This window comes from Malus sylvestris, chromosome 10, assembly GCF_916048215.2.
Source record: "Malus sylvestris chromosome 10, drMalSylv7.2, whole genome shotgun sequence".
In the NCBI taxonomy this organism is placed as follows: Eukaryota; Viridiplantae; Streptophyta; class Magnoliopsida; order Rosales; family Rosaceae; genus Malus; species Malus sylvestris.
The window spans coordinates 16,527,172-16,671,350 of NC_062269.1; the positions used below are offsets into that span (position 1 = coordinate 16,527,172).

General features: G+C 37.1%; 1 protein-coding gene and 5 long non-coding RNA genes across 8 annotated transcripts; 4 read left to right on the top strand and 2 right to left on the bottom strand.

Moving 5' to 3' along the window:
* Nucleotides 1–4,004: 4,004 nt before the first annotated feature.
* Nucleotides 4,005–89,146, bottom strand: LOC126585530 (uncharacterized). Of its 2 annotated transcripts, none has more exons than XR_007610571.1 (2): nucleotides 88,826–89,146; nucleotides 4,005–4,047 (listed from the first exon to the last, which is right to left on the bottom strand). It is a non-coding gene; the product is annotated as an uncharacterized LOC126585530 (long non-coding RNA). The 2 variants fall into 2 exon arrangements; XR_007610570.1 differs by lacking the exon at nucleotides 4,005–4,047 and adding an exon at nucleotides 11,605–11,647.
* On the top strand, nucleotides 8,010–87,704 carry LOC126585521 (uncharacterized). The gene is made up of 2 exons (XM_050249974.1): nucleotides 8,010–8,212; nucleotides 86,887–87,704. Exons 1-2 carry the CDS (start codon nucleotides 8,087–8,089, stop codon nucleotides 87,385–87,387), a joined length of 627 nt encoding a protein of 208 aa, XP_050105931.1. The 5' UTR covers nucleotides 8,010–8,086; the 3' UTR covers nucleotides 87,388–87,704.
* On the top strand, nucleotides 58,834–62,793 carry LOC126585525 (uncharacterized). 2 transcript variants are annotated; one of them, XR_007610565.1, is made up of 3 exons: nucleotides 58,834–59,224; nucleotides 60,703–60,768; nucleotides 62,500–62,793. It is a non-coding gene; the product is annotated as an uncharacterized LOC126585525 (long non-coding RNA). The 2 variants fall into 2 exon arrangements; XR_007610563.1 differs by lacking the exon at nucleotides 62,500–62,793 and adding an exon at nucleotides 60,927–60,947 and having other exon boundaries at nucleotides 58,835–59,224.
* A 23,752-nt stretch (nucleotides 89,147–112,898) lies between the features above and the next one.
* Nucleotides 112,899–113,483, bottom strand: LOC126585534 (uncharacterized). The gene is made up of 2 exons (XR_007610574.1): nucleotides 113,252–113,483; nucleotides 112,899–113,167 (listed from the first exon to the last, which is right to left on the bottom strand). It is a non-coding gene; the product is annotated as an uncharacterized LOC126585534 (long non-coding RNA).
* Nucleotides 113,484–133,997: 20,514 nt separating this feature from the next.
* LOC126585529 (uncharacterized) lies at nucleotides 133,998–143,209 on the top strand. The gene is made up of 3 exons (XR_007610569.1): nucleotides 133,998–134,370; nucleotides 135,210–138,962; nucleotides 141,858–143,209. It is a non-coding gene; the product is annotated as an uncharacterized LOC126585529 (long non-coding RNA).
* Nucleotides 138,972–140,346, top strand: LOC126585533 (uncharacterized). Its single transcript, XR_007610573.1, has 2 exons — nucleotides 138,972–139,719; nucleotides 139,784–140,346. It is a non-coding gene; the product is annotated as an uncharacterized LOC126585533 (long non-coding RNA).
* Nucleotides 143,210–144,179: the final 970 nt, after the last annotated feature.

The window sequence follows — 144,179 nt, forward strand, 5'->3', positions numbered from 1 at the left end:
AGACAAATCAAATTTATAGAAGGGGATTTTCAAGGTTGATCAGTTGACGCCTCAGTACTCGGCGGAACCCCAGGAGGAGAAGGCACCGAAGGTTGATCATTTGAGGCTTCATTACGCGGTACAGCCCCAGAAGACGAAGGCAAATGCTGCTGGAACAAACCCACAAACCTCTAATGATCAAGTAAAATCTGACCATCAGATTCCTGCATCTGGTTAATCTTCCTCTTCATGTTTGTCGCATAGCTATGTGAGAGCTTATACAACTGTTTATTCTCCTGCTTGAGCCCTCTAATCTCCTGTTTGAGACTCCTCACTTCAGCCGCCAATGATTCAACTTGACGGGTTCGAGCAAATAGGCGTTGGGCCATATTAGACACAGAACCTGCACACTGCACACTAAGAGCCAGAGAATCCTTAACAGCCAACTCATCAGACCGTTTGGAAAGTAGTCTGTTATCTCTGGGAGTGACAAGGTTCCAGGCCACCACCGCAGCTGTCATATCATTCTTCACCACTGAATCCCCAACGGTAAGAGGACCAGTAGGGGATATGAAGGATGGGCGCCATATGTTGTCTGGAGAAGAAGGGATTGCCTCTTCACCAAGGTTCAAGTCAAAACGACGATCGGAGGGGCCAGACATTTTCAAAGTGTTGAAGAAAGAAGATATCGGACAAATCAAGATCTTAGAAGTGCAAGAATGGAGTTTTCACAAGCGAAAATTCAAGTATGCTTTGAAACGAACAGCGTGCCTCTATAAAAATCAACACTCGACGGGATTTCAGAGATCGAAGAGGCGAGCTCAGAATTCGAAGAGGCCAATTCAAAAATCGAAGAGGCAAGACTCAGAAATCGGAGAAGCATCTTGCTTTTCTAGACGCGTCAGCACCCGTCACGCGTAAATTCAGCTTTGTGGAAATCACGGGCAAGTTGTCGAAGCGCCGATCCCAGATATCGAAGAGGCGCCAGTCTTTTTCAGCCTCGTTAGCACCCGTCACGCGCAAACTCAGCTTTGCGGAAATCACGGGCAATTTGTCGAAGCGCCGATCCCAGATATCGAAGAGGCGCCAGTCTTTTTCAGCCTCGTCAACACCTGTCACATGCACACTCAGCTTGACGAAAATTACGGACAATTTGTCGAAGATTTCTGATAAAGAAGAAAGCACGTGAAGCCATACTGATCAATCACGCATTGGTTGCCGACACGAGTAAAAGAATAGTACCTCTACAGGTACTAAAGAATTTCCTATAACTGTCCACCTTCACCCTCCATAGCAAGGTAGACATACATAACCTTTCTTCATCTCCGAGAACCTTTCTTCATCTCCGAGAATGCCTTCCCAACAAAGCCTCTCGAGTCACTCAGTGTTTCTTATTCCTTGGGGTACCTCTGCAAGCCAATGACTCCAAAGCAAAAGTATCTCATATCACCAGGGTACAAAGCAAGAGTATCTCATATCATGCTTTTTCCCTGTCCTTTCATTTGTCCTTGTTCTTACCTACAAAGACAAGGATAAAGAAAACAATATGCCGGAACCTCCACTCAAACTCGGGTAAGGAACCGACTGCTTGGAGCCCTTCCCTGATTGCTTATCTAGCACTACTCTCGAGTACTCGTCCCCATTGCTATTGTACTTCCAAAGAAGCTGCCACATCTGCCTGAAGAACAGATAAGGCAAGTGAAAATGATACCTTGCAGCATGTGGAGACAACGTGCAGAAGAAACAAGCAGAGAAGAATGCAGCCTGCACAGTCAACTCAGCAGAATGAGTCTGAGATGAGGAACTCGAGAAGATGCCACATCTGCCTGAGGAACAGATAAAGGAAATGAAAATGATACCTTGAAGCATGTGGAGACAAGTGCAACAAAGCACGTGCTGATTCATCCACTACTTCTTCAAAATCAAAAGTATCTCATATCATCAGGGTTGCAATCACTCTAGACAGTGAACTCGTTTTGACCCTCAAATTCTTGGGTCGACTTACTAGGCGTTGTGGACTGCATGTGCCGTTTCACTACCCTTGAATCAAATCCTTAAAGATCAAGTCACCAACTGGAAGAAGAGCCCATCAATCTTGAAGAAAGCAACAAGCTGTCACCTTCACCTCATGCCTGCTTTCCATGTGTTCGAGTCAACCTTCAAGAATCAAGCCTCAACGGCCTTTGAAGAAGTTTCCGGCCAAATTCAAGATCAAGCCTCGACGGCCCTTGAGGAAATCACAAGTCCAATTCAAGATGAAGCGTCCACCATATTTGAATCAAATCCAGTTCAAGAATAAGCTGTGAAAAATCAACATTTGGAGGAATCCAGAAAATCCTCCAACCTAGTTCAAGATCAAAGCTGTGGAAAGTCAACAAGCGCAACAAAATACGTGCCGATTCATCCACTACCAAAGCCAAAGATCATCTACCACATGAAGCTCCTTGTGGTCCAATTTCAACCTTCAAGATCAAGCCTCGACGGCCCTTGAAGAAATCTCCAACCCAATTCAAGATCAAGCCTCGACGGCCCTTGGATCGACATCTACAGTAAGGGACTTCAAAACCCATCTCCTACACGTGACAAGCACATGTATACGACAAGCCTTGAAGTGGGGGCATTTGTAGACATCGAAATTTTGGTAAATAAATGTTGACCGATAAATCAAAGTATCGACGCTCATGTATTACATAAATTTTACACGTAGCGAATGTCTAAACAAAAAATCGAAATAAGTTAGAAAAGTCATCAAATAGGACATGTGTCACCACCTGGCAGAAATGACTTATTTCATCTGGCATATTATATTCAAAATTAGGCCTTGGAAATTTCTATATATAGAAGGCTAATTCATTCATTTAGGAGAACCAAAATCATTAGGCAAAATTCTTGAAGCTCTGAAGCTCTGAAACTCCGAACCTCTCAAGCATCCAGGTTCCCGAAGAATCAAGAAAGCTCTATTCGTTCTTCGTTCATCGTTCATCCTAAGATCAAGCCCAAACGGCCCTTTGGATCAACAATCATCCACCAATTCAAGATCAAGCCCCGACGGCCCTTGAAGAAAGTGTTCTTCGTTCTTCGTTCATCGTTCTTTCATGATCAAGCCCCGTGATGCGTGAAATAAGTTAACACACAAATTAAACCCTCTTTTTGACAATTGTAGTATAAATGTAAGTAGGGTATCGTTCTAGGCCGGGGATTAGGAGGGATTGCTAATCTATTCTAAATTAATTTAAAAATATTAAACAAGACTCAAGGACACAAAACTAGACTAAAAACTCTAATAACTCGAAACACACTTAGAATGACTCAAAATAATGAAAACAATCAAATTGGACACTAGGAACTGAAATGGACGGAAATTGAATTAAAAGACTAACAACAATGAAAACTAACTAAATAATATAATTTAATAATGGGGGGGGGGGGGTTTGGTTTTGACGAGAAGTAAATTAAACTTAAATAAATTACAGAATTGACAAAAGCATGAAATTAAGGTGAAAGGATAGATGACGGACTAGCTAGAGGGTTTTTCTCCACACATGACACATATGCAACCTAAATTGATTTTCAGTTGTTCTTTCAATAAATTGTGAATGACAATGTTCCAAGTTAATTAGGTCCGCTTAAATTAACTCTTAGATTTCCCTAGATTCATTGGATTGAATGGAATACGCATTACAACCAAATTATTCCTCATCAAAATCCCTAACTATGGAATACGCATGATAGAGACATTCAACAAAGATCATTAAGTTCAACGGAAATCATAAACATTGACTAGGCATTCATAACTATGGAATACGCATGTTAATCCAGCCTAGAATTCACTTAACACGATTGTGGATAACAACCTTCACTACTTGTGAATATAAGTTCATAACGATTAGGTGAAACTCCCTTATATTCTAGCATCAAATTCATGCATGAAAATTAAGCGTGCACTCTCAACCAACATACACAAATTAGTTATCAATCAAGCAGTTAAGCAAATTAAATCACAACTCAGAAATCACAACTGAAGGTAATCAATTCATATTACAAATATATTCATGGCTTTGAATTAACCTCTAGCCAAAATAAATTTAGTTACACATTATTAAAACAGAAATAAAATATAAGTTTGGAAAGATTTAACCGGAAGATAAGGGAGTTTTGCTCTGTCCGAGGCCTTTCTCGCTGCAAAGGCAGCAAAGCCTTTGGTTCCTTCTGCTCTGTCCCCGTGCTCTCTCAGATTTGCTGCAAAAGCAGCGTTGTTTTCTTCTACAGCTGCCACTGGGCAGCTCTCTGACCTCTTCCTTGTTTCACGCTGCCAAGAGCAGCAAGAGCTCTCGGTTTCCTCTTCGGTTTCACCCCCAGCTGCCAAGGACAACTGTCCTTTTTCTCCTCCTGGTTCCAGCTGCAAGGTTTTGCTCCAAGTCCCCGCAAGCAGCTTTTGTTTTCTGCCCAAGGCGCTGCCAAGAGCAGCTGTCCTTCCCAACGCTGCCAAAGGCAACTTTCCTGCTTGTTTTCTTCCCTAGCTCTCGGTTCTCTCCCTTCCCCCCTATATACTGCTTTCTGATTTCCTTTTATTTTCTGCCTTCCGTGTGGACTGTGCTCTGTCACTCTCTTTTCCGCTGTGCTTCTTCTCTCCCCCTCGTGCTGTCCCCTGTCCTCCACTATTTTATTTTCTTTTTCTGCTGTCCAGTCCTCCCCCTTAAACAACTCATGCTCCCATATTGCTCTCCTGGCTGTCCCGTACTCACCCCACCTCTGGATCAAAGAAAAGAGTCGTGGGCTCCTCCTCGCAAGTGGCGAGAGCTGTCCTCCTCTTATTCTTCTTTCCTCTATTTTTTATTCCACTGCCTTTCCCCTTTGTTTTTCACTCAACCCGTCTCCTGTCTCCCACTTCTCTCTCTCTGTCAGCTTCTTTCGTTTCTCTTCTTATTCCCATCATTTTTCTTATTTTTCTTTTCTTCTTTGCCGTTCCTCACATCTTCTACAAAACATAACATCATCATGATTTATCATTATTATTATTATTCTTTTTTTAATTTTATTTAAAAGCTGATCTACACAGACAATTTTGACGAATTTATTACATAAAATTTCACTTGTTCTATTTTTATTTTCTTTGCATAACAAATCCTATAAACACAAAAATAACGTAAATAGCTCAAAAATATAAGGAACTAACTAAGAAAAGACGAGTGAATTCGAAGTAAAAATATATCTAAATATGATCCGATCAAATACCCCCACACTTAACTTTTGCTAGTCCTCGAGCAAAACAAAGAAAACAAGAACAAGAAGTAACAAGAAAAACATTAGCTTCCCCCTATGTGACCCTCATAGAATTTCATTTGAGAACACAAATCAACAAGAACCATAGCTAGCACCAAACAAACTAATCCAAGTTCATCTTCCTTACTCAAATATTAGCAGTAATCTTTGAATCATCCTTGAAGTGTAGTGTGTGAGATAGCCATGCTAATGCAATTTCAAAATTTTTATATTTTTAAAATCATCATATGCAAACTAGCAACCTTCTCACGGGATATACACTCAATCACACATGTGTTTAGTTTAAATGTGTTTCGCTCAAAGAATCAAATGTGAAAGTTCTACTATAAGCTTGCATAAAGATCACTTCTCCACAGTCATAATTGCAAAACTTAAATCAAGAGGACTTTTATTGGATGTAATGAGGTTTAGGGAGAGGGTTATTGAAATGAAAGAATAGGTAAACACAAGTTCCAAGCTACATTGCAAGCAATTCTTTTGTTTAGATTTATAAGAACTCAATCTTTCCAGCGATTCTTCTAGCACCTCCAACCACACCCTTAAACTGAAACTTTAAAAACTTTTTATTTCATTTGTATACAATCTTTCTTTTTCTTCTCTTTTCTCTCTTTTTTTTTTTTTTTTTTTTTTTTAATACAAACATGAAATACCCCCACACTTATTCTTTTGCCAAACACCTTCAAAGTACTTCATAAACGTTTCTCATAAGACAATCTCGCATTGCTCGCTTGGAAAGGGTAAGGAAAAATGTTTCAGCTATAAGGGTAGACATATCTGGTGATAAGAAATAAAAGGCTCAACATACACGGCTCAAATTGGCAATCTAATGATATCATTTTTCTTTGGGAAACATGGTTATTTGGGCCATAGTGGTAAACCTAATGCCTCTATCATTTCCAAATTCATGCAATCAATGACAAACATTTCGAAAGATCGTTACGCAAGTTCTAGAGATGTATCTCACATAAGTTCATCACACATGAAAGAATAGGAGTGTATGAAAAATGCACACACTTTCAATCGGCTCAAAAACTCACATACGATGTATATGGTCACTAAATTCACATATGAAGCTTTAAGTCATACTTTAGTTTCACATTAACAAGGCTATGTGCATTTGGTTTTTCAAAGATGATCAAACATGTACAAAACTAACAAGAGAATTAGGAATTTCACAAAACACATGTTAACTAAGTTCTTGATGATCATGGTTCAAATTTGATCCAATTATATCATTGGGTCGGGAAACTAACAAAAATCTAATTCAAAACAATACAGGAAACAAGACCATATTTTTGGATTTTTAAATTTTCCGATTTTTTTTTTATTTTTTTTTATTTATTTAATTTTTTAAGAAAACAAAAAACAACAACACAGAAACAAATGAAATTCTAGAGATAACTACCCCCACACTTAAACTGGACATTGTCCCCAATGTCAGAAAACACTATAATGCAAATAAAAATGAAATAAATAAATAATAAGAAACAAAATAAAGCAATTGGACTGAAAACTTCCCTAGTTTGCAGTAAAATCAAGCGATGACCCCCCCAAGCTAAAATTCTGCAATCAACTTCAAGGGTGGAAATAACCAAAAATTCCTGCAAAGAAAAGAAATAATTCAGTTAAGTAACGCAAGAAAATGTAAAAAAAATTGCAAACGAAAAATTGAAAATCACGATAAAAGACAATGAATAGAACTAATAAGTGATCATTGGTCGTGCTTGTTGACTTTCCACAGCTTTCCTCTTGAACGGGGTGACACTTAGCTTTTTACTTGCAAGTGATGATTTGATGATATTGTACGGCGAAGCTTTGCTCTTTGGTGATGTTGCAGTTCCTTATTTGTTCTCCAAGCAGATGTGGCAGCTTCTCTAGTTCTTCATCTCAGACTCCTTCTGCTGGGATGATTGTGCAAGCTGCATTCTTCTCTGCTTGTTGCTTCTGCACGACGGGCAGGCACGAGGGAGAGGTGTTGGTCTGTTTCTTTCTTCAATCTTTCCAAGTGCCCACCTCTTGCTCTCTTTCTCCTTGTCCTTAGTTGAGGATGAATCAGCACGTTGTCTCCACATGCTTCGAGGTATCATCTTCACTTCCCTTATAAGTGAGAAACAAAGAGAAAGCATAAGATGATGAGTACTCGAGAGCAAGAGCTGGCTGGAGAAAGGACAGGGAGAAAGCATGATATGAGATACTCTTGCTTTCAACCTTCATGATATGAAATACTTTTGCTTTGGATGGGTTGTTTGTAGAGGTACCCCAAGGGATGAAAAATACAGAGTGACTTGAAAGGTTTCTTTGGGAATACATTCTCGGAGATGAAGAAGTGTTGAAAGGGTGTGCCTTTGCTGTGGGAAGGCGAAGGTAGATACTTATGGGACTTTTCTTCACAACCGGAACTATTCTCTCACTCATTGTCGGCAGCCGGTGGATGGATGAATAGTACATATTACGCGCTTTCTGACAAAGCTGCCCGTAATTTCCGCAAAGCTGCCAGTTGCATGTGACGAGTGACAACACGTCTGGACAAATTGATCTTTTGAAATCCGGGGTTCGGCTCGTGGTTTTTGAGCAAGCCCAGCCTTTAAGAAATGAAACGCCTCTTTTGAGAAAAGAATCCGACTTTTGAGAAAGGAGCCCCGACTCTTCGATTTGCGAGAGGACGCTTCTTCGATTTATGAGGAGCGCCTCTTTGATTTCTTCTTTTTATAGAGGCGTTAATTTTGTTCCACAACACACTTGAGCTCTCTCCTGTAAACACTCCCTTCTTGCACTTCCAAAATCTTAATCTGTCCAATCTCTTCTTTCTTTACCATTCTGAAAAATGTCTGGCCCTTCCGATCGTCGTTTTGACTTGAACATTGGTGAAGAGGCAGCTCCGCCTTCACCAGACAACATATGGCGCCCATCCTTCATATCCCCTACCGGTCCCCTTACCGTGGGGGATTCGGTGATGAAAAATGAAATGACAGCTGCGGTGGTGGCCCGGAACCTTGTCACCCCCAGAGACAACAGACTGCTCGCTAGACGGTCTGATGAATTGGCGGTTAAGGAGTCTCTGGCTCTTAGCGTGCAGTGTGCGGGTTCTGTGTCCAACATGGCCCAACGCCTATTTGCTCGAACCCGTCACGTTGAATCGTTGGTGGCTGAAATACAGAGTCTCAAAGAGGAGATTAGAGGACTCAAGCATGAAAATAAACAATTGCATAAGCTTGCACACAGTTATGCCACAAACATGAAGAGGAAAATTGACCAGCTGCAGGAAAATGATGGTCAGATTTTACTTGATCACAGAAGGTTTGTGGGTTTGTTCCAACCGCATCTGCCTTCGTCTTCTGGGGCGGCACCGCGTAGTGAAGCTCCAACTGATCAACCTCCGATACCTCCTCCTTCCGTGGCCCCGCCGACTGCTGAAGCTCCGCCGACTACTGAAGCACCACCTGACCAATGAATGCTATTAGTTTACACATCATTGTAAAATATTTTTACTTTTATGTTTTTATTTATTTATTTTTTTTTTATTTTTTATTTGTTTTATTTTTTTTTATTTTTTATTTTTTATTTTTAGGTGTGTTTTGTTTTTTTTTTTTTTTTGTTTTTTTAAATCAATGTAAAATATGTAAATCAATGTAAAAAGACTTTGTTTAACCTTCCCCCACACTTAAACTAAATAACACAAACTCACATAAATCAACCAAATAACACAACTAACTGAACAAAACAAAATGAAAGCAGTAAAGATAAGGGTGTAAGAATGCAAATCTGATTTGGTTAGCGATTCCAAAGTCTCCCTTCGTTGAATGCTTGGGTTGCCTCCCAAGAAGCGCTTGATTTAACGTCTTTAGCCGAACGAATCTTTCCTTTAAACTCCACTCGACTCCAAAGCATGGAATTTATCTTTTAATGGGAGGTGATACTTGAAATGATTCGGCAATGGTTTAAATTCAAGAGTGGGTGCCTGAATCATCAAAATTAGAAACATGTTAGTATAAATTAAAATTAAAATTGGAGAAGATGGCTTACTTTCTTTTTCTGACACAAACTCAATGACAAACACCACATCTTTGAACATTTCCGGGACTTTGAACTGGGCCAGGTTTACTATGATGGTTGTGGCTTGTCCCGTGTCATCAAACTCAACTGCTTTGGGCTTGATTGTCTCATGCACAGCCTCTTGGATGTATTCTTGATATGCTTCAACCACTTCATTTTCTTGAATCCCTTTTCTTGGTGTGCAAGGTTCTTTGAACGTTTCAATACCATCGGGAACTTGTTTTGGTGCACCAAGAATTGGGATATCACTTTGCACCTTTGGAAGAGCTTCCACAATGTCTTTTTCACTCTCTTTGATATTTGGAATCAAAAACCTGCAAGGACAAAGGACGTTCGGTGGAATAATGTTAGAATGAAGTGAATTTAGAACTTCCTCACCTGAGTTGGATGACATAGGGATTTGAGGAGCTTGCAGCAAGAATTCTTCTAAACTGCCCAGGTCGTCCTCCTCCTCTTCTGCTTGCAGCAGCAATTCATCCATGTTCGGGCTGTGTTTGGATAGTTCTAGGACAGCTTCATCCTTCATGTCACCTTCCAAAGTGATAGCATCGTGGATTTCAAAATCTTCCTTCGAATTTTCAACAGTTGAGCTGGAGAGTTCACTTTGCTATTGAATTTGTACCATGAATTCCATAATCTCTCCCATTTGACTCATCAATTTATCCAACTTCTTGTCTTGATTTTGTTGGTCCTGCGTCAAAGAGGTTAGTACTTGAAGAATTTGATCACTATCCATGGACATACTTGAATTTGATTGGAATTGTTGTGGGGTATGCGGTGGTGGCTGCATAGGCGTTAAATAAAACTCCTCAGATTGCTGCCAATATCCATCTTGTTGAGCCTCCTTGGCTTGATTTTGTGAGCCATGCACCAAAGAATTTAATTCATCAAAAATTTGATTGTAATCTATTGACGAATCTGAGTTTAATTGGGCATATTGTATATGAGGTTGTGGTGGCTGCATAGGTCCTGAATAGAACTCCTCATATGGCTGCCAATATCCTTCATGTTGAACTTGTTGAGCTTCCCACCATATAGAGTTTGAATGATCACTCCAATCTTTTTGTGAACATTGATTGGCTTGATATCCTTGCCTATAAGATGCACCAAATATAGGGACATTTTGCATTGTGGTCCTTTCGGCATACTGCGACATTTGAGAAGTAAGATTTGCCAATTGAGCTTGAATGCTAGTAAAATCCATGTCTTACTTCTCTAATACCTAAAATCAAAGAAAGAAAACTAAATCAAATATCAAAAGTAAAATAAACAAAACAAAACAAAAACAGAAACTAAAAACAAAAGACAAGAAAAGAAACAAAGAAACAATGGGGGATTAGCAAAGTTGCTAATCCCCGGCAACGGCGCCAAAATTTGATGCGTGAAATAAGTTAACACACAAATTAAACCCTCTTTTTGACAATTGTAGTATAAATGTAAGTAGGGTATCGTTCTAGGCCGGGGATTAGGAGGGATTGCTAATCTATTCTAAATTAATTTAAAAATATTAAACAAGACTCAAGGACACAAAACTAGACTAAAAACTCTAATAACTCGAAACACACTTAGAATGACTCAAAATAATGAAAACAATCAAATTGGACACTAGGAACTGAAATGGACGGAAATTGAATTAAAAGACTAACAACAATGAAAACTAACTAAATAATATAATTTAATAATGGGGGGGGGGGTTTGGTTTTGACGAGAAGTAAATTAAACTTAAATAAATTACAGAATTGACAAAAGCATGAAATTAAGGTGAAAGGATAGATGACGGACTAGCTAGAGGGTTTTTCTCCACACATGACACATATGCAACCTAAATTGATTTTCAGTTGTTCTTTCAATAAATTGTGAATGACAATGTTCCAAGTTAATTAGGTCCGCTTAAATTAACTCTTAGATTTCCCTAGATTCATTGGATTGAATGGAATACGCATTACAACCAAATTATTCCTCATCAAAATCCCTAACTATGGAATACGCATGATAGAGACATTCAACAAAGATCATTAAGTTCAACGGAAATCATAAACATTGACTAGGCATTCATAACTATGGAATACGCATGTTAATCCAGCCTAGAATTCACTTAACACGATTGTGGATAACAACCTTCACTACTTGTGAATATAAGTTCATAACGATTAGGTGAAACTCCCTTATATTCTAGCATCAAATTCATGCATGAAAATTAAGCGTGCACTCTCAACCAACATACACAAATTAGTTATCAATCAAGCAGTTAAGCAAATTAAATCACAACTCAGAAATCACAACTGAAGGTAATCAATTCATATTACAAATATATTCATGGCTTTGAATTAACCTCTAGCCAAAATAAATTTAGTTACACATTATTAAAACAAAAATAAAATATAAGTTTGGAAAGATTTAACCGGAAGATAAGGGAGTTTTGCTCTGTCCGAGGCCTTTCTCGCTGCAAAAGCAGCAAAGCCTTTGGTTCCTTCTGCTCTGTCCCCGTGCTCTCTCAGATTTGCTGCAAAAGCAGCGTTGTTTTCTTCTTCAGCTGCCACTGGGCAGCTCTCTGACCTCTTCCTTGTTTCACGCTGCCAAGAGCAGCAAGAGCTCTCGGTTTCCTCTTCGGTTTCACCCCCAGCTGCCAAGGACAGCTGTTCTTTTTCTCCTCCTGGTTCCAGCTGCAAGGTTTTGCTCCAAGTCCCCGCAAGAAGCTTTTGTTTTCTGCCCAAGGCGCTGCCAAGAGCAGCTGTCCTTCCCAACGCTGCCAAAGGCAGCTTTCCTGCTTGTTTTCTTCCCTAGCTCTCGGTTCTCTCCCTTCCCCCCTATATGCTGCCTTCTGATTTCCTTTTATTTTCTGCCTTCCGTGTGGACTGTGCTCTGTCACTCTCTTTTCCGCTGTGCTTCTTCTCTCCCCCTCGTGCTGTCCCTTGTCCTCCACTATTTTATTTTCTTTTTCTGCTGTCCAGTCCTCCCCCTTAAACAACTCATGCTCCCATATTGCTCTCCAGGCTGTCCCGTACTCACCCCACCTCTGGATCAAAGAAAAGAGTCGTGGGCTCCTCCTCGCAAGTGGCGAGAGCTGTCCTCCTCTTATTCTTCTTTCCTCTATTTTTTATTGCACTGCCTTTCCCCTTTGTTTTTCACTCAACCCGTCTCCTGTCTCCCACTTCTCTCTCTCTGTCAGCTTCTTTCGTTTCTCTTCTTATTCCCATCATTTTTCTTATTTTTCTTTTCTTCTTTGCCGTTCCTCACATCTTCTACAAAACATAACATCATCATGATTTATCATTATTATTATTATTCTTTTTTTAATTTTATTTAAAAGCTGATCTACATAGACAATTTTGACGAATTTATTACATAAAATTTCACTTGTTCTATTTTTATTTTCTTTGCATAACAAATCCTATAAACACAAAAATAACGTAAATAACTCAAAAATATAAGGAACTAACTAAGAAAAGACGAGTGAATTCGAAGTAAAAATATATCTAAATATGATCCGATCACCCCGACGGCCCTTGAAGAAAGTGTTCTTCGTTCCTTGTTCATCGTTCTTCCAAGATCAAGCCCCGACGGCCCTTTGGATCAACAATCATCCACCAATTCAAGATCAAGCCCCAAAGGCCCCTTGAAGAACTTCCACCAATTCACGATCAAGCCCCGACGGCCCTTGAAGAAAGCACCATCGTTCATCATCCGTTCATCCAAGATCAAGCCCCAACGGCCCTTTGGATCAACAACGTCGACAGGAACACGGGATGATACATCACGTGTCACTGTATAAATGGTGGGATATATATGTAAAAAAGTTTATAACTTAAAAAAGTACAATTTTCAAACACTTATATAAAAACACGTGGTGTACCAACTGTGTTCCGGTCACAATGAAAATTTTCTCTAGACTGAGAAAGAGAAAGAGAATAAAGAGATATCTATCAAATATGTGTAGGAAATCACAAATCAGCGATGGAAACGGTTCGATGTGGGAACTCGTTTCCTTAAAATTTTCGACCCATATCTCGCCCCACTAATTATGTGGATCGCCCGCCCCGTACTTGACCCACGGGTACAGGACCCGTTTGTTCATCCCTAAGTTTATGTGTTGACAGTGAAGGATTATTTTGTGAAAACATGTTCATTTAAGCAACATCTATAAGCATGCAATTAACAATTAAAGGCGGAATCATGCTTGCATGCACTTAAAAACAAAACATTACCCATGAAATTCAAAGCCTAGTAGATTGGTGAACCAAAACTCAACTCAAAACAAAGTGAGTTGAAATTTATACCTTTGTAGATTCCTCTTTGCATAAGCAAAGGCTAATCACCCAAAGAGAGGGCCTTCATTCCTTGCATCTAAAATCTATGGATTTGGATGGATGAATAGGTTTCTCCAAGTTCCCAAAATTGAGAACCTCTAAGTCTCTTCACCAAGGAGAGATTGAAGAAGATATGAGTGACCCTGGAGTAGTGGGATTGCAAGATGCACCCCCCAAGGTGGCCGGCCTCTTTAGAGAGAAATGGAGAGACATGTTCTCTCCAATTTTCTCCAAAACAAACCCATAATGAATTTTGGCTATAAAGTCATATTTATACCTTTATTCATTTGAGTGGCAAACTTGTAAATAAGTCCAAGTTCACTACCCTAAACAATATGGCCCGCCATTAGGATATTTTGGACTAATTGGGCCTTTGTGAATCATTATTCATTAAGTTGTCATACAACTTAAGTTAATGGGCTTGACGTTCGAAGCCCATTGGGCCTTAAGGTCCAAAACTATCCCGAGGTCTTTAACGAACTTATTCGTTTGATTAATTAACATATTAATTAATCCTTGCCATAAATAAATGATTAAACCATTTAATCATTCTTACTCATCTCCATTGTTTCTTCAATCTCCACCTTACACGGTGTGCGATCCATTAGGTTCCTTCTAGCGAGGCAGTGGGCGATTAAAACCATTTTACATCGATTGTGAATTGAAACTTACTTTCAATTCTCCCTTTAGTGATTACACACGTTTAGGGCTCCACAAACCATGAGTGACACCTTGCAGCATATCATGGTTACCCAAGCTAATCAGAAGAGGTAGAGAAAACCTATTCAGTTTGGGATTACAAATGCAATACGGTGTTTCTCTAATCTAATACTCCTGACCACATTGTTTGGTTTGATAGTTTATTTATTCATGTCTACTATCCAATGTGATTCGTGTGCTTATATGATTTCCTTGAATGTGATTCGGAACGCATTCCCAAATCTCATTCATACTCTGGCCAGAGATTCTAAATCATATCATAGAGTATTCTCCCTCAAACAGTTTGAAGGTTAGAGATCCCTTGTTGCGCATTCACTTGCCTCCATGGCTAAGTGGCTTAACCCCAACGATGCCGTGGACACTCCAATGGAATGACGTTTGACATAATCAAAGATCAAAGACTCAACCACAAGACAACTATGATGCCTCAGGTCAAAGGATTACTTTGCATTATCCCAACCATGAGTTCTCATGTGACATGAATATGAGAACTCTTCGTTGATCGCGTTCAGTGAACTCATTCTCTATTGAGCACCTATGTACTTATCTTGATGTCACACACACCAATGACTCGAGACTAGTCACTCTCCCTGAGAGAAGACACAGTACGTACCAATCTTAACGGACTGTCAATGCCCAATTGACAATCCTATGATCAGGAACATTTAGGATGTGTCTACGAAAGAATGGTCTCATGAATCTAACTTCATTAGATTGCATTCTCCCAATCACATATTCCTTGGACTTTATCGTTTAAGCATATAACATTTATATGAGACGGCTCAAACAATAATCTTTGCCCTTTATAGTTAAACTAGATTAGTTTAACATGTGAAATGTCCGTAAAGTATCATCATATGATTGGTTTTAGGGCACATTTCCAACAATCTCCCACTTGCACTAGAGCCAATCAGCTTGGTCATCAGTGATGATACCTCTTCTGTAGTCATTTCATAAATGGCTGAGTAGTAGGCCTAGACAATGGATATCTATATGTTATCCATAGAAGCAACCTTGAGAATAACGACGTCACCATTATACATGATTCTCAATCATGTGGTTCAGTCTCTCATATGAGTTCGGATCTTGATGAGACCTTGATTCCCTGGCTTGAGCTATCGCCCCATTAGTGTCATAGTGTCAGTACACTAGATACACTTTCTGGTTAGAACCGAATAGAGAGTTCATAAATGAACTTTCTCATCCAAACAACATTGTTGTAAACTTCTATATGGCAATATATTTTGCATTCATAATGGAACACACTAAAGTCATTACTTTAATGTTTCCATCCAAATATCTCTTTAGTCATAATAAAGAGATATCCGTGTATCTCTTCATTCACAATGAAGAAACATCCAATGATGGATTAGATTCATAATCTAATACATTTACGCTTCCATTACGTTACTCTAATTCTTCCTCGATCTTTGAGGAATCTATCCTTTCGTATTTTTTAAATACTTAAGGACTCACTTGACAGTTGCCATGGTTCTGATCCTGGGCTTACACTGATATCGTCTTGTACCGTTCTAGGTACAAGTCATATCAATGTTTTTCATACAATATGAAATACATAAATCACCTTTATGCGTATGCATAAACGATTCTATTTACGCATTATTTCTTTGGGAGTCAAAAGGGCACGTTCCCTTTGAGAAGGGCAACTTCTTAGTCTTACTAAAGTTGTCCATTTGATTGAAGTTTATCGTCATATGAGAAACTTCCTAGCATCTCTTGTCTATTATTTAGGGCTTGATATAATCCAATTATATCCTAAAATCTATCATTATAGATTTCCATCCCATGTTCATAGACTATGTCTCCTATATACATTCTATCGTTATAGAATGCTTAAAGTCATAACTTTAACAAAGAAATATTCTTTTCTTTTCCAAAATTAATATATCATATATATATATTCATATATATCATATATATATTTATATATATATATACAAATTTAGGAATATGATTAACTCCCACTAATCTTTTGTAAACCTAGTAAACAAAAGATTCATTTACATCTTTATGAGAAATCAAACGATTTGACCTTTCTCTCATAAGACGCTTATAGCTCCCACTAGCTTGCTAAGATCCATGATGGATGGATCTATACAACTTACATGTCTTGTGATTCAAAGTTTTAGACATATATTATCAAGACTATCTTAATAATGGTTTCGTAAAACCCATATTATGTCCAAACATTGAATCACCATTTAGTTGTAGCTAGCAATCTTCGAATTAATTGAAACCAAGACTATCTCAAAGATGGTTTCTTCAAAGTCAACCATTCTCTTTGATTGTAGTGACCTTAAGCTACCAATTAGCTTATAAAGGTTTCATTATTTCGGGTCAAATGGTACTTTACCATTTCCTTGAGTATATATCATATATATACACTCAATGTAGTCATAAGGATTTTCATTCTTATTTCTTTCGAATTAAGAGGTGCAACTCTATGACATAGTCATAAAGTTCAAACCATTCAACTGAGACGGTTTATAAATCCTTCTCGACTACCTTGGAGCTTGTGGTATAGGAACTAGGTTGTTATATTTGTTGATTACTATCTTGTCTCTCAAAGAACCTATTCTTTGAGTTCTATCTCTCGTTCATTTGCTCTTAGGCAAATCACATTGTAGGATTACAATGAACTACCCAACAAAACAACATTTGTTAGTTGGTTTATAGAAGCGATATCCAAAAGTTAATTTAAGGATATCCTACAAGATTGTTATCAAACAAATATTGCTTATTAGCACACAACCCCAAATCTTAACATGCTTGAGATTTGTCTTTCTTTCCAACTACATCTTATGGAGTCATGAAAATATTGGAAGATCTTCTAATTTACAATCATATTGTTTTAGAAGTATATATCCTATATATGGGTAACAGATAACATCTAACGAACTAAATCTTATTCGAGTTCGTTCTTCTCCTAATGGAGAAATACATTATCTTATGATGCTTATTTCCTTGATATCTTTCAAGGAAACTGTTCTAAAGTGTTACCTTATCTTGGATCAAATCTAAGGAGGTAAATACTTTAGACGTCTTACTCATCAACTTACATTACTTGAATTCTTTGAAACCTTTTGCAAAGTATTCGGACTTGTGTTTATTTAAAATAAACTATAGTCCAACCGAGGGTGATCTTCGGTGAATGTCATCCAACATGAGTAGTATTATGTTTGTGGACAAGTGCCACTAACATCTAAGTGAATTAACCTCAACAACTTTGTGATTCTTTCTTCTTTCCAAAAGAATAAAGATTCAAACATTTCGCCTCTATACAATTTTAACAAGAAGGTATTGGATCCGGATTTAACAATCCAAAGCATCCATTTATTACCAACTCGTAATTTATGTTTTTAGAGGAATCACAACTTAGTTGGGATTAGTCACTACCTTGCAACCTTTTGGGTTTTAAGCATCATTATATTCTAAACAGTTAACACTACCATATCATCTCTACTATAGAGATAATTAATTAGATTACAATAATCTAATCATTCATTAATAAAGAACAATGTTTTGTCAAACAAAACATTTATCCATTTCACATAGTGACGGAATTTAGTTCCTTAAAATTGGAATATAAAGACAATCTATGTTTTTCCAATTTCTTTGGTAGTTCATATGAGGAAGTAAGTACCATCTGCTTTCGCAGAGATCTACATTTGATTCACGTTCCGAATGTGAAGCACCTTTTCTTCTCTCATATTTCTTCTACTTCTTATTAGTCACACTTTTACAACGATTGTAAAACATAGTTACTAATATGGAATCAAGCATTCAAGTAGAAGAACAAACTGTTTTGAACTATTCAAGAACAATTTTCAACACCTTCGAAAGGTGTGTTCTTGACACTTGCAAGACATTTCTTGCAAATACCCCTTCCAATGTCCATCCTTTCATAAAGAAAGTTTGTTCCCTTGGAGTTAATTTTATCTTCTTCATTTGACTTCTCCTTTGACTACGTTAGTCATGGTCCCTAAACTCCCACTATCTCTCTTGAAACTTATTTCAATTGTGTTATACACATCAAACATTTTGGAGAGCATGTGGTTATTGTTCACTATATAGTTTACAATAAACTTATTGAACCATAAGGATAGGGACACAAAGGTGAAGTCCTTTGCCTAGTTTCCGTCTCATATAGTGGTTTATCACTTCAACACTCAATGATTCAAAATCATTATAAGTCCATGTTAATGGACTATTTTTGTCAACCAACCATTATGTTCTAAACATAATTACAAACCTTCAAGAGTTGTACAAGGCAACTCTCATTTCTTCATACAACAATTTGTAAGTGAAGAATCATGGCACATAAAGTGTCCATGCCTTTGTGCTTTCTTCTTAAGTTCTTTGTTCATTTAACAAAGAAACAAGCACTAATGTTTGCATTGACTAAGGGTTGTTCAAAGCAACTATTATTTCGTCATACAACGATTTGTAAGTGAAGAATTATGACATTAAAAGTGTCCTTGTCATTATGCTAATCTTCGTAAGTTCCTTTGTTCATTTAACAAAGGATTAAGCATTGGTTGTTTGTGTTGTCCTCTTCATGATAGACCTTTCTAACATGTTCTTCCAATGATACATTATCATTAGGAAGATTGTGAGGATGAGACTACTTAGGTACATATACAATCCATTTAAGACAATCTTTGGGATTGTGTTACCAAGTCCGGAAACTAAAGCATTCGGCTTTTCTTTGTCAAGTGTTGGATAGCGTTTGCAAATATATTGGTAAACAAATACATAACGAATATAAGTTGATTGATTTTAAGCCATTTGATCCGGGTCTTTAAATCAAATAGCACCACCCACTATTTTTGGCAAATTCCATATCCCTCATTGGAATTCGAGAGTTTTGGAGGAAACTCTTAGTAGGTTATGGGAGGCTCACTATTACCAAGCCCACCTCACAATGATATGATATTGGCTAGCATTAATAATAATGAGAGAGTACGCTTACTCATTTGCAACTAATGCAAGTACCCATCTTATTTGGCCTCTAGAGAATGTCACCTCACAATGATATGATATTGGCTCCATTGCACTTAGTTAAGTCATTCCCACCATGCTTAGTTCATGAAGGGGTTCAAGAATAGCCTCACAATGATATGATATTGGCCATCCTCGTTGCCTACATCAACCTCATCATATGTTTATGGATTCCTCCTGAGTATAAGCATGCACTTTGTACTCCCCCATGATAGGGTGAAGCCGGTGTACAAGTCATAAACGATTGGATCCCACCACGGTGGAAGGCCTACGAAAGAGTGTTCTAAGCACTCTCACGCTTATCAACTTAATAATGGTTTGGTTGAGGGTTTTAGGTCTGATCACATATAAACATACATTTTAATCTCTATTAAAACAATTTTGGTCCTATTACAACTATTGGTCCATATGATTGTTTTTAGTTGTATATAATACTCCCACTATGCTTATAAAACGGTTTTTAAAGCAAGAGTATATGATACTACTAATATAACCTTTGCATTCATTTGATGGACTATATAGTTGCCTTAGGGCCTTAGGATGATTATGAACCTTTGTTTAGATTCAACACGAGCCTTGTCTTGAATCTCGGTCTAGGAATGGTGATTGATTTTAGTTACGCGTTTAATCACATTAAGGCGTGTTGTCTTAGGGGCATTGGACCCAACTACTTCATTTTCATGCATATCAAATAAAGCAAGAAAGAAGTACTTCAAAGTAAAGGAGAGCTTATGCTCATTACAACATTTGCATATAACAAATTACTTTAAAGTAAAGAAGAGCTTAAGCCCTTTTACAACATTTGATCAAATCAAATTACAACCAAAGTCTAATCTACACATTCCCATGGTTCAAACAAATTTGAAACGGCCTTTCACATAGCTCAATTATATTAGGCTTAGGTTCATAATCACCCTTTAATTAATTAACACATTAACTAATTAAATTGAATGCAACATTTTCATTTGGTTTTTGTATCCATAAAATTGATTTAAATGGAGCTAAACAAAATGAAAATCCAATTCTCATTTAAAGAGACAAAACAATTTTGTTCTCTACCTAATTTGGGCCAATATGCAATAACCACAACTTTTGGGCCATAAAGCAATTAACCTCAACTTTTGGGCTATATTGCAAAACTTTTGGGGTCACTTTGTAAAGACACATAAGTCCACTACTTCATGTAATTACAATAGAACCCAAAATTTAATCAATGTAAAAACTTCATTAAAGGAGCAAAACAATTTGTCCTTTAGCGTTTTTGGACCTAAACGTAAAAACGTAAACTTTTGGGCCAAAGTGCAAACACACAAAAGTATCAAAGCTTTATGTAATTGCATAAAAGGCCCCAAAAGTACCCCCACTAGGAGGTGGCCGGTTTTGGAAGAGGATATGAGTGATGTGTGTGTTGATTTGTGAGTTTTGACATAAAGCATGCAAGTGCACAAGTGGTGTGTGTGAAAGAGAATTAATCCTTTCACACCCACCATTATTTCTATTGCCATTTAAACAAATATCTAAAACATTTAAACATTTGAAAATGCATAAAACATAAACTTTATGAAATAAATCAAAACTTTGAATCAAAACACAAACCTTTTTGTTCTTGGCAAAAATGTCAAGAACAATGAAGAACATTCATGAAAAACCCAAAATTTTTCCATGAACTTTTTCCACACAAAAACATTCCAAAACCATTCAAACTTTAGGGAAATAACATCTAACCAAACTAGGGTACATAGGGGTTCCAAAAGTCACTTTAAAACACTTTTAACAAGTCAAACAAGAACCCAAAAATCCACCCTTTGGATTTGGCCGAAATCCCCAAAGTCATGGCACCAAATTTTAGCTCCAATATTCATGCTCATATGAACTACATCTACAACATTTGAGATGGCAAATTTTCCAACAAACTATGAACTACAAAACCCAAAAGGATTCACCAACTACTAAACCTAGGCTCTGATACCACTTGAAGGATTATTTTGTGAAAACATGTTCATTTAAGCAACATCTATAAGCATGCAATTAACAATTAAAGGCGGAATCATGCTTGCATGCACTTAAAAACAAAACATTACCCATGAAATTCAAAGCCTAGTAGATTGGTGAACCAAAACTCAACTCAAAACAAAGTGAGTTGAAATTTATACCTTTGTAGATTCCCCTTTGCATAAGCAAAGGCTAATCACCCAAAGAGAGGGCCTTCATTCCTTGCATCTAAAATCTATGGATTTGGATGGATGAATAGGTTTCTCCAAGTTCCCAAAATTGAGAACCTCTAAGTCTCTTCACCAAGGAGAGATTGGAGAAGAAATGAGTGACCTTGGAGTAGTGGGATTGCAAGATGCACCCCCCAAGGTGGCCGGCCTCTTTAGAGAGAAATGGAGAGACATGTTCTCTCCAATTTTCTCCAAAACAAACCCATAATGAATTTTGGCTATAAAGTCATATTTATACCTTTATTCATTTGAGTGGCAAACTTGTAAATAAGTCCAAGTTCACTACCCTAAACAATATGGCCCGCCATTAGGATATTTTGGACTAATTGGGCCTTTGTGAATCATTATTCATTAAGTTGTCATACAACTAAAGTTAATGGGCTTGACGTTCAAAGCCCATTGGGCCTTAAGGTCCAAAACTATCCCGAGGTCTTTACCGAACTTATTCGTTTGATTAATTAACATATTAATTAATCCTTGCCATAAATAAATGATTAAACCATTTAATCATTCTTACTCATCTCCATTGTTTCTTCAATCTCCACCTTACACGGTGTGCGATCCATTAGGTTCCTTTTAGCGAGGCAGTGGCCGATTAAAACCATTTTACATCGATTGTGAATTGAAACTTACTTTCAATTCTCCCTTTAGTGATTACACACGTTTAGGGCTCCACAAACCATGAGTGACACCTTGCAGCATATCATGGTTACCCAAGCTAATCAGAAGAGGTAGAGAAAACCTATTCAGTTTGGGATTACAAATGCAATACGGTCTTTCTCTAATCTAATACTCCTGACCACATTGTTTGGTTTGATAGTTTATTTATTCATGTCTACTATCCAATGTGATTCGTGTGCTTATATGATTTTCTTGAATGTGATTCGGAACGCATTCCCAAATCTCATTCATACTCTGGCCAGAGATTCTAAATCATATCATAGAGTATTCTCCCTCAAACAGTTTGAAGGTTAGAGATCCCTTGTTGCGCATTCACTTGCCTCCATGGCTAAGTGGCTTAACCCCAACGATGCCGTGGACACTCCAATGGAATGACGTTTGACATAATCAAAGATCAAGGACTTAACCACAAGACAACTATGATGCCTCAGGTCAAAGGACTACTTTGCATTATCCCAACCATGAGTTTCATGTGACATGAATATGAGAACTCTTCGTTGATCGCATTCAGTGAACTCATTCTCTATTGAGCACCTACGTACTTGTCTTGATGTCACACACACCAATGACTCGAGACTAGTCACTCTCCCTGAGAGAAGACACAGTACGTACCGATCTTAACGGACTGTCAATGCCCAATTGACAATCCTATGATCAGGAACATTTAGGATGTGTCTACGAAAGAATGGTCTCATGAATCTAACTTCATTAGATTGCATTCTCCCAATCACATATTCCTTGGACTTTATCGTTTAAGCATATAACATTTATATGAGACGGCTCAAACAATAATCTTTGCCCTTTATAGTTAAACTAGATTAGTTTAACATGTGAAATGTCCGTAAAGTATCATCATATGATTGGTTTTAGGGCACATTTCCAACAGACAGAAGAGCACATTATGCTAACTAATTTAACTAAGGAAAAATTAGTATCCGGTCCTTAATTTCTAATGTTCATTGACTAAGACCTTATTAGTTTTTAGATTTTGATCAAAGTCTCTAGCATTAATATATTAATGAATTATATGTAAGTTACATAATTTTTATAATAAAAATTAGTAATTGATTTATAGTTTTAATACTCACACCCTTATTAAACTCCTATTAATTTCAATTCAAACATTTCCAAAATATAAAAAATAAAATCAGAATAAGTTTGTACCCATTAAATTTTTATAAAAGAATGATATGTACCCATTCTTAAATATACCAATTTGTTATATGAAAAATGTACCTTTTTTTTTAATATAAAATGTATCCATTTTTCATATAAAATTCATTCAATCTTTTCTCTAATCCATTTTTTAAATTTATATGGGTACATTCTATTTCGTTGATTTAAGAATGTATCCATATCAAGTTTAATAGAAGAAATGCTTAATAATTATTAAGCCTAATATCTTTTTATTTTTTTTGTGTTTTTGAAAAATGTACCAATGTTTTGGTACAATAATGTTTTGGTTAGTTTTCTATGAACGTACCCATGTATACACATAATATATTGGAGAGTATAATTTATCTTTAATATTTTTAATCCCATAAATTATGAGTTTTTATTTAGAATCTCATTAATATAAATAACTATAAATTTTATTTTTTGTTTACAAATAAAATAACCTACATAGAAATACGTTATTATATTAATGTCAGGGACTTTAATAAAAAACTAAAAAACACAAAGGTTTTAGTCAAATAACATTAATGTTAGGGACCGCATCCAAAGTGCATAAATTTGCATGTCCGGAATAGTTTACTTCCTTTAACAGTAATGCTAAAGAAATAAATTTGTAGACTAAATTTGCAAATTAAATTATTGTCACCAATAAGAAATAAACACTTGAATCAACACTCTATGTAATTTAGTTTATAAAATTTAATCTACAAATTCTGTCTAGAATTAGCCTTTGCAAAAACTACATTTTTGAAATGATTTAAAATAAAATTAAGACTCAAATAATTTAGATTTATTTTCCAGAAAAAAAAGATAATATCATCCTCTTCTCCTGCACATCTTTGTCATACTTCGACGTTTCAAACGTAGCACCAACTCCCGCCGGCCACCTCTTCTTCCATATTCGAGCCTCCGTCGCCATCTCTCCGTCGAGCCATCCTTCCTCATTAATCCGCAAACTCCTCAATTCCTACCTATCCGTAAGCCCACCTTCACGTCGAATCATCGACCCAACCCTTCACTCTATTCAAATCATCGACGGGAGCGTCCAATCGATCGGACTCGCCATTCCTGGTCGACTCGTTGATATGATCCAAATTTGAGGGCCTTATTCAACCTTACAAAGGAGAAAGAGCTATTGCTCCCCTGAAAGCCACTGGCCCAAAGGTTCTGCCAGGTGGAAAAGTCTAACAAACTAATTAACTAAAGGACAAAAGAAAGGATTACCACTAAAAATTCATAATAATCACTTATCCCATTATTATTCCCCGTTAAAACAACCTTGCCCTCAAGGGTCAAGCTGAAAATTTGGGAGCTACATTCAATTTTTACCATTTTCTTCCAATTTGATACCAAGGATATCCTACATTTTGTTCCACTCTAATAAGCTGCATTTCACCACCTCTAACTTAGCAGGAGGCTGAGTGTGCTCGATGAAAGCCTGCAAGAGTCATCCCATCAAATTGGACAAGAGTCATGTTTGTACCATTCTTGACCAATCCCGAAACTACTGAGCACCGGTCAACGTTATACCATCAAAGACCCATAAGAGTTTTCCTCCAACCAGGAGACCAATCACAGCGCGACACGTGTCGACATCAAAAGCCAATCATAGCGCAACACGTGTCAACATCAGAAGCCAATCACAACACGACACGTGTCAATGTCAGAATGAGACTAGAAACTCTCTTTTATAAATAGAGATCATTCTCTCACAATATTTCCTAATGTCATTTGTACTAAATCATTCACTTGTACTCACTAAAGGAGAGCTTGAACCTATGTACTTGTGTAAACCCTTCATAATTAATGAGAACTCCTCTACTCCGTGGACGTAGCCAATCTGGGTGAACCACGTACATCTTGTGTTTGCTTCCTTGTCTCAATCCATTTACATACTTATCCACACTAGTGACCGGAGCAATCTAGCGAAGGTCACAAACTTAACATTTTCTGTTGTACCAAAGTCCTCACTGATTTTGTGCATCAACATTTGGCGCTGTCTGTGGGAACGACACTTATTCCCACTCTCTTCAGCTTTGTTAAGCTGGTTTCCACCATTCATACACTCTCTTTTGACTAGGCATCCCTTTCTAACATGGGGAGCGAAGGAAGCCACAGCACACAGAATGACAACCCTCTTGCACCTGGTGCGAAGCAACGAAAGAAAGAACAAAAGAAGTTTGCTCTTCAGGCTAAAGTCGATGAGCTGGAGGCTCAGAACAACAAGATAGCGATGAAGAATGAGATCCTCCAAGAGTAGTATGAAAAGGTCTTCGAGATGCTCCACGAGGCCAGGTATACTAAAACACACGAGCTCATCGCCCTTGTGGTAGTCAACCATCAACTGGGTGCCCCCCAACACGGAGGGTCATTTGCCTTCGACATAGGTATTCCTGTTGAGGAGCGAGCTACTCATCAAAATGGCGACCAACATGAGACTTCCCTCAACCCAGCTGTTTTGACCCGAAGCAGGAGGAGTGGAGGAAGGCACCTCCTTACAGAAGGAGTGGAAGGATCGAAAGTCGTCTTTCACGACTGTTGAGACTTTCTAAAGTAACTTCGAGACAATCACATCCATGTAAGCTTGAAGATCAATGACCCAAGGGTCTCTAAAAGACTCGGTCCCCTCCTATGTCCCAAGCTGGCTACCAATTTGGGGAAGGGGCAGCAAGTCCTAGAGAAACACGAAGGTATAGGAGACTCAGAGATGTTCCGACAGACATACCTTGGAAGTCAGTATGGCGAGTCCAGGGAAAAATCACATGCTCTTGATCAAACCTTCATACTTCCAAGAGGAGACGGAGATTTACGAAATAAAACTCCAGTGGTACATGACTCCACTCAGGACCCTCTTGTCCTACAACTTCTTAAGGAAGTAAACAAGTTGAAGGCGGAACGACAAGCTGAGATACCTGATTGGAACCAACCTAGGCCTGGCCCTCTTATAAGGAGGATCCTCGACACCCCCTTAAAGCAAAAACAAAGCAGAAGCTTAGCTTGCAACTCTATACTGGAAAGAAGGACCCGATTGAACACTTTAACCTTTTTTAGTCCACCATGGCATACCAGATGCACACTGACGAAGAGCGAGGTCTTCTCTTCCCCTCTACCCTCTCTGGTGGAGCTCTAAACTGGTATTGCCATCTTCCACTTGAAACGGTAGACTCATTTGAGGAATTGAGGAAACTGTTTGTTTCTCAACATATTTTCCAAACCGATCGCTTACACTCTGGGGATGACTTGTACACTATTCGCCAGAAGCCAGACGAGTCATTACGTATGTATGCTGGCCGCTTCAACCATGAGTATTCCCATTGTGTCAAGGCAAACGACAAGACTGCCCTCAAAGTCTTCACGGCAGGGCTACGTGATTGTTTCTTTCAGTACATGATCAATGCCAACACTTGGAAGACTTACTCTGAGGTGATGGCCCAGGCTTATAACCATGCCTTCGCCGAGGCAATGACATACCAAAGGAAACCCCCCACAGCCACCCCTTATCAGCAAGTAGGGAGTGGAAGCCAAATCCAACCAAATGAGAAGACCTCGACCTTCCAAAAGGCAGCAGTGCCTCCCTCTGCCTTACTTAATACTTCACCAAGTCAACAGACATATCAATCTCAGGGCAAAAGGAAAGATTTTCATCCTCACCAGTCCCATTTTAGTAAAAGAAGTAAGGGACACTATCGCGATAACCGAGGGTATCTCCATGATAATGCCCGCCCCCAGGCAGTCAACACAATAGGCCAAGCACGTGTCAGGATAGGCTCTACCCCTAGGTATGAGACATACACACCTTTGAACGCCACATGTGGGGCCATTTACCCTAGCATAGCATACCTAATACCGAAGCTAATGTCTAGGCAGTCGGGTTACAAGCCCACGAAGAACACGGGCACGTTTTGCTGCTACCACGAGCATAACGGCTATGACAGCGAGAAGTGTATCACCCTTCATGATCATATTGAAGCTTTGGCACGTGAAGGAAAAATTGATCAATTCCTCCTTCAATATAATGTTTGATGAAGCTTTCAAGGCACTTAATGTAGTTGAACACTTGCTTGATTGCTCGATTTCTCATCTGATAAGCTTCTCCGGTGATATCATGCAACCTTTAGGGAGCATACACTTACCTTTCACCATTGGTACAAGCCCTTACACAACTACCATTACCACTAACTTCCTGGTGATTGATTGCCCAATGGCATACAATGTCATCTTGGGACGCACAGGCATCAATGATCTCAAGGCCATGGTATCCACACATATGTTGTTGATGAATTTTCCAACCCCCTATGGCAATGTTTACATCAGAAGAGATCAACTTAGTGAACGATCATGTTACAACACTTCAGTCAAGCAACAGCACCTGCCTGTGCCTCAGGAAACCCTTTCTATACATGACCAAATCATAAAGACCAACCTAGACGAAGCCAACTTGGATCTTCACGATGGCAACAGTCAACCCGACGATCCTCGAGATGACTCTTTCACCTAGCAAGCACAACCCGCTAAAGAATTGGAGAAGGTCTCTATCTCAAAAGATTATCCGGATCGCATGCTGAGATTTGGCACCACCTTGTCACCACCTATTCGGTTGGCATTGATCTCTTTTTTGCAAGAGAACACTAAAGTCTTCGCCTGGTCATACGAGGACATGCCAGGCATCTCTCCCGATATCATCTGTCATCGCTTAAGTATTGACCCCAAGACCAAGCCAGTGAGACAGAAGCGAAGATCTTATGACGCTGAATAGTATGAGGCAATAAAGGCAGAAGTTGAAAAACTCAAAGGCATAGGCTTCGTCCGCAAAGTCAATTATCCAACGTGGGTAGCAAATGTTGTCATTGTTAAGTAGAATCCGACCAAGGAAAGTCTCCTGCTCCAAAAGGTCTTGTGGAGAATGTGTGTCGATTACACCGACCTAAACAAAGGATGCCCGAATGATAGCTTTCCTCTTCCTCTCATAGACAGACTTATAGACTCTTGATCCCTAGCACACAAGGCTTTTCGCCAAGGATATTACTGACAACACTCCACCAAGATGCCATCAGAATATCCCGCTCATGTGATAAGTGTCAACGCTACGCAACTATTCCTCACTCCCTTCCCGAGCCGCTCACTCCTATGATCAGCCCTTGGCCCTTCGCCTAATGGGGATTTGATTTGATCGGCCCAATGCTTGCAGGGAAGGGCAAGGTTCGTTATGCAATCGTTACAGTTGACTACTTCACAAAGTGGGTCGAAGTAGAACCTTTGGCAACCATTACTAAGGCAAAAATAAAAGACTTCGTACGGAAGAACATCCTTTGCAGATTCGGCATTCCCAATCCGTTAGTCACGGATAACAGGCGACGGTTCCACAACAATAAGTTTAGGATGTTCTGCTCTAAGTTCAACATCAACTTATGTTTTGCCTCCCCAGCTCATCCCCAGTCTAATGGACAAGTTGAAGCCATCAACAAAATAATCAAGCGAACTTTGAAAACCAGCTTGGACAAGGCTAAAGGTTGTTGGCCAAAATTTGTACCCCAAGTTCTTTGGTCATACCGCACTTCGTATCGGATATCAACAGGAGAAACCCCATTCTCACTTGCCTTTGGTACAGAGGCAGTTGTCCCAGTTGAGCTTGAACAAGCAACGTTCCGAGTCCAGAACTACATGCAAAGAGAAAATGACAAACAACTTACCCTCAACTTAGATCTAGTCGAGGAACACAGAAACCAGGCTCACTTGAGGAATGTCCCCTACAAGCAGCGCATCTCCAACTACTATGACTCAAGGGTCAAACCTCGTTCTTTCAAAGTGGGGGACTGGGTATTGAAGAAAATATTACTTTGCGACAAAGTCCCAAGTAAAGGAACACGTAGTCCAAACTGGGATTGACCGTTTGAAGTTGTTGGTATCAGTCGCCCTAGCTTCTACAAGCTTAGAAGCTCCGATGGTAAGACCCTTAGCCATCCATGGAACGCTGATCACTTGAAGTACTATTACAAGTAAACTCACATTGTACAAGTGTTAAGCTTCAGCCGTTCGGCATCCTATGTAACGAAGACTATTTGGCATGAATTCAATAAAGAGGTGATTTAGACAAGTCGGTCCTAATCCTCTTACATTCCTAGCAATGAAACACTCGGATTCAAAGCTTCAACATGAATGCTTCCAACATGAAACAAAGTCTAAGTATATGTCAACAAGACTATACAAATAAACGAACAGCTTCACAGTATATTCGTTCAATCATACATTCCAACACATTCATACATAAGCCAACTGTGCTTTGAAAGGGTTCAACATAATTTGTGTCATTCGACACTTGCTACAATGTGCCTAGACACCTTGCCTTTATTCTTACCAACCAGATGATGAAATGTGAAGAAGGAACTCATCTTCATGGCACCAACCAGGTGATGAAATGTACAACCCGTACTCTCCTTCATCCCACCAACCAGGTGATGAAATGTACAACCCGTACTCTAATATCATTTGGCAACTTGCCACTCATGCCACCAACCAGGTGAAAAAGGAACTCATCTTCATGCCACCAACTAGGTGATGAAATGTACAACCCGTACTCTAATATCATTTGGCAACTTGCCATTCATGCCACCAACCAGGTGATGAAATGTACAACCCGTACTCTAATATCATTTGGCAACTTGCCATTCATGCCACCAACCAAGGGAAGAAGGAAATCATCCTCGTGCCACCAACCAGGTGATGAAATGTGATGAAAGGTGATGAAGGAACTCACCTTCGTACCACCAACCAAGTGATAACAGCAACTCACCATTCATTCCACCTACCAGAAGACGAGTGGTACAACTTGTACATGTGAACTCCTAGCATTCACAAATAATCAAAAACCCTCAAGCTTGACAACTAAACTAGGGGAGCACTTATGCCCAACAAGAGTTATGGTCACCAACAAAGTCTTATTGCAAGCCAACAACAACTTCAGTGCATGGCATACGAAGATCAAGCCATTCGGCCCTCTTGCATCTGTTTCAAACATTTCCCCTCTATAACAATGCAAACACTACAACTCGTAGAAAGCCTCACACACTCTTGATCAAGACAGTGTGAAGCAAAACCAATTTATGGTGCCAACAAGAGCTTCATCAAAGGAGTTCAACCTCAATTCTCAAAAGCTTCACAAACTTTTGATCAAGACAGTGTGAAGCAAAACCAATTTATGGTACCAACAAGAGCTTCATCAATGGAGGGCAACCACAATTGTCAAAAGCTTCACACACTCTTGATCAAGACAATGTGAAGCAAAACCAATTTATGGTGCCAACAAAAGCTTCAGCAAAGGAGTTCAACCACAGTTCTCAAAAGCTTCACACACTCTTGATCAAGACAATGTGAAGCAAAACCAACTTATGGTGCCAACAAGAGCTTCATCAATGGAGGGCAACCACAATTCTCAAAAGTTTCACACACTCTTGATCAAGACAGTGTGATGCAAAACCAATTTATGGTGCCAACAAAAGCTTCATCAAAGAAGTTCAACCACAATTCTCAAAAGCTTCACACACTATTAATCAAGACAGTGTGAAGCAAAACCAATTTTTGGTCCCAACAAGAGCTTCATCAATGGAAGGCAACCACAATTATCAAAAGGTTCACACTCTTGATCAAGACAGTGTGAAGCAAAACCAATTTATGGTGCCAACAAAAGCTTCATCAAAGGAGTTCAACCACAATTCTAAAAAGCTTCACACTCTTGATCAAGACAGTGTGAAGCAAAACCAATTTATAGTGCCAACAAAAGCTTCATCAATGGAGGGCAACTACAATTCTCAAACCTTCGAAGCAAATTCAAGATTGTTCAAAGCAAATTCAATATATATGGTTCATCCAAACCTTCGAGTACTACAAGGTGTGGCTTGCATCACAATCTCTTGCTCAACAGTGTGGAAGCAAAATTTGTATATGTTGTCTCTCCCACATTTTCAAATTTCTAGTTTCCCAAAAAAAAAAAAAAAAAAGAGATTGGGAAATTCAACAAAGCTTCATCAATGGAGGACAACTACAAATTCTCAAAAGTTTCACCAACAAAAGCTTCATCAATGGAGGATAGCTACAAATTCTCAAAAGCTTCACATTATCTTGATCAAGATAGTGTGAAGCAAAATCAATTCATGGTACCCAACAAAAGCTTCACCAACAAAAGCTTCAACACCAAAGCTTCACCAACAAAAGCTTCATCAATGGAGGACAACTACAAATTCTCAAAAGCTTGATCAAGATAGTGTGAAGCAAAATCAATTCATGGTACCCAACAAAAGCTTCAACTCCAAAGCTTCACCTGCAAAGCTTCAACTCCAAAGCTTCACCTACAAAAGCTTCACCCACAATAGCTTCACCTACAAAAGCTTCACCCATAAAAGCTTCACAAACAAAGTGTGAAGCAAAATCAATTCATGGTACCCAACAAAAGCTTCAACTCCAAAGCTTCACCTGCAAAGCTTCAACTCCAAAGGTTCACCTACAAAAGCTTCACCCACAATAGCTTCACCTACAAAAGCTTCACCCACCACAAAAGCTTCACACACAAAAGCTTCACCCACCACAAAAGCTTCACCCACCATAAAAGTTTCACCCATAAAAGCTTCACCAACAAAAGCTTCACCCACAAAAGCTTCACCCACCACAAAAGCTTCACCTACAAAAGCTTCACCCATAAAAGCTTCACCAACAAAAGCTTCACCCACAAAAGTTTCTCCCACCACAAAAGTTTCACTCATAAAAGCTTCCCCCACCACAAAAGCTTCACCCACCACAAAAGCTTCACCTACAAAAGCTTCACCCACAAAAGTTTCACCCATAAAAGCTTCACCCACTACAAAAGCTTCACCCACAAAAGCTTCACCTACAAAGCTTCAACACAAAGCTTCACCTACAAAAGCTTCACACTATCTTGATCAACAAAGCTTCAACCTCAAAGCTTCACCTACAAAGTTTCAACACCAAAGCTTCACCTACAAAGCTTTAAAATATATATATTTTTTTTTTCGAAAATTAAAAAATTCGAAAATACGAAGAAAAAAAATTCGAAAAAAAAATTTGCCTAGGCCTCCTTTTCTTTGGGCCTAACAACTTTCATAACAAATATATATGAAGAAGGAGTTTTGGGCTACCACTTAGAACGGAAATGCCTTATTCGTCAACTCCCTCGACCGGAGACTTGGGGAACTCCTACCATATGCTACTGCACCTTGATACTCGAAAGTCTCACGACCACTCAGTGACTTGGATTTTTCAAGTCTCCAAACGAGAAGTTTTCCTCACTCGGGAAATTAAGGGAGAACTACCTCAACCTACATGCTTCACTCACAAAGCTTCAACATACAAACTTCAACAAAAGGAAAAATTCAAAGAACTTAGTGAAGAAGGCCTTGGTGTAATTAACACAATACGTTGAAATGAAGCAAAGCTTGTTTATTGATATCTCTTATAAGTTACAAATATGTACATATACATGAATCAAAATAAACAAACAAGATGGAGCCTTCACAAAGGTTGCTCAGGAGAAGTCTCAGCAATCGGCAGAGCCCCAGAAAGAGGAGGCACCAGAGGGTGATTATTCGGAGCCTCAATACTAAGCAGAACCCCAGAAGGAGGAGGGAACGAAGGTTGATCATTTGGAGCTTCATTACGCGGTACAGCCCCAGAAGACGAAGGTAATAAATGCCTTTGGAACAAACCCACAAACCTCTGATGATCACGTAAAATCTGACCATCAGATTCCTACAACGGGTCGAGCTTCCTCTTCATGTTTGTAGCATAGTCATGTGCAAGCCTGTGCAATTGTTTATTCTCATGATTGAGCCCTCTGATCTCCTGTTTGAGACTTATCACTTTAGCCGCCAATGATTCAATTTGGCGGGTTCGAGCAAATAGGCGTTGGGTCATATTAGACACAGAACCTGCACACTGAACACTGAGAGCCAGAGAATCCTTAACAACTAACACATCAAACCGTTTGGAAAGTAGTTTGTTATCTTTAGGAGTGAGAAGGTTCTTGGCCACCATCGCAGCGGTCATATCATTCTTCATCACAGAGTCCCCAACGGTAAGAGGACCAGTAGGGGATAAGAAGGATGGGCGCCATATGTTGTCTTGAGAAGGCATGGCTACCTCTTCACCAAAGTTCAAGTCAAAATGACGGTCGGATAAGCCAGACATTCTCAGAAATGATGAAGGAGAAATGAGGTGCAATAAATCTTTGAAGTAAAGGGAAAATTCCTACAAGCAATAACTCTCTGAATGTACATCTTGCACACAATTGGTGCCCTTATAAAAGAAAGGGAAACATGGTTGTTGGTTCAAAAATCGAAGAGGCACCACTCTCCGGATTCCGAATAGGCACCACTTTCCACACGCAACATCTGAAGGAAGATTTTGTGAAAACATGTTCATTTAAGCAACATCAATAAGCATGCAATTAACAATTAAAGGCGGAATCATCCTTGCATGCACTTAAAAACAAAACATTAACCATGAAATTCAAAGCCTAGTAGATTGGTGAACCAAGACTCAACTCAAATCAAAGTGAGTTGAGAAATATACCTTTGTAGATTCCTCTTTGCATAAGTAAAGGCTAATCACCCAAAGAGAGGGCCTTCATTCTTTGCATATTAAAATCTATGGATTTGGATGGAAGAATAGGTTTCTCCAAGTTCCCAAAATTGAGAACCTCTAAGTCTCTTCACCAAGGAGAGATTGGAGAAGAAATGAGTGACCTTGGAGTAGTGGGATTGCTAGATGCACCCTCCAAGGGGCCGGCCTCTTTAGAGAGAATTGGAGAGACATGTTCTCTCCAATTTTCTCCAAAACAAACCCTTAATGAATTTTGGCTATAAAGTCATATTTATACCTTTATTCAGTTGAGTGGCAAACTTGTAAATAAGTCCAAGTTCACTACCCTTAACCATATGGCCGGCCTTAGGGTGTTGTTTGGGCTTTTGGCCTTTTGTGAATTAAGTTGTCATACAACTTAAGTCAATGGGCTTGATGTTCGAAGCCCATTGGGCCTTAAGGTCCAAAACTATCCCGAGGTCTTTAACGAACTTATTCGCTTGATTAATTAACATATTAATTAATCCTTGCCATAAATAATTAAACCATTTAATTATTCTTACTCATCTCCATTGTTTCTTCAATCTCCACCTTACACGATGTACGATCCATTAGGTTCCTTTTAGCGAGGCAGTGGGCGATTAAAACCATTTTACATCGATTGTGAATTGAAACTTACTTTCAATTCTCCCTTTAGTGATTACACACGTTTAGGGCTTCCACAAACCATGAGTGACACCTAGCAGCATATCATGGTTACCCAAGCTAATCAGAAGAGGTGGAGAACCTATTCAGTTTAGGATTACAAATGCAATACGGTCTTTCTCTAATACAATACTCTTGACCACATTGTTTGGTTGGATAGTTTATTTATTCATGTCTACTATCCAATGTGATTCGTGTGCTTATATGATTACCTTGAATGTGATTTGGAACGCATTCCTAAATCTCATTCATACTCTGGCCAGAGATTCTAATCATATCATAGAGTATTCTCCCTCAAACGGTTTGAAGGTTAGAGATCCCTTGTTGCGCATTCACTTGCCTCCATGGCTAAGTGGCTTAACCCTAACGATGCCGTGGACACTCCAATGGAATGACGTTTGACATAATTAAAGATCAAGGACTTAACCACAAGACAACGATGATGCCTCAGGTCAAAGGACTACTTTGCATTATCCCAACCATGAGTTCTCATGTGACATGAATATGAGAACTCTTCGTTGATCGTGTTCAGTGAACTCATGCTCTATTGAGCACCTACGTACTTGACTTGATGTCACACACACCAATGACTCGAGACTAGTCACTCTCCCTGAAAGAAGACACAGTACGTACCGATCTTAACAGACTGTCAATGCCCAATTGACAATCCTATGATCAGGAACATTTAGGATGTGTCTACGAAAGAATGGTCTCATGAATCTAACTTCATTAGATTGCATTCTCCCAATCACATATTCCTTGGACTTTATCGTTTAAGCATATAACATTTATATGAGACGGCTCAAACAATAATCTTTGCCCTTTATATTCAACTAGATTAGTTTAACATGTGAAATGTCCGTAAAGTATCATCATATGATTGGCTTTAGGGCACATTTCCAACAATCTCCCACTTGCACTAGAGCCAATCAGCTTGTTCATCAGTGATGATACCTCTTCTGTAGTCATTTCATAAATGGCTGAGTAGTAGGCCTAGACAATGGATATCTATATGTTATCCATAGAAGCAACCTTGAGAATAACGACGTCACCATTATACATGATTCTCAATCATGTGGTTCAGTCTCTCATTTGAGTTCGGACCTTGATGAGACCTTGATTCCCTGGCTTGAGCTATCGCCCCATTAGTGTCAAAGTGTCAGTACACTAGGTACACTTTCTGGTTGGAACCGAATAGAGAGTTCATAAATGAACTTTCCCATCCAAACAACATTGTTGTAAGCTTCTATATGGCAATATATTTTGCATTCATAATGGAACACACTAAAGTCATTACTTTAATGTTTCCATCCAAATATCTCTTTAGTCATAATAAAGAGATATTCGTTTATCTCTTCATTCAAAGTGAAGAAACATCCAATGATGGATTAGATTCATAATCTAATACATTTACGCTTCCATTACGTTACTCTAATTCTTCCTCAATTTTTGAGGAATCTATCCTTTAGTATTTCTTAAATACTTAAGGACTCACTTGATAGTTGCCATAGTTTTGATCCTGGGTTTGCACTGATATCGTCTTGTACCGTTCTAGGTACAACTCATATCAATGTTTTTCATACAATATGAAATACATAAATCACCTTTATGCGTATGCATAAAGGATTCTATTTACGCATTATTTCTTTGGGAGTCAAAGGGTACGTTCCCTTTGAGAATAGCAACTTCTTAGTCTCACTAGAGCTGTCCTTCTAATTGAAGTTTATCATCATATGAGAAACCTCCTAGCATCCATTGTCTATTATTAGGGATTGATATAATCCAATTATATCATGAAATATATCATTATAAATTTCCATCCCATGTATATAGACTATGTCTCCCATATACACATTCTATCGTTATAGAATGCTTAAAGTCATAACTTTAACGAAGAAATATTCTTTTCCTTTCCAAAATTAATATATCATATATATATTCATATATATCACATATATATTTATATATATATATACAAATTTAGGAATATGATTAACTCCCACTAATCTTTTGTAAACCTAGTAAACAAAAGATTCATTTACATCTTTATGAGAAATCAAACGATTTGATCTTTCTCTCATAAGACGCTTATAGCTCCCACTAGCTTGCTAAGATCCATGATGGATGGATCTACACAACTTACATGTCTTGTGATTCATAGTTTTAGACATATATTATCAAGACTATCTTAATAATGGTTTCGGAAACCCATATTATGTCCAAACATTGAATCACCATTTAGTTGTAGCTAGCTATCTTCGAATTTAATTGAAACCAAGACTACGTCAAAAATGGTTTCTTCAAAGTCAACCATCCTTTTGATTGTAGTTACCTTAAGCTACCAATTAGCTTATGAAGGTTTCATTATTTCGGGTCAAATCTGAAGGAAAAATTTTGTCCTAGCTAAGAACAAGTATGACCATTTGAATACATATGCAAGCTATAAACACTTTAAAGTAGGCATGCATCCAAAAACAATTCATAAAACCCATGACTTTCAAAGCCTAGTATATGGTGAACCAAAATAAACTCTTTAACAACATTAAAGAGAAAGAAGAATTTAGTGATTCTTTACCCTTGAAGCTCATCCTTGATTACACAAGGGATTCACCCAAGTGGAGGGCCTTCAAGTCACCCCCAAGCTCCTTGAATCCTCCTTGTGTTTTCCTCCCTTTAGTGCTCCTTTGGAGATTTGAGGAAATAAGGATTTGTTCTCCAAAACACCAAAAGCTTGATGTCTCTAAGTCTCTTCACCAAGGTTGTATCTTGTGAAGATGAAATGGATGACTAAGGGAAGAAGAGATTGCTAGATGTCCCTTCCCTTAGTGGCCGGCCTCTTAGAAGAAAATGGAGAAAATGTTTCACCCAATTTCAACAAGAAGAACCCCAATGAGAAAATTGCTATAAAGTTGCTTTTATAACATTTTCTTTGGTGAGTGGCAAACTTGTAATTAAGCAAACTTGCCCATTCACCCTAATGGCCGGCCTCTCCTTGTTATTGGGCTAATTTGCCCATTTTGTTTTTGTTGTCATACAACTTAAACATAATGGGCCTTTTGGACCAAAACGCTTTTGGGCCCCGAAAACCAAAACCAACATATAAGCCCCATACGAACCTTTCGTAAAATTAATTAACTAATTAATTAATCTTGACCATTCTTCAATTAAACCATTTAATTGCTTATCCATTTCATATAATTTCTTCACATACATCCTTACTCGGTGTACGATCCATTAGGTTCCAATTAGCGAGGCAGTGGGCGATGTTACTCTTAACTATCGATTGTGAATTGAAACCACATTTCAATTCTCCCTTTAATGATTAGTGTTACCTAATCATTTGGGCTTCCACAAACCATGAGTGACACCTAGCAGTATGTCATGGTTACCCAAGCTAAGTAGAATTGGTTGGAGAACCTATCCAGTTACAACTACAATGCAATACGGTCCTTCTCTAATACAATACTCTTAATCACATTGTTTAAGTGATAGTTGGTTTCATGTCTACTATCCAATGTGATACTTTCCTATATGATTCCCTTGAATATGATTTGGAACAAACTTCCTAAGTCATATTCATTTGCTTTGGCCAAAGACTTTAGAATCATATCTTAGAGTATTCTCCCTCCACCATGGAAGATTAGAGATCCCTTGTTGTGCATTCATATGCCTACATGACTAGATAGCTTGACCCCAACAATGCCGTGGACACTCCAAAGGAATGCCGTTGACATGATCAAAGATCAAGGACCTAACCATTAGACATCTATGATGCCTCAGGTCCAAGGACTACTTTGCATGTTGCAACCTTAGAGTTCATACATGACATGTATGTTCGAACTCTCTTTTGATCGTAGTTCAGTGTACTCGAGTACTCTTTCGAGCACCTATGTGTTTGTCTTAGTGTCCAACACCAAATGACTTGAGACTAGTTATACTCACGATTGAGTCAACATAACACATACTAGCCTTAGCGGATTGTCAATGCCCAATTAGCAATCCTATGGCTAGGAACGTTTTAGGAATGAATCTAAGAGAAAGGTCTCGATAATCTAACTCATTAGATCACTTATCTCTTAGAACAAATACATTCTTTGGATTCCCTTATTGCTTAAACACATGATACAATAAATAGTGATTAACAATAAGATTTGCGCTCCATTAAACATATAAAAGTTTAACACAACAAGTATTCCAAAAAGCTATTACATCAAATGAGTGGCTTTGTGGGCATACTTCCAACAATCTCCCACTTGCACTCAAAGCCACCTTCCCATGTATCTAATACCCATCTTTTCCATATGACGGTCAAGCTGGATCTGAGACATTGGCTTTGTCAGTGGATCTGCTACGTTATCGGCTGAAGCAACTTTGAGGATGTTGATTTTCCCCTCGGTAGCATATCTTCTAATGATATTAAAGCGTCTGTCAATATGCTTGTTCTTTTGATATGCCCTAGGTTCCTTGGCTTGAGCTATCGCCCCACTATTATCACAGTACATTGTTACTGGTGATGTAATGGTTGGAACCACCCCAAGTTCGGTGATGAACTTCTTCATCCAGAACGCTTCTTTGCCGGCTTCAGCTGCAGTGACATATTCAGCCTCTGTCGTGGAATCAGCAATTACACTTTGCTTCTTGCTTTTCCAACTGACAGCCCCACCATTCAGAGTGAATACATATCCGGAGTTGGAACTTCTATCATCGACGTCAGATTGGAAATCTGCGTCTGTATAGCCTTCCACTCGTAACTCTAATGCTCCTCCATACACGAGGAACATGTCCTTAGTTCTTCTTAAGTACTTAAGGACCGTCTTGACAGCTCCCCAGTGTTCTGATCCTGGGTTAGATTGATATCGACTAGTAATGCTCACAGCATATTCAATATCTGGCCTTGTGTATATCATGGCATACATGAGACTTCCTATGGCTGAAGCATAAGGAATACAACTCATTTACCGTATCTCTTCAGGAGTTTTAGGTTCCATGGATTTAGAAAGGTGAATTCCATGTCCAACAGGAAGAAAACCTTTCTTAGATTGTTCCATCTGGAACCTACTTAGCACCTTATCAATGTACATAGATTGGGATAATCCAATTAATTTTCTGGATCTATCACGATAGAGCTTTATCCCAAGTACATAAGATGCATCTCCCAAATCTTTCATGTGGAAGGTTTTGGACAACCACACTTTTACAGAAGAAAGTACTGCAGTGTCATTCCCGAATAGTAATATGTCATCTACATATAACACCAGGAATACAACTGCATCCCCAACGACCTTTTGATAAACACAATTGTGGTCTTCGTTTTGAGTCAAACCAAACGTTTTGATCTCAGTGTCGAAACGAATGTTCCAGCTCCTAGAGGCTTGTTTAAGTCCATAAATGGACCTTTGAAGCTTGCATACCTTAGTCTTTTCAGACTTGGACACGAAACCCTCGGGTTGAGTCATATAGAGCTCTTCCTCTAGGTAGCCGTTCAGAAAGGCCGTCTTCACGTCCATTTGCCATATCTCATAATCATGGTACGCAGCTATCGCAAGCAAAATCCGAATGGACTTAATCATGGCTACAGGAGAGAAAGTTTCTTCATAGTCAATCCCTTCTCTTTGCCTGTAACCCTTGGCTACTAGTCTAGCCTTATAAGTCTCCACTTCCCATCAACGCCTATCTTCCTCTTGAAGACCCATTTGTTTCCAACAGGTACAATACCTTCTAGAGGGTCTACAAGAGTCCAGACCTGATTTTGATACATGGAATCCATCTCGGATTTCATGGCCTCTTGCCATCTCTTTGAATTAATGTCGGACGTTGCTTCATTGTAGTCTCTAGGGTCCTCCTTTGTTTCATTGTCACCTAGAAGGTACAATTCATCAAAGTCATTGTCTAAGCCATACCTCTTAGGTGGCTTACTAACCCGTTCAGATCTACGTGGAGCTAGGGGTTCAGGAACAGGATTGTCAATATGTCGAGTGCTCGTTTGTGGTTCATTATTAATCTCATTAATTTCCATCTGTTTGCTTATAGTTCATTTGAGAACAAATTCGTCCTCTAGAAACTTAGCAGTTCTGGCGACAAAGACTTTCTGGTCGTCAGGATGGTAGAACTCATATCCCATAGTTTCTTTAGGATATCCCAGAAAATAACATCTTACTGATCTCGCTTCAAGCTTAGTAGCTTCAAGCTTCTTGACATATGCTTCACAACCCCAAATCTTAACATGTTTAAGACTTGGCTTTCTTCCATGCCATATCTCATAGGGCGTTTGTGGAACTGACTTGGAAGGTACTCTATTAAGCAAGTAAGCTGCTATATATAGAGCATATCCCCAGAATGTTACTGGTAGATCAGCAGAACTCATCATAGAACGAACCATGTTCATCAAGGTTCGATTTCTCCTTTCAGAAACTCCATTAAGTTATGGAGTTCCTGGAGGAGTCCACTGTGATATTATTCCACACTCTTTGAGATAATCTAGGAACTCATTACTCAGATATTCACCCCCTCGATCTGATCTTAGGGTCTTTATCTGTTTCCTAGTTTGCTTCTCAACTTCATTCTTGAATTCTTTGAACCTTTCAAAGGATTCTGACTTGTACTTCATAAGATACACATAGCCAAACCGAGAGTGATCGTCGGTGAATGTGATATAGTAGGAGAAGCCTCCTCTTGACGTAGTAGACATAGGTCCACATACGTCAGTGTGGATTAACCCTAGAATTTCAGTGGCACGCTCTCCTTTTCCAGTAAATGGAGATTTGGTCATTTTCCCTTTCAAGCAACATTCACAAGTACCCATCTGGTCATTACCTAATGGGTGGATATATCCGTCTTTTGACATCTTGCGAATCTTATCAAGGTTCACATGTCCAAGTTTAAGATGCCACATCTTTTCTTGGTTAACATCTTCTCTTGCCCTTTTGGGTTTTAAGGTATTCCTGCTTGCAATACAGTGCATCCCACTATTCGTCTCTAGGTGAAAAAGTCCATCTATCATATTACCATGAGAGATAATACGACCGTTCAAGTATAAAGTGCAACTCATTTTGTCAAACAATACTGAGTGCCCATCTCGTAAAAGCTTAGAGATGGAAATCAAATTCTTTATACATGAAGGAAAATATAAACAATTTTTAAGTTCCAGGACTTCCCCAGAGGGCAGGTTAAGCATGTAGGTGCCTATTGCTTTTGCCGAGATTTTAGTGCCGTTCCCAACTCGCACTATCATCTCCCCATTGCTTAGTGATTTGCTCCCCACTAGTCCCTGCATCGTATTACAGATATGTTGACTAGCGCCTGAATCAAATATCCAGGAATTGGAGCTCACTGTAAAAGAACTCTCTATGACAGAAATAGTCTCTTCAAAAGTTCTTGTCATAAGGCTCGCAATGCGCACCCTGTATTTCTTCTTCCAACGTTCATCCTTTCCACAATGAAAGCATGTTCCTTTGGATTTCTTTGCCTTCTTCTTATGCAACCTTTTCCTTATGTTTGCATTCTCACTCCCACTGTCCATTTTGAAACCTTTTTCAAATCTACAGCACATGTCAATCATCTCTTTCAAAGAATGATCGAATCTATTCACTTTATAGTTTACAATAAACTTAGTGAAATCATCCGAGAGAGATGCAAGGAAAAAGTCTTGGGCCATTTTCCCATCGATGGAAGTTCCTAAACTTTTAAGATCTCTAAATATCTTTTCCACCTTTTGTCCATGTTTATGAACCGATGCCCCCTTTGCCATCTTGGCATTCATTAGACTACAAACATTTGAGAATCGTACATTACTAGTCTCATTGTCATGCATCTTATGCAAACTTTCAACCATGGCACAAGAAGTGTCCATGTGCTTATGTAGCTTCATAAGCTCCTCACTAAGTGAAGTAAGGATTAAGCATTTGGCTTGTAAGTCATCCTCATAGTGTCTAACATAATTTTGACACTCCTCCTTTGAAGCTAGTTTCGTATGAGGTACATGAGGAGGGGATTGCTTAAGCACATACAATATGTCTTTCACCTTTGAGACATTCTCAATATGGCGATACCAAGCAAGGAAACGTTGGCCCTTAAGGCCACTTTTGTCAAGTATAATGGTGGGTATAATTTTAGGCATGTCGTTCACTACATAACATAACAGAAATCGTATTAGATTGTTTGTTTAAAACTATTTGATTGGGTCTTTTAATCAAATAGTACCACCCACTATTTTTGGCAAATTCCACATCCCTCAATAGAATTTGAGAGTTATATTGAACTCTTAGCGGGTTATGGGAGACTCACGATTACCAAGCCCACCTCACGATGATACGATGTTTGGCTAGCAAAAATAATGATGAGAGAATAACGCATTATTCATTTACAACTTTTGTAATTACCCATCCGTTTGGCCTCTAGAGAATGTTGCCTCACGATGATACGATGTTGGCACCATTGCACTTAGTTTAAGTTATTCCCACCATGCTTAGTGTGTGAAGGGGTTCAAGAATAGCCTCACGATGATACGATGTCGGCTACCCTCGTTGCCTACACTCACCTCATCATATGTTTATGGACTCCTCCTGGATGTAAGCACATACTTTGTACTCCCCCATGCTAGGGTGAAGCCGGTGTATGAGTCACAAACGCTTGGAGCCCACCACGGTGGAAGGCCTACGAAGAGATATTCTAAACATCTCTCGCTTATCAACTTAAATCTTCATTTTAAGGGAGTTGTTTTGGGCTACATCAAAACATTTTAATCACATTAAAAGAACTTGGGCCTATCACAACTATTGGTCCAAGTTAATATGAATTAGTAGCATATAATACTCCCACTGTTTCGTTGAAACAAGCGAGACTATATGGAACTACTAACGAATGCATTGCATCTTCATATGGACTATATAGTCATATTAGGTTTTAGGATGATTATGAACCGATTGATTTGATCCAACACGAGCCTTGTGTTGGACCTTGGGTTTAAGGTAGATAGTTGTTGATTTTAGTTACGCGTTTAATCTAATTAAACCGTTATTTCCTATTGGGCGTTGGACCCAACTATTCGATTTTGCATACATATAAACAAAAGGAATACATGAAATAATAAGAAGGGCTTATGCCTTTTTACAACACAAATCAAATGATGGACTTATGTCCATTTACAACAACGTGAATTAATCAAATTACATTCAAATCTACACTACTAAAACCCAAACATTCATAATGTAAAGCGGCCAATCACATAGCTCAATTATCGTGGCCTTTGGTTCATAATCACCCTTTTCTTAATCAATCACATTAACTAAGAAAACAACTTTAAACAATTGGTTTTTGGATCCATAGAATTGATTTAAATGGAACTAAATGAAATGAAAATCCAATTCTCATTAAAGAGACAAAACAATTTTGTTCTCATCCTTTTGGGCCAATAGGAAACTATGACCACAACAATTGGGCCATAATGCAAATACAAAAACTTTTGGGGTCACTTTGTAAAAACACAATAGTCCACAACTTCATGTAATTACAACTAGATCCCAAAATTTTAATAATGTAAAAACATCATTAAAGGATCAAAACAATTTGTCCTTTAGAGTTTTAGGACCTTAACGTAAAAACGTAAACTTTTGGGCCAAAATGCAAATACACAAAAATATCTAAAACTTTATGTAATTGCACAAAAGGCCACAAAAGTACCCCCACTAGGGGTGGCCGGCCATTTAATGAAAAATTGAAAAAATTCTAAAAAGTTTTTGCAAGTTGATTTTGGTGGTTGAGGTAAAGTTGATTTGGATAGGTTTGTAAGAGATTTTTGTCAAACAATAAAACCAACAATAATATTTCACCAATAAACATCACCCATCAATAATAAATCAATAATATACCAAAACTTTATGAAAAACATAAAACTTTTGAATCAAAACTTCAAAACTTTATGTTCTTGGCAAGAACACCAAGAACAATGAAGAACACCATGAAAATTCATAATAGCTCTATGAATGTTTCATTCATCAAAACTCAATTTTTCACCTCTCAAAAGAGGGCTAATATCCTAGGGTACTTAGGGGTTCCAAAAGTCACTTTAAAACCATTTTAACAAGACAAACATGAACCCAAAAAGTCACCCTAAGGATTTGACCGAATTTCCCAAAACTCATGGCACCAAATTTTAGTTCCAATATTCATGCTTAAATGAAATACATCTACAACATTTGAGATGCTAAATTTTCTAGCAAAATTTATATATTCAAAAGCAAGAACAAAGCTTGTAACATTTACAACATTTAAATCACAAAATATGAACATCACAAAACCCAAAAGGATTCACCATACACTAGGCTTAGGCTCTGATACCACTTGAAGGAAAAAAATTGTCCTAGCTAACAACAAGTATGAACATTTGAATACATATGCAAGCTATAAACACTTTAAAGTAGGCATGCATCCAAAAACAATTCATAAAACCCATGACTTTCAAAGCCTAGTATATGGTGAACCAAAATAAACTCTTTAACAACATTAAAGAGAAAGAAGAATTTAGTGATTCTTTACCCTTGAAGCTCATCCTTGATTACACAAGGGATTCACCCAAGTGGAGGGCCTTCAAGTCACCACCAAGCTCCTTGAATCCTCCTTGTGTTTTCTTCCCTTTAGTGCTCCTTTGGAGATTTGAGGAAATAAGGATTTGTTCTCCAAAACACCAAAAGCTTGATGTCTCTAAGTCTCTTCACCAAGGTTGTATCTTGTGAAGATGAAATGGATGACTAAGGGAAGAAGAGATTGCTAGATGTCCCTTCCCTTAGTGGCCGGCCTCCTTAGAAGAAAATGGAGAAAATGTTTCACCCAATTTCAACAAGAAGAACCCCATTGAGAAAATTGCTATAAAGTTGCTTTTATAACATTTTCTTTGGTGAGTGGCAAACTTGTAATTAAGCAAACTTGCCCATTCACCCTAATGGCCGGCCTCTCCTTGTTATTGGGCTAATTTGCCCATTTTGTTTTTGTTGTCATACAACTTAAACATAATGGGCCTTTTGGACCAAAACGCTTTTGGGCCCCGAAACCCAAAACCAACATATAAGCCCAATACGAACCTTTCGTAAAATTAATTAACTAATTAATTAATCTTGACCATTCTTCAATTAAACCATTTAATTGCTTATCCATTTCATATAATTTCTTCACATACATCCTTACTCGGTGTACGATCCATTAGGTTCCAATTAGCGAGGCAGTGGGCGATGTTACTCTTAACTATCGATTGTGAATTGAAACCACATTTCAATTCTCCCTTTAATGATTAGTGTTACCTAATCATTTGGGCTTCCACAAACCATGAGTGACACCTAGCAGTATGTCATGGTTACCCAAGCTAAGTAGAATTGGTTGGAGAACCTATCCAGTTACAACTACAATGCAATACGGTCATTCTCTAATACAATACTCTTAATCACATTGTTTAAGTGATAGTTGGTTTCATGTCTACTATCCAATGTGATACTTTCCTATATGATTCCCTTGAATATGATTTGGAACAAACTTCCTAAGTCATATTCATTTGCTTTGGCCAAAGACTTTAGAATCATATCTTAGAGTATTCTCCCTCCACCATGGAAGGTTAGAGATCCCTTGTTGTGCATTCATATGCCTACATGACTAGATAGCTTGACCCCAACAATGCCGTGGACACTCCAAAGGAATGTCGTTGACATGATCAAAGATCAAGGACCTAACCATTAGACATCTATGATGCCTCAGGTCCAAGGACTACTTTGCATGTTGCAACCTTAGAGTTCATACATGACATGTATGTTCGAACTCTCTTTTGATCGTAGTTCAGTGTACTCGAGTACTCTTTCGAGCACCTATGTGTTTGTCTTAGTGTCCAACACCAAATGACTTGAGACTAGTTATACTCACGATTGAGTCAACATAACACATACTAGCCTTAGCGGATTGTCAATGCCCAATTAGCAATCCTATGGCTAGGAACGTTTTAGGAATGAATCTAAGAGAAAGGTCTCGATAATCTAACTCATTAGATCACTTATCTCTTAGAACAAATACATTCCTTGGATTCCCTTATTGCTTAAACACATGATACAATAAATAGTGATTAACAATAAGATTTGCCCTACATTAAACATATAAAAGTTTAACACAACAAGTATTCCAAAAAGCTATTACATCAAATGAGTGGCTTTGTGGGCATACTTCCAACAAAATGGTACTTTACCATTTCCTTGAGTATATATCATATATATACACTTAATGTAGTCATAAGGATTTTCATTCTTATTTCTTTCGAATTAAGAGGTGCAACTCTATGACATAGTCATAAAGTTCAAACCATTCAACTTTGACGGTTTATAAATCCTTCTCGACTACCTTGGAGCTTTTGGTATAGGAACTAGGTTGTTTATATTTGTTGATTACTTTCTTGTCTCTCAAAGAACTCATTCTTTGAGTTCTATCTCATGTTCATTTGCTTTTACGCAAATCACATTGTAGGATTACAATGAACTACCCAACAAAACAACATTTGTTAGTTGGTTTATAGAAGTGATATCCAAAAGTTAATTTAAGGATATCCCACAAGATTGTTTTCAAACAAATATTGCTTATTAGCACACAACCCCAAATCTTAACATGTTTTAAGATTTGTCTTTCTTTCCAACTACATCTTATGGAGTCATGAAAAATTTGGAAGATCTTCTAATTGACAATCATATTGGTTTTAGAAGTATATATCCTATATATGGGTAATAGATAACATCTAACGAACTAAATCTTATTTAAGTTCGTTCTTCTCCTTAATGGAGAAATTTATTATCTTATGATGCTTCTTTCCTTGATATCTTTCAAGGAGACTCATCTAAAGTGTTTCTTTTCCTTGGATCAAATCTAAGGAGGTAAATACTTTAGACGTCTTACTCATCAACTTACATTTCTTGAATTCTTTGAAACCTTTTGCAAAGTATTCGGACTTGTGTTTATTCAAAATAAACTATAGTCCAACCGAGAGTGATCTTCGGTGAATGTCATCCAACATGAGTAGTATTATGTTGTGGACAAGTGCCACTAACATCTAAGTGAATTAATCTCAACAACTTTGTGATTCTTTCTTCTTTCCAAAAGAATAAAGATTCGAACATTTCGCCTCCATACAATTTTAATAAGAAGGTATTGGATCCGGATCTAACGATCCAAAGCATCCATCTATGACCAACTCGTAATTTATGTTTTTATAGGTATCACAACTTAGTTGGGATTAGTCACTACCTTGCAACCTTTTGGGTTTTAAGCATCATTATATTCTAAACAGTTAACACCACCATATTATCTCTACTATAGAGACAATCAATTAGATTACCATAATCCAATCATTGATTAATAAAGAACAATGTTTTGTCAAACAAAACATTTATCCATTTCACATAGTGACGGAATTTAGTTCCTTAAAATTGGAATATAAAGACAATCTATGTTTTTCCAATTTCTTTGGTAGTTCATATGAGGAAGTAAGTACCATCTGCTTTCGCAGAGATCTACATTTGATTCACGTTTCGAATGTGAAGTACTTTCTCTTCTCTCATTAATCTTCTACTTCTTATTAGCCACACTTTTACAACGATTGTAAAACATAGTTACTAATACGGAATCAAGCATTCAAGTAGAAGAACCAACTGTTTTGAACTTTTCAAGAACAATTTACAACACCTTTGAAAGGTGTGTTCTTGACACTTGCAAGACATTTCTTGCAAATACCCTTTCCAATGTCCATCCTTTCATAAAGAAAGTTTGTTCCCTTGGAGTTAATTTTATCTTCTTCATTTGACTTCTCCTTTGACTACAATAGTCATGGTCCCTAAACTCCCACTATCTCTCTTGAAACTTATTTCAATTGTGTTATACACATCAAACATTTTGGAGAGCATGTGGTTATTGTTCACTACATAGTTTACAATAAACTTAGTGAACCATTAGGATAGGGACACATAGGTGAAGTCATTGCCTAGTTTCCGTCTCGTTAAGTGGTTTATCACTTCAACACTCAATGATTCAAAATCATCATAAGTCCATGTTGATGGACTATTTTTGTCAACCAACCATTATGTTCTAAACATAATTACAAACTTTCAAGAGTTGTTTAAGGCAACTCTCATTTCTTCATACAACAATTTGTAAGTGAAGAATCATGGCACATAAAGTGTCCATGCTTTTGTGCTTTCTTCTAAAGTTCCTTGTTCATGTAACAAAGAAACAAGCATTAATGTTTGGATTGATTAAGGGTTGTTCAAAACAACTCCTATTTCTTCATACAACAAATTGTAATTGAAGAATTATGACATTAAAAGTGTTGTCCTCTTTATGATAGACCTTTTCTAACATATTCTTCTAATGATACATTATCAATAGGAAGATTGTGAGGATGAGACTACTTAGGTACATTTACAAGCCATTAAAGACAATCTATGGTTTTGTAGTACCAAGTCCGGAAACTAAAGCTTTCGGCTTTTATTTGTCAAGTGTGGGATAGCGTTTGCAAATATATTGGTAAACAAATACATAACGAATATAAATTGATTGATTTTAAGCCACTTGATTCGGGTCTTTAAATCAAATAGCACCACCCACTATTTTTGGCAAATTCCATATCCCTCATTGGAATTCGAGAGTTTTGGATGAAACTCCTAGTAGGGTATGGGAGGCTCACTATTACCAAGCCCACCTCACAATGATATGATGTTGGCTAGCATTAATAATAATGAGAGAGTACGCTTACTCATTTGCAACTAATGCAAGTACCCATCTTATTTGGCCTCTAGAGAATGTCACCTCACAATGATATGATGTTGGCTCCATTGCACTTAGTTAAGTCATTCCCACCATGCTTAGTTTGTGAAGGGGTTCAAGAATAGCCTCACGATGATACGATGTCGGCCATCCTCGTTGCCTACACTCACCTCATCATATGTTTATGGATTCCTCCTGAGTATAAGCATGCACTTTGTATTCCCCCATGATAGGGTGAAGCCGGTATACAAGTCGTAAATGATTGGATCCCACCACGGTGGAAGGCCTACGAAAGAGTGTTCTGAGCACTCTCACGCTTATCAACTTAATAATAGTTTGGTTGAGGGTTTTAGGTCTCATCACATATAAATATACATTTTAATCTCTATTAAAACAATTTTGGTCCTATTACAACTATTGGTCCATATGATTGTTTTTAGTTCTATATAATACTCCCACTATGCTTATAAAACGGTTTTTAAAGCAAGAGTATATGATACTACTAACATAACCTTTGCATTCATTTGATGGACTATATAGTTGCCTTAGGGCCTTAGGATGACTATGAACCTTTGTTTAGATTCAACACGAGCCTTGTGTTGAATCTCGGTCTAGGAATGGTGATTGATTTTAGTTACGCGTTTAATCACATTAAGGCGTGTTGTCTTAGGGGCGTTGGACCCAACTACTTCATTTTCATGCATATCAAATAAAGCAAGAAAGAAGTACTTCAAAGTAAAGGTGAGCTTATGCTCATTACAACATTTGCATAAAACAAATTACCTTAAAGTAAAGAAGGGCTTATGCCCTTTTACAACATTTGATCAAATCAAATTACAACCAAAATCTAATCTACACATTCCCATGGTTCAAACAAATTTGAAACGGCCTTTCACATAGCTCAATTATATTAGGCTTAGGTTCATAATCATCCTTTAATTAATTAACGCTTTAACTAATTAAATTGAATGCAACATTTTCATTTGGTTTTTGTATCCATAGAATTGATTTAAATGGAGCTAAATAAAATGAAAATCCAATTCTCATTTAAAGAGACAAAACAATTTTGTTCTCAACCTAATTTGGGCCATCATGCAATAACCACAACTTTTTGGGCAATATTGCGAAAACATAAACTTTTGGGGTCAGTTTGTAAGAACACAAAAGTCCACTACTTCATGTAATTACACTAGAACCCAAAATTTAAACAATGTAAAAACTTCATTAAAAGTGCAAAACAATTTGTCCTTTAGTGTTTTTGGACCTAAACGTAAAAACGTAAATTTTTGGGCCAAAGTGCAAATACACAAAAGTATCAAAACTTTATGTAATTGCATAAAAGACCGAAAAGTACCCCCACTAGGGGGTGGCCGGTTTTGGAAGAGGATAGAGTGATGTGTGTGTTGATTTGTGAGTTTTAGACATAAAGCAACAAGTGGTGCAAGTGGTGTGTGTGAAAGGAAATTAATCCTTACACACCCATCACCATTTCCATCACCATTCAAATAAATATCTAATGCAATAAATCATTTGAAAAACATAACACATAAACTTTATGAAATAAATCAAAACTTTGAATCAAAACACAAACCTTTTTGTTCTTGGCTAAAATGTCAAGAACAATGAAGAACATTCATGAAAAACCCAAAAATTTTTCCATGAACTTTTTCCACCCAAAAACATTCCAAAACCATTCAAACTTAAGGGAAATAACATCTAACCAAACTAGGGTACATAGGGGTTCCAAAAGTCACTTTAAAACACTTTTAACAAGTCAAACAAGAACCCAAAAATCCACCCTTTGGATTTGGCCGAATTTTCCCAAAAGCATGGCACCAAATTTTAGCTCCAATATTCATGCTCATATGAACTACATCTACAACATTTGAGATGGCAAATTTTCTAACAAAATTTATATTCATAGAAGCAAGAATAAAGCTTGTAACAATTACAACTTTTAAATCACAAACTATGAACTACAAAACCCAAAAGGATTCACCAACTACTAGACCTAGGCTCTGATACCACTTGAAGGAAGATTTTGTGAAAACATGTTCATTTAAGCAACATCAATAAGCATGCAATTAACAATTAAAGGCGGAATCATGCTTGCATGCACTTAAAAATAAAACATTAACCATGAAATTCAAAGCCTAGTAGATTGGTGAACCAAGACTCAACTCAAATCAAAGTGAGTTGAGAAATATACCTTTGTAGATTCCTCTTTGCATAAGCAAAGGCTAATCACCCAAAGAGAGGGCCTTCATTCCTTGCATATTAAAATCTATGGATTTGGATGGAAGAATAGGTTTCTCCAAGTTCCCAAAATTGAGAACCTCTAAGTCTCTTCACCAAGGAGAGATTGGAGAAGAAATGAGTGACCTTGGAGTAGTGGGATTGCTAGATGCACCCTCCAAGGGGCCGGCCTCTTTAGAGAGAAATGGAGAGACATGTTCTCTCCAATTTTCTCTAAAACAAACCCTTAATGAATTTTGGCTATAAAGTCATATTTATACCTTTATTCATTTGAGTGGCAAACTTGTAAATAAGTCCAAGTTCACTACCCTTAACCATATGGCCGGCCTTAGGGTGTTGTTTGGGCTTTTGGGCTTTTGTGAATTAAGTTGTCATACAACTTAAGTCAATGGGCTTGACGTTCGAAGCCCATTGGGCCTTAAGGTCCAAAACTATCCCGAGGTCTTTAACGAACTTATTCGCTTGATTAATTAACATATTAATTAATCCTTGCCATAAATAATTAAACCATTTAATTATTCTTACTCATCTCCATTGTTTCTTCAATCTCCACCTTACACGGTGTACGATCCATTAGGTTCCTTTTAGTGAGGCAGTGGGCGATTAAAACCATTTTACATCGATTGTGAATTGAAACTTACTTTCAATTCTCCCTTTAGTGATTACACACGTTTAGGGCTTCCACAAACCAAGAGTGACACCTAGCAGCATATCATGGTTACCCAAGCTAATCAGAAGAGGTGGAGAACCTATTCAGTTTAGGATTACAAATGCAATACGGTCTTTCTCTAATACAATACTCTTGACCACATTGTTTGGTTGGATAGTTTATTTATTCATGTCTACTATCCAATGTGATTCGTGTGCTTATATGATTACCTTGAATGTGATTTGGAACGCATTCCTAAATCTCATTCATACTCTGGCCAGAGATTCTAATCATATCATAGAGTATTCTCCCTCAAACGGTTTGAAGGTTAGAGATCCCTTGTTGCGCATTCACTTGCCTCCATGGCTAAGTAGCTTAACCCCAACGATGCCGTGGACACTCCAATGGAATGACGTTTGACATAATCAAAGATCAAGGACTTAACCACAAGACAACGATGATGCCTCAGGTCAAAGGACTACTTTGCATTATCCCAACCATGAGTTCTCATGTGACATGAATATGAGAACTCTTCGTTGATCGTGTTCAGTGAACTCATTCTCTATTGAGCACCTACGTACTTGACTTGATGTCACACAGACCAATGACTCGAGACTAGTCACTCTCCCTGAGAGAAGACACAGTACGTACCGATCTTAACGGACTGTCAATGCCCAATTGACAATCCTATGATCTGGAACATTTAGGATGTGTCTACGAAAGAATGGTCTCATGAATCTAACTTCATTAGATTGCATTCTCCCAATCACATATTCCTTGGACTTTATCGTTTAAGCATATAACATTTATATGAGACGGCTCAAACAATAATATTTGCCCTTTATATTAAACTAGATTAGTTTAACATGTGAAATGTCCGTAAAGTATCATCATATGATTGGCTTTAGGGCACATTTCCAACAACATCAGCTCCTCGGGTACCACAGATAACTTTACCAAAGATCTCTGACAAAGTTTAGACACATAAATTTTGAAGGTCCAGCTACCCTACTATTACCCACAAGGGTAAAGGAACAGCACCACTGCTTGATAACAAGAAAGTCCCAATGTGTGCCAACCTCCGTGCTCCGTGGCAAGGCAGACTGGAAAAATGCCCAACCTTTACTCACATTCGAGAAAACACTCCCAACAAGATTGCTTGCTCCGAATCTCGAGAGCCAGACTTTCAATAGGATTATGTGCTCAAAAATCGAAGAGGCACCGCCCTTCGAATCTCGAGAGCCAGACTCCCAACAGGATTATTTTCTAAAAAATCGGAGAGACACTGCTCTCCGAATCTCAAGAGTCAGACTTCCAACAGGATTGCTTTCTCAAAAATCGAAGAGGCACCGCTCTCTGAATCTCAAGAGCCAGACTCCCAACAAGATTACGTGCTCAAAAATTGAAGAGGCACCGCCCTTCGAATCTCGAAAGCCAGACTCCCAACAGGATTACTTTCTCAAAAAATCGAAGAGACACTGCTCTCCGAATCTCAAGAGTCAGACTCCCAACATGATTGCTTTCTTAAAAATTGAAGAGGCACTATTCTCTGAATCTCGAGAGCCAGATCCCCGACAGGATTGCTTGTTCGAAAACCGAAGAGGCACCGCTATCCGAACTTCGAGACCCAGATTTCCTTGGATAAAGCTTGTCTGCAATCTTCACACGCAACGTCAGCTTTCCAAGAAGGGTAAAGGAAAACACGCGAAGCTTGCAGCTCCCACTACATTGCTATAACCAAGAAGGGTAAGGGAATAGCACTACTACTTGTTGTTAGGGAGACTCCTATATATGTCGACCTTCATCCTCCATAGCAAGGCAAACCTGCAAATAAAAAAAAATGCTCAACTTTTCTTCACATCCGAGAGGGGACTCTCAGTACAGTCTCTCGAAATACTCAGCTTCTTTTCCTCTCGATAATACCTCTGCAAACAAGCCACACCAAAGCAAGAGTATCTCATATCATCAGGGTTAAAAGCAAGAGTATCCCATATCATGCTTTTTCCCTATCTTTTCATTTGTCCTTGTTCTTACCTGCAAGACAAAAAGAAAGAGAGCAATCAATCAGCACTTGAAATCAAGCTTCCAGTAAAAAACTGATTACCTGGAACCCCTTGCCTGATTACTTACCTGGCATTGCTCTCGAGTACTCATCTTCAACATCTTATGCTTCTAGAGAAGATACCACATCTGTCTGAGGAACAAATAGGGCAAGTGAGAAGGATACAAGGAAGCATGTGGAGGCAAGCGTAACAAAACACGTGCCGATACATCCACTACTTTGTCAACAGCAAAAGTATCCCATATCATCAGGGTCGAACGTATTCTAGATTTGATGGACTTGTTTTGACCCTCAAATTCTTGAGTCGGCCTTATACTTTGGAGGAAACCAGAAAACCCTCCAGCCTGATAGAAGCATATTTATGCGACTTAGTTAGCTTGTTTCTTGGCATTTATGTTGTTATTTCGTAGTTATTTTAGTATTTTAAGCTATTTTCGTGTGTTTGTAGGTCCAAAGGGTTAATGTGGCAAATAAGTGCATTTTGGAGCATTTTTGGGCATGGAATGGATAGCATATGCTTGGAGCAAAAGGAATGGACTAAATTTGAAGTTTGTGCATCATCTTCTCCCTATAAATAACAATTTTAGCACACTCATTTCACCCAACACATCCATTCACCTACCACTACATCCACTCATTTCACCGAACACATTCACCTACCACTACATCCACTCATTTCACCGAACACATTCACCTACCACTACATCCACTCATTTCACCCAACATATCCATTCTCCAAACATCCATCCACTACACCCATTACATCCACTCATTACCAAACACTCATCCACTACACCCATTACATCCACTCATTACCAAACACTACTCATTACCAAACCCTCATCCACTACACCCATTACATCCACTCATTACCACAACCCACTACACCCATTACATCCACTCATTACCAAACACTCACCCACTACACCCATTACATCCACTCATTACCAAACACTCATCCACTACACCCATTACATCCACTCATTACCAAACATCCACCCACTACACCCATTACATCCACTCATTACAACTCCATACATTCATCTCCCTAGCCTATAAATACATCCACCCTTCACCATAATTTGGGGGCAATCATCCAAAGACACTACATTTCACATCTCACAACTCCATACACTTACACTTTCATCCCTTGCCGTGACCTCCATTTAGCCACTCCCCTTTCTTGTGCCGCAACAAGGTGGTGAAAAAGAAGGTCCTTGGTGTTTCAAGCTTGAAGATTGGAGCGTTTTAGGTGTACTTCGTTCTTGCTTTCAATGTCTACTTTGTTATTTTCTGATTTTGTTGCAACTATGAGTAGCTAAACCCCTATTTAGTTTGGGGGAAGTTTGAAGCCATGAACATGCTTGAGATATGAATTGATTTCTTCCAATTGTGATTTGATAAGTTGTGATTACAATTCAATTATCTATTTTATTCATAACTGATTCTTGTATGTTTATTAAGGATGCATACTTAGTTTTCATGCATGAATTAGATGCTAGAATATAAATGAGTTTCACCTAATCGTTACAAGTTTATATTCATGAGTAGTGAAGGTTGTTTATCACAATCTTGTTAATTGAATTCTTGGCAAATGTATCATGCATTCATAGTTATAATTGCCTCGTCAACGCTTATGATTTTCATTGCACGTAATGATCTCTGATTGTATCAATATTATGCATTCATACAGGGGACTTTTAGAGAATGATTTGGGTTGTTGCATGCATTCATCCAACTCAATGAGCAAAGGAAAATCTGAGGGTTAATTTGTGCATCACGGTTAATCTGGGGTGTTGAGTATCATAGTTTATTGAAAAGCAATTGGAAATCGATTCATGTACAAGTGTTTCATGTGTGAAGAATGGACCTCTAACTAATCCATCCATCAATGTATTCCTCAAATTTGTCTTACAATCTGCCTAGTTTTATAACTTGTTTGTTTGTTTCAAATTCATCAAAACCAAAATCCCCATTTTACTTTCTTGTTTCAAAGTGTTAAATTTTGGTTTTGTTTGTGTTTTTGAGTGTTTTGATTCAAACCAAAACACTAATTTCGTCCAAAATTGTGTTAGAGTCAAATCTGCCCAGTTTGTGTTTTTAGGCAATTTTGAGTCTTTAGAATCTGTTTTGAGTCCCTTGAGTCTATTGAAACGTTTTTAACTTTATTTTTATGTTTTTGAGTAAGTTTAGAGGTTTTAGCAAGCCCTCCTAATCCCCGGTTTAGAACGATCCCTACTTGCATTTATATTACAATTTGACAAAAAGAGGGTTTAATTTGAGTGCTTAACTTTCATCGCATCACAGCCCAATTCAAGAATAAGCCTATGGAAAGTTATTTCTTCAAAAGCAAAGGTATCTCATATCATCTCTTCTCCATTTGCTTCTCCTTATCCTTGTTGCTGTTTACGACATAAGAAGAAGGAGAACAATCAACCAAAAGCCGAAGTCGAACCTCCGATCCAGGTTGCTTGCTTGGAAGTCTGATTGCTTACCTTGTCGGTTACCTCATTCGGCAAATCTCATAGCTCGGTGACTTGGGGGACTTCTACAATAGGGTTTGTATCACACTTGACCAAGCCTGAAACTACAAGTAAGCTTCAAGTGAAATTGATAAATTACCTTGTGCATCTTATCGGTTAAAGATACCACCCCTGGATGGAGGAAAAGTACTTCCAGAGAATATGCCACATCTACATATGAGACAGATAAGGCAAGTGAAAATGATACCACACTTTGATACTTAGAAGTTTCGTGATTACTCAATGGCTTGGATCTTGCAAGTCCTCAATCGAGGAGCTTCCCTCACTCGGGAACTTAGGGGAGCACTATTTGTACCATACTTGACAAATCCCGAAACTACTGAGCACTGGTCAACGTTATACCATCAAGGATCCATAAGAGTTTCCCTCCAACCAGGAGGCCAATCACAACGTGACACGTGTCGACATCAGAAGCCAATCATAGTACGACACGTGTTAACATCAGAAGCCAATCACAACACGACACGTGTCAATGTCGGAATGAAACAAGAAACTCTCTTCTATAAATAGAGATCATTCTCTCACAATATTTCCTAATGTCATTTGTACTAAATCATTCACTTTTACTCACTAAAGGAGAGCTTGAACCTATGTACTTGTGTAAACCCTTCATAATTAATGAGAACTCCTCTACTCCGTGGACGTAGCCAATCTGGGTGAACCACGTACATCTTGTGTTTGGTTCCCTGTCTCTATCCATTTACATACTTATCCACACTAGTGACCGAAGCAATCTAGCGAAGGTCACAAACTTAACATTTTCTGTTGTACCAAAGTCCTCACTGATTTTGTGCATCAACAAGTTATATGATCACTAATGTCAAAATTTACACTATTACTCCTTGCATCATCTATTTTCCTTCTTTTCTTTGGAAAACTTTTCTCATCCACATGACCCGGAAGAAGGGGCAACAAGTCTTTTATGTTTTCCCCTAAACATGATTTGTGACATCAAACTCCCTCCATCACTTTCTTGACATTCATAGGTGCATGAGGTATACTATTGTTGTGCTTGTAAGTTTACCTCCTCACCTTGAATTCCATTGTAAGGTGCTGGAAATCCCACAACACAGGGCTTACAAAAGATAGCCATTATACTCCAAGCACTATATGGCAAGGAATATATGCCTACTGGACAATCATAATTTCCCACGGAGAGAGGGAACTGCACACAACCACCATTGCTAAATTTTAGTATTTGTCACAATCCATCCCATCTTCTTAGCCAATCGTGAGTCCACAAAATTGTGTGCATTGCCAGAATGGAACAAGATTAGCACAGGGCAGGTTTCGATGAACCCATACACTTTCAAAGTTTGAACCTTTCCCTCACCACTGGTGCATTAAAAAGAACATTCAATAAGCTCTATTTGCTACAATTCAGCTGCAACCTCTTCACCAACTGCAGTGGTGTCTAGTCCACCTCCAACATTGATAACTGATGTTGGTTGCATTTGTGACCCTTACCCCATTTTTCTTCACAAAACCAACAATCCCCTTTGTCCCTCTTGTGTTGCACCTCCTCAAGGGTTAATCTCTTAATAGACATAGCATTAGATTTGGAGAAATGAATTGAAATAGGAAGTAAGGACACGTGATGAGATTGTAACAATAGATTTGATTGAGGGATCATAAATTTGTTTGCAGCAAGCTTAGAATCAAGTTGAACATAAATGGCAATAGCATCATGGACGCAAAAGTTTAACATCATATTTTAATTTACGTTTTAAACTACCAAGAAAACAACTTTTAAGCAGTATAGGACCCAAATTATACATATACTAAAACCCAACACAAAAAAACATTGTTCATTAACAGTGTCATTCAGATTTCACCCCTGCTTCTTTTTTGTTATTTCAGGTTTGCCCTTCGTTCCCACACCGTTTTAGCTCACGTCTTCTCTAGATGCTTCCCTCACCATTTCAGACTATAGACCCACTTTTTCTCTGCTTGACTCCTGATCTCCCCGTCTCCTTCCTCGCCTCACTCTTCTCTGCACCAAGCAGCTCAATTTAGGGCTTCACCATTTTTCTTTAAATCAATGTCTATTTCTCTCCCTATTTTCCCAATCCAGGTTTCCCTCTCTCTCTGTGGAAAAACACTAGATCTCACCACTGCCACAAAGTCCAAGCTCGGCCTTTTCAAGCTTCAATCTGCCTTGCCGATTGTCTCCTCTCGGTGCCTCCACCTAAACCCCTCTGGTAAATTTCCCAACTTTTCCCCCAATATTTTTTTCTGTCTATTTCTGCGCTTTTGAAAGGTTTCAAATTTCGTCTTCTTAAGCTTATGTTTCTGAAAGGATCTTGATTTTGTGTTTAATTTGGGTTGTAGATATCTGGGTTTGTTCTTGATTAAATCGTTAATTAATTAATTAGCTAATTTTCAATCTCATCTGGTTGTAAATTGGTTTAATTGAAGTTTGATTTCATTGTTCTAAGTTCCTAGCTTTCAGTTTCGTGGGAAAATTCCCTATTTAGTTGAAAAATAGGAGTTCATTGGTAATCTGGGCCTAGAAAACGTAGGAAAATAAATCTTAATAAAATTCTATGACCTTTTGCTTTTATGTCCAATAAATTGAAATCTTGGGCTCAGCCGAGTTGTGTATTAGTTAGGTTCAGTTGCATGGATTTTGTTTTTAAGATCAGCAGACTGAGATTGAAATTTTTATATTTTTTCATTCTGAAGTTATCTTTTATGACCAGTAAATTGCTTATTGTGGTTTATATACTAAATGCTGCAAGCAAGCAAAATTTGCTTCTTGAGCAGTATGTTCAGGGGACATGCACCGTATTTTTCATGTAAAATCAAGACAAAAATGGATTTTCTATCACATTGGACTTAAAAAGTAAATTAGGTAAAGCCAATACCAGCTAAGCGTACATGCTTGCATATGAACAACTGTGTTCCCCTTTCCAGGCTTTGGTTCAGATAAACTAGGATGTTCCAAATAAACTGCACAAATAGAGGTTGGCTACTCATTGACTTAATAAGGGTTATTAATGGAGGTTGTTGCCACTGCTTTGTATCTGTTGGAATCAGGTTCACTTTTCGTTCCCACACCGTTTTAGCCCCACGTTTTATCTAGATGCTTCCCCCACCATTTCAGACTCTAGACCCACCTATTCACACATGAATAATTTAAGCTTTTGCTTAATAAATTCAGGAAAGACAAATAGTAACAAAAAAAGAAGCAAAGAAATGTGGGCAAATGTGCATGTGTGAATGCACAAAGCCACATATGAAAAATTACCACAGAGAGAAACAGGAAAGCTTACAAACTGTCCATCCAAATTTTTGTTTATATTGTAGAGTAGATGTATTCGATCCTCGGTTGTTCACGGCATAACTTGCTGACTGCTTTTGTAGTTTAGCCCTACTAATAAGAAGTGTGGCAACTGTGAGATTGCTTTCACTTTGTGATACACTGATTTCCTACATTGTTGTCAAAATATGTGTAATGGTTGATTATGGCTCGCATATGTTGTTGTTCGATTAGTAGTCAGGGTTGTTAATTTATCTGGTTTTTTGGTTTGATTCCGATAATTTTTTTGGGTTTTTGGTTGCAATGATCTGGGTTTTCAAAGTAAGTTCTGTATGTTTGTTGCCGCACAAGGTTTTGATTTCCCTTTTTTCTTATGGCTTTTGTTAGTATCTCATGTGCTTTTGTTTTTTATTTTAGAAATTTTGTGCCCATTTTGGATTCGCTTCGTACTTGGTTGAGACCTATCTAATCTGACGTTTCCAGGTAAGTTTTGACATTTCAAAAGATGACTGGATATTCATTTTGGAACTTCACAACCTTTCTTCTTAGTTAAATAAATTAACCAAGATTGGTTTTTTCTTTATTATTTGGTCCATTTGGTAATTGTTGAGTGACTAAGTATTACTTACCAATTGCAATAGATCATTGCACTTTCAATTACTAGAGGTCTTGTTTGAGTTAAAACTTGAACTTTGGGCTCAAGAAGGAGTTGGCCCAAAAGAAAGAGGTCTAGAAAGAGAAAAGCCCGAAGCCCAGCCAAAGCCCAGAAAGCAAGAGAGGCCCTTTCTGACTAGGTGCAGACCATTTAAACCACTTGCTCACCTACTTAGAGGTCAAGTGGTGTAGACCAGCCAGCTAATCAGCCCAAAAGCACTTTACAGTGGCAGTACAAGTAAAAAGCTGATGAGTCATTGCCTTTCAAGTTGCATTCGGGCAAGATTACTGCTACAGGAGGCCAAGTTGAAGTGTCTATAAAAGAAGAAAGAGAAATCAGAGATAAGGACACTCAATCAAACAAACAAATACAAGCACAAACCAGATTTACCTTCAACGAAGCTGTAGTCAGCCCAAGCCTTCATCCCTTTCGGGATCAACCCTCACCCAAAGCCTTTGTAATAGCTCTGCTACCTTGTTTAAAACTTGTTGTAGTATCGATTTCCTTTTGTAAACCCATCTCCCTACCCCTCTTTTTAAGCTCTCAAACCCCTTGATAAACCACAAAGATAGGAAGTTGCAAGACGATCAGCTTTGCCCGACAAGGTGAAACCTTGCCCGACCCTCTTTGTTTTTGTCTTTTCATTCAGTAGTCTAGCAATATGTTATATACTTCCAGTTGTATCCAAGTTATTTCTGGCAAGTTGATGATTAAAAAGGCTCCTCAGTTCTTGAATCCGATTTAAATATGTCTTCACAGATTAAATCAGATCTAAGTTCTAAGCCCTCGGGCATGTAAGATTGATCATTTAAAAGTCCTTGGTCTCAAGGCATAAAAAAGAACCTTATGTGGACTTAACCCATCCACGACAGTCTTTGATAAACAAGAAGTCCGAAGTTACTTGGGGCGCAAGTAATCGACCTATCCCTTAGTGTTATTTTTATTATATAATGATTATAGTAGAATGTTTAAGCATAGAAGGAATTCTGATGGGAAGCCTCAAGGCCTACACCTAAGGCCCTACAAAGGCACCTATTTGGATTCTTTTTGCTTTTCGGGCTCAGGTAATCAAAAGTATAATAGTCATAATACTTCTGTAATCAATGAAACAAAAATTATATATTCAAGTACTGGGTTAGTTCTTGATTGGAAGCCTCAAGGCCTACACCTAATGCCCCATAAAGGCACCTGTCATAACTAAAACAACCTCTCGGGTATATATACAACTAAAACTCAACATCCGTTTTACATCTGCCATGCTAAAGATGGCAGTGGCACGCCTGAGCACTTAAAAGTTAATCTTGATTGTGAGCCTCAAGGCCTATACCTAAGGCCCCACAAAGGCACCTTTCAAAGTTAACTCTGTCTTTCTCTTTCAGCCTTGCCTGACAAGCCTTGCTTGACAAGCTTTACCCGACAAGCCTGCCAGTGAAGCAGAAGCCCGACAGAAAGCATCGACCGGCCCCAACCTCTCAGAGAACTGTGTGCTCGTCAGCTAGGAAACATCCCCAACGGAAATTCTAGCCACGAACAGGTCTAAATGCTGTTATGATGTGCAGATATCTCTATAATCATCAGGTAAGAATGCTTTTCATGAAATTAATGCTTTTTAAGAAAGCTTTAATTTCGGTATAAAAAATTGAATAAATTCACTGATGAATTGTTTTTGCAAAATGAAGATGGGGAATGAGCTCTTTGCATATTGAGGGCCAAGTACCATGTTTGTAAATTGTTTTGGTTCTTTGTTGAACATTAGGATGTATATGAATTTTGATATGGATGAGAATATGTTTTCATATATTTCACACATTTAACACAGTTTTAAAACCCGCGGCATCGCACGGGCTCAATTTCTAGTTATTTTCTATTAGCCAACCTTCTAAATTCAGTAATGTAATCCTTAACGGTACCTGTTTAGCTTAATTTGAATAGTGCCTCACCACTGTCTTCAAATTCAGACTGTCCAAACTCATGGCATAAGGCTCTTGTGAAATCCTGCCATCGAGTAGTTTGCAGGCAATCCATCCACCTGAACCATTGGAGTGCCTCCCCATCCAGATGAAAGGACACCGTTACCACTTCTTGTGCTCAGCTGTGGAGTAGTAAGCAAAAAATTTGTAGATTTTTTTATTTTAACTTGTAATGTATTTCATGTGTTTAATGTACAAGAGCCGAGTATTTATCGGAGAGGAGATAAGAACGAAAGATGGGAGAGATGTCTACTGCAAGCAGCCGACAATATCTAATCTAATCCTTAAATCAAGGAGAACTAATCTACTCCTTAAATCAAAGATTTACACCAATCAGTCACCTCCTTTAAATCAAGGGAAGAGAGTCGCCTTGAGCTGACCCTAGAGACCCTTGGTAGCTGACTCTAGAGGTTAAGAGTCTAATGGGAAATGCTTTACACTTCAACATTCCTCCTCAAGCTAGATCAAGGAGCTTAATTGAGCCAAGCTTGCCCAAAAAAATGATGAAATTGAGTAGATGCTAGTGCCTTGGTAAAAAGATCAGCCAGTTGATCATGGCTTCGTGTGAATATGGTGCGGATGATTTGAGTTTGAACTTGAGCCCTAATGAAATTACTGTCCACCTCAATATGTTTGGTTCTTTCATGGAACACAAGATTGTTGTGTTCCTTTCAAATGCAAATATAAGGATATTATAGTGGCACACAAGTAAGGGTGGCGAATCACAGAGACTAATTAGACCTCTACAATTACCAGCTTTATGTGAACCCTAAAGAAAATGTAAATGAAAACTGAATTTAGATTTTTGTTTTGAAAGCTAAAGTAACTTAAAATGCAAGACAAGATAAAGATGCATGATAGATTGATTCAGAAATGATGGGAATGAAACTAGGAATATCAATTTCACCATTACAAGCCAATTCAATGAAAATTAAGTCAAAAAACATTCAACTCTCCAATCTACAACTAGGGTTCGTTTTACTTATTTATGATCATCCATTTGATGTGTGATTGTGATCAAGTACTCCTAATCTGCAACCTAGTTGTGATGGTCAACTTAGATTACCAAATAAGAATCCATTAAGAACAAGAAAACTTCAAAGAACCAAAGAAATCACATGGCAAGATGTATGCATAGTAGTTTCTTCATTTATTCACATGTCTACCAAGATTAAGCATGATGTGTACTATAATCTTGATCAAATAATTCATAAGTAGTCCTAATGGTGATCAAACATTAAGATTAACAAACAAATTAAACTATAAAATCAGTGAATTAAACAAGAACACAGATTGGTAATTTGAATACTTTAACTTAATAACAAATAGTAGGTTTGCAAGTCTACATCAAAATTCACAGCTATGAACTTAATTACACAACATGATTACTGAAGGAAATTTTGTGAAAAACATGTTCATTTGAGCAATATCTATGGCATGCAATTAACATTTAAAGGCGGAATCATGCTTGTATTGTTGGAAATGTGCCCTAAAACCAATCATATGATGATACTTTACGGACATTTCACATGTTAAACTAATCTAGTTTAATATCAAGGGCAAAGATTATTGTTTGAGCCGTCTCATATAAATGTTATACACTTAAACGATAAGTCCACAGAATATGTGATTGGGAGAATGCGAGCTAAAGAAGTTAGATTCATGAGACCATTCTTTCGTAGACACATCCTAAACGTTCCTGATCATAGGATTGCCAATTGGGCATTGACAGTCCGTTAAGATCAGTACGTGATGTGTCTTCTCTCAGGGAGAGTAACTAGTCTCGAGTCATTTGTGTGTGTGACATCAAGACAAGCATGTAGGTGCTCAATAATGAATGAGTCCACTGAACACGATCAACGAGGAGTTCTCATACTCATGTCACATGAGAACTCATGGTTGGGATAATGCAAAGTAGTCCTTTGACCTGAGGCATCATAGTTGTCTTGTGGTTAAGTCCTTCATCTTTGATTGTGTTAAAGTCACTCCATTCAAGGGTGTCCACGGCATAGTTGGGGTTCAGCCACTTAGCCATGGAGGCGAGTGAATGCGCAACAAGGGATCTCTAACCTTCAAACCGTTTGGGGGAGAATACTCTATGATATGATTAAAAATCTCTGGCCAGAGTATGAATGAGATTTAGGAAGTCGTTCCAAATCTCATTCAAGGTAATCATATAAGCACATGTATCACATTGGATAGTAGACATGAATAAACTATCAATCCAAACAATGTGGTCAAGAGTATTGTATTAGAGAAATACCGTATTGCATTGTAATCCTAAACTGAATAGGTTCTCCACCTCTTCTGATTAGCTTGGGTAACCATGATATGCTGCTAGTTGTCACTCATGGTTTGTGGAAGCCCTAAACGTGTATAATCACTAAAGGGAGAATTGAAAGTAAGTTTCAATTCACAATCGATTTGAAATGGTTTTAATCGCCCACTGCCTCGCTAAAAGGAACCTAATGGATCGTACACCGTGTAAGGCAGAGATTGAAGAAACAATGGAGATGAGTAAGAATAATTAAATGGTTTAATTATTTATGGCAAGGATTAATTAATATGTTAATTAATCAAACAAATCAAGTTCGTTAAAAGATCACGGGTTAGTTTTCGGCCTCAAGGCCCAATGGGTTTCGAACATCAAGCTCATTGACTTAAGTTGTATGACAACTTAATAACAAATAATTCACAAAGGCCTTAAAAGCCCAATGAAACCCTATGGCCGGCCATTTAGTTAAAGGAGTGGGTTTTGGACTTAATTACAAGTTTGCCACTCAAATGAATGTAGGTATAAATATGACTTTATAGCCAAAATTCATTTAGGGTTTCTTTTAGAGAATTGAAAAGAACACAAAGCTCTCCTTTTCTCTCTAAAGAGGCCGGCCACCCTTGGAGGGATTAGCTAGTAATCTTTCTCCTCCAAGGTCACTCATTTCTTCATCAATCTTACCTTGGTGTGGAGACTTAGAGGTTCTCAATTTTGAGAACTTGGAGAAACCAATTCTTCCATCCAAATCCATGGATCTAAGAAGCAAGGAATGAAGGCCCTCTCCTTGGGTGATTAGCCTTTGCTTATGCAAAGAGGAATCTACAAAGGTATAATATTTCTCAACTAACAAATGTTGTTTTAAGTTGAGTCAAGGTTCACCAATCTACTAGGCTTTGAATTTCATGGTTCATGTTTTGTTTTTAAGTGCATACAAGCATGATTCCGCCTTTTAATTGTTAATTGCATGCTATAGTTGTTGCTTAAATGAACATGTTTTTCACAAAATTTCCTTCAAGTGGTATCAGAGCCTAGGTCTAGTAATTGGTGAATCCTTTTGGGTTTTGTAGTTCATAGTCTTTGATTCAAATGTTGTAATATGTTACAAGCTTTATTCTTGCTTCTTTGAATGTAAATTTTGTTAGAAAATTTTCCATCTCAAATGTTGTAGATGTAGTTCATATGAGCATGAATATTGGAGCTAAAATTTGGTGCCATGTTTTTGGGAATTTTCGGCCAAATCCAAAGGGTGGATTTTTGGGTTCTTGTTTGACTTGTTAAAAGTGTTTTCAAGTAACTTTTGGAACCCCTATGTGCCCTAGTTTGGTTATATGTTATTTCCCTTAAGTTTGAATGGTTTTGGGATGTTTTTGGGTGAAAAATGTTCATGGAAATTTTTTGAGTTTTTCATGAGTGTTCTTCATTGTTCTTGACATTTTTGCCAAGAACAAAAAGTTTGGTGTTTTGATTCAAAGTTTTGATTTATTTCATAAAGTTTATGTTTTATATTTTTCAAATGTTTAAATGTGTTAGATATTTATTTAGAAAGATGTAAGAAATATTGGTGGGTGTGTAAGGATTAATTCCCTTTCACACACACCACTTGCATGCTTTATGTCTAAAACTACAAATCAACACACACATCACTCCCTTCTATCTAAAACCGGCCACCCTATTAAAATAGGGTACTTTTGGGGCTTTTATGTAATTACATAAAGTTTTGATACTGTTGTGTATTTGCACTTTGGCCCAAAAGTTTACGTTTTTACGTTTAGGTCCAAAAACGCTAAAGGACAAATTGTTTTGCTCCTTTAATGAAGTTTTTGCATTTGTTGAAATTTTTGGGTTCTAGTTGTAATTACATGAAGTAGTGGACTTTTGTGTTTTTACAAAGTGACCCCAAAAGTTTATGTTTTTGCAATATAGCCCAAAAGTTGAGGTTATTGCATTTTGGCCCAAATTAAGTTGAGAACCAAATTGTTTTGTCTCTTTAAATGAGAATTGGATTTTCATTTCATTTAGCTCCATTTAAATCAATTTTATGGATACAAAAACCAAATGAAAATGTTGCATTCAATTTAATTAGTTAAAGTGTTAATTAATTAAAGGATGATTATGAACCTAAGCCTACGATAATTGAGCTATGTGAAAGGCCGTTTCAAATTTGTTTGAACCATAGGAATGTGTAGATAAGATTTTGGTTGTAATTTGATTTGATCAAATGTTGTAAAAGAGCATAAGCTCTTCTTTACTTTAAAGTAATTTGTTTTATTCAAATGTTGTAAAGAGCATAAGCTCATCTTTACTTTGAAGTACTCCTTTCTTATATTATTTGATATGCATGAAAATGGAGTAGAGGGTCCAACGCCCCTAAGACAACACGCCTTAATGTGATTAAACGCGTAACTAAAATCAATCACCATCCCTAGACCGAGATTCAACACTAGGCTCGTGTTGAATCTAAACAAAGGTTCATAGTCATCCTAAGGCCCTAAGACAACTATATAGTCCATGAAATGAATGCAAAGTTTATGTTAGTAGTATCATATACTCTTGCTTTAAAAACCGTTTTATAAGCATAGTGGGAGTATTATATACAACTAAATTCAATCAAATGGACCAATAGTTGTAATAGGACCAAAATTGTTTTAATAAAGATTAAAATGAATATTTATATGTGATGAGACCTAAAAACCCTCAACCAAACCATTATTAAGTTGATAAGCGAGAGATGCTTTGAACATCTCTTCGTAGGCCTTCCACCATGGTGGGCTTCAATTGTTTGTGACTCATACACCGTATTCGTCCAGTTCAGGGGTATGCAAAGTATGTGCTTACATTTAGGAGAAGCCTATAAACATATGATGAAGTGAAGGTAGGCAATGAGTATGGTCAATATGATATTCTTCTAAGGCCATTCTTGAACCCCTACTTGAACTAGCATGGTGGGAATGACTTAACTAAGTGCAATGGTGCCAATATGATATTCTTCTGAGGCATCATTTTCTAGAGGCCAAATTAGATGGGTAATTACAAAAGTTGTAAATGGCTAAAGTGTTATCCTCTCATCATTATTGTTGCTAGACAATATGATATTCTTCTGAGGTGGGCTTGGTAATGGTGAGTCTCCCATACCCTACTAAGAGTTTCATCCAAAACTCTCGAATTCCAATGAGGGATATGGAATTTGCCAAAAATAGTGGGTGGTGCTATTTGATTTAAAGACCCGGATCAAATGGCTGAAAATCAATCAATTTATATTCGTTATGTATTTGTTTACCAATATATTTGAAAACGCTATCCAAAACTTGACTAAGAAAAGCCGAATACTTTAGTTTCCGGACTTGGTACCACAATCCCAAAGATTGTCTTAAATTGATTGTATATGTACCTAAGTAGTCTAATCCTCACAATCTTCCTATTGATAATGTATCATTGGAAGAACATGTTAGATAAGTCTATCATAAAGAGGACAACACTTTTAATGTCATAGTTCTTCACTTACAAATCGTTGTATGAAGAAATAAGAGTTGTTTTGAACAACCCTTAGCTAATGCAAACACTAGTGCTTGTTTCTTTGTTATATGAACAAAGAACTTGAGAAGAAAGCACAAGGGCATGGACACTTTATGTGCCATGATTCTTCACTTATAAATTGTTGTATGAAGAAATGAGAGTTGCCTTGAACAACTCTTGAAAGTTTGTAATTATGTTTAGAACATAATGGTTGGTTGACAAAAATAGTCCATCAACATGGACTTATGATGCTTTTGAATCATTGAGTGTTGAAGTGTTAAACCACTTCTAGAAATGGAAACTAGGCAAGGACTTCACCTTTGTGTCCCTATCCAAATGGTTCACTAAGTTTATTGTAAACTATATAGTGAACAATAACCACACACTCTCCAAATCGTTTGATGTGTATAACACAATTGAAATAAGTTTCAAGAGAGATAGTGGGAGTTTAGGGACCATGACTATTGTAGTCAAAGGAGAAGTCAAAAGAAGAAAGCGAAATAACTCCAAAGGGAACAAACTTTCTTTATGAAAGGATGGACATTGGAAGGGGTATTTGCAAGAAATGTCTTGCAAGTGTCAAGAACACACATTTCGAAGGTGTTGTAAATTGTTCTTGAATAGTTCAAAACAGTTGGTTCTTCTACTTGAATGGTTGATTCCGTATTAGTAACTATGTTTTACAATCGTTGTAAAAGTGTGGCTAATAAGAAGTAGAAGATTAATGAGAGAAGAGAAAGTACTTCACATTCGAAACGTGAATAAAATATAGATCTCTGCGAAAGCAGTTAGTACTTACTTCCTCATATGAACTACCAAAGAAAATGGAAAAACAAAGATTGACTTTACATTCCAATTGAATAAAGGAACTTAATTCCGTATGGTAAATGGATAAATGTTTTGTTTGACAAAACATTGTTCTTTATTAATGAATGATTAGATTATTGTAATCTAATTGATTGTCTCTATAGTAGAGATGATATGGTAGTGTTAACTGTTTAGAATATAACGATGCTTAAAACCCAAAAGGTTGCAAGGTAGTGACTAATCCCAACTGAGTTGTGATACCTCAAAAACATGAAATACGAGTTGGTCATAGATGGATGCTTTGGATCGTTAGATCCGGATCCAACACCTTCTTATTAAAATTGTATAGAGGCGAAATGTTCGAATCTTTATTCTTTTGGAAAGAAGAAAGAATCACAAAGTTGTTGAGGTTAATTCACTTAGATGTTAGTGGCACTTGTCCACAACATAAAACTACTCATGTTGCATGACATCCACCGAAGATCACTCTCGGTTGCACTATAGTTTATTTTGAATAAACACAAGTCCAAATACTTTGCAAAAGGTTTCAAAGAATTCAAGAAATGTAAGTTGATGAGTAAGACGTCTAAAGTATTTGCCTCCTTAGATTTGATCCAAGGAAAGATAACACTTTAGAACAATTTCCTTGAATAATATCAAGGAAAGAAGCATCAAAAGATAATGGATTTCTCCATTAGGAGAAGAACGAACTTGAATAAGATTTAGTTCGTTGGATGTTATCAATTACTCATATATAGGATATATGCTTCTAAGACAATATGATTGTCAATTAGAAGATCTTCCAAAATTTTCATGACTCCATAAGATGTAGTTGGAAAGAAAGACAAATCTTAATCATGTTAAGATTTGGGGTTGTGTGCTAATAAGCAATATTTGTTTGAGAATTATCTTGTGGATATCCTTAAATTAACATTTGGATATCACTTCTATAAACAAACTAACAAATGTTGTTTGTTTGGTAGTTCATTGTAATCCTACACTAGGATTTGCCCAAGATAGAGCAAATGAACGAGGGATAGAACTCAAAGAATGGTTCTTTAAGAAACAAGATAGTGATCAACAAATATAACAACCTAGTTCCTATACCACAAGCTCCAAGGTAGTCGAGAAGGATTTATAAACCGTCTCAGTTGAATGGTTTGAACTTTATGACTATGTCATAGAGTTACACCTCTTATTTCGAAAGAAATAAGAATGAAAATCCTTATGACTACATTGAGTGTATATACGATATATACTCAAGGAAATGGTAAAGTACCATTTGACCCGAAATAATGAAACCTTAAATAGCTAATTGGTAGCTTAAGGTGACTACAATCAAAGAGAATGGTTGACTTTGAAGAAACCATCTTTGACGTAGTCTTGTTTTCAATTAATTCGAAGATTGCTAGCTACAACTAAATGGTGATTCAATGTTTGGACATAATATAGGTTTCCGAAACCATTATTAAGATAGTCTTGATAATATATGTCTAAAACTATGAATCACAAGACATGTAAGTTGTAGAGATCCAACCATCATAGATCTTAGCAAGCTAGTGGGAGCTGTAAGCGTCTTATGAGAGAAAGATCAAATCGTTTGATTTCTCATAAAGATGTAAATGAATCTTTTGTTTACTAGGTTTACAAAAGATTAGTGGGAGTTAATCATGTTCCTAATTTTGAATATATATATATATATATATATATATATATATATATATATACAAATATATGATATATTAATTTTGGAAATGAAAAGAATACTTTTTCGTTAAAGTTATGACTTTAAAACATTATATGAAGATAGAATGTATATGGGAGACATAATCTATATACATGGGATGCAAATCTATATTGATAGATTTTAGGATATAATTGGATTATATCAAGCCCTAATAATAGACAGGAGATGCTAGGAAGTTTCTCATATGATGATAAACTTCAATTAGAAGGACGACTCTAGTGAGACTAGCAAGTTGCCCTTCTCAAAGGGAACGTACCCTTTGACTCCCAAAGAAATAATGCGTAAATAGAATCCTTTATGCATACGCAGAGAGGTGATTTATGTATTTCATATTGTATGAAAAACATTGATATGAGTTGTACCTAGAAAGGTACAAGACGATATCAGTGCAAGCCCAGGATCAGAACCACGGCAACTTTCAAGTGAGTCCTTAAGTATTTAAGAAATACTAAAGGATAGATTCCTCAAAGAATGAGGAAGAATTAGAGTAACGTAATGGAAGCGTAAATGTATTAGATTATGAATCTAATCCATCATTGGATATTTCTTCATTATGAATGAAGAGATACTCAGATATCTCTTTATTATGACTAAAGAGATATTTGGATGGAAACATTAAAAGTAATGACTTTAGTGTGTTCCATTATGAATGCAAAATATATTGCCATATAGAAGCTTACAACAATGTTGTTTGGATGGGAAAGTTCATTTATGAACTCTCTATTCGGTTCCAACCAAAAAGTGTCTCTAGTGTACCGACACTACGACACTAATGGGGCGATAGCTCAAGCCAGGGAATCAAAGTCTCATCAAGATCCGAACTCAAATGAGAGACTAAACCACATGATTAAGAATCATGTATAATGGTGACGTCGTTATTCTCATGGTTGCTTCTATGGATAACATATAGATATCCATTGTCTAGGCCTACTACTCAGCCATTTATGAAATGACTACAGAAGAGGTATCATCACTGATGACCAAGCTGATTGGCTCTAGTGCAAGTGGGAGATTGTTGGAAATGTGCCCTAAAACCAATCATATGATGATACTTTACGGACATTTCACATGTTAAACTAATCTAGTTTAATATCAATGGCAAAGATTATTGTTTGAGCCGTCTCATATAAATGTTATACGCTTAAACGATAAGTCCACGGAATATGTGATTGGGAGAATGCGATCTAAAGAAGTTAGATTCATGAGACCATTCTTTCGTAGACACATCCTAAACGTTCCTGATCATAGGATTGCCAATTGGGCATTGACAGTCCGTTAAGATCAGTACGTGCTGTGTCTTCTCTCAGGGAGAGTGACTAGTCTCGAGTCATTGGTGTGTGTGACATCAAGACAAGCATGTAGGTGCTCAATAATGAATGAGTCCACTGAACACGATCAACGAGGAGTTCTCATACTCATGTCACATGAGAACTCATGGTTGGGATAATGCAAAGTAGTCATTTGACCTGAGGCATCATAGTTGTCTTGTGGTTAAGTCCTTGATCTTTGATTGTGTTAAAGTCACTCCATTCGAGGGTGTCCACGGCATAGTTGGGGTTAAGCCACTTAGCCATGGAGGCGAGTGAATGCACAACAAGGGATCTCTAACCTTCAAACCATTTGGGGGAGAATACTCTATGATATGATTAAGAATCTCTGGCCAGAGTATGAATGAGATTTAGGAAGTCGTTCCAAATCTCATTCAAGGTAATCATATAAGCAAATGTATCACATTGGATAGTAGACATGAATAAACTATCAATCCAAACAATGTGGTCAAGAGTATTGTATTAGAGAAAGACCGTATTGCATTGTAATCCTAAACTGAATAGGTTCTCCACCTCTTCTGATTAGCTTGGGTAACCATGATATGCTGCTACGTGTCACTCATGGTTTGTGGAAGCCCTAAACGTGTATAATCACTAAAGGGAGAATTGAAAGTAAGTTTCAATTCACAATCGATTTGAAATGGTTTTAATCGCCCACTGCCTCGCTAAAAGGAACCTAATGGATCGTACACCGTGTAAGGCAGAGATTGAAGAAACAATGGAGATGAGTAAGAATAATTAAATGGTTTAATTATTTATGGCAAGGATTAATTAATATGTTAATTAATCAAACGAATCAAGTTCGTTAAAAGACCACGGGTTAGTTTTGGGCCTCAAGGCCCAATGGGCTTCGAACGTCAAGCCCATTGACTTAAGTTGTATGACAACTTAATAAAAATAATTCACAAAGGCCTTAAAAGCCCAATGAAACCCTATGGCCGGCCATTTAGTTAAAGGAGTGGGTTTTGGACTTAATTACAAGTTTGCCACACAAATGAATGTAGGTATAAATATGACTTTATAGCCAAAATTCATTTAGGGTTTCTTTTAGAGAATTGAAGAGAACACAAAGCTCTCCTTTTCTCTCTAAAGAGGCCGGCCACCCTTGGAGGGATTAGGTAGTAATCTTTCTCCTCCAAGGTCACTCATTTCTTCATCAATCTTACCTTGGTGTGGAGACTTAGAGGTTCTCAATTTTGAGAACTTGGAGAAACCAATTCTTCCATCCAAATCCATGGATCTAAGAAGTAAGGAATGAAGGCCCTCTCCTTGGGTGATTAGCCTTTGCTTATGTAAAGAGGAATCTACAAAGGTATAATATTTCTCAACTAACAAATGTTGTTTTAAGTTGAGTCAAGGTTCACCAATCTACTAGGCTTTGAATTTCATGGTTAATATTTTGTTTTTAAGTGCAGACAAGCATGATTCCGCCTTTTAATTGTTAATTGCATGCTATAGATGTTGCTTAAATGAACATGTTTTTCACAAAATTTCCTTCATGTATGCACTCAAAAACAAAACATTACCCATGAAATTCAAAGCCTAGTAGAAAGGTGAACCAAGACTCAACTCAAAATAAAGTGAGTTGAGAGATTTTATACCTTTGTTGATTCCTCTTTGCATAAGCAAAGGCTAATCACCCAAGGAGAGGGCCTTCATTCTTTGCTTCTTAGATCCATGGATTTCTTGGATGAGGATGGTTGAAAGGATTCTCCAAGTTCCCAAAGTTGAGAACCTCTAATTTTTCCACACCAAGGATGGACTTGAAGAAGAGATAAGTGACCTTGGAGGAGGAAAGATTGCTAGCTAATCTCCTCCAACGGGGCCGGCCTCTTAGAGAGAAAAATGAGAGCATTGTGTTCTCATCCTTTCCCCAAAAGAAAACCCTAAGGATCAAATGGCTATAAAGTTGCCTTTATACCACCTCACAATGGAGTGGCAAACTTGCAATTAAAGCAAGTTCACTACCCTCCTCTATTTGGCCGGCCTTAAGGGTTTATTGGGCTTTCAAGCCCTTTGTTTATTCAAGTTGTCATACAAATTGAGTTAATGGGCTTGACATTCAAATCCCATTGGGCCTTGAGGCCCAAAACTAACCCGAGATCTTTAACGAACTTTATTCGTTTGATTAATTAACATATTAATTAATCCTTGCCATAAATAATTAAACCATTTAATTATCCTTACTCATCTCCGTTGTTTCTTCAATCTCTACCTTACACGGTGTACGATCCATTAGGTTCCTTTTAGCGAGGCAGTGGGCGATTAGAACTCTTTCAAATCGATTGTGAATTGAAACTTACTTTCAATTCTCCCTTTAGTGATTATACACGTTTATGGCTTCCACAAACCATGAGTGACACCTAGCAGTATGTCATGGTTACCCAAGCTAATCAGAAGAGGTAGAGAACCTATTCAGTTTAGGATTACAATGCAATACGGTCTTTCTCTAATACAATACTCTTGACCACATTGTTTGGTTTGATAGTTTAATCATATCTACTATCCAATGTGATTCATTTACTTATATGATTACCTTCAATGTGATTTGGAACGACTTCCTAAATCTCATTCATACTCTGGCCAGAAATTCTTAATCATATCATAGAGTATTCTCCCTCAAACGATTTGAAGGTTAGAGATCCCTTATTGTGCATTCACTTGCCTCCATGGCTAAGTGGCTTAACCCCAACTATGCTGTGGACACCCTCTGATTGAGTGACTTTGACATAGTCAAAGATCAACGACTTAACCACAAGACAACTATGATGCCTCAGGTCAAAAGACTACTTTGCATTATCCCAACCATGAGTTCTCATGTGACATGAGTATGAGAACTCCTCGTTGCTCGTGTTCAGTGGACTCATTCTCTATTGAGCACCTACATGCTTGTCTTGGTGTCAATCACACCAATGACTCGAGACCAGTCACTCTCCCTGAGAGAAGACACAACACGTACTGATCTTAACGGACTGTCAATGCCCAATTGGCAATCCTATGATCAGGAATGTTTAGGATATGTATATGAAAGAGAATGGCCTCATGAATCTAACTTCTTTAAATTACATTCTCCTAATTACATATTCCTTGGACTTATCGTTTAAGCATATAACATTTATATGAGACGGCTTAAAACAATAATCTTTGCCCTTGATATTAAACTAGATTAGTTTAACATGTGAAATGTCCGTAAAGTATCATCATATGATTGGTTTTAGGGCACATTTCCAACAATTGCAAAATTAAAGTTCATAGAAGAAACCCCCTTGAAGCAATTTTGATGTTGAACTTCTCCAAAAATAACGCGGCTGCGTGGTTTCTTCGGTGGCAGCAGATGGTGAATGGAAATAAGATTTTGTTTCTGGAAGAAAGGCTAAAGAAAGAGAAGAGAGAGAGAGCTATGGGCGACCCCAAAGGGAAGCTTATGTAAAAGTGGCTGAAACTCTCTGTTTTATAAGGTTAAAGAGGCTGTTACAGATTACCAATACATCCCAGTAATTGGGCATTTAATTCCCCTATTTTTTTGCTGTTATTGGTTTTATAAAGAGCCATATTCACTTTTAATTCTTTGTCTACATCAACATCCACTTTTAGCACCATTTTGCCTTATCTGTCCTCAAATGGCTCTAAAATACAATTAAATGCACATTAACACAAGAGAGAGTAAAACGCAACCAGTTTAACTCAAAAATATCACAAAGAGACTAGGAATGGATGGTATAAATGTATGAAATATGTGAGTATCAAATACCCCCAAACCTGGTTTTTGCTGGTCCTCGAGCAAAACTAAAACTGAAAACAAATAAAACAAAGAAAAATATAACTAGACCATTTTCGTTAGCTAAACGATTGCACGGAGCATGTGCAACAAGCCTTTAAACCTCTAGGTGTCTATAGTCGAAGGAGTTGTGTCTCCTGAGGGTTTACAGTGATGTGAAAATTGTTAAAGCACTACAAATGGTTAAAGCATGCTTGAAACAAACTAATAAGAACCAATGATGTGAAAATTAACTTGACACACAAATTAAACCCTCTTTTGACAATTGTAGTATATAAATAAGTAGGGATCGTTCTTAAACCGAGGATTATGAGGGATTGCTAAACACTCTAAACTGACTTAAATAGATAAAACTAAGCTTTAAAACACTTAACTAGACCTAAAAGACTCAAAACAAGTTCACAAGACTCAAAATAAGCTAAAAACACTCAAAACTGCCTAAAAACGCAATCTGGGCAGTTTCTGACTCTAAACACAACTTTGGACGAATTTTGGGTTTTCCTTGACTCAAAACACTTAAAAACACAATCTAAAACAGATTTTAACTAGTTAGACACTCTAAAGTAAAGGGGGATTTGGTTTTGGACGAAAATAAAGTAAAACAAAGCAAGAACTAAACTAGGCAAATTTGCACAAATTTGGTGAAATTAGATGGATGATGGGCTAGCTACAGGGTCTTTCTCCACACATGACACACTTTCATACAAAACAATCTCCAGTTGCTTCTTCAATGAACCATGAACCTCAACACCCCAAGTTAATTAGGTACGCTCAAATTAACCCTCAGATTTTCCTTAAATCGTTGAATTGAATGGAAATAGCGCATCGCAATCAAATTATTCCTTAAAAGTTCCCTACATGAAAGCGCATAATAGAGACACAATCAAAGATCATTAAGTGCTATGAAAATCATAAGTGTTAACAAGGCATTCGTAACTATGAAAGCGCATGATTCTTATGCCAAGAATTTACTTAACATGATTGTGACTAACAACCTTTACTACTTATGAATATAAGTTCATAACGATTAGGTGAAACTCCCTTGCATTCTAGCATCAAATTCATGCATGCAAACTAAGTTGGCCACCTTAATAACCATACAAGAATAAGTTTTGAATAAAACAGTTAAGCGAATTGCATTCACAATTTATCAAATCGCAATTGAAAGTAATCAATTCATATTGCAAGTATAATCATGGTTTCGAATTCCCCTCTAACTATAAAGAAATTAGTTCCTCATGTTCGCAATTAAACAAAGATAACTTGAATTAAACATTGAAAACAAAGATACAATACACCTAGAAACACTCCAGATGGCTCCTTCTTCTCCTTCCTTAGCTGCGGCGCAAGAGGATTATGGTGGATGGTGTGGTGGATGTATGTAGGTGATTTTTGGTAGAGGGTGGTGGTTTAATTGCTGCACAAAGGTTTGTATTTATAGGGCTAGGGAAACCCACGAATTTCTGAAGGAAAGGAATGTGTATTTGGCACAATTCATGAAGGAAAAGGACTAGGGTTCACCAAAATCTGAAGGGAAAAGGATTGCACAATCCTAAGGGAAAAGGATTGCAGGTTCTAGGGCTTCTAGAAAGGGTCTAGGCGCTAGATTTTTAGGTGCTTCTAGAAAAGATGTTTTAGCACCAATTTAGGGGTTCTAGAAGGATAAAGGTTCTAGAATCTGAAATATATAGTTTAAATGCATAATTATCCCTTAGAAATAGCTGGAATTAAGGCACAAATTGATTTGGATAAGATAGGATAAGATAAGGTTAGGTTAGGCAAGGATAAGATAAGATAAGGTTGGATAAGGTTTTGGATAATGTTCCTTCTTTTGAGCTGATTTCTTATCTTCCTTGACTTGGATTTATTTCTTCACCCTTTTCAGCACATTCCTAGCCTCTTGAACGTCAAATTCGTCCATCCATCTTGCTCCATTCATAAGCTATCCATTTGGTGCCCAAAACTGCCTTAAAATGCTCCAAAATTGCACTTTCTTGCCAACTTTGTCATATGGACCTACAAACACACGAAAATAGCTTAAAACACTATAATAAACATAAACAAATTATGAAAATGCAAGAAAACAAGCTAACTAAGTCACATTAATATGCTCCTATCAACCAATGAAAGCATAGTCATACATTCAAACCAAAAGTCTGCCACTTCAAAGAATCGCATCATACGTAGAGTGTAAAAAATATTACTCCATGACTCATGACTTCAAAAATACCATACTCAAATGCCAAAGATAGAATTCGCCTCAACTCTAGTCCTCATAGATATCACTCAAATTTTCACTCAGTTCCTAAGGTGTAGTCTCTCCACGAACACATGTGAGTGAAATTGTGTAAAAGGGGTGAGATGTAAAAGGGATTCAAAAATTCTCACACATGAAATATGAAATAAAAGCACATTTTCTGAACAGATCTCATGAAATGAATCAAATACTAAGAATATGGATAGCACACATACCTACTAGCACCCATGAATATATCCCCAAAGATCAGCCAGGTCTTTCACAAGGTTGTAATGTAAGGCTTAGGACATACTAGAGCTTGGGACATACAAAAATATCTTTGTTATGAAATAAGCAAGCTCTCCTCTTGAATTGATCTTCTTTGTTTATTCTTGGCAACCAGGACACACGTGCAATTGTGAAGGATTTGGAAATTGCATCTTCTTTATTCATTTTTTTCTTTTTTTTTTTCTTTTTTTTTTCATGTTTTGCAATTCCAACACATGTTACCTCGATACACGCCACATTATTGATCTACAGCTCAATCTATCTGTCTTCATCACTTTGGTATTCCCCAAACTATAAGGTATGTTGTAATGGGTTAAGATGGGTAAAGTTTGGTGTAGGTGATAAAAGAATTAAGTTAAAAGTGTTTGGTTGCAAAAAAGATGAATGGAACACACAAAGGGTTGGGAATAAAGCCATTTGGTGGTTAAAACATGCATAGCCTAACATCGTCTCAATGGGTTCATTCATAGGTGATAATAAACACATGGTATCTACAATATAGGATTATTCTTAGCATTCAATCAAAGAGAAATAATGAGATCATTTAAAGTGAAATTGAAAGAAAACGATAGGAGAAGAAACACTTTAACCCCTCTCAAAAAAGCAAATAGGCTCAAAATAACTCATTAGGGTAGTCTCCACTATTCTTCGTCCAAAATTTGAGCATGGTACTTTAACCATTATAATTCCAAGAGTAACAACTTTGTAAAAGAAAATAAGATGCCAAACTTTTTCATGACAACACTGTAGTTTTGTTTGTAAACATAGCCCTCATAAACATTTACATTAGTAAGCAAAAGCAAGCTTAACCAACACTAAAATCAAACGAAAATTTTCAATCTCACACCCCCAAACCTAAACAAAACATTGTCCTTGATGCGTAAAAAAAAGAATGAATGGAATGCAACAATGCAGGAAGGCAAAGTAAGCATGGAATGAAATAAAACAAAAACTAAAAGACACAAAATAAAAGGAAAGAACACAAACCCAGCTAGGTTGCCTCCTAGCAAGCGCTTTTTTAACATCTAGGCAAGACATGGTACCATGATAGATAAACACCTAGGGTGGAAAGAAGCCAAGGTAGCTCTGAACCTTGGTTGGAAGAACTAGTTTCTTTAGAGGGACTTTAAATATAGTGCGTTGAATTTCCACAAGGACTTGATTGTGATGGTGTTTTCGTCTCTCCTTGCGAAGAAGCATATCCTCGAAAATTGTTGAAGATGTGGCTGGAGCAATGATTTCAATGGATGAATGAAATTCGCTCAAGGCAGCAATCTCATCGTCTAGCCTTGAATCTTCTTTCTTATGGTAAATGGGCAGCAATGATTCCTCATCCAACTTCAATTTGTTTTTCTCTTGATATGGCAGCAAATCATCTCCAAAAGACTCCAAAGATGGCACCTGTAAAGATGTAAAACAACAGAGAGAATCCAACATAACTTTCAAAAAAAATTCAAGCAAATTAGAAGATTGGGAAAGAGTTTCAAATTCAAGAACTTCTCTATGTATATCTGCACAACTAGATTCCAATGATTATTAACCGTTCACATCTTGACCATCACCACATGGTTGTTCATTTAACGCTTGGACAATCTGCCCCAATTGAATTTCCAACTTGGTAAGTGCAATGGAGTGTTCTTGAATCATGCTACTCGTTGATTGTTGAAATTGCAAATTGTTTTGAGCGAATAGCTTCAAAGTGTCATCTAATGAAGTGTCAAAGGATTCTTGCTGTGGTGGAGGTGTAAATGCTTGATTTGGAGCTTGTATGTTGTTTCTCCAAGCGGGATTGTATGTATTTAGCAATGGTTGCAGTGGCCCTTGGTTAGAGAAACACATGCGGTGTGAGTGCTCTTGAACAAATGTAGGAAACTCATATCTTCTTGGGCACAACTCAAAGGATAACCAGTCTTGGCACATAATAGACATACACCATACATCTTTTTAGACCACCTGAAATCAAAACAAACTAAATTGTAAATGAAAAATCTAAACTAAGAAAACAAAAATAGATAGGGTTTATAAAGCAAGCAATTAGAGGGGATTGAAATTAGTCCTCGACAACGGCGCCAAATTTTTTAGCAGCAATGTGCATGGCTGCCTGATTATCACACATAAGGGACATAGGAGTAGAGCTAGGAAACCCTAAGTCTGAAAGAAGCCATTTAAGCCAAATGAGTTCACCAGCTGCGGCTGTCATGGCTCGATATTCAGTCTTAGCACTGGATCAAGCAATCACATGTTGCTTCTTGCTCTTCCATGTGATAAGATTTCCACCAACAAATGTACAATAACCTGTGGTAAATTTCCTATCAATTGCATTACCCACCCAATCTACATCCGTGTAGCCACTAATGGCAGTGGACTTATTGTTATGCATGATAATTCCTCGCCCTATTGAAACCTTAAGATAACGCAAGATTCTCTTAACAAAGTTAAGGTGATCAACAGTGGGAGAGTGCATAAGCCAGGCTCACTGCATATGTGATATATGGGCGCGTGATAGTGAGGTATATAAGCTTGCCCATCAACCTTTGATAGTAGCTCACATTATGCATGGCTTCTCCATCTATTTTGAGACTCAATTTGCAATCGACGAGAGTGATAACAAGTTTATAGTCAAGCATTTTTGCTTCTTGAAGAAGGTCTAATACATATTTTTGTTGATGTAGAAACAACCTTTTTGAGGATGTTGCCATTTTGATGCCCAAAAAATACTTTAATTTCCCCAAATCTTTGATAGCAAATGTTTGATGTAGTAAGAGCTTCAGTGCCTCAGTCTCAGCGGCACTATCTCTTGTGATGAGAAGATCATCCACGTAAATAAAAACCACCAACTTCCCACTAGTGTTAGTTCTTACAAATAATGAAGAATCAACATTACTTTGTAGAAATCCAACCTTCTCTAGTACTGAACTGAGCTTGGCATACCAATCTCTTGGTGATTGTTTCAAGCCATATATTGCCTTGTGCAATTTAGAAACCACATTGCCTTTAATACCATTATAGGTTGAAGGAGGTTGCATATACTCTTCTTCCTGTAACTCTTCATGAAGGAAAGCATTCTTCACATCCATTTGGTAAAGAGACCACCTACAGTTGACTGCAACTGAGAGTAACACTCTTGCTGAATTCATCTTGGCCACCAGTGCAAATGTTTCCTTATAATCTACTCCAAAGGTTTGGGTGAAACTTCGAGCAACAAGTCTAGCCTTGTGTATCTCGATAAAACCATCAGCTTTGAATTTGGTATTGTAAATCCAATGACTTCCAACAGCCTTTTTTCGTGGTAGTAGTTGAACTAAGCTCCAAGTGTTGTTCTCTTCTAGTGCATGAAGCTCTTTTGCCATGGCTTGGTTCCATTGTGGAAGGAGAGATGTTTCTTGAAAACTTATAGGTTCACAATGCTTATCAATTTCAATGAGGAATGCAGCATGAGATGTTGAGAACTCACAAAGACTGATACTGTCAGTGATTGATGCGAGAATTACTTGACACACAAATTAAACCCTCTTTTTGACAGTTGTAGTATAGTTGTAAGTAGGGTATCGTTCTAGGCCGGGGATTAGGAGGGATTGCTAATCTATTCTAAATTAATTTAAAAATATTAAATAAGACTCAAGGACACAAAACTAGGCGAAAAACTCTAATAACTCGAAACACACTTAAAATGACTCAAAATAATGAAAACAATTAAATTAAACACTAGGAACTGAAATGGACGGAAATTAAATTAAAAGACTAACAATAAAGAAAACTAACTAAATAATATAATTTAATAATGGATGGGTGTTTGGTTTTGATGAAAAGTAAATTAAACTTAATTAAATTACAGAATTGACAAAAACATAAAATTAAGGTAAAATGATAAATGACGGACTAGCTAGAGGGTTCTTCTCCACACATGTTATACTTGCATACAAAATGATTTCCAGTTGCTTTTCAATAAGCTATGAATACTCAACGCCCCAAATTAACCGTGAATTGCACTAATTAACCCTCAGTTTTTCCACAAGTTATTGGGTTGGATGATTGCATACGACAACCCAAAACATTCCCTACAAGTTCCCTACATGAGTTGCATAATAGAGATACAAGCAAGAAACATTAAGTTTTATGAAAAACATAAGCATTGACGGGACACTCGTTACTATGATTTGCATGAAACTTATGCCAAGAATTTACTTAACGTGATTGTGACTAGCAACCTTTACTACTTGTGAATATAAGTTCATAACGATTAGGTGAAATTCACTTATATTCTAGCATCAAATTCATGACGCTTTTTTTCTTTTTCAAGCTGCCAAAGCAGCGTTTTTCTCACCCCCCCCCCCCCCCGAACCCCCCTGTTTCTCTCCTCCAGCTTCTCTTTTATCAAGCTGCAAAGTGGAGCTCTTTTCTTCTTTTCCACCTACCACGATTCAAGTGGTTCTATTCTTTTTGTTTCTTATTTGTTTCACCAACCCACCAAAGCAGCCTTCCACTAGCTGCAAATGCAGCTGTTATTCCCACTTTTCTTGGTTTTTCTTGGCCACGTTCCCACCAGCTGCTCCTCTTAATTTATTCTCCACCTACCACAACAAAATATATAACAAAATACAAAATATATGTCAGAAAATATCGGTCCATGATTTTTTTTGTTTATTATTTAAAACTCATTTGTGCTATTTTTATTTTCTTTGCATAACAAATCCTATAAACACAAAAATAACGTAAATAACTCAAAAATATGAGGAACTAACTAAGAAAAGACGAGTGAATTTGAAGTAAAAATATATATAAATATGATCCGATCAAATACCCCCATACTTAGCTTTTGCTAGTCCTCGAGCAAAACAAAGAAAACATGAAAAAGTACTAACATGAAAAACATTAGTTTCCCCCTATGTGACCCTCATAGAATTTCATTCGAGAAAACAAATCATCAAGAACCATGGCTAGCACCAAACAAATTAATCCAAGTTCATCTTCCTTATTCAAATATTAGCAGTAATCTTTGAATCATCCTTGAAGTGTAGTGTGTGAGATAGCCATGCTTATGCAATTTCAAGTTTTTATTTTTAAAATCATCATATGCAAACTAGCGACCTTCTCACTGGATATGCACTCAATCACACATGTGTTTAGTTTTAATGTGTTTCGCTCAAAGAATCAAATGTGAAATTTCTACCATAAGCTTGCATAAAGATCACTTCTCCACAGTCATAATTGCAAAACTTAAATCAAGAGGACTTTTATTGGATGTAATGAGGCTTAGGGATAGGGTTATTGAAATGAAAGAATAGGAAAACACAAGTTCCAAGCTACATTGCAAGCAATTCTTTTGTCTAGATTTATAAGAACTCAAGCTCTCCAACGATTCTTCTGAAACCTCCAATCACACCCTTAAACTGAAACTTTAAAAACATTTTTTTTTTCTTTTCTTCGTATACAATCTTTCTTTTTCTTTTTCTTTTCTCTTTTTTATTTTTTTTTATTTTTTATTTTTATACAAACATGAAATACCCCCACACTTATTCTTTTGCCCAACACCCTCAAAGTACTTCACAAACATTTCTCATAAGACAATCTCACATTGCTCACTAGCTTGCTTGGAAAGGGTAAGGAAAAATGTTTCAGGTATAAGGGTAGACATATCTGGTGATAAGAAATAAAAGGCTCAACATACACGGCTCAAATTGGCAATCTAATGATATCATTTTTTTCTTTGGGATACATGGTTATTTGGGCCATGGTGGTAAACCTAATGCCTCTATCATTTCCAAGTTCATGCAATCAATGACAAACATTTCTAAAGATCGTTACGCAAGTTCTAGAGATGTATCTCACATAAGTTCCTCACACATGAAAGAATAGGAGTGTATGAAAAATGCACACACTTTCAATCGGCTCAAAAACTCACATAGGATGTATATGGTCACTAAATTCACATATGAAGCTTTAAGTCATACTTTAGTTTCACATTAACAAGGCTATGTGCATTTGGTTTTTCAAAGATGGTCAAATATGTACAAAACTAACAAGAGAATTAGGAATTTCACAAAACACATGTTAACTAAGTTCTTGATAATCATGGTTCAAATTTGATTCAATTATATCATTGGGTCGGGAAACTAACAAAAATCTAATTCAAAACAATAAGGAAAATAAGACAATATTTTTTTTTTTGGATTTTTAAATTTTCCGATTTTTTTTTTAAAGAAAACAAAAAGCAACAACACAAAAACAAATGAAATTCTAGAGATTTCTACCCCCACACTTAAACTTGACATTGTCCCCAATGTCAGAAAACACTATAACGCAAATAAAAATAAAACAAAATAAATAAATAATAAGAAACAAAATAAAGCAATTGGACTGAAAACTTCCCTAATTTGCAGTAAAATCAAGCGATGACCCCGAAGCTAAAATTCTGCAATCAACTTCAAGGGTGGAAATAACCAAAAGTTCCTGCAAAGAAAAGAAATAATTCAGTTAAGTAACGCAAGAAAATAAAATAATAATAAATAAATAAATAAAATAAAAAAAAAAAATTGCAAACGAAAAATTGAAAATCACGATAAAAGACAATGAAAAGAACTAATAAGTAATCATTGGTCGTGTTTGTTGACTTTCCACAGCTTTCCTCTTGAACAGGGTGACACTTAGCTTTTTACTTGCAAGTGATGATTTGATGATATTGTACGGCGAAGCTTTGCTCTTTGGTGATGTTGCAGTTCCTTATTTGTTCTCCAAGCAGATGTGGCAGCTTCTCTAGTTCCTCAGCTCGGACTCCTTCCGCTGGGATGATTGTGCAAGCTGCATTCTTCTCTGCTTGTTTCTTCTGTACGTTGTCTCCACATGCTGTTGGTATCATTTTCGCTTGCCTTATCTGTTCTTCAGGTAGATGTGGCAGCTTCTTTGGAAGTACATCAGCAGTGGAAGACGAGTACTCGAGAGCAATTTCTCCATGTCCTGCAGGTTAGAACAAAGACAAGGAAAAGGACATGGAGAATGCATGATATGAGATACTCTTGCTTCAACCATTATGATATGAAATACTTTTGCTCTGGATGGGTTGTTTGCAGGGGTATCCCAGGGAATGAGGAACACGGAGTAACTTAGGAGGATTCTTTGAGAATGCATTTTCGGAGATGAAGAAGTGTTAAGAGGGTGTGTCTTTGCTGTGAAAGGCGAAGGTAGATACTTATAGGACTTGTCTTCACAACCGGAACTATTCTCTCACGTATTGTCGGCAGCCGGTGGATGAATGAATAGTACAAATTACGCGCTTTCTGACAAAGCTGCCCGTAATTTTCGCAAATCAGATTCCTCATTGATATCTGGAATCGGCGCTTCGAGCTCTGAGCATCGTCGATTGTAGAGGTAACATGTGACACGTGCGAATAAATCTGGAAATGAAGATTTGCCCGTGGGTTGAAGTCCAGCTTTTGAGAAAGCTAGTGTGTCTTTGACTGTTGAATTTCCCTCTTCGATTTCTGAATTGGTGCTTCGACAAACTGCCCGAGAATTTCGCAAAGCAATTTGCGTGTGACAAGTGACGACACGTCAGGACAAATTGATCTTTTGAAATCTGGGGTTCGGCTCGTGGTTTCTGAGCAAGCCCAGCCTTTAAGAAATGAAACGCCTCTTTTGAGAAAAGAATCCGGCTTTTGAGAAAGGAGCCCCGACTCTTCGATTTGCGAGAGGACGCCTCTCTGAGGAGCGCCTCTTTGATTTCTGAGGAGCGCTTCTTTGATTTCTGAGGAGCGCTTCTTTTTATAGAGGCGTTATTTTGTTCCACAACACACTTGAGCTCCCTCCTGTAAACACTCCCTCCTGTAAACTTCCAAAATCTTAATCAGTCCGACTCTCTTCTTTCTTCACCACCTTCAGAAAATGTCTGGCCCTTCCGATCGTCGTTTTGACTTGAACATTGGTGAAGAGGCAGCTCCGCCTTCACCAGACAACATATGGCGCCCATCCTTCATATCCCCTACCGGTCCCCTTACCGTGGGGGATTAGGTGATGAAAAATGACATGACCGCTGCGGTGGTGGCCCGAAACCTTGTCACCCCCAGAGATAACAGACTGCTCGCTAGACGATCTGATGAATTGGCGGTTAAGGAGTCTCTGGCTCTTAGCGTGCAGTGTGCCGGTTCCGTGTCCAACATGGCCCAACGCCTATTTGCCCGAACCCGTCATGTTGAATCGTTGGTGGCTGAAATACAGAGTCTCAAAGAGGAGATTAAAGGACTCAAGCATGAAAATAAACAATTGCACAAGCTCGCACACAGCTATGCCACCAGCATGAAGAGGAAGATTGACCAGATGCAGGACACCGATGGTCAAATTTTACTTGATCATCGGAGGTTTGTGGGTTTGTTCCAACAACATCTGCCTTCGTCTTCTGGAGCGGCACCGCGTAGTGAAACTCCAACTGATCAACCTCTGCCGCCTCCTCCTTCTGTGGCCCCGCCGACTGCTGAAGCCCCGCCTACTACTGAAGCACCACCCGACCAATGAATACTATTAGTTTACATCATTGTAAAATATTTGTACTTTTTTTTTTTTTTTTTATATTTTTTTTTTTTTTTAAATTTTTTTTTTTTTTTATGTAAATTAATGTAAAGAGACTTTGGTTAACCTTCCCCCACACTTAAACTAAATAACACAAACTCACAGAAATCAACCAAATAACACAACTAACTAAACAAAACAAAATGAAAGCAGTAAAGATAAGGGTGGAAGAATGCAAAGCTGATTGGGTTAGTGATTCCAAAGTCTCTCTTCGTTGAATGCTTGGGTTGCCTCCCAAGAAGCGCTTGATTTAACGTCTTTAGCCGGACGCATCTTTCCTTTAAATTTCCCTCGGCTCCATTTGAACCTAAAATCAAAGAAAGAAAAATAAATCAAATATCAAAAGTAAAATACACAAACACCAATATAAACATAAACAAAAACAAAAATAAAAGGATTAGCAAAGTTGCTAATCCCCGGCAACGGCGCCAAAATTTGATGCGAGAATTACTTGACACACAAATTAAACCCTCTTTTTGACAGTTGTAGTATAGTTGTAAGTAGGGTATCGTTCTAGGCCGGGGATTAGGAGGGATTGCTAATCTATTCTAAATTAATTTAAAAATATTAAATAAGACTCAAGGACACAAAACTAGGCGAAAAACTCTAATAACTCGAAACACACTTAAAATGACTCAAAATAATGAAAACGATTAAATTAAACACTAGGAACTGAAATGGACGGAAATTAAATTAAAAGACTAACAATAAAGAAAACTAACTAAATAATATAATTTAATAATGGATGGGTGTTTGGTTTTGATGAAAAGTAAATTAAACTTAATTAAATTACAGAATTGACAAAAACATAAAATTAAGGTAAAATGATAAATGACGGACTAGCTAGAGGGTTCTTCTCCACACATGTTATACTTGCATACAAAATGATTTCCAGTTGCTTTTCAATAAGCTATGAATACTCAACGCCCCAAATTAACCGTGAATTGCACTAATTAACCCTCAGTTTTTCCACAAGTTATTGGGTTGGATGATTGCATACGACAACCCAAAACATTCCCTACAAGTTCCCTACATGAGTTGCATAATAGAGATACAAGCAAGAATCATTAAGTTTTATGAAAAACATAAGCATTGACGGGACACTCGTTACTATGATTTGCATGAAACTTATGCCAAGAATTTACTTAACGTGATTGTGACTAGCAACCTTTACTACATTTGAATATAAGTTCATAACGATTAGGTGAAATTCACTTATATTCTAGCATCAAATTCATGCATGTAAATTAAGCGTGCACTCTCAACCAACATACACAAATCAGTTTTTATACGAACGGATAAGTAAATTGAATTCACAACTTATGAAATCACAACCGAAGGTAATCAATTCATATTTCAAATATATTCATGGCTTTGAATTAACCTCTAGCCAAAATAGATTTATTTACACATTATTAAAACAGAAATAAAACATAAGTTGGAAGGATTTAACCGAGAGAGGAGAGGCTTGCAGTTTTCTGTTATGTCCACGTGCTGCCAAGTGGCAGATTTGTTTCTTCACGTTTTTGCACCGCAGGATTCCTTCTCCACTTGCTTTCTGTCCGAGGCTTCTAGCTGCCAAGAGGCAGCGTCTTTTTCTCTGCACTCTGGTTTTTCCCTGCCGCAAGGCAGCTTGATGCCGCTTCCTCTTTCAAACTGCCAAAGCAGCTCCTCCTTTCTGCTGACGCTTTTTTTCTTTTTCAAGCTGCCAAAGCAGCGTTTTTCTCACCCCCCCGAACCCCCCTGTTTCTCTCCTCCAGCTTCTCTTTTATCAAGCTGCAAAGTGGAGCTCTTTTCTTCTTTTCCACCTACCACGATTCAAGTGGTTCTATTCTTTTTGTTTCTTATTTGTTTCACCAACCCACCAAAGCAGCCTTCCACTAGCTGCAAATGCAGCTGTTATTCCCACTTTTCTTGGTTTTTCTTGGCCACGTTCCCACCAGCTGCTCCTCTTAATTTATTCTCCACCTACCACAACAAAATATATAACAAAATACAAAATATATGTCAGAAAATATCGGTCCATGATTTTTTTTGTTTATTATTTAAAACTCATTTGTGCTATTTTTATTTTCTTTGCATAACAAATCCTATAAACACAAAAATAACGTAAATAACTCAAAAATATGAGGAACTAACTAAGAAAAGACGAGTGAATTTGAAGTAAAAATATATATAAATATGATCCGATCAGTGATAGGGTGCCGTGATGCATACGTAACATAGCCCTGCAACCTAGCTGGAGGTTTTCTGGCTCGAGGAGGATTTCTCTTAATCATTGGAAGCTTTGTAGATGACTGAGAATGATTAGAGTTGGACTCTTCATCTCTCTCACTAGCAAAGATTAAGTCAGTTTGTACTTCTTCATAATTTGGAGTCATAGTGACTGAGCTCTTTTCCAACACTAGATGGTGTAAGTTTTGAGGGAATGGGAACAAGTCAAATAGTTCCTCCCCCTGACTTGTAGTACTTCCTTTATGGAGGAAATAAGAATGGTCTTTCTTCGAACTTCACATCTCTTGAAACAATGCACTTCTTAGTGACTGGATTGAAGCACTTGTATCCCTTTTTTGGTGGAAGAGTAACCCATAAACACACACTTGGTTGCTTTGACATCTAGTTTGTCACAGTTCAAGGTTTACATGTGAACAAAGCAGACGCAACCAAATACCTTAAGTGTGTCAAATCAATTTTTCCTACCTTTAAGCACTTCATAGAGAGATCTAAACCCTAGCACACAACTTGGAAGTCGATTGATTAGGTAAGTGGCAATGAGGACAGCAAATGACCAAATTTTTTTAGGGACATGCATATATAGATCATGAGAGCACAAGTCTTCTCCAAGAGATCTCTATTTTTCCTTTTGGCTACTCCATTTTGTTGGGAGGTCCCTACACAGCTGGTTTGATGTATAATACCCTAAAAACTTATATATTAAAGCATATTGTTAGATGGAAATTCAGTGTCATTATCTGATCTTGGGACCTTAATGTTTGATTGAAATTGTGTTTTAACATGCATATGGAAATCTTTGAAAATGGTTGGGACTTCACTTTTTGATTTCATAAGATAAACAAAACTCATTCAAGAGAAGTCATCAACAAATAGAACAAAGTACTTAAATCCTTCCATTGATTCAGTTGTTGGTCCCCAAACATCGATGTGCACCATTTCAGAAAGTTTATTTGCCTTAGACATTGAAGTACCAAAAGGTAGTCTAGCAAATTTAGAAAATTGACAAGTATCACATTAAGATGAGATTTACAAAATGACTTCAGAGGGATGAGCTAATCTCTAATGCCAAAGTTGGCTTTCACCTATGGACTTCCCAACTAACAAAAGTTGGAAAGGAAAGGTTGGTACATATAAGGCGGTGGAAGGTGTTTCGTGCGAGAGTAAATTTATTTCTCCTTTTCCCAAAACTAAGACGTTATTTCCATTTGCAACAGACATATGTGAAGGACTTGAAAAACATTTAAAATGATGCAAGTTTATGACTTTTTTTGTCATATGATCAGTGGCACCTGAATCAATTATCCAATAATCATTTTCAACACTAGTTAATATGGCAGTAATGAAGGCTTTGAGTATACCCGGTGCTTCCCCTTATGGAACTTTCTCATTTCCAGCAAGAAAGCCGGCAAACTGTCCTAACATAGCTGTGTGACTGCCCTCTTCATTGCCTTGACTATGTGAGTCTCCTATGTGTCCCTTACTTTGCATGTAGGCTGCAAATTCATTGATAAGTGACAATGGAATTGTAGTGAACTCCATGGTTCCTTGTGGAATAGTAAGAGGATAAACATTAGCAAGTTGTGCCTTGAAGTGAGGTTGAGATTGCTGTGAAGACCTTGGTATCATTTTTCCATCTTTGCTGAACTTAGCCTTAAGTTCATGATGGAGTTCCCAACACTTATCTTCCACATGGCTAACACCATCGCAATATTTTCATTTTAGGTGTGTGTTTCTACCCTTGTACCCTTTGGTCTCTGAGTTCTTGTAATTTGAAACATATGCACAAGTCTCAGTTAATCTCGAGTTGTGTTCAGCATTCATCAACTTCTTCCTCGCTTCTTCTCGTTGGATAATGGCACAAACATTGTTGAGGGTAAGCAGTTCTTGACTTATCAAGATGTGACTCCTTAGATCATCGTACTCAGAGTTCAAACTCCCTAACAGCTGGTAAATTTTGTCTTCCTTGCCTCGTTTGAAGAGAATGGTAGGGTCTGCAGTATGTGGAAGATATACATCCAACTCGTTCCACATGATTTTGAGGCTCTCAAGATGATGAACAAAGGCTTTCCCTTCTTGTTAAGCACTGACAATTTCCTTCTTCAGTTGGAAAACACGTGCATAGTTGTTTTGATTTTCATACATATCCTGCAAGGCTTTCTAGAAATCACATGAGGAATTAGAGTAGCTAAAAATCTCAGCAACATGCTTCTCCATAATGTTGAGCAGCAAGGACATGACAAGTTGGTCCTTGCAGAGCCATGCATCGTATGTGGGGGAGGAGATGTTTGGAGCTTCTACGCTTCAATAGAACTGAACATAGACGCTGATTGGTGTTAACCTCAACATCTGAAAAATTTGAAGAGAGACTATGTTGAGTTTCCTCCTCGCGGTTCATTGAACTATCTTCAGCCATGGTTTAGACCATAAAGAAGAATTCGCAGCAGCAAGAATGGGCAAAGATAGGTTACAAAAGATCCTGCTCTAGTACCATGTAGATTTTCTGGTTTTAACTTTTAATGTATTTCATGTGTTCAATGTACAAGAGCCGAGTATATATTGAAGATGAGAGAAGAAAGAGAGATGGGAGATATGGCTGTTGAAAACAGCCGACAAGATCTAATATAATCCTTAAATCAAGGAGAACTAACATACTCCTTAAATCAAGGATTTACACTAATCAGTCACCTTCCTTAAGTCAGGGGACAAGAGTTGTTTATGCTATTGCCTTGAGCTGACCCTAAAAACCCTTGGTAGCTAACTCTAGAGGTTAAGACTCTAATGGGAAACGCTTTACACTTCAAGAAAATCACTTGACCTTATAAATCCAAGCCAAAGGATCTTTTCCACAAAGGAATAAATTGATCCTATGCTGCCACCGATGACTCGGAGTAGGACCTCCTCTATCATACAAATCACGGCAAAAAGTGCGATGAAGGTCACTGTCATGTGGGTCGGTATGATCGATCAAGATCACTGGAGGTGCAGGGTCGATCTCAGACGAAGAACCACTACTGCCAGTGCAAGCCATTTCACGACCAAATTGCTCAAGAAGATGGCCACTTTGGTTTCTAGAGAATCAGACAGAGTAGCAGTATCCAAGGCAGAGGTCTGAGCGTCCATAACAGAGAATCGGATGTTTGAATTATGGAGGGGCATACAAGAAAGGGAAACCAAGACTAGAAAGAAGATACCAACTGATATGATCCAAATTCCAATGCCTTATTCAACCTTATCATGTGCAATAATGGAGGAAGATATGGAAGAACGACAAAGGAGAAGCGAGAGCTTCCAATATTTTTTAGTATATTATCTGAATTAACTGTTACAAAGGAGAAAGAGCTATTGCTCCCTTTAAAGCCATAGGCCCAAAGGCTCTGCCGGCTAGATAAGTCTAACAAACTAATTAATTAAAGGACAAAATAAAGGATTACATCTAAAAATTCATATTAGTGATTAAGATAATCACTTATCCTATCACTCTTCGACTCCCATCCCAATCGATTAGTTGAATTAAATATGGTAAATTACTAAAAATATATATGATAATATTTGGAAATTTCTAGTATATTTATTAATTTTTAAAGTGGAGTATATATAGGAGTTATAATTGGGATTAGATATGTACCTCGTCAATATGAGACAACAGACTACTATTTACACTTTAATTAATATATAAATATATAATACGTAACACTCCCCTTGGAGTTAGAGCAAAGATGTCACGCATGCCAAATTTGTCAAGTGAGTTGGAAAACACTGATGCGTGAATTTCTTGACACACAAATTAAACCCTCTTTTTGACAATTGTAGTATAGATGTAAGTAGGGTATCGTTCTAGGCCGGGGATTAGGAGGGATTGCTAATCTATTAAATTAACTTAAAAATATTAAATAAGACTCAAGGACACAAAACTAGGCTAAAAACTCTAATAACTCGAAACACACTTAAAATGACTCAAAATAATGAAAACAATTAAATTAAACACTAGGAACTGAAATGGACGGAAATTAAATTAAAAGACTAACAATAAAGAAAACTAAATAAATAATATAATTTAATAATGGATGGGTGTTTGGTTTTGATGAAAAGTAAATTAAACTTAATTAAATTACAGAATTGACAAAAACATGAAATTAAGGTGAAATGATAAATGACGGACTAGCTAGAGGGTTCTTCTCCACACATGTTATACTTGCATACAAAATGATTTCCAGTTGTTCATTTAATAAATTGTGAATCTCAATACTCCAGATTAACCGTGAACAGCACTTTTTTAATCTTCAAGTTTTCCTTAAGTTATTGAATTGGACGGAAAAACGCATACAACAATTCAAAACATTCTTCAAAAGTCCCCTACGTGAAAAGCACAATAGCGATACAATCAAAGATCATTAAACTTTGTGAAAACTATAAGCATTGACGAGGCATTCGTAACTATGAAAAGCATGATACTCTTGCCAAGAATTTACTTAACGTGATTGTGACTAGCAACCTTTACTACTTGTGAAAATAAGTTCATAACGATTAGGTGAAATTCACTTATATTCTAGCATCAAATTCATGCATGTAAATTAAGCGTGCACTCTTAACCAACATACACAAATCAGTTTTTATACGAACGGATAAGTAAATTGAAATCACAACTTATGAAATCACAACTGAAGGTAATCAATTCATATTACAAATATATTCATGGTTTCGAATTAACCTCTAGCTAAAATAAAATTAGTTACACATTATTAAAATAAAACCAACAGTAAAATATAAGTATGGAGAGATTTAACCGAGAGAAGTTTGGAAAGATTAAATCGAAAGATGAGGGAGTTGCTGTCTGTCCGTGCCTCTCGCTTCTGACCTCCCTGTCTCTCGGTCCTCACTGACCCCGTGCTGCCAAAGCAGCTCCCTGCTGACTTGCCACGTGCTGCCCAATCCGAGCTTCTTCCTCCTGGCGCTCCTTTTCTCGCGTGGACTCTCCTCCTGGCGCTTCTGTTGCGTCGCCAGCTGCCAAAGGGCAGCCTTCCTCTACACCAATCCCCCAGACCCCTTTATTTCTCACGCTGCCAAAGCAGCTCTTCTCCTTCTCTCCGTTTGTGCCCCTGTGCCTTTGTGAGCTGCCCAAAGGGCAGCCCCTTTCTCCTTCCCCCGGTTTCTCACGTTTTTCCCCCGGGATTCCTTTCTGTCATCATATTTTATTCCTTGCTTAATTATGCCATGTCCCTCTTTTCCCCCACCAGCCTTTTGCACCGCCCAAAGCCTTATTGCCACACGTTGCAAGCTGTCAAAATCCCTCCTAGCCGTTGCAAGTGCATTACCAGCTGCTTTTCCACCTTGCAAGTTGTTGCAAACTTTAATTCTCCTTTTTGCATGTTCTGTTATAAGTGGTCCGATAATTGAGTATAGAGAAATTCCATCTGCCAATTTCTGATCAGAATCCCCAACCTAAAGCACATGCCAGCTCTCAATTAGCAAATATGATCAGATGAATATGTCGATCCCATAAGCCATCTTTAGACTAGTAATTGTTATGCGACAAAAGGTTATTAGGATTGATTGGGGAATTGAGATAAGATCTATGATATGCGACAAAAGGTTATTAATATTAGTAATCCATACAGAATTAAGTTCACAAGTGACTCAACTCAAAGGTGAAAACACAAGGTTTTGGGCAACACAGGGCCTTAACATTTCTGTTTGAACCAACACTAACCACGAAAATAACGTAAATAGATCTCATTTGTGCTATTTTATTTTCTTTGCATAACAAATCCTATAAACACAAAAATAACGTAAATAGCTCAAAAATATAAGGAACTAACTAAGAAAAGACGAGTGAATTCGAAGTAAAAATATATATAAATATGATCCGATCAAATACCCCCACACTTAACTTTTGCTAGTCCTCGAGCAAAACAAAGAAAACATGAAAAAGTACTAACATGAAAAACATTAGTTTCCCCCTATGTGACCCTCATAGAATTTCATTCGAGAAAACAAATCATCAAGAACCATAGCTAGCATCAAGGAACTAATCCAAGTTCATCTTCCTTATTCAAATATTAGCAGTAATCTTTAAATCATCCTTGAAGTGTAGTGTGTGAGATAGCCATGCTAATGCAATTTCAAGTTTTTATTTTTAAAATCATCATATGCAAACTAGCGACTTTCTCACAGGATATGCACTCAATCACACATGTGTTTAGTTTTAATGTGTTTCGCTCAAAGAAACAAATGTGAAATTTCTACCATAAGCTTGCATAAAGATCACTTCTCCACAGTCATAATTGCAAAACTTAAATCAAGAGGACTTTTATTGGATGTAATGAGGCTTAGGGATAGGGTTATTGAAACGAAAGAATAGGAAAACACAAGTTCCAAGCTACATTGCAAGCAATTCTTTTGTTTAGATTTATAAGAACTCAAGCTCTACAACGATTCTTCTGATACCTCCAATCACACCCTTAAACTGAAACTTTAAAAACTTTTTATTTTCTTTGAATACAATCTTTCTTTTTCTTTTCTTTTTTTTTTTTTTTTTTTTTTTTTTTGTTTTTTTTTTTGTTTTTTTAAATGCAAACATGAAATACCCCCACACTTATTCTTTTGCCAAACACCTTCAAAGTACTTCACAAACGTTTCTCATAAGACAATCTCGCATTGCTCGCTTGGAAAGGGTAAGGAAAAAATGTTTCAGGCATAAGGGTAGACATATCTGGTGATAAGAAATAAAAGGCTCAACATACACGGCTCAAATTGGCAATCTAATGATATCATTTTTCTTTGGGAAACATAGTTATTTGGGCCATAGTGGTAAACCTAATGCCTCTATCATTTCCAAGTTCATGCAATCAATGACAAACATTTCGAAAGATCGTTACGCAAGTTCTAGAGATGTATCTCACATAAGTTCATCACACATGAAAGAATAGGAGTGTATGAAAAATGCACACTTTCAATAGGCTCAAAAACTCACATAGGATGTATATGGTCACTAAATTCACATATGAAGCTTTAAGTCATACTTTAGTTTCACATTAACAAGGCTATGTGCATTTGGTTTTTCAAAGATGGTCAAACATGTACAAAACTAACAAGAGAATTAGGAATTTCACCAAACACATGTTAACTAAGTTCTTGATGATCATGGTTCAAATTTTTGATCCAATTATATCATTGGGTCGGGAAACTAACAAAAATCTGATTCAGAACAATAAGGGAAACAAGACAATATTTTTGGATTTTTAAATTTTTCGATTTTTTTTTTTTTTTTTTTTTTTTTTTTTTTTTTTTTTAAGAAAACAAAAACTAACAACACAGAAACAAATGAAATTCTAGAGATTTCTACCCCCACACTTAAACTTGACATTGTCCCCAATGTCAGAAAACACTATAATGCAAATAAAAAAATAAAATAAAATAAATAAATAATAAGAAACAAAATAACGCAATTGGACTGAAAACTTCCCTAATTTGCAGTAAAATCAAGCGATGACCCCCAAGCTAAAATTCTGCAATCAACTTCAAGGGTGGAAATAACCAAAAGTTCCTGCAAAGAAAAGGAAAAATTCAGTTAAGTACGCAAGAAAATTAATTAAAAAAATTGCAAACGAAAAATTGAAAATTACGATAAAAGATAATGAATAAAACTAATAAGTAATCATTGGTCGTGCTTGTTGACTTTCCACAGCTTTCCTCTTGAACAGGGTGACACTTAGCTTTTCACTTGCAAGTGATGATTTTATGATATTGTACGGCGAAGCTTTGCTCTTTGGTTATGTTGCAGTTCCTTATTTGTTCTCCAAGCAGATGTGGCAGCTTCTCTAGTTCCTCAGTTCGGACTCCTTCCGCTGGGATGATTGTGCAAGCTGCATTCTTCTCTGCTTGTTTCTTCTGCACAACAGGCAGGCACGAGGGAAAGGTGTTGGTCCTTATTTCTTTCTTCAATCTTTCCAAGTGCCCACCTCTTGCTTTCTTTCTCCTTGTCCCTAGCTGAATTGTCTCCACATGCTTCGAGGTATCATTTTCACTTCCCTTACTGTCCCCCAGGCAGATGTGGTAGACGAAGAGAAAGCATAAAATGATGAAGATGAGTACTCGAGAGCAAGGCTAGGTAAGCAATCAGGAAGGGGTTCCAGGCAGTTGGCTCCAGATCGGAAGATTGATACCAAATGCTGGCTGATTGCTCTCTTTCTCCTTGTCGGAAAACAAAGACAAGGAGAAGGACATGGAGAAAGCATGATATGAGATACTCTTGCTTTCAACCTTTATGATATGAAATACTTTTGCTTTGAATGGGTTGTTCGCAGGAGTATCCCAAGGAATGAGGAACACAGAGTGACTCGAGAGGATTCTTTGGGAATGCATTTTCGGAGATGAAGAGGTGTTGAGAGGGTGTGCTGAGAGAGTGTGCTTTTGCTGTGGAAGGCGAAGGTAGAAACTTATAGGACTTGTCTTCACAACCGGAACTGTTCTCTCACTTAGTGTCGGCAGCCGGTGGATGGGTGAAGAATACAAATTAAGCGCTTTCTGACAAAGCTGCCCGTAATTTCCGCAAAGCTGCCAGTTGCATGTGACAAGTGCTGACTAGGCTGAGAGAGACAGATGGTTGGAATCGGCACTTCGACAGACTGCCCGTGATTTTCGCAGAGCTGAGTTTGCGTGTGACGGGTGACAACACGTCTGGACGAATTGATCTTGCGAAATCCGGGGTTCGGCTCGTGGTTTCTGAGCAAGCCCAACTTTTAAGAAATGAACGCCTCTTTTGAGAAAAGAATCCGGCTTTTGAGAACGGAAACTCCTCTTTTGAGAAAAGAATCCGGCTTTTGAGAAAGAAGCCCCGACTCTTCGATTTGCGAGAGGACGCTTCTCTGAGGAGCGCCTCTTTGATTTCTTCTTTTTATAGAGGCGTTAATTTTGTTCCACAACACACTTGAGTACCCTCCTGTAAACACTCCCATCTTGCACTTGTTTAATCTTGATCAGTCCAACTCTCTTCTTTCTTTACCACCTCTGAAAAATGTCTGGCCCTTCTGATCGTCGTTTTGACTTGAACATTGGTGAAGAGGCAGCTCCGCCTTCACCAGACAACATATGGCGGCCATCCTTCATATCCCCTACCGGTCCCCTTACCGTGGGGGATTCGATGATGAAAAATGACATGACCGCTGCGGTGGTGGCCCGAAACCTTGTCACTCCCAGAGATAACAGACTGCTCGCAAGGCGGTCTGATGAATTGGCGGTCAAGGAGTCTCTGGCTCTCAGTGTGCAGTGTGCGGGTTCCGTATCCAACATGGCCCAACGCCTATATGCCCGAACCCGTCACGTTGAATCCTTGGTGGCTGAAATACAGAGTCTCAAGCAAGAGATTAAAGGGCTCAAGCATGAGAATAAGGAATTGCACAAGCTCGCACACAGCTATGCCACCAGCATGAAGAGGAAGATTGACCAGATGCAGGACACCGATGGTCAAATTTTACTTGATCATCGGAGGTTTGTGGGTTTGTTCCAACCGCATCTGCCTTCGTCTTCTGGGGCGGCACCGCGTAGTGAAGCTCCAACTGATCAACCTCTGCTGCCTCTTCCTTCTGTGGCCCCGCCGACTGCTGAAGCCCCGCCTACTACTGAAGCACCACCCGACCAATGAATACTATTAGTTTACATCATTGTAAAATTTTAATTTTAATTTTTTTTTTTTTTTTTTTATGTTTTTTTTTTTTTTGATTTTTTAATTTTTTTTTTTTTTTTTTTTTTTTTTATCATTAATTTTAAATTTTATCTTTTTTTTTTTTTTAATTGTTTTTTTTTTTATGTAAATTAATGTAAAGAGACTTTGGTTAACCTTCCCCCACACTTAAACTAAGTAATACAAACTCACAGAAATCAACCAAATAACACAACTAACTAAACAAAACAAAATGAAAGCAGTAAAGATAAGGGTGTAAAAATGCAAATCTGATTGGGTTAGCGATTCCAAAGTCTCCCTTCGTTGAATGCTTGGGTTGCCTCCCAAGAAGCGCTTGATTTAACGTCTTTAGCCGGACGCATCTTTCCTTTAAATTTCCCTCAGCTCCATTTGTGCCTAAAATCAAAGAAAGAAAAATAAATCAAATATCAAAAGTAAAATACACAAACACCAATATAAACATAAACAAAAACAAAAATAAAAGGATTAGCAAAGTTACTAATCCCCGGCAACGGCGCCAAAATTTGATGCGTGAATTTCTTGACACACAAATTAAACCCTCTTTTTGACAATTGTAGTATAGATGTAAGTAGGGTATCGTTCTAGGCCGGGGATTAGGAGGGATTGCTAATCTATTAAATTAACTTAAAAATATTAAATAAGACTCAAGGACACAAAACTAGGCTAAAAACTCTAATAACTCGAAACACACTTAAAATGACTCAAAATAATGAAAACAATTAAATTAAACACTAGGAACTGAAATGGACGGAAATTAAATTAAAAGACTAACAATAAAGAAAACTAAATAAATAATATAATTTAATAATGGATGGGTGTTTGGTTTTGATGAAAAGTAAATTAAACTTAATTAAATTACAGAATTGACAAAAACATGAAATTAAGGTGAAATGATAAATGACGGACTAGCTAGAGGGTTCTTCTCCACACATGTTATACTTGCATACAAAATGATTTCCAGTTGTTCATTTAATAAATTGTGAATCTCAATACCCCAGATTAACCGTGAACAGCACTTTTTTAATCTTCAAGTTTTCCTTAAGTTATTGAATTGGACGGAAAAACGCATACAACAATTCAAAACATTCTTCAAAAGTCCCCTACGTGAAAAGCACAATAGCGATACAATCAAAGATCATTAAACTTTGTGAAAACTATAAGCATTGACGAGGCATTCGTAACTATGAAAAGCATGATACTCTTGCCAAGAATTTACTTAACGTGATTGTGACTAGCAACCTTTACTACTTGTGAAAATAAGTTCATAACGATTAGGTGAAATTCACTTATATTCTAGCATCAAATTCATGCATGTAAATTAAGCGTGCACTCTTAACCAACATACACAAATCAGTTTTTATACGAACGGATAAGTAAATTGAAATCACAACTTATGAAATCACAACTGAAGGTAATCAATTCATATTACAAATATATTCATGGTTTCGAATTAACCTCTAGCTAAAATAAAATTAGTTACACATTATTAAAATAAAACCAACAGTAAAATATAAGTATGGAGAGATTTAACCGAGAGAAGTTTGGAAAGATTAAATCGAAAGATGAGGGAGTTGCTGTCTGTCCGTGCCTCTCGCTTCTGACCTCCCTGTCTCTCGGTCCTCACTGACCCCGTGCTGCCAAAGCAGCTCCCTGCTGACTTGCCACGTGCTGCCCAATCCGAGCTTCTTCCTCCTGGCGCTCCTTTTCTCGCGTGGACTCTCCTCCTGGCGCTTCTGTTGCGTCGCCAGCTGCCAAAGGGCAGCCTTCCTCTACACCAATCCCCCAGACCCCTTTATTTCTCACGCTGCCAAAGCAGCTCTTCTCCTTCTCTCCGTTTGTGCCCCTGTGCCTTTGTGAGCTGCCCAAAGGGCAGCCCCTTTCTCCTTCCCCCGGTTTCTCACGTTTTTCCCCCGGGATTCCTTTCTGTCATCATATTTTATTCCTTGCTTAATTATGCCATGTCCCTCTTTTCCCCCACCAGCCTTTTGCACCGCCCAAAGCCTTATTGCCACACGTTGCAAGCTGTCAAAATCCCTCCTAGCCGTTGCAAGTGCATTACCAGCTGCTTTTCCACCTTGCAAGTTGTTGCAAACTTTAATTCTCTTTTTTGCATGTTCTGTTATAAGTGGTCCGATAATTGAGTATAGAGAAATTCCATCTGCCAATTTCTGATCAGAATCCCCAACCTAAAGCACATGCCAGCTCTCAATTAGCAAATATGATCAGATGAATATGTCGATCCCATAAGCCATCTTTAGACTAGTAATTGTTATGCGACAAAAGGTTATTAGGATTGATTGGGGAATTGAGATAAGATCTATGATATGCGACAAAAGGTTATTAATATTAGTAATCCATACAGAATTAAGTTCACAAGTGACTCAACTCAAAGGTGAAAACACAAGGTTTTGGGCAACACAGGGCCTTAACATTTCTGTTTGAACCAACACTAACCACGAAAATAACGTAAATAGATCTCATTTGTGCTATTTTATTTTCTTTGCATAACAAATCCTATAAACACAAAAATAACGTAAATAGCTCAAAAATATAAGGAACTAACTAAGAAAAGACGAGTGAATTCGAAGTAAAAATATATATAAATATGATCCGATCAAACACACTATTAGACATAGCCCTAGTAAGCACATCAACAAGTTGATCTTGAGATCGCACAAGCGGAAAATTAATAATTCCAGCATCCAATTTTTCCTTGATGAAATTTCAATCAATCTCCACATATTGTGTTCGATAATTTGCACTGGATTATGAGCAATCTCAATAGCAGCCTTGTGATCACAATAAAGTTTCATAACACCCTTGGGTTTAAAATCCAAGATCTCACAACAATTTTTTCAACCACAACAACTCACATACACCATGAGACACCTTGAAACTCAGCTTCAGTACTTGACCTAGCCACCACTTTTTGTTTCTTGCTTCTCCAAGTAACTAGATTACCACCCACACAAGCAAAGTATCTAGATGTAGATCGTCGATCAGTGATAGAACCTACCTAATCTGCATCTGTATACCATTATACATTCAAATGACCATTCTTGGAGAAAACCAAGACTCTACTAGGAGCCATCTTAAAGTACCTCAAAATACTGATTACTGGATCCATATAAGCTTCACTAGGTGAGTTCATAAACTGACTTACCACACTAACTGCATAAGCAATATCAGGATGAGTGTGAGACAAATAAACTAATCTCCCCACAAACCTCTGATATCATTCATTATGAGCAGGAACTTGATCCGGAAATAAGCCCAGACGATGACTCTGCTCAATCAGAGTATCAACAGGTTTGCAATCTAACATATCTGTTTCATCTAATAAATCAAGAACATACTTCCATTGTGATAGAATAATACCATGTTTGGATTGTGCAACCTTGATTCCACGAAAATACTTCAATTCACCATATTCTTTCATCTCAAATTCAGTAGTTAGGTACTTTTGAAGGCGTTGTACCTCCTCCTGATCATCACCAATCACTATCATGTCATCAACATAAATAAGCAATGCATATAGCTTACCATTTTGTAGCTTTAGAAACAAAGTATGATCTGAATGACTCTGAAAATACCCAAACTTCTTCATTAAACTTGTAAACCTCCCAAACCACTATCTAGGAGATTGTTTCAAACTATACAATCAGTTGATATACCGATACCAAGCGAGAGAACCATATAAACTTCCTCCTTAAAATCACCATGAAGGAAAGCATTCTTAAAATCACCTTGTACCGGTCATTAGATCCATATGCTTTATGCTTAATAGTGAACACCCATCTCATTTGTAACTGATACACTAGATAGGTGACATATGTAAGATGCATATGGTTTGGACAAACGATAAATAGACACATGATTGTTGATAGGATACTTGGCTTTGGCATGCATATCAGGCTCATTGTACTTTAGGTTTTCCATGATTAACTCATGGAGGCAATTGATAAGTAGAAGAATCATCAGAATTTATCTCATGTGTGTCACCATCTTGTACCAAACCATTAGAAGAATCATCATTGGACAAACCATCAACAAGTAATCGTTAGTCATACCAGCAACAGACAACTGGTCATCAAAAGGCAATTCGTCAGACATACCAATATAGGTAATTTGTTGGGCATATCTGAAAAGTCATTAGTAGAAATAGTCTTAGGAATGGCAGTTGACCGATTAACATCTGTAGTTGATTGGTTAGTATCACGCAGCATAATAGATTCTGTCCCCAACTCTATCTGTAACACATCATCCATACCATCTCTTCGAATATACACTTCACTCCTCCTCTCCCCTTAAAGTAAGGAGTTAGAAGAAAGCTTCACAAAATACAAAACTTCCTCTTGGAAGGTGACATCCATAGTAATATAAGTTTTCTGAGTCAAATGATGATAACACTTACAACCTTTTTTATTGTTAACATATCCAATAAATACACACCGAATAGCACATGCATCAAGTTTACTTTGCTGATGAGAGTAGACATGCACATGGGCCACACACCCAAACACCTTCGGAGCAAGTTGGATACAGAAACAGGAGAAACATGTTTTTATAGCACATCAAATGGTGTCTGAAAATCAAGAACCCTACATTCACAATTGTTGTAACTCAAATAAAACATAATTTTTTAATTCATCCTCTGGTATAATCATATCAGGTATCGCAAAAGTTTTTCTTAGTTTGAATAAAATATCATCATACATATTTTTCCAGTGAGTATTAAAAAGAACTTGAGGATTTGCTACATCACAAAACAAAATTATTGTAACAAACAATTGCCTTAATTGAAAAGATGATGCAACATGGGTAGCATTTGATAAAGCATCTAAACATTCTTTATCATCACCTAATAATCCTAATACTTTACACGCAACCTAATACGAAGAGTGCACCACACCATTAATAGTTTTGATATCATCAAAATTTAAAAACCTTTTTTCAAGTTTAAAATAATTATTAAATAATATAACTCACCAGATGCAGATTGCACATATGCTATTCTGGCAATTGATCTTTTGCGTTTTCTTGGTTTCCAACATTTATTCCGCGCATCATATAAGAATTTGGATGGCATCTGTGCATAAGTCAGTAAACGCACTTCATCATAAATTTTATTTGTCTCAAACCAACTTGTCAACATTGTGTGTTCAAAAGCTCTTTGATTGATAATTAATATGAGTGAATGATCACCATCAAAAACAATATTTTGTTCTAATGGTAAATGCACTCGTAATCATTCAACAGAACGTTCTTTATGGTGTATCGAATGTTGAAACAATCGCCAAACAACCTCATAAGGTGATATGTATCTACAATTGAGATATGTTAATATTTCATCATTTAAATCTTGCCGAAGAACTTATTGTGCTCTATCTGAACCTTTATTAACATATTTGAACAAATATTTGATAAGCATAGATTGACAACAGGATTCAACGTTTATATGTGCATTACATCTTAAAAGTAGCTCTGCATTATAAGGAACAACAAAACTGTTATAAATTTTTATTCCATTTTTTATGAAAAATTTTGTTTCATTGTCGCGCCGTTTATAAATTGGAAACCCATTTGATTAAAGAAAAGTCTCATTTCTATAAGGTCTTGGAAAATTTTAATAACACTTATTTTCTCGCATGCAAGGAGATTTTAAATTAATGTGATCACATGGACCATGAATCATAAATTAATTAACAATATCATAAAGCTTTGGATTAAAAGTTTTATCTGGTATTTCAGCTGAAATAATAGAATCAATATCAGATGGAGAAACACATTTGAAGTTTGACTTGAGCCATATTAATATATGAGAATGAGGTAAACCTCTTTTTTGAAATTCATTCGTGCAAACATCTGTTTATAAAAAGGATAAAAAATAAATAAAACAAACAAAGAAAAAAACAAATGAGGTCAGTTTGATTAAAAAAATTAAAAAAAAAACTGAAAATTAATACAAGTAACAAAATAAATTTTTAAAACTTGTTTCAATTTCTCCAAAAGGTTTTCCATATTTTATAAAGTCAAGCATATCATCAAGTTTCATTTTAAACATGCGGAAAATTATATCAGGCCTATCATCCTTAGGTTTGAATCCTGATTTTTTCTCAAATTCTCTTACAATTTCTGGCCATTTTATATTGCAAGTAAATTTTATGAACAAATCGGGAAGTTCATATTCTCTACAAATAGCCATTGCATCATGACAATTATTAATGATATATCTAAGACTTCCTGTATATGAAGCAGGCAACACAACTTTTTGGCCCAAATTACTTGCATCGTTATCACCCTTTGACATTGCATCATAAATTCCCTTGTAAATTTCAATTCTTAATTTTTTTTTTGTTTTGTCTATTATAATCTAACTTGTCTTCTTCAAGTGATGCATAAGAATCTACCAAATATTGTTGAGAAAGTCTTCCCCCTTTTAACAATGTTGTTAAACATGGTTCTCGTTCTTAAATTTGATAAGCTATAAAAGCTCTCATGGGTACTCTATGTCGTTTAGTTTTTGGAACTTTATAATTTTCATTCCATTTTAAATCCGGTCTATACCCATCTTCACCATAAGGAAAAAGAATAGGATATTGCAAAGACTCTATAACTTTGGACCTTTATAACTTTGGATTCAATTTTATAACACGCTTTAACCCTTCCCTTTTAGACTCTATAATAATATATCTATTAGAATCAACGAGTCCTATATCACCAACTATTAAAACACTTATTTCATCACTAGTTGGTTGGTCATATTGTTTCTCATCAGTTACTTCTCTTGCTAATATTCTCATTTTCAAAGAAATTAATCCATCGGTTTCAAATTTATCCCTTGTCATTCGAAAAAGTTTAACTAACTCATTTGATGCATCAAACATTTTAATCTAACCTTGAACAGTTTGTGAATCAAGCTTTTTATTATTTCCATCAGATTCAAAAGCTTTCAATCGATTTTGCACTTCATTTTGTGTATCATAGATATATAACTGAGCAAATTTTGGAGACTCATTATCAGGCAGTAAAAGAGATTCCATTAGATGACAAATTTGACCACTAATTTTAAAAATGTAAGGACTTGACCCGTCATTAATTGAGTGATCAACGTTGGTACCCATTGAAGTAAATGAAAACATAGAATTGTAAGCCCTAATGTTTTCCCTAAACATTAAACTTTTTGGACCTCCATTAGGATCAAGCAAAGATTCTAAAAAAGGTGGTGTTGGTTTCAGATTTGGAAAAAGAATTTCTCCTTGTTGACAACAGAGAGTGAAAATAGGTTGATTTATTTATTTATTTTTTTTTTTATGTTTGTTTAAGAGATTCTTTTAACCAAAAATAAGCACCACAGTGGTTACATTTATGATTTTTATCCCCAAAGTCCAGATAATCTATTTGATGTCACATCCTAGTCTGGGGTCCACCACATCCCGAGCCCTCTCCATCATCGTAGCACGATATTGTCCGTTTTGGGCCCCGACTACACCATCACGGTTTTGTTTCTGAGAACTCACATGAGAACTTCCCAATGGGTCACCCATCATGGGATTGCTCTTGTGCGCTACTCGCTTAACTTCAGAGTTCCGATGGAACCTGAGGCCAGTAAGCTCCCAGAAAGCCTCGTGCTAGGTAGAGATGGGAATATACATATAAAGCTTAGATGATCCACTCCCTTGGGCGATGTGGGATGTTACAATCCACCCCCCTTAGGGGCCCGACGTCCTCGTCGGCACACATCCGGCTAGGGATTGGCTCTGATACCAAATTGTCACATCCCGGCCCAGGCGGGACCACTTCCCGGGCCCGCTCCACCACCATAGCACTATATTGTCCGTTTTGGGCCCCGACTATGCCCTCACGGTTTTGTTTCTGGGAACTCACATGAGAACTTCCCTCTGGGAACTCACACAAGAACTTCCCAATGGGTCACTCATCATGGGATTGCTCTCGCGCGCTACTCACTTAACTTCGGAGTTCCGATGGAACCTGAAGCCATTAAGCTCCCAAAAGGCCTCATGCTAGGTAGAGATGGGAATATACATATAAAGCTTAGAGGATCCACTCCTTTAGACGATGTGGGATGTTACATTTGAACTCCTGCATTAACAAAAAAAATACACATGAAAAAAAAAGACTCAAAAACAAGATACCAATAACTAGAAACCAAATTTATAGAATAAGAAATTTATTTTTTATGTAAAAGAGAAAACATACCAATTCTACTCCTTTGGAAAAACGCCTGACCCTTATTCATAAGATTCTGATTCCCAACTTGAAAGGTTTTTTCAAATTTGTTATCAATATTATTCAAGAAATTAACGGTAAGATCCCACATCGTCTAGGGGAGTGATCCTTATATGCATATTTTCATCCCTACCTAGCCCGAGGTTTTTTGGGAGCTCACTAGCTTCGGTTCCATTGGAACTCCGAAGTTAAGCGAGTAGCGCACAAGAGCAATTCCATGATGGGTGACTCACTGAGAAGTTCTCGTATGAGTTCCCAAAAACAAAACCGTGAAGGCGTAGTCGAGATCCAAAATGAACAATATCATGCTACGGTGGTGGAGCGGGCCCATGATGTGGTGGACCCTGGACCGAGATGTGACATTAACAACTTTGTTTTCCTTTTGATCAGAAACATGAACAACTTTTTCAACAGATGTAACACGTTGCACTGCATTATCATTAACGTCTTTAATACCACATTGCACAACATTTGATGTGCTAGCATTACAGTCAAATCTAAAACGCGAAGTTTCACATAGAAGTGCACCAGTTTTAGATGAAGCAGCATTTTGATAGTTTTCAATATAACTGATTCTACACACTTTTCTTAAGCACTTGTTGTATTCATCATCACTATCATTTTCATTTTCGTTCACAACATCTTTTATCAATCCGTTTATAGGCCTTTTAGACATAATGGGAAATAATTTTTATAACCAATTTAAAACAAAGAGCTGGAAAGAAGGAAAAAAAAAGGAGAAAAAAATTAATAAACATGTCAAAACAACATAATAAACACTAAATATAGCCAAACCAATGAAATCAACATTTCAATTCAAACAGAATTAAAGATAAAGGTAATGTTAAAATTGATTCCAATCTTAGAAAACACAATTAAAATAAGCATAGAAAATTTTAAGCCAACAATCCAAAAAATTTAAATCACTCACCTTTGGCGCAGAAATCTTGGAAGACAAACGCAAATGCGTGAAAACCCAAGAGTCGAACGTTTTCAAACCCTATAAAAAACAAAACCACTGCATAATATCAACTTAAAAATTGGAATCCAATCTAATAAACATAATCCCAACACTCAGACACGTGAAGAAAAATTATAATAATCTTGTAATACACACACCAAAAACAACAATAACCATAAACAAAACACACTTAATCTTTACATAAATCTTTATCTCTCGTCAACTGAGTCAATTGTTCAATGTTCTTTAACACAACTATGTCGCTGCTCAACTAATTTTTTTTATCATATTTACATGAAGGAGCAAACATATACACATAACAGATGGTTAAGTTTTTAGGTGATAATGAAGCAATGGTAAGAAACACTGCAGCTATAACTCAAAGGTTAAAGTGGGGCCTTACAGTGTACCAAAAAATATTTATTTGGGTGTGAGTTTGTGAATGATTGTTAAGTTTGTGCATTGATAGTTAACACAAAAGAAAGACTAAAGCCAATTAATATTTAGCTGAAACAAAAAATTTATGAAAGTTGTTGGAAGACAGTGTCAGAACACCATACTTTATAATAAACTATCATCACACACAGTGTTGTATACGCAAATTTCCCAGTCTGTATATGTGAAAAAGTATGTTGCAAAAAAAGAGTAAATAAAGTGTAAGTAGAATACAGTTAGAGTCGCATAGTCAAAATTTTGGGAAATAGATGAGTAAGAATAAAACTGAAAAAGTATGCTGCAAAAGATCAACCAGTGTAATACAACATAAAAGCAATTTATTTTTTCCAAAAAGCAATTTAAAACAAAGCATTAACAAAGGCAAAACACAACTGTAACATTGAAAAACCATAACAGATTAAAACAACGGGGTTCCAAAAAAGAGAACCCCGAAGGAGACACACTTTCATTTCTGCCTACCACAAAGCTTAATGTCTGCCCGGATACCATCCATACCCCTCAGTGAAACAAAACCCCTAAATCCAACTAATCACAATTGAAAAACCATAACCGATTGAAACAATAGGATTCCAAAAAAGACAACCACGAAGGAGACATACTTTCGTTCCTGCCCACCACATAGCTTAATCTCTGTTTACACACTATCCATACCCGTCAGTGAATCAAACCGTGAAATCAAACTGATCACAAAACTGGATTAGTGCTCTTTCTTTCCTAGACATACCCACACTAATCAATTTACACATAAATTTGAATCCTGAATTATTTGGGCTTCCATATAATTCCACACAAATACAAAAGAAGATCAACATAAATTTAAATTCTGAAATAGTTGGGTTTCCAAAAAATTTCACAAAAAATGCAAAAGAAGACGAACAAATCAAAACAAAGTTACATGCACTGGGATGAAGACTCACCCAAAATTGCTATTAAGGTCTGCTGCATGCAATGCCGTACAACTGAGACCGCATTTACAAAGCCCTTCAAAGGCTCACATTCAACTTCCAAATATGCAAGACTTTAAGCTCCAATTGTTTTTTCTCAACTTTAGCTATTTGAACTACATAACAGACAATGACAACAACAACAAAGTCTTTTCCCATTAAGTGGGGTCAGCTATATAAATCCTAAAACGTCATTCGCTTGGTTCTATGTCATGTCCTCCATTAGATCCAAGTACTCTAAGTCTTTTCTTAAAGTTTCTTCCAAGGTTTTCTTAGGTCTTCCTCTACCCCTTCGGCCCTGGACCTCTATCTCGTAGTCGTATCTTCTAACCGAAGCGTCAGTACGCCTTCTTTGCACATGTCCAAACCACCGTAACCGATTTTCTCTCATCTTTCCTTCAATTTCGGCTATTCCTACTTTACCTCGGATATCCTCATTCCTAATCTTATCCTTTCTCGTGTGCCCACACATCCAATGAAGCATCATTATCTCCGCTACACCAATTTTATGTACGTGTTGATGTTTCACCGCCCAACATTCCATGCCATACAGCATCGTCGACCTCAGTGGCGAAGCCAGAAATTTTCGAGGGGAGGGGCAGAATTTAAAAGCGTTAATAGATTCTAGAAAAAATTTAGACAATGAAATTCTTTTAGATAGTAAACAATATTAATGTTGTTCATAATTTATGATACAAACAAGTTGTAATTGTTATCGGCAAGGTTTTATGTCATGATATCACATAATAAGCTCATTATGTTGTACATCTCTCTCTATGTAAACATTTCTTGCAATAAAAACAAAAACATTTCTCACATAATATGAACACTAATACCTTTCCCCACAAAACATTTTTGTATATATGAAACAAGTTCTAAAGTCATTATTTCTCAAGAATTAAAAGAAAATAAGATAAAATAATTTTAAATACTAGAAATAATAACAAGAATTAAAAAAGAACAATAACAAACACCAACCTTTCTGTTTTTTTTATTTTTTTTTAGTACATCGATATTTTTACACTAAGGGGAAGGGGAGTTCTGCTAAGCCACACGATGAACAACCTAATGGAGGGGGAGTTCGGCTAAGCCACATGATGGGCAATCTAATTTGGTATCGAATTCGCCATGTACAAGATTCAAACATAAGACCTCTCACTTCCAAGTGAAAATGAATATCACTAGACTGTAGTACTGAGTGACAACCTTTTGGTTTTCTTAAGTCTAAAAATTTTAAACAAATGAGACAGAGGGAAGATAATTTTAATTGCGCACGGGTACTACGGTTGGAAAAGAACCACATCTATATAATTAAGAAGTAAAAATGACAATAAAGGAGCCAAACCGCACCGTTTCATTAAAGGAATATTGAGTTTTATAACCAAAGCATTAGTAAACGACGCCGTTGGGTTCTAAACAAAATAGGATCGTCGTCTTCCCTTGATATCAAAACCCAACAGTGCAGCAGGTTCAAAAAATCAATCGGAATTCTCACTCTCAATGGCGATTTTCGACAACGTCGTTTTGGCCTGGGTGTTTTGAAAAAAAAAATTGAATGTAGCTCTGCTACGAGCAGAGCAAAACCAGACAGATACAGCACCAGAGGAGATGAAGAGCAGTAGCGCTGTAGCAGCAGGAGGGGAGGGGCTGGCCAGCGCTCCAACCTTGTTTTTCCGGCGCCACTGGCCGATCTTATTGTCGTCTTATAAAATTTTCCCTTGAGCTTCAATGGCATACGGTGGTCACACAACACACCGGATACACTCTTTCAGTTCATCCATCTAGCTTGTATTCTATGGTTGAGGTCTCCATCTAATTCTTCGTTCTTTTACAAGATAGATCCTAGTTAGCGAAAGCGATCGCTCTTTGGCACATCCTGATCTTCAATCCTCACCTTTAACTCATTTAGGCCTCCATTTGAACTGAACTTGCACTCCATATATTATGTCTTTGATTGGGTTAGGTGAAGACCTTTAGATTCCAACACTTCTCTCCAAAGGTTAAGCTTCGCATTTACCCCTTCCTGAGTTTCATCTATCAACACTATATTGTCTGCGAAAAGCATACATCAAGGAATATCATCTTGAATATGTCCCGATAACTCATCCATTACCAATGCAAAAAGGTAAGGACTTAAGGATGAGCTTGGAAATTTCAGCTTTAAAATCACATCTCAGGCTGCAAGTCCAATCAAAAGCATATAATTTCAAAATTGCTCACCTTAAATACAGAGGCCCTCACACTGCAAACAAACGTGAGAAACCGGAAAAACTGAATCTCTTGAAACCAAAAACAAAACCAAATTAACCACCAACACCCAGAACCCGAACCCATAAACAAAATCGCCAAAACACAACAAAAAGAAGCAAGCTAGATCTTTCAAGTTTGGGTGCTGTGAATACCATGTTTGGTTCTAATTAGGAAGAGACCGGTGGATTAAGCCTTTGCCTACAAGTACCAACCATTTTCATCTTTAATTTTGTTGGGTTATCAATTATTAGTGTAGCTAGGCACCACAATAAACTTCTTCCTACAGAGGCTGAGTGGCAGTTAGGACGAATGAGACGATTTCTCATCTTATAAGAATATGATCTTCTTTTAGTTAAAATCATGTAAAATCAAGGGTTGCATGTTAATATCATCATCTTTCCTAATTGATCTTTCTTTGCTACTATTTTTAGTCACTGATTGATATGTGTGTATATGTGGGGGGGCTGGTTAAAAAAAGCATATTAACTACAACTCAAAAATCAGACCATCCACTTTACTAATCAGATCCCATAATTGCAGTGAACAAAATGCCGTTGTGTAAGGTACCAACTATTCCAAAAACACCTACTACTTTATTTTTTATTTTTTCTTTTCAGGATTTAAATGCTAAGCATTCATCTGCTTCTTAGACACAAATGCATGTAAAAGATTTTCCAGCCACTACCAAGTTACCAACAAACAAAATGAAGTTCTTTCCTGAGTTCGGTTCAACAAAATAAAGCTTAAAGGATCATACGAAGAAAACCAAATTTATGCAAACACGCCAACACACACTAAGAGAAGGCACTAAAACTCGTATAAAGAACAATGACATAAAGTTTTCTTTGAAGGTCCTTTAATCCCCAGAAGCTGATTGAAGCTCGAACCACCTTTCGCAGGTGCCTTATCCGGTACCCGCAGAATCAACCGCTACCAAAAAAAGAAAAAAAAAATTGAATTCGAAGTTTGAAATCAAAGCTAAGCACATAACATTCAAAGCACAAAATTACCCACACAAAAACGGCAGCAGGAAGCGCGATCCTTTATGGGCTCCAAATTTTCTGCAAAACTAGACGAAATCGACTATTTTTCAGCGAGATAGCGATGTTGGCTACAGCTCCTGACAAAACGATATAAACAAACTTTACTGAGTTAATCATTTTCTGGAAAAAACGGAAACACAGTGAGAACTCGAGATCAGAGAGCGAGGCAAGGAGAGGTATGAGAGAAACAAAAGGGTTTGCGACTCAGAAATGAAAAGAAGATTCTAGGGGGCGTTTGTTTACCCTCACTAACTATTAGTCCAGTCCTCTGTTTGTCCAGTACTGGGATTATGTTTAATGGGACTAAAGAGGACTTGCATGGACAAACTCCTTCGCTAGGAGTTCTTAGCGAGATACCTCAATACCCATGGCATTGCTAAGACCTTCCCTTCCTCTCCTTCACATCGCGTCCTTTATCTGCTCTCTGTTCTCATTAACATCAAGAGTTACCACTGGTTATACTCACCAACTTTGGCGGGATCGCCACCAGACCACCACCACTCTCTCATCGCCCTGAACCTCAACAGGAAAACCCAATCTTTCATCGTCATCTCATTCGAACGAGACCCCAAAATCATCACCATTGTCTCACCGTCGTCTAATTCACCTCTGATCCGCCTGGGCCCTCGCCGGAAGACAAAGGTGGAGAGCTTGACATGCGACGGCCATGGCGAATAGAGTTTTCTGAGAGTGAAGGATTTGATTTTTTTTCTTCGGGATTTTGGGTTATGATTTGGGTTTCTGGGATTTTGGGTTCTGATTCAAGGGTCTCATTTATTAGAAATTTCGAATATAGTTCTGTGGGGTATTTGGGAGGTTTAGATAGAGGAAGTGGGCGGAGTAAAAGATGATAGGTTTTGGATAGAGGAAATCTAGAAGATGATTCTAGGAAACAAAAAATGATAAACTAATAATAAATAGTAGTAGTATAGATTAAGTTAATAATAAAATATTATAGATATAGATTAAATAATATAATATTAGAATCATAGTTTTTTTAGTCCGACACTTTACCAAACACTTCACTAAATCAGTCAAGCTTAGTCTATTCTAAGACAGTCCAACTTAGTCCTTGAAGCTAGTCTAGTTCGAAATAGTCCGGTACAACAAACGCACCCCTGAAGAGATAAGAGGTTGTGGTATACCCCCTCCAAAATCAGGGATGACAAAAGTGTGACAAAGGAGGGTAAAAACACCTTTTTACTGTTCAAGCAAGGCAAAACACAGCTTGAAACAAACCAAACGGAGGGCATTTTCGCCACTCCACTGTTTGTGAACAGTACACGGGAGTCTGAGTTTTAGTATAGAAAAATAATATAATTTGGTTTTACACTGATTGGTTAATGAGAAAATAGTAAGAGTGGGGCAATAATAGAAATTTTGGATTTTTCCTTCTGAATCCTTAAATGTTCAAATTTACACTATTAGTTGGCCATCGGAAAATGGTACACGTTGAACGCTCCAATCTCATATTACATATGTATCATTTCTTAAATAGAAATAATGCTCATATATTTGAATTTTATCTCTACTAAAGAGATGATGGTTTGTAAAATGTGGTAAGCTCGTATTACATATGTATCATTTCTTAAATATAAATAACGCTCATATATTTGAATTTTATCTCTACTAAAGAGATGATGGTATGTAAAATGTGGTAAGAGTAGTATTTCTGTTAAAGTTATGCATCTATTTTCTCGATACCATCCAGTAAGAGTGGGACTAGAAGCAGCTAGTGAGTGGGAAGTAAAACATTCAATCGCACATCACCTCAAATTTGAAGGAGCCCCTAAAATTAGACTTGACATTTGTATCATTTTTCTCTTGTTCATGTTTTCGTGGCATAGCTAATATCTTAATAGGCTGTGTCGTGTAACACTCATTAAAATAAATTAGTAGTGTGGAGAAAAGAGGCGACAATGGATTTTTGGGTTAAAAGGAAAAAACTACCCTCGAGGCATACCAGGATTTCTATACGTGAGCAACGAGCAATCATCCCTCAATCGAGTCAAAAAGTGCCCAAAATAGGTATTTATTTATAACCTATTTCATCCATCCTCATCGAATCTTCTTCACAAGGTAACCCACAAATCATTCCTTTTTTATTATATTAATTAGCTAATTAATTGATTTATTATCCAATTAATTTGCTAATTAACCACAAATCATGAACTTTACCCACAAGGCCATCCAAGTGGCCGATCCATCTCCACCCAAAGGGGCCGACCACACCCCTATATAAACACGCTCATTTTCCCTCAAAATTCTAACTTTGGTATCGGAGGTTCTTCGGCCAAAGCGCCCCCCCCAATTCATCGTGGGCGCTTGAGGCTCTTGGCCTTGACCTAAGGTGTTATTTGTTTTGTAGGTGCAATTTTGTCCAAGAATAAGGAGGAAGAAATTTGCATCCACAAGTAGTATGACCAACCCAAATTCGACTCATTAATATGACGAGTAATATGACCCGAACCGTTATTTATTAAAAAAATATATTTTAAATCAATAAATAATCAAATGAAAAAAGTAATACTAAATTAGTATCTATGTATCACATAAGTTTTTCAATTAATGTAAGAGTATGAAAAATATAAATAAAATAAAAAGTATACAAAAGCTCACAAAACAAGCTCTACAACTTTTGTGAAGATGTCAACATCGAAATTCGCCACATAACCCCATAAACCATAGATTTAAATTTAACCGTTGATTTTCATTCACGTTTACGCTTCATTCTTCTCATTGAATTTTGTTTTTTCAGATTTTCTATTTTGAAAACATGATTGTTTAGTGGGTGCAGTAAGATGCATGGCTTGAATTGTTGATATCATGTTTAAATTTTTACGGTTAGTGAAAATATTGCTCAAAGTTTATAAATTCTCTAGAAACTATACAATGTCAACTCATATTTCATTTAATCGTAAACATCAAAATGCTATATCAACGATCAAAATCGTTCATTCTTCCGCATCTGCTAAAACGTCATATTTTCAAAAGGAAAAATCTAAAAAATGAAATCGGTTAAGAAAAATAAAGCGTAAACCACAATCGACGGTTAAATATAAGTCTAGAGTTAATGGTGTTGAATTTTGGAGTTGACACATATATAAAAGTTGTATGTGTGTGTGTGTGTGTATTTTACATTTTCACACTTTTACATTAATTATTATGATTTTTTTTCTAATTTTGCATTCAAACAAAACACACTATTCATGAGCGTTTTAAAAATTTAAACAATGATGTAACCATTGTTAAAGCATAGAGTGTAACAGCCCGTCCCAAATTTTATGTTTTTATTAACTTTAAAACCGTGAATTCACGAAAATGCTCTAGAGGCAAGGACTTTGACTTTCATTGACCATCGGTTAGAGAAACATATGATTTATTCTTTTAGCATATCCTAGTAGTACTCGTCGCTACGGACGCGTAGGCGCAAACGGGATGTGATTTGGTGCTATACCGAGGGAGATATTAACATTTGAAGTTTGGGGCATATTAATAATTTGGTTATTATTAGAAAACTCTAAAAAAAATTAAATGAAATCTGGTGTGCCACGTGGGTGGCCAAGATTTAAAGACAAGGATATGGATGATTGTGATGGAAAGGCAAGAAGAGAAATGAGAGATAAATGGAGCAATGAGGAGAAAAGAGAGAAGGTGGACTAATGAGGGAGGAGAGAAAGAACAGAAGAGGAGAGAACCGCCCAGGTTCACCATGACTGATAGGAGCATATTTATGCGACTTAGTTGGCTTGTTCTTGTGCATTTATGTCGTGTTTCCTTAGTTATTTTAATGTTTAAAGTCATTTTCGTGTGTTTTCAGACTCTAAGTACAAAGTATGCAAGAAGATGCATTTTGGAGGCCTTTGGAGCATGTTTCGGGCTTGGAATGGATAGCAAATGCATGGGCCAAGTGGATGGACGAATTTGAGAACTAAAGAGGCCAAGAATATGAAGAATTATGGTCCAAAATATGAAGAAAACAGCCCAAAAATCTGTCACCCCAACTTGCATTCCTTCCCATGCAAACCACATAGAATTCCCTTTGGATTCCATGCCATGCTTGATCACTCTTGTCCCCTACATAATTTCTAATTTCATGCTTCAATTCATTTAATTATTACACTCAATTGCTTGATACCTCTTGTTCCCTTCACTCATTAGATTTTAGACAACATTTACATCCATTACATGCACCAATTGATGCTCCATCATTCACATTTGGAATCCCATGCCTTGTGTACCACATGTTGCTGCACCTTTGACCCATTTATTGACACATTTTCACCTCCCTTTCCATCTCTATGCAATGTACACAATCATTCATGCCCCCTAACTACAAGACCACTCCATTTTACCCTTCACACTTTGCATCATCACTTCATTTTCACCCTTGGACCATTGCACACCACACACACAAATTGCCATGCATTTCATCCTTAACCTAACCTGATTTTCTAAGGTTTTTGGGGCCTATAAATACATGTTTACACCCCTTGGCCAAAGAACAATCCCCCATATTCATCATTTTATCACAGAAATTCGTCCATACACACCCTAGGAAGCAAAACACCCCAAAAACACCATTCTAGTGCCTAGAAAACATAACAGCCACTCCACCTTCTTCCACCCTCTTTGCCTAGTTCTCTACCACTCCCCAACCATCAAACACTCTTCCACTCTCACCCTAAACCCTTCCACAAAATTCCCCATCCATTCTACACCATAAATCCACCCAAAAATCTGTCCACAAGCTTCATGCCGCAAGCAAGGGAAATGAGGAATCTTGGATGCACTTGCTACCAAGTTGGAGCATTTTAGGTGTTTTCTTTCCTTTGATTTTAATGTCTAATTTTATGTATCTTTGCTTTGTGAGTATGAGGAACTAAACCCCTCTTAGTTAGGGGGTGATTCGAAACCATGTACATGCTTGCAATATGATTTGATTACATTCAGTTGTTATTTCATAAGTTGCGGATTCAATTCGTTCATCTACTTGATTGATAACTTATTTGTGTATGTTGATTGAGAGTGCACGCTTAGTTTTCATGCATGAATATGATGCTAGATTATGAGGGAGTTTCACCTAATAGTTACAATCTTATAATCACAAGTAGTGAAGGTAGCTTGAAAACGATCGCGTTGAATGAATTCTTGGCACTAGTTTCATGCTCATCATAGTAACAAATGCCTCGTCAACACTTATAGTTCTCATTGTGCTTCATGATTCTTGATTGTATCTTTATTGTGCTCATCACGTAAGGAACCTTTGAGGAATGCTTTGAATTGTTGTATGCGCTTTTCCATCCAATTCATTAACTTAAGGAGAACTTGAAGGTTAATTTAAGCGTATCTAATTAACTTGGGGTGTTGAGTTTCATAATTTATTGAAAGAACAACTGAAAATCATTTTGTTTGCAAGTGTGTCATGTGTGGAGAAGAACCTCCTAACTAGCCTTTTATCCATCCTTTTCATCCAAAAACGTTTTACAATCTGTTTTGTTTTAAAGTTTCTGTTTTGTTTTCAATTTTCGTCCAAAACAAATCCCCCTTTATTTTGAAGTCTTAGATTAGTTAGAAAGTGTTTTGATTTGTGTTTCTAAGTATTTTGATTCAAGTTTTCATCCAACTTCGTCCAAGTTCTTGTTAGGTTCTCAAAATTGCCCAGAAAGTGGTTTTTAGGCAGTTTTGAGTCATTAGGTTGCTGTTTTGAGTTTTATGTTTGTTTAAGTATTTTAAAGTATAGTTTTGCATTCTTTGAGTCTAGTTTAGTGTTTTAAATTTTGTTTTTATGTTTTTAAGTCAGTTTTCAAGTGTTTAGCAATCCCTCCTAATCCCCGGCCTAGAACGATCCCTACTTACATACTTTACTACATTTGATAAAAAGAGGGTTTAATTTTGTGTGTTAACTTATTTTACGCATCAATGACCCATGACCCGACCCGGTTCCATCTCCCAATTCCGACCACCATAGACGGCGAGGTTGGTGTCAAAATGATCCTTAGCTCGAGGCCATTCAATAATTCGTCCTATTTCTCCCTAAAAATCAAGGGATTTGGCATTGATTTCACAAAACCCGGACGGTGAGGTGCGGCTGTTTTGGGTTCGAACCACACAATTCTGAAGTTAACCACATCCATCACCACCATCCATAGCATCCTCGTGAGGCCTAGAATAAATCCCTAACAAGTTTGGGGGCGACGGAGTTGTTTTGGAGTCGGATCAAACATACCCAAATTAAAGGGTTTCGTACGGTTTTAGTAGAATTGAAGCTTTTGCAGGTCAAATTGGCCTTAGTCACAGGTATAGATCAATTCTTGTCATCGATTAGATAAATTTTCATGTTTGGATCGTGTGATTTGGTTGAAAAATAAGAAAGTTATAACTATTTAAAGTTTGCCCAGTTTCCGGTGACCTCCACCATTTTCGAGGTATTTTTCGGCCAAACCATGGCAAGTTAGCCTTCGACAAAGGTATCAATCTCTTCCTCTCGTCGAAAACTCATATTTCCATTTTTGAATCACTTGATTTCGTGGAGTATTGACAAAGTTATGGACGTTGAAAGGTTCCCAGAAATTCAGGCGAGTTACCAGTTTTCCCACGGACAGCCATCTTTCAAACCATTTTCCGGACACCTCCGGCCACCATTTGGACTCCAAACTGGTATAATTTGTTCTACATTTCTCCAGCTTCAATTTGGTATTTTACGGCTTAACTTTTCTGTATTCCATAATCCTGAATAAAAGTACATTCAATCCTTTTTACAAAAGGAAACAAAAACATAATTAAGGACACAATATCCTTCCTAAAACATGACTCTAATAATTACAAAATATTTACATTCCTTTTCTCCTAAAATATAGACTCACGCCAATACTCCCTCTCAAGTTGGAGCATAGATGTTATACATGCCCAACTTGATAAGTGAGTCATCGAACCTCCTACTACATACGGCATGAGTAAGGATATCCGCAAGTTGTTCCTCTAAGTTCACTAACGGTATTAACACAATCTTCTTTTCCAGCTTTTCTTTGATAAAATGTCTATCAACCTCAACATGCTTGGTCCTATCATGATGTACCGGATTCTTAGTTATTTCTCTAGCAGACTTATTGTCACAATACAATTTCATCGCCTCTTTCTATGTATAACCAAGACCCCAAAGCAACTTTCGTAGCCAAAGGATCTCACACACACCATGTGCCATACCCCTATACTTTGCTTCAGCAGAGGACCGTGATACCACATTCTGTTTCTTACTCCGCCACGTAACTAAATTACCTCCAATCAGCACATCACCTGCCCAATCAGTCACATCACCTGCCCAATCAGCATCAGTAAATCCCTCGATCCTCATATGTCCATGATGTTCATACAAAATTCCCTTTCTTGGGGCAGACTTCAAGTATGCCAAGATTCTCATTACTGCCGCCATATGATCCACACTTGGTGAGTGCATAAACTGACTAACCACACTTACGGCATAGGCAATATCCGGACGAGTGTGAGACAAATAAATCAGCCTCCCCACTAGCCTTTGATATCTACCTTTGTCAACCGGTTCCTGATATGGATAAATCCCCAAATAATGTTTTTCTGTGATAGGAGTGTCCACAGGTTTACATCCCAGCATGCCTGTTTCCTTTAATAAATCCAGAACATATTTACGTTGAGACAAGAAAATACCTCTAGATAACCGGGCGACTTCCACTCCAAGGAAATATTTCAAATCTCCCAAATTCTTCATCTTAAATTCAGCGGCAAGACTTTTTTCTAATTTCATCATCTCCTCCGAATCATCACCCATTATTATCATGTCATCCACATAAATAATTAAGGCTATCACTTTACCACTTCTCTGTTTCACAAATAACGTGTGATCAGAGTGACTTTGATAATACCCAATCCTCCTCATAACTTGAGTGAATCTACCAAACCATGCACGAGGTGATTGCTTAAGCCCCGTAAAGTGACTTTCGCAACCTACATACTCTGGTTTTCCTTCCGGCATTATACCCCGGAGGAAAATCCATATATACTTCTTCTTTCAGGTGCCCATGAAGAAAAGCATTTTTTACATCAAACTGTTTCAATGGCCAATTCAAATTTGCAGCTAAAGAAATAAGAACTCATATTGTATTCATCTTCGCTACTGGAGAAAAAGTTTCCTGATAATTAACACCATAAGTTTATGTATAACCCCTTGCTACTATCCTTGCTTTATACCTGTCCACTGATCCGTCTGCCTTGTATTTGATTGTAAAGACCCATCTACACCCGACCGGTTTTTTTCCTTTTGGTAGCTCTGTTACCTCCCACGTATCATTCTTATGCAGTGCCATCATTTCTTCATCCATTGCAGCAGCCCATTTAGGATCCTTCAAGGCCTCCTCAACTCGGGTTGGTACTTAGATTGCTTCCACATTATTCACCCAGGCTTGACGTTCTGGTGCAAGGTTCGAGCATGACACATAATTAGCTATTAGATACTTCACTTTTCCTTCAGGAGAAAACCTGTCAGGAGGAACACCACGATTTTGCCTTGGTGGCAACTTATACGTACTCATAATATTATCTGGATTAGTTACATGAGCATTAGTTTTACTTACCTCAGGAATATTCCGAGAATACACATTGGGTGGCACTATTGAGCTCGAGAGAGAGGGGGTACGGGTTCGGGTTCAGCAACTGCTGGTTCTGCAGACTCCTGCCGATACTCTGAATCATACTTGGCAGACTGTTGCCGAGAAGCATTAACTATCTTGGTGCCCGGCAGCTAAACAGTAGTCCAATTTTCAACAGGCTGTTGCTGAGAACCCTCACTGTTTTCGCTGTATTCATTCTTGGTAGTGTCTTGCCGAGAGTCTTCATAATTTTTGTTTTCAACACGCTCCTCTTGAGCTACATATTACATTATCTGGTATCTCCAACCACCCAAGATCACCACTAGTATTCTCCCTTGGTGATCAGAAGGTGATGGAATTGAAGCATAAAAATACTCGAACTCTGAATAAGTAACATCCATGGTCACATACATGTGGCGAGTTTCAGGGTGGTAGCACTTATACCCTTTCTGTTGGGGAGCAAACCCAAGAAAAACACACCGGAGAGCACATGGATCTAATTTACTACGATGAATCTTGTGAATATGAACATAGGCTACACATCCAAACACACGAAGAGTGAGAGTATTAGTGGACATTATGGGAACAAATTCTGTCAACACTTGGAAAGGTGTACGAAAGTTCACAACCCGGGATGGCATACGATTAATCACATACATGGCATATGTAAAGGGCTTCAAGCCAAAACCATTTAGGCACCGACGCACCAATAAGCAAGGCACGAGCACTTTCCAAGATATGACGATTTTTCCTCTCAGCAACCCCATTTTGTTGCAGAGTATGCGGACATGTAGTTTGATGAATAATTCCATGATCTTGTAGAAACCGGGATAACTCAAAATTTATGTACTCTCCACCATTGTCAGAACGTAAAACTTTAATATCAGAAGAATATTGAGTCTTAACCATCTGTTGAAACAAACGAAACACATCACAAACCTCACTTTTATTTTTCAACACATACAACCATGTCATATGAGTGCAATCATCCACGAAAGTAACAAACCACCTAATTCCTGTAGTAGTACTAACAGGGGAAGGCCCCCACACATCAGAGTGTACTAGCGCAAACGGAGAAGATATTCTAGTCATACTTGGAGGGAATGAAGCATGATGACTTTTGGCTAAAATACATACTTCACATTTCAATTCTGAGTCTTCAATACCACTGAACATATTACGTAATATATGTTTCAAATAACCAAACGATGCATGCCCCAAACGACGATGCAATAACAATATCTTCTGTAGATTACTATTATGTGATGCATGAACCAAATTAGCTCTTCCAGGAATCACGTTATCCACATAATATAGCCTTTCTCTCAGTGCCACGCCCAATGATCTCTCTTGTCTGAAGATCCTGAAGTAAGCAAAATGAAAGATATATTAATACAACACAATCCAATTGTTCAGTGACTTGAGGTACAAACAATAAGTTATGGGACAACAATGGAACCAATAAACAATTATGTAAGAGAAGAGAGGGTGTAAGAGACACTGTTCCCACTCCAACAACAGCAGTAGTAGTACCATTGGCAGTTGCCACACACTTTCTATAAGGATCTTTCATGGACTAAAACAAAGTTCTATCATACGTCATATGATCCGTTGCACCGGAATCTAAAATCCAACCAGTATTGGTCATTGTAATAACACCTGCACAGCAATCTTTACACACTGCACATCACGGACAAAACAGCAAGTACGCACAACCACACTGCACAAACATTGCTCACGTCACAGCAAGCAGTAAAAAAAACAAGGTAGAATGGGAACAACCCACTTGATTAATTAATGCTTGCTACCTAATTGCAGCAGCAAATACCTTTACTTTCGTTTTCTTATTTTTTCATGTTTTGTTTTGTTTTGGTCAACAAAGCAACAACCAATCACGACAATTACGAAACAATTGCAGACTGCAGCACTAGAAGATCACGGCAAAGAAAACACGCTCACGAAATTCACATAGTACAAAAATAAGGTGGTAGCACAACACAACTTTCCACGCAACAACTCTTATTGGAGAACACGGACAATACCGTAGCAGCCTCAAGTATTTGTATGGTAAAAGACAAGCAGTAGACAACTACACACTGCAAGTCAATACACGGTACACTTACAAAAGCACAGCACCATACACAGCAGCAGCAAGATCACACTGCTGCAAATCCAATACACACGGCCTGATCGATTTCTGCAACAAGCAGCGCAAGAACAAGTCAACCGAACACAGAAGCGAAAGAAAATATTGTTTTACAATTTCTAGGGTTACGACAAACTTGGCCCTGATGCCAAATAGAATTTTACGGCTTAACTTTTCTGTATTCCATAATCCTAAATAAAAGTACATACAATCCTTATTACAAAAGGAAAAAAAAAATAATAAAGGACACAATATCTTTCCTAAAACATGACACTAATAATTACAAAATATTTACATTCCTTTTCTCCTGAAATATAGACTCATGCCAATAATATGGAGTTCTAAAGATTGCTCGAAAATCTGCGAAATCTGTAGAGTCCGGCGAAGTTCCATTAAGATCCACCACTTGATTTAGAATAGTAATCGATGGTCCGACCGTTGGATCGTCACCAAACTTTGTTACATTGTAGTACGTAATATTGAAGAATGTAGGAACTTACGGATTGGGAATCCAACGTACGGATCTTCTCGAATTGGATTTGTAAGTCCATAAAATAGAATGTTAACTGCCACTTGGTTTTGAAAATTGGCGGAGATCCAACCGTTGGATCGTAATAAAATTTTAATATGTTATTTTAGAATCATAATGTGGATCTTTGGAAGTTATGGATTGGAAATCTGATTAGCGGACCTTCCGGATCGAGTTATACAGTGTTATAAACCTTAATGGTCAATGAGTCTCAAACTATTTTAGAATGTCCTTGAGGATGTATTTTATGTGAATTACGTATTCTATTGATAAGAGTTCTGAGATGTGATTCAATAATTGTTCTAGGCGCCAATCATTAGGGATGTCTCGATGCATGTGCCAGAGAATCATAGCGTGGACTCCAGGTGAGTGGGTCTTTTCCTTTTATTATAGGCATATAATTGATAGTTCCATAAACGCTTCTAAAGTGATTTATGCATGTTACCTACAATTAATTATTGTGAACTACGAATGGCTTGATCCTTGTTTAGGGTGTGTAGGCAGTCTGATGAGACGTTAGATGCAGCCATACAATAAGTGAGATTAAATAATCAAGACAAAAGCTTTGTTTGGAAAAATGAGCAATGTGAAGGAATCTGGTGAAAAACGCAAGATTTAACCCTATGTTTTGGGTGAATAAATGTTGGTTATAAATCAACGTGCGAGGAAACGAGAAATTGTGGTTTTATGTTTTATAAATGCCATGCCATAATTCGTTTACATTTTAGTATGTGATTTTGTACAACCTTGCACAGTGTTGCACACCAATGCAAAGGCTAAGGTAAGTTCAGGTGAGTATATAATGTAGCCATGATTGATGAGATATGTAATGAGATATGAATAAGTCGTACATGTCACTACAGGTGACTCCGACTTATATGCTAGCCATGATTGATGAGATATGTGATGAGATATGAATAAGTCGTACAGGTCACTACAGGTGACTCCGACTTATATGCTAGCTATGATTGATGAGATATGCGATGAGGTGACTCCGACTTATATGCTAGCCATGATTGATGAGATATGCGATGAGATATGAATAAGTCGTACAGGTCACTATAGGTGACTTCGACTTATATGCTAGCCATGATTGATAAGATACGTGATGAGATACGTGATGAGATATGTGATGAGATATGAATAAGTCGTACAGGTCACTACAGGTGACTCCGACTTATATGCTAGCCATGATTGATGAGATATGTGAATAAGTCGTATAGGTCACTACATGTGACTCCGACTTATATGCTAGCCATGATTGATGAGATATGTGATAAGATATGAATAAGTCGTACAGGTCACTACAGGTGACTCCAACTTATATGTTAGCCATGATTGATGAGATATGTAATGAGATATGTGATGAGTCGTACATGTCATTATAGGTGACTCCGGCTTGCATGCTAATATGGTTTATTAAGCACATGATTATTTATATTGCTAATGAGTTGCTAAGTAGTATTATACTTCGGGGTTATTGTTAGTATATTTTTGACTTCATACTTCTACGTAGTATGATTTGCTGGAAACTATATAGGTTTTACGGCAAGGGGTTACTACCTTTGATAATGGAAATGACTTTGAAAATCTTTATTTTGACCACTCACATTTTCTATCCTTGCACCCCTCCAGGTTCTAGTAGCAAGGTTCCGTATCGACGAGGACTTGTGGCACTCCTAGTTCTAGTGGCTCCTTATGATGGTATAATTATTATCCTTGCTCACTGTACTTGTCTTATGCTTTGTATCACACGTGAAATAGGTCCAGACTCGCTCACCGCGCACTTGTGCACTTAGATACTTGTAGAATTAATTTATTCACATTTTATACATTATCACACTTTATGGCTTCGTCACCTTCTAGGTGTCGACCAGCACAGCTCGATTCGGGGTCCAAGTGGACATTCCGGGTCAGGGTGTGTCATAGAGGATATAATCATAACGGTTTGTATATTATTTTCACATTTTCACACTTGTACATTAATCATTATGAATTTTTATTTATTTTGAACACCCCTATAGACGAGAAATTTTTATGCACTCATGGTCACTTGTAGGCCTGGCAATTCCTAACACGACCCGATAACCCGACACGACACGACATGAAATTAACAGGTGTTCGGGTTGACACGATAATGAATAGGGTCGTTATCGGGTAACCCGATAAGCACTTGTTAAGATAACTGGTTGATTCGGGTATACACGTGGGTAACACGATACATGATAAGCAGAATATTAATTTTATAATTTTATAACCCTAAAAAAATACTATAATAATTATAATAATTATATATACTATAATAATTATACCCCAAAATATTAACTATAATAATTATATATATATATATTAAAATTTAAATTAAATTTTATATAAACTAGAATAATTATTAATTAATATGCATCCATTGATTCCACAATTCCATTCCATTCCTGCCGCGCCCTTTGAAGAAAAAGGGAGGGAAAATGAAAATTATAAAAAAAGCTGAAAATGAAACAAAAAAGAGGGAAAGATGGGTAGGCTGCCGCCCTTTGAAGAAAAAGAAGGGAGGGAAAAATGAAAATTATAAGAAAAGCTGAAAAGGAAACAAAAAATAGAGGGAAAAATGAAAATTAATAAAATTGGTGAGAAATTTTATTTTTTTTAAGTTATTAACTTTTTATCACACATATCCCACTATTAATGATACGTGATGTACTACTCTGTGTACCGGTCAATTATACGTACAAAATAAATAGATTTAAATCTACTTAATATATATATATATATATACACACCATTGACCTTGATGAGATACGAATTATACGAAACTAATTTCAACGATCCAACCGTCGAACTTATTTGTATATGCTTCGAGATCGTATTAGCAAAAAATCGCAAAAAACAAACATTCAAAGATAAAGTAACGGAACAAAACTTTTCGATGGTTATAAAACGAAAAATCACGATTTAACGGTTATTTTAACTCCGATTTTGATTAGTTTTTATAGCTACAATCCTTAATCCAATATGAATACAACGAATGAATTCCATCTTCAATTCAAAATATTTACACTAGTGGATACTTAATGAAAGTATGAATAAACTCTTAAGTATTAATGAATCTATTGTTTTGATGGGATACTCATTCTACAAAACTAGTTTCAATGATCCAACCGTCAAACATGTTTGTATATACTTCGAGATCGCATACGCCAAAAAATTGCAAAAAACAAACATTCATAGATCAAGTAACGGGGCAAAACTTTTCGAAAGTTATAAAACGAAAAATCACAATTTAACGGTTATTTTAACTCTAATTTTGATGATTTTTTACAGCTACACTCCTTGACACTAAATGAATACAATGGACGAATTCGATCTTCAATTTAAAATATTTACACTAGTGGATACCACAAAATCTTATGTTATACTCAATGAAAATATGAATAAACTATTAAATATTAGTGAATCTATTGTTTTAATGGGATACTCAATCTACGAAACTAGTTTAAATGATCCAACCGTCAAACATGTTTGTATATATTTCGAGATTGCATACGCCAAAAATTACAAAAAACAAACATTCATAGATCAAGTAACGGGACAAAACTTTTCGACGGTTATAAAAAGAAAAATAACGATTTAACGGTCATTTTAACTCCGATTTTGATGATTTTTTACAGCTACACTCCTTGACCCTATATGAATACAATGATTGAATTCGATCTTCAATTTCAAATATTTACATTACTGGATACCACAAATCTTATCTTATACTTAATGAAAGTATGAATAAAACTTTTAAGTGTTAGTGAATCTATTGTTTTGATGAGATACACGCATTCTACGAAACTAGTTTCAACGATCCAATCGTCAAACATGTTTGTATAGACTTCGAGATCGCATACGCCAAAAATTGCAAAAAACAAATATTCAGAGATCAAGTAACGGGACAAAACTTTTTGACGGTTATAAACGAAAAATCACGGTTTAAAGGTTATTTTAACTCCGATTTTGATGATTTTTTACAGCTACACTCCTTGACCCTATATGAATACAATGAATGAATTCGATCTTCAATTTGAAATATTTACACTAGCAAAATCTTATGTTATACTTAATGAAAGTATGAATAAAACTCTTAAGCATTAGTGAATCTATTGTTTTGATGAGGTACTCAATCTACAAAACGAGTTTGAATGATCCAACCGTCAAACATGTTTGTATATACTTCGAGATCGCATGCGCCAAAAATTGCAAAAAACAAACATTCAGAGATCAAGTAACGAGACAAAACGTTTAGACGGTTATAAAACAAAAAATCATAATTTAACAGTTTAACTCTAGTTTTGATGATTTTTTATAGCTACACTCCTTGACCCTATATGAATACAATGAATGAATTCGATCTTCAATTTAAAATATTTACACTAGTTGATACCGCAAAATTTTATCTTATACTTAATGAAAGTATGAATAAATTCTTAAGTATTAGTGAATCTATTGTTTTAATGGGATACTCAATCTACGAAACTAGTTCAATGATCCAACCGTCAAACATGTTTGTATATACTTCGAGATCGTATACGCCAAAAATTGCAGAAAACAAACATTCATAGATCAAGTAATGGGACAAAACTTTTCAACGATTATAAAAAGAAAAATCACGATTTAACAATCATTTTAACTCCGATTTTGATGATTTTTTGCAGCTACACTCATTGACCCTATATGAATACAATGATTGAATTCGATCTTCAATTTAAAATATGTACACTAGTGGATACCACAAATCCTATGTTGTACTTAATGAAAGTATGAATAAAACTTTTAAGTGTTAGTGAATCTATTGTTTTGATGAGATACACGCATTCTACAAAACTAGTTTCAACGATCCAATCGTCAAACATGTTTGTATAGACTTCGAGATCGCATACGCCAAAATTTGAAAAAAACAAACATTCAGAGATCAAGTAACGGGACAAAACGTTTCGACGGTTATAAACGAAAAATCACGATTTAACGGTTATTTTAACTCCGATTTTGATGATTGTTTACAGCTACACTCCTTGACCCTATATGAATACAATGAATGAATTCGATCTTCAATTTGAAATATTTACACTAGCAAAATCTTATGTTATACTTAATGAAAGTATGAATAAACTCTTAAGTATTAGTGAATCTATTGTTTTGATGAGGAACTCAATCTACAAAACGAGTTTCAATGATCCAACCGTCAAATATGTTTGTATATACTTCGAGATCGCATAGCCAAAAATTGGAAAAAACAAACATTCAGAGATCAAGTAATGGGACAAAACTTTTTGACGGTTATAAAACAAAAAATCATAATTTAACGGTTATTTTAACTCTGATTTTGATGATTTTTTACAGCTACACTCCTTGACCCTATATGAATACAATGAATGAATTTGATCGTCAATTTAAAATATCTACACAAGTGGATACAACAAAATCTTATGTTATACTTAATGAAAGTATGAATAAACTCTTAAGTATTAGTGAATCTATTGTTTTGATGGGATACTCAATCTATGAAACTAGTTTCAATAATCCAACCGTCAAACATGTCTGTATATACTTCGAGATCGCATACGCCAAAAATTGCAAAAAACATACATTCATAGATCAATTAACGGGACAAAACTTTTCGACGGTTATAAAAAGAAAAATCACGATTTAACAGGCATTTTAACTCTGATTTTGATAATTTTTTGCAGCTACACTCCTTGACCCTATATGAATACAATGATTGAATTCGATCTTCAATTTCAAATATTTACACTAATGAATACCACAAATCTTATGTTATATTTAATGAAAGTATGAATAAAACTTTGAAGTGTTAGTGAATCTATTGTTTTGATGAGATACACGCATTCTACGAAACTAGTTTCAACGATCCAATCGTCAAACATGGTTGTATATACTTCGAGATCGCATACGCCAAAAATTGCAAAAAACAAACATTCAGAGATCAAGTAACGGGACAAAACTTTTCAACGGTTATAAAACGAAAAATCACGATTTAACGGTTATTTTAACTCTGATTTTGATGATTTTTTACAGCTACACTCCTTGACCCTATATGAATACAATGAATGAATTCGATCTTCAATTTAAAATATTTACACTAGTGGATATCACAAAATCTTATATTATACTTAATAAAAGTTAGAATAAACTATAATAAATATATATATATATATTAATTTAAAAATTTTATACCCTTAAAAACTATAATAATTATATAATATAATTATATATATATATATATTAAATTAAAGGGTTAATCTCTGTTTACTACCCTAAAATTTCGTGGTTTTCAACATTTGATACATGAAGTTTTTTTCATCTCAGAGTCATACCTCAAGTCTTAATTTTGGGATAGTTTCATACTTCCGTTAAGTTTTCCGTTAGAATTTCTGTTAACTGATGATGTGGGGTTCATGTGGACAATAATTGAGCACCACGTGTCAATATGGACCCACTTAGCCAACTTGTCCCCTCACCCCCACACCCACCTTCTCTCTTCTGCAAATCCCAGCACCTCTCGATTTCTTTCTCTCTCTCTCTCTCACTACCCTCACTCTTTTCCTCCGCCTTATTCGCCGTGAAAAGAAGACGACGAGAAAGAAAACCCACCCGCCCCCCCTCTTCCCCGCTCCCTTCCTTTTCTCTTTCCCGATCTCTCCCACACCTCCATTTTCACCTCTCTCTTTCTCCAAGCACATTTGAGCTTCTCTATGTCCATGTAGGTGTCGAAGATGTCGTCATCGGAGCTGCCCAACTCTTTGAAGCCGCAGGACGGGCCGTCGAACGGGTCCTGGAGTAGATCCAGGTCGTCAGGGATCTGGAAATGGCCTCGGATTGGGTTCGACGGTGGTAGGAGCCCTGGAACGGGGTGCTCGGAGTCGTGTCTGGAAACGGCGGGCGCCGTGCGTGGATGGTGAGAGTCCTGAGAGCTGGAGCTCGGATCTGGTTTCGGGTTGGCCGGATCTTGCATTTTGTCGAGTCCGGCGCTTAGAGCTCTCTTTCTCTCTTTTCTACTCTCTTTTCTTGCGACCGTACTAGATGTGTTGACAGTGAGTGTTCTTCACTCAAGATCTAGATGGTCAGGGTTAGGGTGTGGATCGGAGGCTTTGCCGCCGGAGGTCGAAGCTCTCGATTCGGAGGACATGGAGAACCAGAAAGGTTAGGGAATCGCAGTGAGAGATTGATTTGCTGGGTTTCTGCTGGGTTTTGTAGGGTGTGGGTTCAGAGAGATTGGCGACGGTGGTGGGGTTTGCTGGATGTTTCTCGTTGTATTCTTTTCACGGCGAATAAGGCAGAGGAAGAAAGTGAGTGTAGTGAGAGAGAGAGAGAGAGAGAGAGAAAGAAATCGAGAGGTGCTGGGATTTGCAGAAGAGAGAATGGTGTGGGGGTGAGGGACAAGTTGGGCTTTTTTTTCATTATTTTTGTGTTTTTGTATTTTTTAAATTTTTTAATATTAAAATGGGTCCATATTGACACGTGACGTTCAATTATTGTCCACGTGAGCGCCACGTCATTAATTAACAGAAATTCTAACGGAAAACTTAACGGAGTTATGAAATTGTCCTAAAATTAAGACTTGAGGTATGACTCTGGGATGAAAAACACTTTATGTACCAAATGTTGAAAACCACGAAATTTCAGGGTAGTAAACAGAGATTAACCCTAAATTAAATTTAAAAAATTGATGACTTTTAACTTTTGGTTTTTCTATACTTAGTTTATGCGGAAGAGAGTTATGACGTGGAAAACCTTACTGAAAACATCATTAACATAACTCTTGAAGGCAATAGATCAAGCCAAAGTTCCAATACAATTTCATGATGATCGATGTAAATCAAGGATTTTGTAAATTGAGGTTTAAATTTTTGAGAAAGACTTCACAACTCTGAAAACAAAAACTCTTTCATTTTGCATATCTTTGCACATTTAATATTTGTAATAGATTAGTAGTGTATGTATTATTTTTTTGGGTAAAAGACTGTTTACCACCCTCATGTTTCGTGGTTTTCAACATTTAGTACATCAAGTTTTTTTCGTCCCAGAGTCATACCTAAAGTGTAAATTTTGGGACAGTCTCATACATCTGTTAGTCAAACTGTTAGTTCTCCCGTTAAGTGATGACGTGGCGCCCTGATTGGACGCCACGTGTCATTAAAAAAATAAAAAATTTATTTAAATAAAAATAATATTAAAAAATATTTAAATAAATATTTAAATAATAAAATAATAATAAAATATTATTTTTTTCCTTCTTCTCTTCTTCTTCTTCTTCTTCTTTTTTCTTCTTTTTCTTCTTCTTCTTCCTTCTCCTTCCTCCTCATTCTTCTTCTCCTTCTTCTTCCTTCTTAAGAAGGAAGAAGGAGAAGGAAAAAAACAGAAAAAAAAAAAAAAAAATCGAACCCAGAAAAGAAGAGGAAGAAGAAGGAAGAAGAAGGAGAAGAAGAATGAGGAGGAAGGAGAAGGAAGAAGAAGAAGGAGAAGAAGAAGGAGGAGGAAGGAGAAGGAAGAAGAAGGAGGAGGAAGAAGGAAAAAAAAAAAAAAAAAAAAGAAGAGAAACCGAACCCAGAAGAAGAAGAAGGAGAAGAAGAAGGAGGAGGAAAGAGAATGAAGAAGAAGGAGAAAGAGGAGGAAGAAGAAGAAGAAGAAAAAAAAAAAAAGAGAGAAACCGAACCCAGAAGAAGAAGGAGAAGAAGAAGGAGGAGGAAGGAGAAGGAAGAAGAAGGAGGAGGAGGAGGAAGAAGGAAAAAAAAAAAAAAAAAATGGAAACCGAACCCAGAAGAAGAAGAAGAAGAAGAGAAGAAAAAAAAAAAAAAGAAGAAGAAAAAAAAAATTATTATTTAAATATTTTTTAATATTATTTTTATTTAAATAAATTTTTTATTTTTTTAATGACACGTGGCGTCCAATCAGAGCGCCACGTCATCACTTAACGGGAGAACTAACAGTTTGACTAACAGATGTATGAGACTGTCCCAAAATTTACACTTTAGGTATGACTCTGGGACGAAAAAAACTTGATGTACTAAATGTTGAAAACCACGAAACATGAGGGTGGTAAACAGTCTTTTACCCTATTTTTTTATTAGGCTCTTATTTTCGAGTGTAGATGTAGTACTTAAACGACAAATGTGTTTTAATGTTTTGAAGTAATATTTATGTTAAGGACCTGTTAAGATAACGGGTATGACACGACATGATCCGTTAAGAGAACAGGTGTTACACGAAAACGACATGAACACGACAAACACGACCCGTTTGGCAGGCCTAATCACTTGGCCTCCCTGGACATCTGACACGTAGCTATCGTTTTTTTTAATACTTGGATCATCACTGGGAAGGACCTAAGATTATGACATTGTCATGTTGTCCAATTAAATATAGCCACGTGTAATGTACAAAAGCTATCTAATAATATAACCAAACAACCAAGTATAACCTTGCCCCTATAACCAAACAGCCAATTTCTCCTATAAGCCCATGCCCTAGATTTCATCCCGTCAAACTGTGCCCAGTCGATCTCCTTCTTCCAACATCTGGTTATGTCAAATCCAACCCAAATATTTCCATCAATCTCCCTCCTCCGTCTACCTCATCCTAATCCCTATTTTCTTAGGGTGACCTCACCCCAAATCCCTCTTTTCTCCATTAACCTCATCCCCTCTCTCCCCGCCACTTGCCCCCAACTTTCTCCTCGTCTTTATCGTTACGCTGCTACTTTTTTCCGGCTACCCAAAAACTGCAGCGTTCGCCTGGTACGCCTCTTCGATTTTGGGTATAAAGTTCCAATTTTTATTCATATGGGTTCTTATTTTTGCTACGTATGTTTAAGATTTTGCACCCACCAGGATCAAATTTGGGTGGGTTTTGTGAATTGGGCATCGAGTTTCTGATGCTTTTAGAGAAATGGATTGTTAGTGATGTTTTGATATTTCAATAGTCGAACTTGTGTGGCTGCATGCGTTTTTTGATTTCTACTGGATTTAGCTAACTAGGTTGTGCGGTTAATCTGTTTGTTCTCCAACTTTCTTACGATTTAAGTGCTTTTAGGTGAAGTACTTCTTGTGCCTATTTGTTCTTTCTTAGTAGCTCAGAGGTATGAAATTTGATAGTATTTCGTGTTAATTTTTAATGGAACTTGAAGAATGAGGAATGCATATCTTGCTTGTGAAATTTGATACTATTTTTCTTTGTTATTTGAAAATTTATGTGGTTTTCAATAGGTATAAATATTTACCTAAATATGAGAAAAGTTCAACAAACAGACAAAGATTTGTCATATTTTTTTTTTCCCATGTCTTATCCGGTTCAATATCAAACACAGTATAAATAATACAGCCATTAGTCCGATACTGCACCAAACGTCCGACTAATTTAGTCAATACTATCAGATGACTATTTATCATATCCGACAGAAATAGTCAGTATAGTCCGAGTTGCCAAACGAGGCCAAAGTTTTCCAATGAATTCCAGTTCTTTCTTTTCCATAGTCCACCATAGATCATTTTGATTCTTCCTTCTCTGATTTGGTATTTCTATTCTGCTTATACAATCAGAACCAAAAAATTGACATTTTTATTGTTTGCTTTTGGAGTCACAAGTTTGGAGCATACACGTGGAAGGAAATGCAGCAACATAAATTGATTTGGGAAAAGGTTTTCTTTGCGTCTGGTTCCGTTTTCTTTCTGGTTTTTCTCTACACAGCCGTAAATATCCAAACTTCTTCTGCCTTCAGATAATCCCTTACCAAGTAAAAATCCCATGAGCAAAGCTACATTTGGGATATAATTGTATACTTGGCTTTTGGGTTTCATTTGAATTTCTAGATTGCTAGCAAATTTATGCTAATGAGACAATTTGCCCTCAGTGAACAAGATAGGGGAAGAGATCATTTTCGGATCTCTTCCACCAAGATCACCGGATCAAGTGATCAGGGCCGTCCAAATTTCATCTAACGGCAACAAATTATCACAACTTTTAAAGAGTTAAAACAGGTGGGCCGTTGGATGAAATTTGAAAAACCTAGATCACTTTATCTGATGACCTTGGTGGAAAACATGGTTTTACTTTTTAGCATAAATGAAGCTTTCTAGGATGCCACACTCTATGAGAAAAGCTAGGTTTAAGGGTGTATGAGTAATTTCCTATCAAATTTTTGTTATAATTATCATAAATTTAAAAAGGTGGTCATAATTCTATATGAAGTCGAAATTTTGATTATTTTTTTCCAAATTTCTCATTTTTTTACTGCCATCTCTGTCCTTTTGAAAAATTGGAAAATTAGCCAAAATTTGAACCATGAATATAATTATAACCAACTATTATAACTTTTCGTAATTATAACCAAAATTTGACATGGAAATACTACAATGCCATTCCTTAACTAAAATAATTACAAAACTATATACTCTCCCTTGTATAGTCTGACACACCCCGACTTGGGAAGGTTGAAGCATGTTGGCCATCACCGAGAGGTGACGTAACCATGAGGGTAAGTGATGCAAAAAGTGAATAAAATTAAAACTAATTATACTAAATGATGAAAGGGAAAGAGTGCGCATTCGAGGGACGAACCTAGTACAATTATTCAGAGCATAATAGATAGTGAGACTATAGAAGAGTAGTCAAAGAAACTAAAGTACACTTATTACACAACAGTGATAAGTTTGTACGTCTAATCAGAAGAGAATGTCAGAACTGCCGAGATTCCTCGAGTGCCACAAAAAGTACAGCTATTTAGGTCCTGGAGGGGCGAAAAACAAAGTTGAGTGAGTCAGCAAAAACAATGCTTATACGAAATCCTTTATTTTTGAATATACTAACCTTTCGTAGTAAAACAAGTATAGTTTCCTTGAAACGTACTATGAAAGTATGTAAACAATAATACAACAACATTATAGTAGAAGAGAAATCAGAAACATGTCAAATCATGATGTATCAAATGCCACAATAATATACTCATGCGATAATCAAGTATAGCTAAGTGCTCGTCCATCTAAGCTGACACACAAATTCGAACAGATAATTTCTGACACGAACATGACTGGGTGTAATCAATATGCTCTAGTACTACGATCATGTGAAGACTGGTGCAGAAACACATCACATACAAGTAGGATTGTCTAATGCAATCTACCCGACAGGATTGACACCTAACTTGGATCCGAGGCGAGCGAATGGTGCGATGTGAACATACACGTGAAGGACTAGCCCTGACCCTGGGGTGAGTACTAACACCGGGTGCAGCAAGATGAGCATGTACAAATATGTAGGAATGCCATGACAACAATATCTAAACCATATAGTAACATTTATCACAATTATATAGCAGTTATCAATTATTTGGCAAAATATATATACTCAAAGTGAAGTAATTACACATTTATAGAAACTATAAATATGTATAGGTATAAAGCAACTGCCCACTCACAAGTACGTCGCTAGGTCGTAACCCCTGAGCCTAGCTTGGCCTCGAACGTCCTCGGGATATGTTTCCCCTATATGTGAAATAACTAAAATATAATTAATTAAAGCATATATACGGAAACTTAAATAAAACACTCATAGTTTACTCAAACCTAGGCTTTACGGTCAAAAACTTCTTGCGTTCTTTGTCTCTTAAACTTGTCCACATATATTATTTACTAGCATATGTTTGATGCATCCTATGATTTGTTATTTGATATGTGTTCACAACTAAGTTTACACTGCATATTATTAGCAATGAATTGAATTATTGTTGACTAGGTTAACTTGTAGTGAACTAAGTTTGATTCATAGATTTGCATTTAATTAACTGACGAATTTGTACTTAATTGACCCGTGAGCTTGACTAGTCATCCCAACATACTTTAATTCATAATTACTTTGTCTTTACTGTTAGCATAATGAACTAATATGTAAATGTGTTCAAGTTTAGAAACTGTTGTTGTGAAACTAATTTGGGAAGACTCTGATTAGTTGATCATACTGATCAATTAGGATTTGTTCTTGCAATTGCACTTGCTATCACTCACTAACTTGTAACTAGTTGACTAGCTCATTTGGCTAGTCTACTGTGCAAAGTTAAATTTTTAATTGTAGGATATTCTGCCTAGTACCAAATTATACCCCTGGAGCTCTATTTCAATCGCACTTTACTCCCTGTAACTCAGAAGTCACAATTTTATTCCCTAAAACTCAAAATTCACTCCACTTTACCATGTTTCCGTTACTTCTGCTAACTTTTCGTTAAAGTTGCTGACATGGATGGGTAAAATTGTAATATCATAATTAGTTGGCAATTAGATTCACAATTTGCATTTGACATGGAAATTATATGGGATGCATCTGGATATAAGAGGATTAAGAGAGTTTAGTTGGGTTTAGTCATGTTTATTTGGGATTGAACTAGGGGTTAGATTGAATTTCATAAGCAAAATTGGAAGACCCTTTGCAAATCGATCGATCGATCATTTGCGGCTGGAGATTGGTTCCGGGTGGAGATTGGTTTCATGACTAGGGAGTTGGTGGAGGGAAGAGGTGTTGTGACTGGACATTGGGTGGACTTCCTGGAATTTTTTTTGCTTGGGTTTTGAAAATGACAATCCCAAGAGAACTTGGAGCTCCTCAACCAGAGTATGGTAGATTTTGACCTTAAACTATGCTTACGGATTGTGATTTGGTTGGGGTCGAGGGTTTTAGGGATTATTGTATGTTTGGAGTTTATTTGTATGATTATTTTATCGTGCAATATGTTGTTTGAGAGTGCTTTTCAAGTTGTATTTGGGATCTCAGGATATAAAATAAGCTTGTGGTTCTTGTGTGCTTGTCCGAGTGCATTTGTTTGACTGTTTTAGGTTAAAAGGGTTTAGTTAATAATAAACATATGAAAAAATAGAGTCCACACAAATTGGGTCAAACTACAAGGTGTAATCCAAGCCCAAAAGATGAGGATGGGCTTTTACCCACAAATACATCCAGAAATAAATAAATAAAATTTATTTTCTCCTACAAAAGGGGGGAAGTAACGTGCACAAAAGAAAAAAAAGGTGCTCCCCATTTTCTGCAAACAAAAAGGAACATGGAGTCAGAAATGGAGGTTAACAGAAAGTGGCAGGAGGTCATGGCCTCTACGTCTCCCCCACGTAACAAATTCTAGAGCTTTCCTAGGATGCCTATAAATAAGCATCACCTGCAGCAAGTAAAGGAGGAGAACAGAAAAAGAGAGGAGAAACTCTGCAGAAAATAAGAGCAACTTTGAGAGAAAATATCAAAAGGCAACGAACTGCTGCCAGAAAAGAGAACAAGGAGTACAATCATTCGTGCATTCAAGTCAAGAATAAAAAAGAAGAATATTCATCACCAGGTATGAAATAAGTTCTGTTAATATATTTTTATTTCTCTGGTTCAATGTTGTGTTGCAGATGGAAGTAAAAAAAAGTACATAACCAACTACTCAGAACTTGTAAACTTCAGTTTATACAAGAAAACTGCCGGAATAGGTTTTTATGCAGGGAAGGTTTCTTAAATGGTAGACTGACTACTCTTCTATACCTGCAACAACAACACAAAGCAATCCAAAAAAAATGGCAGCAGCCACATGTCTTCTCTCTGCCTAAATTTGAAGAGAACAAAAAAAAAAACACAAGAGTTCCACTCCCCACCACTATCGTCATTCCCATGAATTTCTTCAGGGTGGCCTAGACCATCCCGTGAAGTTCCCATCAAGACAAGAAAGAGGGGAGCCATCGGTCAAACAATGGATTTGATAAAGAAAGAGCAAGTTTCAAACTCCAAACATCGACCTAAAAGCATTCAAGAGGAAAAGTAGGAAAACATACTCCAAGAGAGTGACTAGAGGAAGAAAAGTTTCTGTAAAAGCTAAAGAGGTGACCGACTCATGCTTGGGAAGTTCCCCAATTCAACACCTGACAAAGGCAAATGAATAATGTGGATGCCATTTTTGTCAAATATTGGGTCAAAATATTGACCAAAAGCATTGAAATGAAACTGTCAATATGCTACAAGACAAAAGGGAAAGAAAGAAAATTTCCCAATCTTTAAATGGACAGCTAAGAGATATTGCTTCTCTGCCACGTGAAGTTGGATTTAAAAGAGCAGCTGTCCCTAGTTCACGGAGAAGGAAAACTTGCTGTGCCACGTGAAGTTGGATTTAAAAGAGTTCAGGATGTCCCTAGTTTACAAAAGAAAGAAAACCTTGCTGTCAAACTTCCCAAATTAATTGGGAAACACATGGCAGCCTTTACATTAACACCCAAAGAAGCATAAGCAAGATGGTACAGCAGAAAGAAAAGAGAGCCCGTGGCCTACATAAAAAGGTCTCTACGGTTTAAGGGGAAAAGAAGATAAAATTAGAACAATTCAAAAGAGTTTGAATTCCGCCAACCTTACCTATTCTCACTTTGAAATCCACGGATACTCAATCCAAATAGAAGTCTGAAATATAGCGAGTGACTTGATCCTTCAAGAGGGTACGTAGGCAATCTAGAATTCAACCTAGATGCAGTCACAAAATCAAACAAACACCAAAGTCCTCAAATTACATTTTATTCAAATTAGAATCAAAGGGTATTCCTTTCCCAAAAGAAGGGTTGTAATTAATAGGCGCATAGTCTAGAATGGGTCGAACTTGAATTAATAAAACCCTCTTCGGAAAATTGAACGAGGGTGAAATTGTGTCGAGTGAATTATTTGTTTACATATTATGTACAATTTTTGCTCAACAGTAAGGTAGGGTTCTATGGGCTGGTTTGGTATTGATGTGTTTTAAAATAAAAACTGTTTATGTTGTGCTGTGAGAATAAACAGCTGTGAAATAAAGCAGCTGAATGTTTGATAAATTTTTTTGTAAAAGTGTTTTTGAAAAAAAAAGAAAAAGTATTATAGTGTTTGGTAAACTTTTATGTAAAACAGCCGTGACCGTGTGAAAAATGACCAAAAAGGGTATAATACTATATTATTATTATGATATTTTATTTAATATTACTATTTTTATGTGAGGATTTTGTGTGGCTGTGGGGCCCACACCCCATTTCCCTTATCCCCGTGTCTTCCTTTCCCTCTACACTCTCGAACTGTCTCGAAAACTCTCAGCTCTCTCTCTCTCTGTCTCTCTCTGCACTCTCTCCTCCAACGAGACAACCCCACACACAAACCTTTGATCTCAGACCATCTAACCACCAGATTATCATCATCTCTAGCCCTACGAATTTAACCCCAAGTTTGGGTTACGGGAATCGTGTTTTGGGTGCTGGGGATAAGAAAATCTGAGAACTCAAATCCCTGAGCTCTCCAGCAAGAATCAGGACAAAATTAGTTAGCCGCCCACTCCCTCTCTCATCCTTTTCTTTGTCTCTCTCTCTCCTATCTAGAATTATAGAGTTATCCTTTTTGCCTAATTTTTTTTTTCACTACCACTAGTTTCCCAATTTCATCTCCTCTGCCATCCATGGTGTCTGCAAGCTCTCACAAACCACCCATCTCCTCTGCCATCCACTACTTTCCCCACTACTTTCCGATGCACCTTCCTCTTCGAGTTGTAGAATGAGCTTGCTAAGAAGATCTGTTGTGTGAAATTGTGCATCTTGGATCGAGTTGTTGATGGTTTTTGACAGCTGGGTTTTGGATTTGTCTTTTTGGTCTGCTATGCGATGACGAGTTGAAAAATACTCCAATGGAATTTCAATTTCAAAATTTGAAATCCGGCGAAATAAGAATATCAACTATGAAGATTCGATCTTCAACCCAGCAAGAAGGAGAAACGGATGAGGGTATTTTTGAGATTGTGAAAGTTTCATTAAGTTGGTTTTGAGAAGCAGCATTTTGTTGCTTCTGCTTTTTGCCACTTTTCAGCTTAAAATGACAGTGACTTTGAAAATAAGCAAAATTACCAAACACAAATTTTACTCCCAACTTTTTTTCATCCCTGCTTTTTTTTTTTTAAGAACCTCAATGCCAAATTAGGGCTATGTGTGGTTGTATGTAGCCTTTTGAAAGGTTTTATTCATGTGAAGTAGAGACAAAGCAACATTCTTCAAAAACAGAGCTACTACACTACAAAGAACAATTATATTCACATATGGATTAAACTATAACTACGCCTGATTAAATTATGTTGTATTGGGGGTTTATGCTAATCTTGTATATATGTTAGTGAAAGCACACTAATCCATCTCTAAATTCTAATTTTCTATGCTACATTTCTAATTTCTATGCTACATTTGATTATGTGCTTTTGTAGATGATGTTGATATCTTCACTTTCAAGGTAGTGTGGTGAACTTACACAATTTGATAAAGACGGTCTCAAGTGGGAATATAGAGGTGGTACATACAAATGGTATGACTTTTGTCTGGGGACTACATCTCAATGCTAGAAATGAAGTGGTTAGTTAAAGAAGTGGGAGAAAGTGAAGTTTGCTCATTCTATGCATTTCAAGGAAAAAAGAATGGTTGAGTTATTAGAGGATGCAGAAGTGCTACAAATTATGTATTCCTATCCACCTGGCAAGTAGAAGATCATAGAGCTTTATGTGAAGCCTCAGCCACAAGAATCTGCAAAAGAAGATAAAATTCTTGATGAAGAAGAAAATGATTATCTTAAGGACTTAGAAATTCAAGCAAATAATGAGGAGGATGGTGCATAAGCAAATGAAGGTGAATTTGGAAATATGGGGAACAAAGCTAAAGGAGAGGAAGGGAAAGACAAGAAAAAAGGCCCTAAATCTCCCAAGGACAAGGGAAAACAAGTAAGTGATTTTGATGATGTTGAAGGCAGCGCCAATGATGAAGATTATGAAGAGGTTTACATGAACAAAATGAGGAAGATGACATAATACTTGAAGATGAGAAAGATGAAGAGGTTTTTGAAGGTTATGTGTACCATGTTGAAGGTGACAATGTAGAAAACTTAGAAGCACATAATGAGTTCACTGAAGAAGGCCCTATAGATCCAAGAATCAGTACCCCATCAAATTCAAGTGAGAGTGAAGCACACTGTAGGTGTGAAAAGAACTAGGCCTCTACCCAAATGGAGAGAATTTGTACCATATGTGGAAAATGAAAAACCCATAGTTAGAATTGGGCTTAATATTTCAAAGTGCAAAAGTTTTTAGAGAAACAGCAAGAAGGCATTCTGTCCTTATTGTAGACAATTCCGATTCCAGCAAAATGATAACACAAGGGTTAGTATCAAATGTGTTATTGGGTGTCCCTTTCTCATTCGTGCTGCCAATGTAAAGAATTCTACATATAGTGAAAACATTTGTGGACAAGTATACTTGTGGGATGGGCAACCAAAACATCCATGCTAATGCTCCATACTGTAATAAGGTACCTACGTGGCTGCAGAAGCAGAGAGCCACAGTCTAGCTTGGCATTATTGAACAGATCATGTAGTCTTGGTAAAAAGAACAAGTCAAATTTTTTTTTGAGGAATTATGTTTTGGATGTTGGAAAGCAAACCAAGAGTTAGTTCAGGTATGAAATCTTTGTTTTGGAACATTTAAAACTCTTTTGTTTAGGATTTAGTTGGATGGTATCAACATTTCTACTGAACTGTTGTATGAATTGGTATTTTTGGATGATATCAAAATTTAAGCCTATTTTATTTTTCTATTTTCCAGTGTAATTTGCGTACGAATACATGTTAGAATCAGTTATAGTGATGATTTGGACAAGGTTTGTATGTCTCATATGCCCTACATTGTGTTTGAGGTGGATCCAAAGCTCAAACTATGGACAAAAAGCCAAAAATGAAGTTAATATACAATCTGGAACAATTTTTTCGTCATTTAAAACATTTAGTGACGATCTTCATCTAATTGTTTGTAGCTAAACGTGTTTTGCTTCTTTTTAGTGGCTTGCTTTTTGAAAAAATCGCGTCTCTAAAAGCCTGTAATTCAAAAAAAATTACAAAGACAATTATACCAAACAAAAAATCCACGTTAGCATGGTTGCCGCGTCACATTTTTTAAATCAACGTCTGCATTTTTTAAATTCACGTCAGCAACTTTAAACTTTAACGGAAAGTTAACGAAAGTAACAGAAACACGGTAAAGTGGAGTGGATTTTGAGTTTCAGGAAGTAAAGTGGTGACTTATGAGTAAAATGGGATTGAAATAGAATTCCGGGTGAAGGAAGATTTTTTACAAAACGAAGTTTATTTGAGCAACATCTATGCATGCAATTAACAATTACAGCGGAATCATGCTTGTATGCACTCAAAAACAAAACTTACCAATGAAATTTAAGGCCTAGTAGTTGTCGTGAACCAAGACTCAACTAAAAAACAAAGTGAGTTGAGAAACTTTATACATTTGAAGCACCTCTTTGCTTAGCAAAGGTTAATCAACCATGTGAGGGCCTTCATTCCTTGCTTCTTGGCTCCATGGATTTCTTGGAGGAGGATGGAAGAATGGATTCTCTAAGTTCCCAAGAAAGGGGACCTTTAAGTTTCCACACCAAGGAGAGACTTGAAGAAGAGATGAGTGACTTTGGAGGAGGATTGATACTAGTAAATCCCCTCCAAGGGGGCCGGCCTCCTAGAGAGAAAAAGAGAGCTT

Excerpts from the sequence above, each read along its gene's own strand:
- LOC126585521 (XM_050249974.1), top strand. The coding sequence starts at position 8,087 with ATGTCTGGCCCTTCCGATCGTCGTTTTGACTTGAACATTGGTGAAGAG. Across the intron at positions 8,213-86,886 it reads CCCTTACCGTGGGGGATTCG|GTGATGAAAAATGACATGAC; the intron begins GTGATGAAAAAT and ends GTGGGGGATTAG.